This window comes from Curcuma longa, chromosome 14 (genome assembly GCF_044706935.1).
Source record: "Curcuma longa cultivar G26 ecotype Majalengka, Jawa Barat chromosome 14, ITB_CL_G26_1.1, whole genome shotgun sequence".
Classification (NCBI taxonomy): Eukaryota; Viridiplantae; Streptophyta; class Magnoliopsida; order Zingiberales; family Zingiberaceae; genus Curcuma; species Curcuma longa.
In genome coordinates, this window is record NC_133874.1 from 1,979,331 (window position 1) to 2,123,509 (window position 144,179).

Here is a 144,179-nt window from a genome sequence, read left to right on the forward strand (position 1 = left end):
CTACATCCTAGAATCTGGAGGACTACTCCATATCGGGGAGGTTATAATACAAAGAAGAAAGTAAATAATACATCCTATTCTAAGAATCTAAGAAGAAAATAAGAAATAGGACTTATCGATGAACTTCTTCTTCTCCGGACTGCAATCTCTGCGAAGGTGAGGTGTGGATGTGATGGAGTGTCTGGACGGATGAATGGATCATCGAATCTGGCTCCGGAATGAGGCGTTGGTGGCTCTAGCACGCTCCGGTGGGTCTCCAAGGTCTCCCCCCTTTTCAGGGCACTTAAGGGGGTCTATTTATAGGCCCCCACGAAATTGCCCTATGAGCAGCCAGGCACGCCCTCGTCACACGACCGTGTCTGGGAGACACGACTATGTGTGACCGCCCTGCTGTGCTGGAGGCACGACCATGCTTGTGGGGCACGACCAAGAAGAGTTGTTGTTCTGTTGGGAGGCACGACCGTGCCTGTGAGGCACGACCATGCCTGTGAGACACGACCAGAGGCAGACTATTCTCTGTTAGGAGACATGCCCGTGCCTCTGGGGCACGGCCATGGGCAGGCGCTCCTCTGGTGGGAGACACGAAACACGCTTCCACTCACTAGCTGCTTCAAGTTATCTCACCCACTCCACTATTAGAGCAGCTACTCTTGCAATCTGTCCCACTAGGAGTTTCTCTTCTCATTTCGATCTGAGACAAGCATGTGTTAAGCATATAGCTAGCGTGAGTCAGGATCAAAGTCAGACTAAGCAAAAGAAAGGTGCGTGGGAGAGGCTCCATCTATCTATCATCCATACTAACCTCAATGATAGAACAAGAACGCAGTGATAAGAAGCAGAGGAAGAGACTGGCACGGGTTCAATTCCAATGGGGCGGACTGATCGGGTAGTCCTTTATTAAAAAAAGAATGAATGCTATAGTCAGGGACGAGGCCCCGTAGAGCACGTTGCAAAGAGGAGTCAGAGTCTTGCCTATGGAAGCCAGACTTAGGATAATAGGGAAGAGGGGCTAGGAAGAAGACTCGCGAAGTCAGACTACCTAGATATATATAATTGGTAGGCGGGCTCAGAATTGACAGTGCCTGTGGAGCTCCTGCTTATGAACTGAGGACTTATCCCATTCTTGAATCGGATATCGGATGACTTGAATAAGGTGTGTCCAATCAAGTGGTACAGTGATCAGAGGTCCTCGCTTCGGGTCTTCTTATGCTTTCAGTTCGGTGCACGCGGAAGATAAAGACTCTTAGGGAAGGCCACTCCTGGCGGGGTTCACTACACGAACTGAGAGGCGAGGATTGATGAATCTCCCCTCCTCGCATGTGAAACTCTTTCCTTCTCTTTTCATTCACTCAAAGGTCTCTTTCTACAGTATGGGTACTTGGATTAGGTATGGGTCGGGATCAGACTGACTCACTCCTGCCCATCTAGGACTGAGAAGAGCCCTCCCTTACCATCGGAGTTTGAGGACAAAGCGTACACTCTCTTATTAAGATCTAGTCCCATTTCTTGCAGCGTAGCCGCACTCAATCTCTCTTTCCTGGGCATGCTCAAACCGCTTAGGCTAGGGACCTTTTCTCTTTATCTGGATCTCCTCCTCAGTCTGAATTGTGGTCTTTCTGGCCCTAGACTCTTTCTTTTCCTTCATAAGAACATTCGCGACCGGTCGGAGCCCATTCAGTCGCTTCGCCGGGACTAAGGCATACCAATTAGGAAAGGAGGTCGGTCCCGAGAAGGAAGCAGAATATAGATAAGAATAAGGAAGATAAGCAAGTGAGGCCAGTCTTGGAATGCTCGACTGAAGTACGAAGCCAACCGACCAATCGAAGGGTAAGAAAGGACTCAATATATATAATAAGAAAGAGTTTGGAAGAGAGAGACCAATGAAGGAGAACTTTTTCAAGGGGCCAACGAAGTGACGCAAAGGCATCGTCCGCGAAGGCAAGCAGCGAAGGATAGGAGCGGGGAGCGAACGTATGGCGCGAGGCCCAGGCTAAGGACGGGAGCGAGCTACTCTACTTCCGGGCTCCTCTATTCTCTTGCTGGGCACTAAGAATGTCCGCCCGTCCTGCTGCCTCAGTTTTTGACTACGGACCAGAGGTCATGCCTACTGCGAACTAGACCTCTCTTGTGCTCTGCGGCCTCAGTAGTGCTTTGACTCTGTCACGCCTCACCAGTAGTTGCTTTGACTCTGATACTCACTCATACTCATAGCACATATACTCATACTCATAGCATTGTAAAGATAGCATATGCCTCAGCTGCTTTGACTCTGTCACGCCTCACCAGTTGCTTTGACTCTGCTCTGCCGCTGCTTGCTTTGCTTTGTATACTCATAGCATTGGGGAAAGAAGAAAGGGATGCGCTCTGCAAGACTCTGCCCATCCCTTGTAAAGATGGCGTACATAAGCCGAACTATGTCAGACATTTTTAAGATAGCATACAGAAGCCGAAACCAAACTATGCCTAATCTAACATTGGAAAGAGGGAGGGATGAAAAAAGGAAGCGGCTATCGGCTCATCTATTCTTTTCTTTATTATTCTATTCTTTCTTTTCTCCCTCGCTTGTTTGGAAATAGCATGCAGCCCTCGCCTGTTTGGAAATGAAAGCTCTTAGACGGACGAGTGGACTTCTTGGGGAATCTTGAACGAGAGAGCTATGAAGCTATTACTGGAAGAATTGAAATTAAAGGAACTTATATTATATACTGGCCCTTGGACGGAACTCTTGAAAACAACTCGACCGCTCTTTCTTACTTAACTTCTAAAAGGAATGGTTTTCTCTACTATTAACGTTATCTGCCCTCACTTTCTATTCTATTCATAGAGAAAATGAAGTCGCGACTCGTGGCACGCAAATTCACAATGGCATTCGTTTCGGAAAGGAGATGAGGAGTCAGCCCTGGAATATCTCCCGTAACGGACTGCAACCAGTGGAAAGTGACTAGCGAGACCAACTTACCTAAGAGTGATTGTCCCAATTGATTGCTTTGCTTTATTGTACGGGACTGATAGTGAGGACCGGAAGTGTCGTAGGAGGACTAGAAATTAATCTTGAGTTCGTAAATTCATCTACGCTCTGCTCTGGAAGGGTCAGTCTTGCCTATACCGATGAGCCGCTCAACTTTGCCGTTGTCACTTCGCCAAATATATAGTAAGGGGTACTTTCTCTTCTATTATTCAATATAATGTCAGGTGCGAAGCAATCGACTTACGAGTACGAGAGTATAGGGCCAACCAATAGTCCTTATGGGAGAGCTCGGATTCGATTACATTACAGTCCCCGAGGTCAGGCAAATAATAAAAATAAAGGAACTTTTTATATTATAGTATGGCGGAATTTATATTTATTTTAGGGCTCGAGAAGGAGTCGCTTCCCTTCGCTACACTTTGATGATGACCTATGGAAGGAACTCGTCCACCTCTGTTCACCGGTCTAGTTATCACTCGCACCTAGGAGTGGGTGGGTTCCTCTGATCCCAGGCTCTCCTATTAGTCATCTACCATATTCCATTATACTAGAACTCTCATAAGCATTCCCCTTTAACACGATTCGCTCTATTGGTGGGTACGGTGGCTGGCGAGGTAGCATGAAAGTCTCAGACAGCAAGGTGCGAATACGACAGTGAGCTCTCTCGCTCGACCAGCTCCAGGTATAAGTTCCAGCAGTCTTTTCCCCTTCTTTCATCCGTTCTGTCTCTTTTCTTCTCTCTACTATAAAATGAGAGTCGTTCGGGCGAATCAAGCTCTACTTATTAATTAATGTGTCCCGTCGCTTATGAAAGAAAGGTAGTATGCTAGCCCTTCCCCGAACCCATCTTATGATAAAGGAGCTCAGGCGATCTCACTTCCTCTTTGTTCAGTTGAGGATGTAAGTCTTGGAATATGAACTCTTTATCAAAGCTAGAAGAATCGAGTCCAATTTCTTTATGGCCACTTCTTCCAGAGCCAAAGGAAGGAGCCTTCTATGGAGTGTTGAAGATGCCCTAGACAGTAGCAGGTGGTATAGCTGTACCGAAGAAGAAAGAGATTGGCAGGCGCAAGTCTATGAACTGAAGCACTAAGGCTTAAGGTGATCTTTGATGCCCCATGGTATAAGAGAGCCTACTTAAGCTCGTACGCGGCCTCTTTCGAAATTATCCCCTAGAAATTCTTCATCCCTCGATGGCGAACTAGACTTTGTTTCAGGCCTATGCCTACTCTTTGCTTTCGCTAATCCAATTAGATTCTTAGGTTAGAGTGGTGCAATCCCATAGGTCTATCTTAATGTGGTTAGATCTACCGCGTAGTGGGCCCTCTAAGATGGATGATCACCCCGCTTTCTAGTGCCCCTGGTGTTGCTTGGCTTGGCATAAGTAGAAGAGGTTAGTTGCTCCGCTGCATCTTCTTAGCTAGCCATGCCTCTACCAGGGATAGGTAGCCTTGTCAGCCAGGTAGCCAGGATAGGGATCCCTTCCCTTTCTAAGGTAAGTAAGGGCTAGTAGGCTCTGCTTAGGTTTGGACACCTTTGGTTGAGATTCCATATGAAGCAGTGAAGGGGCATCCTTATGATATAGATGGTGCTGCCCCGCTCTCTAAGTAGTAATGTCTCGGCAAGTGCTCAACGGGGCTCCAGAGAGTGTTGCTAAGCATGTTCTTCTGTTCCATATGACTAGTTAATAGCCGCTGCCAGGCTAGTTCTTTTAGTAGCTGTAGTTAGGTGAGCCTCTAATCAGCTTGAAGGTTAGCCTTTCCCGCTCCTCTCCTTTCCTTTGATGGAGTAAGGGTTAATAAGTAATCGTCTGTTTATGCGTAGCACTATTTGAAGGAAGGCGGCCCTATTCCGCAAGGAGAGAGCTAGTGGGCCTAGTTGGGTAGCGTCCCCCGGGGGAAGGGAGAAGAAGAGAGAAGCCACCGCCCCACCCACCGCCCACTTCCCTCATAGCAAGTAAGCACTAAGTAGACAAGCAGGCAAGCAAAAGCAATAAGTAGACAAGTATGCCCACAAGGAAGCAAGCAAGCCCTAATATAAAAGTCAATCTCCTCGGCAAGCATGTAAGCAAGCAAGGTAGGCTCTCCGCCCGCAAGCAAGTAAGCAAGTAAGCACTGAATCCGTCCCTTCTATGGTTAATAAGTCTCTGGTTACTAAGTTCTATCCCCTCGGCAAGCTCTACTCAACGGGGTCTCGGCTTGTGTTGCAAAGCAGGGAAATTATATAGTGGGGCCTTCCTTGATTGTCTAGTTCTTAGCCGCTCTTTGGTCTAAGGCAGTCCTTGGCATGAACCCGGGAGAAGCAGCGCAGAGAAGGCCCCCTGCCCGGGGAAGCACTGCAGAGAAGGCTCCCTGCCCGGAGCCGGCTCCAACTGCCGCATGCATGCACTTGCCTGACTTGGGACCATGCAAGCACTGGGAATTTAGCGAATCGAACCTGCCATCTGACCGACCTGACGTGAAAACCTGACCAGACCAGACCGGCTGACCTAACTTGCATGCACCTGACACTTGCGCGGATTAGAACTCACCAGAGCACGCACTGAGCCTCTTCTCTGCCGACCTTTGATTGTGGGAGACCCGTGAAGCGCTTTGACCCGTTCCGCGGAGATCATTCCTCGAATTCCCAACTTGATGTGACTTTCTCGCTCCTTTCCATTCTTTGTGCCTATCGAATGAACCTACTGAACACTGAATGAGCCTATTCGCCATTTCCATTCTTTGGTGCTCCCACTTGCATAAGAGGAGCGAATTACATGACACCTCTTCACTGTTCTTCCTAAACGAAAGAGTCTCATCTCAGTAGAGACTCCTCACTCACCTAACTAACTTACACTCATCTCCGGGGTCCTCAGTCAAGTCCTCCTACCACATATCCCTACCCCGAAGACCTTGAATTAGCGAAAAGTCGGCATGGATTCTGTACTTTCTTTATTGACTCGCAGGGACTTCTATGGAATGGCATTCTCATCTATCCTAGATTCCAACTCCTATTTCTTTGCTTCTAGCATTGCTCGTTAAACTAAACTTATCTTTTGAAAGGAAACCACTTGAATTGAAGAATAAGAGTACATGGTCAACATTCCTTATTAAAAAAGAATCTCAGAAAGTCCATGACCGATGCCTTCCACGAGGTACTACTCAAATGGCACTCTCCCCCTCTGCTCACTGCCGGGGCCTAAATAAGGTCCTCACACCCATAGCACGGACAGAAGAAGACCTCCATAAGCCTTCCCTGCACAACGTAGCACTGAGACCCCCGCCCCTCGTGAAAGAACTACTCCGCTAAGTTCTCACTCGCTCCTGCCTATTGGTTAAATCCAATCACATTAGCCCAACCCAAGAATGAACAGATCACACGCTTCTCTGAACTGCACTGCGTCGTTGGAACTTTAGCTAGTGACTCCGAGCTCCCTGAGGCAAAATAAAGATCTGCTCCTTTACTTCACAGGTCTAAGTAAAGAACCTATTTGAGTTGAGTGGAGGCTTTTCTTCCCTCCTTTTATTAGTTCACTGCTTTGCTTCCTCTCCCTTACCTCATCGGACTAGCCTAACTTATATTGATTGAGAATGAGAATCGGCGGACTTCTCTTAGTCAACATTGAGAATCGGCGGGCTTCTTAGTCTAGTCTGCCCCTACTCTCATTTCAAGCCTTCCTCGCAGGCACTGAACGCAGGACTATAGCAAGATAATGCTATCTTCCACAGATAGCTAGACTAGATAAGGGTTTAATTCTACTCCAACAATAAAAAGCAATTGCAAGCACAGCATGATCAGAACCTTAGTACGCATTGTGCCTTTCTTAGCTGAATTTATCAAGCAAGAACGAACAGATCGAAGTACAAGATTAGCTATTCCTTCTCCAGTGAACAGGTTTCATGAACCTTTCTAATCTCAATGAGATAGTAAATGAAGAATTGCTCTTTTTTCGATAGTGAGGAAAAGAAGGAACTTCGCCCGGAGGTACCCCTGGGCACATAGAGCAAGAAAGAACTCACCCCATATCCATCTAGGATTTAAATTTTCCACATCCAGAAAGAGAGAAAAGAAAGATATTTCACACTTTCCCTATTCGGGGCTTCGGCTAGTCTACTAGCATGCACTCAGAGAGAGATCCTGGCTTGGCATGCTTCAGTTCGAGATCAGCCAACCATTTCAGTTCGAAAGCCCGCATAGCAGGAAGAATGAGCCAAAAAACACATACAATCGTTATCGTAGCCTATCTGAGTTGGCTTGCGTTGGCACTACCCTAGCTTCCCTTCCAAAACTCGGACAGAAAGAAAGAAGGTAGAATTCCATTAGAACTCAGAAAGGGCCATTGGGACGGGAAACCCTCCGAGCCTTGAATCCGTTCTCAGTGCCTCTACGTCACGCGTCCTATTATATCGGGAATTTATTATAGAATTTATCTTTCTTTAGGGAAATATCTCCTTTATATTTATTTTAGGTAAATTCGGATTAGTCGTAAATAGCCCCAAAGGCTATTTCTTCTACTCAGCATAGCTGAGGTCTTTATATTATAGTAAGAGGGATTAGAACTTAATTATAGTAAGTAGGGCCTTTGGGGCTATTTATCTCCTTTCGTAAATAGCCCCTTTGGCTATTTATATGCCTCTGCGTAGCAGAGGTACTTATCTTATATTATATACAGTTAGTCTACGCCTTTGGGGCTATTTATCTCCTTTAGTCGTAAATAGCCCCAAAGGCTATTTATCTGCCTCTGCGTAGCAGAGGTACTTATCTTATAGTAAGGCGGATTAGTCTACGCCTTTTGGGCTATTTATCTCCTTTACAGTAAATTCGGCGTAGCTATAGCACCTTCAATAGTCGTCACGTGTCAATCCGCTAAACTGCTTTCAATGGCGGTCGGCGAACCACTTCGTTCTAAGGTACTGATCCCCCTCTCTCCCCCGGGTTGCTTGCCTTGGTCAATTCCGGCTTCCATGGGGATGACTTGAGTGATTGCTTCAAGGGGATGACTTGAGTTGGCTGATGATTTCGTGCCGGTCCTCTCAGTGATTCCCTCTCATTCTTGACTCGTCCGTACCTTGGTCTCTTCTCTGCTTAGTTGAACGAGCTACGAAGATGAAAAGACTACTACTGGAACTTATGGTAGAGATAGCTGGAATCTTTCCCGTGCAACGAAGCTCATGAAGCGAATTCATTATATTAGATCTAGCCCACCTTTTCTTTCTTTTACCGACTGCACTCTCTCTTTAGTTGGCCCGACCTAGCTTATTATTGGATGGAGCCTACCGAAGAAGGAAGTGATGCTCCGCCTACCTTTGAATTAAATAAGAGAATCTCTCTTAGCTCTGATCTGATAAGTGAAATTGGTTTGCGAGAATGTCCTTGTTCATGCGAGAAAGCCCTTGTTCTTGAGATCGATCTCGATTCAAGCCGAGACCTTCGCTCCGCACCTTTCTTTCTTTTCTTTCTGTTTTGCCCACCGTCCTACCGCTGACCAAGCCTATTAAACCGACCGCCATTATTGATTGACCCGTGACGTGAAGACTGAAAGGAGAAAGAAGACCCCTGACTATGACTTTCTATTCTAAAGGGGAGCGACATCAGAACTGAATTAAGTGCTACGGGAGCGATGTGGAAGATCAGTCTCAGTCACCGAAAGAGAAAAAGCGGTGGGAGAAGGGCACCCGAAGGAGAAGATCGACCGCTTTAAGCACTCAATAAGGAGAGTAGCGAGAGCCCAGGCGATAGATTCAGGCAGAGACACCGAACCAGTCCGAGGAGGGCTAAAGGTGATACGTGGGAAGGTGCGTAGCGAATCACTATTATTCGCGTCGCGGGACCCTCTGTAGGGCGCTTATGAGAAAGCTCGCTCCTTGCCCTTCCTGAGAAGCTCTTGCTAATCGAATTAGGGTAGTCTTTTATCGCGAAAGCCCAGCTCGTCTATTCCATTAGTAGAGTAGAAGATGCCTATCACGAAGAGGGAAGAGAGAGGCTCTCCCTCGTGCGAACAAGAAGTGGGAAATTTACCTAGCAGGAGTAGACCCTGGCACAAGACCTTGGTTGGAATCTCTTAACTGACCTACGAACCGAACTAGCTGGGGATGCTGGGACTGGTCAAGCTCAGATCCCTAATTCCTATCTCCGCTCTGTCTCTTTAGGTATGGACTTAACTTTAGGTAAGAATGTAGCTCTCCGCTTCTTTATAGTGAGTAAAATAGCACTCTTCCCCGCGCAAGAACTTATCCCCGGCCGGCGCATCCCTAAGCTTCAGAAAGGTATGCGAGAGCTGCGGGCTTCCGACTCTATTGGGAAAGAGGAATGTGAAGAGGTAGACAAAAGAGGCCGGGAAGACGGGCAATAATAATCATGTGGCCTGGTTTCGGGGGTCTGTCTGACGCCCGCCCATATTAGAAAGAGGTTGAAATAGGGACAGCAACAAGAGCTAGAGCAGGAGGAGGTCCACAGATCTGCGCTCCTTCAGTAGTAGCTAGACCGGATCGACATTTGCTCAGAAAGCAGACTCTTCTCTTGGTGGCGCCCTCATCCGAGTCAGAGCCTTTCTCAACTATCATAACTAATGGACTTTCTCGGTCTTCGGAGGCTTTCGCTTTTACTCAATTCATTCCCCCACGTTTCTCGCTGGCTTCGTGCCCCACACTCTCTCTTCCAGTCACAAGCTCTCTATTCTACCCTCCCTTGCCCCGCCTAATTGCCGCCTGCCCTGCTTCATCAACAAGAATCAGTCTTTATATATATATTGTATAGCTATTATAGCTCAGAAGAAAGGAATCAGACTAAGGAAGTGAAAGGAAAAGATAGAGCTCGGCTTTGGGTGTGGGTTTGGGAATCAGGAGAGCCCCCCTATCGGGGAGTGCGCTAGCAAGAAGAGTACTGGGAATCCCTTTCTCATCCCCGGCCCTCGGTGGGAGGATCATAAATTCCATCGCTCCCCTTAGCTATCATCGCTCATCCGACGGAGACATCCCTTTCTAGAGGTTGCATTGCCGGTGGTCCGAGCCTCTATAGCTACCGGGGACCCCAAAAATATAAATAAATTGAGGGAAAGAACTCAGTAGAAATTAATAAGCGGAGCCTTAGCGCGAGAACGACATAACGACGCAGAGCAGAGAAAGAAATCTTCGTAAGTGGACCAAGAAAGGGGAGAGAGGAAGAGGTTCGGGACTGAGGAAGAGAAGCCAAGATCCTACGTAGGTGTCTCGTAGGTAGACCAAGGGGAGATTCATCAAAGAAAAGAATGAAGGTCAGCGCCTGTATATATATTGGGAGTGAAAGATCATATATAGAGAGGGGATCAACTTATATTATATACTTTGATTTTGTTCTCTATTCAAAAACGAAAAACCATGGACCTTGACAAAGGGAGTGCCATAATCCAAGGGTCGATCAAGTGACTAAGACAAAAAAAAGGGAACATCGGAACTAATCAACCTTACACGCGAATGATAATGACGCCCCAAGGTCAAATACCGAAGTGAAACACAGTGGAACGAAGAGGCGAAGCCCGAGGCTTCAACGGTCGGGTCCCAAAAAGAGCAGACAGCCGTGAGATAGCTAATCAACGGGAGAATCCATCTCTACTAATTGAGTTAGTGATTCAAGGGGCAGTCTAGATAGATTCGGATTAGTCGTAAATAGCCTTTGGGGCTATTTATCTCCTCTCTCGCTAATTTACTGTATTAGGGCTCAAGAGAATCATAACATCGGTTTCTTTTCTGCCTAATCGAATGCGAATGAATGAGTAGCTAAACGCTCAGTCTTGGGGCGTCATTATCATTCGCAGCAAATTATAGTATTACGAACTTAATATATATACGGGGTGTACCTGATATGTACGTTCTCTTTCCTTATGGTCGAGCTATTTTATACCCTCTCCCTTAGGGTCGAGCCCTTTCGTCCCTAGGACTGATGGTCTTCGCGCTTTCTCCCCTAATGAAAGTACTAAGGTAGTGATTAATTTAACATAATAAATGGTCATCCTTATCATTTTATGTACCTGAAACTGCTAAAGAGGACGAGCTAATAATTGATTTGAACGAGCTTAAACTGACAACATTGTGCCCACCCGAAAGAAGGCAGTGTCCAGTTAATTTGACTCCAAAAAGAAAGGTAGTCTTTAGTACACTTTGACCTGAGACTCGTGCATAATTGATGGACCTTACGTTTCAGACCCAGAGCCAAAACAGAGCTAGCATAAGAGCCTCGAACGCTTATCAGATTATTTTACATGGTATCAGAGCGAAGGTTGGCTTAGGTTTAGGTTTATCCGCCAAACCAAGCCACGATCCTCTTCCTTCTTTTTCCTTTTCTTTCTGTTCGCCGCCGCCATGCGCCTTCCTCGCGTGCGCTTGCATGCGTCTCTTCTCCTCTCTCCTCTCTGTTCACTGCTCTTCTCCTCTCTGTTCCCTTCATCCCAGCATCGCGGCGTCCTCCGTCTACCACCGCTAGTTCTATAACGTCGTCGTTGTCTTCCTCTCCGCGGGAACGCCGACACTGTCACGGCTCACTCCTACAAGTCTGAAGATCTGTCCAGATTGCAAGCACACCGGCCGAACCAAGGAACCCGCCGTGCCTTCCTCCCACGCGACCGACGACGCTCGTGGCAACAGCAAGGAATAGACAGAGCTCGCGAGGAAGAAGGGAGCAGTCGCATTTCTTGCTAGGGCTTCTTTGTCTTCTTCGCTAAAAGAGAAAACCGCGTTCGGGGCGTTTGGTTTGGAAAATATTTTCCATTTTCTGTTTTCCATTTTCTATTTCCAGTTTTTCATTTTCTGATCCAGTTTTTAGAAAACAGAAAATGCGTTTGGTATGATATGTTGTTTTCTATTTTCTGGAAAAGAAAACTGGAAAATGCGTTTGGTTTGATAACTATTTTCTATATTTTTTATTTTTTTATTAAAATAAAAATCTAGAGTTTTAATTAATTATCTTAATTAATCCAACGGCCTTTTGTCTAATCCCACGAGTTTTAATTAATTAACTAACCTTAATCCAATTCATCAATTAATTTTTTATTAAATTACCTAATTAAACATATTAATCCTCAATTAATTAACAATCCTCAATTAATTACCTAATAGTTATTAAACTAATTAACTAACTAATGATTTAATTAACTAATTAATCTAATAATTAATTAACTCAATTAATTAAAACTAATCGGTAAAGTTTCCTTTACCGATTTCATCGGCAACTTCTCGCGACCGACGGCAGAGGCGGCGTCGACAGGCGGCGGCGACTCCGGCGTTGGTGGGCGGCGTCTTGAGCGCAGGCAGGCGGCAGGCGACAGGCGGCAGGCGGCTGAAGGGCGGATCGAAGTCGCGAGGGCCGTGCGCGGAAGGCTTCGCCGGGCCTGCGTCTGCTCTTCTGCGCGGACGATACTTGGCGCTTCGTCTCCGACCATGGAAGCAGGCTTTTGGGGAAGGCGCCGCCCTCGTCCCCATCTTCCTCGTCCTCGTCTTCTCCTGGTTTCCTTTGCGGCGTCTTCCGCGGCGGGGGTTGTGGCGGAGGGGCGTCCTCGGCGACGGTTTCCTCTGCGGCCTCTCGTCTTCTCGCGCAGCCGCCGCTCCCATCCCTTCCGACTCGCGCAGCCGCCGCTCGGATCTCAACGCCGATGATAGAAAAGCGATAGGAAGAGGAGAGGAGGAGGTTATGTCGGGAGAGGAAAAATCGGGAGGAGGAGGGGGCGGACAAACGCGGAGGATGGGAGTGGTACTGTAGCCGCGTTTTCCAATTTTCCAATTTTCATTCTCAAACCAGAAAACACCAAAATATCATTCTCCAGTTTTCCAGAAAATGAGAGTTCATTTTCTAAAAAATGAAAATGAAAACAGCAACCATAAAAGGAAAATGGAAAACGCTGGAAAACAGCCCAACCAAACGCTGCCTAATCTTTTCTGTCTTCTCTCAGATTTTTTCTGTTTCTTTCCACATGATATACATTCCTTTATTAACCTGAGAGATATATTAACATTCTGTGGGTGAAGAATCAACTAACTTACATCAATACTTCCTTAAATTGGAACTCATGTAAGCCCTATTTAAACTCATGTTACCCTACTGATTTTTTTCCTTTCTTTTCCTGTACTGCAGCTCATCTGGCATGAGTTCTCGAGTGTACTTCTAGATATATTCTTGCTGGTTCTTTTACTTCCAATATCAAGGAATCTTCTTTACTTCTGATATCAGGATTTCATAAACCAACTGAGTCAATTGAACACAAATTCAAGCAGCCACACCATCTTTTCTATTCCTATCTTTTTCTTCAATCTCAGTCTAATTCCTTTTATGTGAACTTCGGTATCAATTTCCCTTTATTACTGCATTCTAACTTCCCACATTCACTTTATAACAGGTTTGCACATCATATGATTCAACTTGATACATACTCCTTCAAAACTCAATAATCAGATTCAGCTTCACTGATTTTTTTTCTCTTATTTTTTAAGAATTGAACCTTCAAAAGGTTTGAGGGGTGGCAATCACCATACATCATCAATGAACAAGCAAATGTTTTCACTCAGATTTCTAATGATCATAACCTTGCAACAAGCACTTGGTACCCAACATATTCAAATTGATACATTCACACCAGATTTATTGGTTGCTTCAAAACTTAATGTATTTGGTGAACAACTATCTGAAATTTTTTTCTCATTCTTTGAACTCGCATGGAACCTATCAAAGTTGGAGATTCTGATCTCCATACAGTTGGAGTAATTAACTGCATTTACTCCAACAAATTCATCTTAAGGAATTCCTACATTCCAATTTGTATTTCAGAATTCCAAACTTGTAAAATTGTAGATTTATAGAAATGCTAGAGGATACTGCCATAGGGTATTAGACTTTCCAGAAAATTAACAAAACAATCAGATTCAAAGCATCAGAATTCTCTGATCTTCACAGTTTCAGAGAATCCTAGATTAAGTTCCATAGCAGTAGATTGTGCCAATTTTTTTTTCCAGTTTGCTGCATCATCCCAGATTCAATCCTCCTATCCCCTGTAATGTATTTCTCTGCATCTCTACTTCCAGATAGCACATCGTCTATCATATACACTTCACTGGAAGGTAGATTCCAAACTCATCACAAATTTAATCACTTGAATTCACATTTTCAGATTTCCCATATCTTTTCCTTTTTTCCAATACCTTACCTTGTATCAACTTCAACTCCTTCATTTTATTTTCTGAAACATTTCCCTCCTATTGCTTGCTTTGATCAAACACTCACAAACATCTGTCCCCCTCAACGATTTGCAACTTAAATTTCAACTTCAGATTCAAATAATTAATACTGCCATAGGAAATTTCAGGTTTTCAGCAGTCAGTTTCAATGAGGTTTCAGAACTGATTCTAGGGAATTTTAGGCTCGAATTACCAGCAGTTTCTCAAGGAAATAATACCCAATGGCACTAGATCCATTGGGGTCTGGACTTCAAATGATGTTAATCAGGTTTAACATGAAAATTTAGCACAAGAGATGAGTTTTGCTCTTCTCTGTTTTAGAAGAAGTCAGATTAGTTTCATAAATTGTATGTCATTCAAATAATCAAATCTAGGACTCAAGTTCAATAGATGTTCAAGACAGAATGTCATTTCGATGTGCAATAACTCAGCTTGAAAATTCAGAATGAAAACACCATTCAATTGGCTCAGTAGTGGAGTTAATGGATAGAGTTGAATAGGCTCTGCAGACTCTTACCTCCTCTGAATTTAGTTTTTTTTCCTGAAAAGATTGTTAGATTTCTCTATGCGCATTTTAAAATTTTATTTCACTAAACAAGTAACGGAAGCGTAATAATCTATATTATTACAATATGCACATCAAAACCACACAACGATACATATACATGCAAACATAATCATAAAAAAATGACATAAATAAATTATACTTATTCGATGACGCAAAGTGGAAAGGATATCAATTAGCAATCTACTCATATCTACATCAAGATCTCCTCAAGACGATTTCACTAAGTCATGTGTCGTGTCTCTATTTTGATCTAGTCAAAGAAAAGAGACGAAGAGAGCTAAGAGAGGACCTACCAAGGTTTAAAATCTCGACCCGTGACGAGGTTTCGGTCCCAAACCGGAACGATACTGTTTCGGTACCGAGGTGGTTGGAGACAATTAAAGTGCAAAATCTACTTTGGAAGTGGAATGCTATGCATTGAGGCAAATACCTCTCCTCCCATCGTGTGCTCTTGGAAAATTCTTCCTAGAAGTCAAAAGCGGTTCAAATGGAGCCACCACTCTGGAAGCCTACAAAGATGGAAAGTACAAATCTCCCATACGCATGCAAGGTAAGAAAAAAATAGAATAATGTCAGTCTCTATCAAGCATGTATCTAAAAATGAATCACAACCAATAACATTAATTACTAGTACCTCTATAAAATTTTCTAAAAGATCACAAGAGATACTAACCTTGCCATGCTGGAAAAATACCTAGAGGTTTTGGAAGAATAAATGTAACCTCCTCCTGGTCATGTAAAGGCTTTGACTTTGGCTCTGATGGTGGTGTAACCAAAGGAAGTGATTCTTATAGCTTTGCCTCCTCAGTACAAGTCTCTACACTTTCCTTATCAACAAATGCATAGTCAAGCTCAGTTAGCTCCTTAACATCACCAATAATACCTGCATCATCAATAATATCTACAACAATAATGTTATCAGAGTTAGGATTCACTATAGCTATATCATCACAACACACAAAATCAGAGAAGTCCTGTAGTTGAAAGCAGGATCAAGGTTATCACAAGCTCTACAATCCATCTCTTTACTGGAGCATTGTATTTGTCATTGGGTGTCAAATGTTATAAGTTGATCCAACTGCATCTACAATCTCTGACTTGACTCAGTAGCTTCCTGTTCGGTCCGAAAAGTATAAGTTGCTTGTTGCAATGTCATTTGCTGCTAATGCTCTCTCAATAGCTGGATGATCTCCTTAAGATACTGTGTTCACAATTCAGGTTGTCTCGGACAGGAACTTCTTCATCGAACTCTTAAAATGCTCCTAAGGGGCCTGGCTCAATCTACTAGACTGGATATGACTAGGTAGGTATAAGATTATCCTGAAATCCCTGTAGGCTTTGATATACTGTATATGGCTTAGAAAATTGACCTTGTGTATCCTTGTACCTAAAATGTGAATGATCCACCCAATTAGAATTATAAGAATTTAGAAATGACCCATACCTATTTTGTTGCTCCATGGGTGGGTGGTATTATTGTTCATGCTAATAATACTCGAGTTGAGGCTGATAATAATAAAGTGCAGGATGATATTATTGAGGCTGCTCAAGCTAATAGCACTGACTCACCATCCTACCTTTAAAATGCTGATAATATGGATCCATGGTCAAAGAAATTTTCTGTTCTTACACTGAAATACTAGCAAATTAAATTAGAAGACATAAGAACATATAAGATCAAACATATGGATATATGAACGTTAAAGCACTTAGCAAAATTTTTTTCAATTTTTTAATGTAAAATAAAAAGAAAATAATCCTAAAACATTCAAGCACCACTATAAGTCCCGGACAACGATGCCAATATTGATAAACCTAAATTTTGTCATGAAATGAATACAAATAAAATGAAGTACCGAACCTCTCTATGCTAATGTAACATAGGATGACTCGGGTCATCTCCCAACGAATGTAACAGTCAGATGATAATTTTTAGGATCGAGTTTATTTATCGAGTTGGGTTTTTTGGGTTTAAAGTTGTAAATGCTAGAAATGAGTAATAAAATAAAAGACAATCTATCTAACCTAACTATAATTGCACGAATTAAAGAAACATGAAGCGATTAATGAAACTAAAGCAATTAATGCAACCTAGTTTAATCTAATCTACTTGCAACGAATAAGAAATCAAGATAACTAAACTATGAATGAAATTACTCATGAAATTGGAAGCAATTAATCTAACCTAGTATGTTGAACCAAATGAAACCAAGAACCATAGCATATCAAATAATCAACTAAATCAACTAACAAAGAACCAATTCAAATTCTAATTATATGTTGCGGGAATTGAACACATCATCAGATTGATCACAAGAATGAGAATTTCAACCACAATGAATGCATATTCGAATCTAAGGGTGCTTATAGGCAAAGATAGGTTTCCCCTAATGTGTATCAAGTTGGATTGGCTGTAAAGATGAACAGAGGAAGCTAATCGGAGATGGCGATGATGATCAAGAGTGGAATTGAGGTTGTATCTGATTAGGGAAAGGAGTTATCAGATCTATTGAAGGCATAGGAAAAACCCTTGCATCTTCCATAACTTCGGTGAGACTGGATTGGATTCGGCGACGACTGGTGGCGGCTGCTGATGGAGAATGAAATGGTGATGAACCAAGGAAGAAGATAATCCTCTTGACCTCCAGGGAGGAAGGAACTCTTGTTGCTTCCGGCAATGGAAAACCCCGTGCTCCGGCTACATACTAAGAATTTATAATGGTTGAAGGATCACAGCCGACGGTGAAAGAATGGATGATATTGGAGCCTCAAATGATGGCGTCATGAGGTGGAATGGAAGATGGATCACTGGAGGGAGGAAAATCCCTTGACCTCCATTGATCGCGTTGGTGGAGAAGATCGGGTGGACAGCCGGCGGTGAAGGATCAGGGAAGAAGAAGAAGAATATGTCGAGATGAAGCCCTGCCCTATTCTCGCGCAGCTAATAAATCCCGATCAAAATCGTGATTGACCATCTTGTAGCGGTCTCAATCCGATCCCTGTCATGATTTCTCTCTCCTCACTGTAGCAATCTTTTTTAAACTAATTTTGAATGGACGGCTGAAAAATCTTTCGATTTAATACAATGGTCAAAAAGTCACTCTAAATCTATTCCAAGGGCTCAAATCTAGATCAGTAGTCATAATCTAATCTATCTTTGACCCGGATTGACCAGATCATGAGGGTGGCTTGATATTCTCATATCTTGAATGAATGGTCCAAATTGGTTCTCGATTGGTTCTCTTTAATTAATCCTAGATTTGGGCTCAATTTAAATCGATCTGACTCGAATTCATGGCCCCTTGATCACCTAGAAAGATCACACTTGAACATTAGTTTGAAATACTGTAATTATGAGATAATTTATATTAAAGCCCAAAAACGAATCCAACTCATATAATATGATATAAATGTCAATTTATCACATGAGAAAATAAAAAAAAAACATGAATATATGAGTCAAAATATCGTATCAAAATGGTAGTTATTAGCCCCCTATTTTTTATGGATCCGATCATATGTTTATATGCTTTGATTATGGGTGAGAGTCTATCCCAAATAGGTTAAATCTTGAACCTAATAACATAGATGGATAAAGAAAGTGAACTAGAAATAATCAAAAATCATACGTATCATAAATAAAAAGAGGATCAATGCATTGTATCATCAAACATATTGGTGCAATCAACCTCTAAGGTTTTGATATTTGACAATATATCTATGTCTGATATGTTTGACTAAGGATTGATCTAAACATGACCTAATGTTTGAAAAATAGTCAAGTCTAGTCAAGTCATGACTAGTAAGAAAGTTTAATTGGAGGTTAGGCAAGGGTGAGAAGTACCAAGTAATTAGTCCTAATTGAAGGTTACACAAGGAAAAGTCCAAGTGGATCAAGGTGACTAGAGGCTTAGCAAGGGTGAGAAATTTATTGAGTGACTAGTCCTAATCGAAAGTTAGGCAAAGGTAAGTCCAAGTGGATCAAGGTGACTGAAAGCTTGCCAAGGGTAAAAAGTCTATAGAGTGACTAGTCCTAACTAGAGATTAGGCAAGGGTAAGCCCAAATAGGTTAAGGGTGATCGGATGTTTGACAAAAGAAAATCCTGGGGAATGAGCCCTAGGTGGTAAATAAAGCTGTCATGGGCCAACCCATAGTGGGGTGGGGGCCAACCCATGGCGGGCCCATCATATGGCAGGGCGGGGCGGGCCAACCCACCAACTTAGCGAGTTGAGAAATCTCCAACCCAACCCAACTCAAGGCGGGCCGCGAGTTAGGCGGGCCAACCCATGGGTCTGCTAAAAAATAAAAAAAATATTAAAAAATTTAAGTTTAAATTATAATTTAAATTGATTAAGTTGAAATTTTTAAGTTTGAATTATAATTTTTAAGTTTGAATTGTAATTTAAGTGGATCAAATCCACTAATTCATTGAGTTTTCTACTTTAATTTTAAAATTTAAAATAAATAAATAAACTTTCTCAATCCGCGGGCCAGCCCAAGCCCACCGCGGGCCAACCCACGCGGGTCGCAAGCCTAGGCGAGCCAATCCATCTGAACCCATCTTAAAATAAGTTGACAAAATTTCAACCCAACCTGCCTAAATTACTTGACGGGGGTGGGGGGGGGGGGGGGGGGGGGGGGGGGGGGCAACCCGACGGGCCTAACACAACTTGACGGTTATAGTGGTAAAGTCTTGAAGGAACTCCAAGCAAGAAGCCTAGTGGGTCAGACTTATAGTGTAAGGCTTAGGTAAGCCTAGAGTAGGCTAGGTTGCTTGTTTGTTATTGTATGCTTGTCTTGTAGAACCTGAAGTTGGAAGCAAGACTGAGAAAGCAAACAGACGCAAGCTAGATGTAACCAGACTATGTTTGGAGTGAACCGGACTTGACTTGGGTCTATCCGAACCCAAATAGATTTGGTAGATCGATCCCAAGGATCAATAGGTTGATCAGGTCTAGGTAATCAAATTTGGGTCCACAACCGGATCGATGATGTGGCACTTGGGTTCGGTAGACTGATCCCAAGGATCATTGACTAATAAACTTGATAAGATGAGATCGCGAGATCGTGAAAAACGCAGTCTTTGGATCAAGTTTTATCTAGGATCGATATACCGATAAGGTTTATCAGTAAACCAAAAAAGTCTTATAAAAGAGGATCACGAGAATAGATCCAAAATAACCAACTCTCTATTCTCAATCTTTGTGCTCAAAGGAAAATATCTCTACAAGAAACTTTACAATCGAAGAAGCTCTAGGAGGGGTGCGCTATGCTCAGGACTTCCGGATCGACTCAAAGAGTTTGCTTGTCCTTTTCATCACAAATTGTTCTTATTGTTATATTCTTTGTACTTGTTATTACATTGTAAGATAGGTTCCCCTCTAGAAAAGTTCTAAAAAGGAGACCAATAGTGGACTCACGCTTAAGTTTATTTTTATTATTATTATCTTTTGCTGCTACTAATCTAATTTGAAATGAAAGAATGATGAAACGAGCAAGAAATGCACGATCAAGATTCACCCCCTCGATCGACTCTCAATAGGACTAACCACTACGAGAGCAAGGAGGATAGGGATTAAGGAGGACTGAAGTTATGATTTTTAATTCTAGTTTTAAAATTCTTATAATATATTTTAAGTACAGGGAGAGAGAACACTATAAAAATAAGTGTTTTACTAGTAAGATTCGGACGATATCATTTGCGGCAAAGAAGCAACTTATGTCAAGTGCTCGGAGGAACAAAGAGCACATTACGTGCTTCAAATGTCAAAGATATGAACATTACAAGAATAAGTGTCTAGAAAAGAAGACAGAGAAAAAGTCTAAATTAGGGGTAATGATTCTAATTAGTATAGTTAATTATGAAAATTCCCCTATACATAATAAATTAGGCTTTTTTTGTAATAAACATGATAGTAATTTGCATGTTAGTTTAGATTTGAAAATTTCAACTTCAATTAAAAATTTAGAAATAAAAAATAATTTAAATAATATTCAAATACATTAAAAAAATTTAAACCTACATAATTTAAAAAATTCAAAATTAAATAATAATTTAATCAATAAAAATATTAAATTCAAAAATTTAGATCCAGAAAATTTAGATAATTCTAAATTAAATTTAATTTTAAAAATATAATTCAAAATTAAATAATAATTTAGTTAATAAAAATAATTAATAAAAATAATTCAAAATTAAATAACCTAATCAATCTAGATCTAGAACAAATTAATAAAAATCTGGATAAAATATTTGAATCATTCAACTTGAATAATTTAAATAATTCATTTAATTTAAATTCAATTAAATTTCAAGATAAATTTAAGTTGAATAAACCTAATTTAGAAGATAAATTAAATCCAATTAATTTAATAAATTCAAATTTAATTAAAAATTTAACAAATCTAAATTTAATTAATAATTCAACTCATCAAGATAAATTTAACTTCAATTACTTAAATTTAATTACTAATTCAAATCATCAAGATAAAGTTAATGTGAACCATTCAAATTTAACTATTTTAATAAATTTGAAATTAATTAATAATTAAAATGATTCTAATTTAAATAATTCAAATCAATTAAACTAAATAATTTATAATTAAATAATAAATTAATTTCTATAAGATAATTTTAAAGATAATTTATCAAATCTTAAAAATATAAATTCAAAAGATAAGACAACAAATACAGATATTAATAATTCAAATTTAAATGTTAAAAATCAAGATAATCTTAAGTTAATTAAGACAATTTCAGCTTTGCAATTAAATTTAAAATTTTAAAAAACTAAAATTTCAAATCTTAAAAAATAAACGTTAATCTTACAAATTCAAAATTACAAATTCAAAATACAATCTCCTAAATTTAATAATTTAAATCCTAAAAAGGTTTTAAAATTAAATCATAAAAATAAATCTTGAAATCTTAAAAACTCATATTTAAATTTAAATGCTAAAACCCTAAATTTAAAATTATAAAATTTATAAAACTAATGATAAAGTACCCATTTAATTATGAAATAATGATTAATCCTAAAAAATTAAAATTAAAATTGATAAATTCATAAGATAATTATTGAGGCGCCATTGATGACAACTGGAAGGAGGCGAACTACATAAATGAAGTTTGAAGGATAGAACAAGGAGCTACCTAAGTGTATCTGAGAAACAAGTAATCAAGTGAAAGATGGTCATGGTGGTGAAGTCAAGCTATGGAAGGCAAGCTCATGAGCGAATTGTGAGAGTCGAGAGATTGTAACTTTAGGAGAGGTTAGTTTTCAACTTACACAAAGACTTGATCATTAGGATGATAATATTTGAGGCTCTAGTCGATTAAAGGGTGTTCCTAGTCAACTAGTAAGCTGAGTCAACTAAAGAGAAAGCTAGATTGGGTGGCCCACAAAAAAAATGTTTCTCTTTAAACCCTAATATAATCGACTAGGTTGTTGATTGATTGAATTTAGTTGATTAATATTGAAATAGTTGATGACACAATGAGAAAGCTAAAAGTAACCATTAATCTAACACACTAAAGCTATAATGGTTGAATGACATAGAGTCTATAAGCGATCAGTCAATTGATGGTGGAAGCTAGTCAACTAAGGTAATTGTTGGCAGATTAAAGATTGTGGCGATCAAGAAAATAGTGTTGGATTCAACTGGAGTTGTTTCTGGATCACCATTAATGAAGGATCTCGAATGTCTTCTAGTGTTGGGGTGGTCTTCGTCTTCTCGGCTTCCACGGAGATGGGAGACAGAGTAGTTATTGGGGTAATTGGAATTATGTCATTGCAATTAGCAATTGGAATGATTGAAGGAGGAGAAGAAGAAGAGTCGGTTAAGCGTCTGGCGCGCTCTGCCTCCGATGCCCAATTTGTTCTGGCGACAGCGCCGATCATGAGGGCTGCGCACGTGGCCTGCGCCGAAAGGAGCCCCAGCCACAGCCCCGGCAAGCCCATTTTTTCGACGAAGCTGAGGAGGATTGCCACCGGCATGCCGACCAAGTAGAAGGAGCCAAGGTTGATGTTGGCGCCAGTGGCCGGGCGGGCGCTGCCGCGGAGGACGCCGCAACCGGCCGTCTGTGGGCAGTTGTCGAGCTCACAGAGACCGGCGATGGGGAGCGCGAGAGTGGTGAGGTGGAGGATTTCGGGGTCGCGGGTGAAGAGGCGTCCCCACTGGTGGCGCAGGGAGGCGGTGAAGGCGGTGGCAGCGAGGCCGAGGCCGAGGGCTGCGGCGAGGGCGGCAGCAGCGGCGGCGCGGGCCTTAGCCGAGCGGTTGGTGCCTAGGACGTTGCCGATGCGGGTAGAGACGCCGAAGCTGAGCGCGTTGGGGAAGACGTAGACGAGGGAGGTGGTCTGGATGAGGATGCCCATGGAGGCCACGGCATCGCGGGGGTGCGCGAGCAGGCCGCTGAGGAGGATCATCAGCTTGTACCACCACCACTCGAGGCAGACGGAGACACAAGACGGCGTCGCAAGGCGGAGCAGCGCTGGCCACCCGCGGAAGCACTCGCCGGAGAGGAAGCCAACTCCACCGCCGGGACACGTATCGCGGCAGGATCTAGAGAGAAGGACGAAGAGGAGGAGGCAGACAAGGAGGTTGAGGTTGGTCCACGCCATGGCTGCCGCCACGCCAGCTATGCCGAGGCGGAGGCGAACTGCGAGAAGGTACGTAAGCGGGCCATGGAGCGCCACGCAGAAGGAGGAGCAGTAAGTGACTGGGAGGGTGATGTTCTGCGAGCGGAGGAAGACGCGGAGCGGGTGGAGTAAGGAGAGGAGGAGGAGGTCCGGCGAGGCGACCGCGATGAACACCTGCGCTGCCGTAGCTTGGTTTAATTAATGGTTATCTGCCTTTTTTTTATTAAGAAAAGGGGGAGAAGAGGAAACTGGAGAGAAGGAGGGGGTAGATTTGTAAATTCATGAATTGGGGAGTTGAAATTAAGGTTTGGGGAGTGCATGTAAAGAAAATATTGGATGGGGACTGATCACAAAGTCGAGTTTGCAATTGGGAGTTTTCTCCAATTTATCGATAAAATTTCATGCACGCATTAATAACATATGGCAAGCCTAACTTAAAATTTTTTATCAAAACATTTTAGTGAAACACGATCATTTATGGTGCGTTTGGTTCAAGTTATTATATAAAATCTTAGTTATGTGATTACTATAACCTAATGTTATTTCGTTCAAATTATTTATTTGTAGAGAATAAAATATAACCAATTTAATATTTACTATATTATTTTTGATTTAAATAAATTAAATTAAATTAATAATATTAATATTAATAATGATAATAAAATGATAATATATCAAAAAATAAATATAATTTATTTATAATTTTTTAAAATTTAAAATAAATTTATATATTTTTAATAAAATAATTTATTAAAATAATTATTTTAATAAAATAATTCATTAAATTAATAAAAAATACTTCATAAATTTTATTTTTTAAAATTTAAAATAAATTTATATATTTAAAAAATAATTCATTAAAATAATTATTTTAATAAAAATAATTTATTAAATTAATAATTAATTTTATTTTAATAAGTTAATTCATTAAAATAGTTATTTTAATAAATAATTTATTAAATTAATAAACATCATTTATTAATTTTATTTTTTAAAATTTAACATAAATTGATATATTTTTTAATAAAATAATTTGTTAAAATAATTATTCTAATAAAAATTTTATTAAATTAATATATATAATTCATTAATTTTATTTTTTATAAAATAAATTTATATATATTTAAAAATAATTCATTAAAAAAGTATTTTAAAAAAATTATTTTAATATAACAATTTATTAAATTAATAAATATAATTCATTAATTTTATTTTAATAAAATAATATATTAAATTAATAAACATCATTTTTTAATTTTATTTTTTTTAATTTATATATTTTTAATAAAATATTTCATTAAAATAATTATTTTAATAAAAATAATTTATTAAATTAATAAATTTAATTCATTAATTTTATTTTTGAAAAATTAAAATAAATTTATATATATCTAAAAATAATTCATTAAAATAATTATTTTAATAAAATAATTTATTAAATTATTAAATATCATTTATTAATTTTATTTTTAATAAAATTTAACATAAATTTATATATATTTTATAAAATAATTTATTAAAATATTAAATAAAATAATTTATTAAATTAATAAATATAATTTATTAATTTTATTTTTAAATTTTATTTTTAAATTTAAAATAAATTATCTTTTTTAAATTTATAAAATTTTAAATTAAAATTTATTAAATTAATTAACTCGATTTCAATTAAATTTTATAATACATTTCAATTAATTGAGTTTTAAAATCAAAAAATAATTATGAAAAAAAAAATTTATTAACCTCCAAAATTATAGAAAATCTTAGATTACTAAGATAATCGCATTTCCAAATTATAACATATTTACTGATGTGGTAGTGATATTACATTATTTGAGAATTGATCATAATCTGAACCAAATAAAATTATGATTGATAACTATGGACAAATAATCAAGATTATAAATAATAACTCTCAACTAGATGCCCCCTTAGAGTATGACTATAAGCTCATGTAAAAAGTAGGATTTAAATAGTAGAATAAGTGTAGCCCACTAGGCAAGTTGTAAGTGCAAGCTGCAAAGCAGGTCTCGCACAATCTACCAAGTAGTTCACTTGCATAGCCCACGAAGCAGGCTACATGTCAAATTGACAGCGTCGACTACAATCCTAAGCACTTGGACGGTGCAATTTTATCATAACAAAAATGAGTAACCCTCGCTTTTAACTAATCATGTTTCTGTTGATCCTCTAGCAAAACATTGTTGTTGAATCACATAGCTTTCTAGAGATGCTAAACTATCCAACCAATGCCGAGCTACCGGACATTTTTGAGTCGCCAATTGGTTGAGCTATTGATCCGCGTCAAGGAAGATGAGTTCACCTTCAACCAAATCGATGTTAACATAAAGTACTATTCCTTATGACAGTAAGGTGACAGTAAGGTCAATCGTAGAGTTGTAAACCCCTTGATTTTTCCCAACAAATAGCTTGGCACGAAGAATTCATAATTCTAAGAATATTCTCCAGTTGCACCCCACATAGCTTACATGAGCAAGGTAGATTTCCCAGTGTCAAAAAATCTGCATCCTTAATCGGGAGTCATGTTAGCTGAAGTATTCTATCCAAACGAACTCAAGCCCACAACAAAATCCAAGTGGCGATCAACTAAAAGACAGTTGCATGTTAATTGGATTTGTTCGGATAATCATCAATAAACTAAAGCATTGTGTTGAACCATACTGAAGAGTTCCCTTTGAAGAACTGAAATAATGTCGACATACATGCATTCATGTGGTCTTTGACAACAGAAGAGAAAACTATATGACAAGAAGCAAACAAATGGCTAGCTAAATAGGCTGATGAGCACAAAAAAGGTAAATGGCTGACTGTAACATAGCTAGAGGCGAACAAAGCGAATGAAGTCTTCAACATGCCAGAAGGGGCAAGCACAACTGAAATGGAAGAGGACAATAGCCTTCAAGCATTTGCCAATCATTGAAGGCATCGATCAAAAAGCCAAAACAGGTAAAGAATGAATAAGGCAAACAATTGTCATCAAAATAAATAGCTTTGCTGAAAAGTAAAGCATCCGAGTAACTTCCTAAATATAAATCCTTCATCTGGAGAATGAGTCAATCGGAAAACGGATGCCTCTCAGGCTGAAACCACATCATTGTTAGAATTTTAGGGATCAGTGAAGGGTATTGCACAAGAAACTCAACGAAAACAAATGATCAAGAGTAAGATGTTAAACACCAAACTTGAATCAATTAAACTTTTGAAGGTTGCAAAAACATTGTGTCATCATTGCTCTGTGTAATCATCGCTCTTTGTTCATTTGCCAAGCTGATGGGTGATAGTATGGCCCGATACTAATGGGTAGAGAAAATTCAAACTTAAGAGAATGTGCCATTTCTGGAGGCAAATTGGATAAGTCAACAGCACACACTTGGTTCAATAAGATACTACTCTGGCCACTCTTCATCCAGATCAAGCAATTTCAAAATCCATGAAGTTAAGCAAAAGCATGTAGCGAATCGCTAGGAACATGTACACATCCAAACAGGGACCCACACCAAAATTCCATTGGAATAAATACATTAAACATGCTCAGAATGCAGCGAGGTATATTATGAGCGTGCATTGTTAAATAGCATTTAAATGTTTAGGCTCCAAGATTTGCTCGCCGTCACATGATTTTGTACCAAGAAGAGAGCTGAGAGTGGAAGCTCTTGAAGTAGGTAGAAATGGTCAACTTCATTAGGCAGCAACAGTTTTGTGCATACATCATATCTGAATATATTGAAAAATCCATGAAATTTAGCTTAACACCGATTTAAAACAAACCTTTACCAAATAGCACTCACCTGTAACAATTTTATAAGTGAAGCATGAAAAAGTTTGGGGTGGATTAGGTTTTTAACCTGCATTAGAAGTTGTCTAAACCTATCTCCAAGTTGTGGAGATTTACATGGTTTGATGATGAGGACGACCATTTTGAGAGCATGAAAAGAAGGCAGAGTTAAATGATTTACTTCCAGAACTATATAGTTTCATTACTAAGTTGATTGCTCCAAAATCACCAAACAAACAATTTCTCAATGGAAAAAGAATTCCCTTGTATCATAGTTATCAAAAAATCAGATTGAGTACTTAGGTAGCTCAAAATGATGAATCTTCAACTTTCATGATTACCTATTTGGAAAGGATAAGGTGATAAGGGTATAATCAAACAAAACCAACCCTTATTAGCTTCAATTAAGCTACATCCGAGAAACTCTTGTTCTGGAAATAATGTTGAGAGAAGAAATGCATAATACCTTGACTATTGGAAAAAGGATTTTGCTCCTCAATGCAACAATACTACCAAGCAGAATTTCCAGTTCTAGAAATTGTTGTAGCACCGAAACCTATTTTTTTCTTGTCTGATACTGCTGGCTTCAAGATTTGGAATGAGCACATCAAGGTCTCATCCACACTCATCATAGCACCAGCATTATCAAATTCACCACAGTAATTTGGAGCCGAGAAAATTGTTACAAGTTGCCTGTCAGCAAAAAATTCATATCCATCCTCCACCACCTAATACCAAAAAAAAATCTAGAACTGAACAACGTAGGTATGGTTTATACACATGAATTCAAGTGGTGTATGTTGTGTGTGAGTGGATGAGAGAAAGATCCCTAACCTGGTGAGCACGACAAATTAGGTCCAAATCATTCTTCTGAAGAAAGTCTGCAACTCTATCAGCACCAAAAGTATATGAAACACCCCTATCATTCATTCCCCATCCTTGGACCTCTTTATTAGGATCTGACCAAAGAAGATCACAGAGCAATCCACTGTCAGGAACATCAGTTGGGCGAGCTAGGTTTCTGATCTGGTCCAAATTTAGTAAATCTGGAGAAAGACCACCATGCATGCATAGGATTTTTTCATCAATAAGAGCCGCCACTGGTAGGCAATTAAAACAATCAGTGAACACCTTCCAAAGTCTCACATTGAATCTGCGCTTACACTCATCATAGAAACCATAGATACGGTTTATGGATGCACATTCATGATTACCCCGCAAAAGAAAGAAGTTTTCTGGGTATTTAATCTTGTATGCTAAAAGAAGGCAAATTGTTTCAAGGCTTTGTTTCCCACGGTCCACATAATCACCCAAGAACAAGTAATTGGCCTGCGGTGGCAACCCACCATATTCAAAAAGCCTCAAAAGGTCAGAAAACTGACCATGGATATCACCTGTTTGCAGGAAGAAACATAATGTCAACCTCTGCAAAATGAATTAGCTTTGCAAGACCCATGGTTAAAAAATACCAAAGGATAAAGTATTCTTGGGCAATTTGTATTTCTAGTTTTTTTACTTTGAAAGTAGAATGACTTTACAATTTTCAAAATCTTAAAAAACTGCCAGGTCATATTTGTAATTTTCTTTTTAAAAAAATATGAAGTGTACCTGTGAAACACTAGAAAGCACAATTTCTAATAATAGAAAAACCAAACCAAAAAAAGAAATAATTATTTTAAGTCAGAAATTGTGCTTTCAGAAAGCAAAAGCAATGCAACAAGCATGTCAGAAATGTTTCCTTCAGTACTCAACAATCAGCTAGCAGTACTTAGGGTTAATGATCATTGCTAAGAACTTGCAGTGATAGACGTAACGCATATGGCAACAGAAATTACCCTACATGAAGCAGACAGCGCAATAACTACTCCCATGTTAAAATTTGTCACTAAAAAGAATAGAGATGCTTTAGCTACTAGTATAATTCAATAAGCTTGAACACGTCAATTGTGGATGTTATTACTTAATTAGAAATTGTAATCTAAAAAACACAATCAATAAGGAAAGAGAAAAAGAACATTGAGTAGGCATGATAAAGGAGAAGACAGATAACTAAGAGCTCAATTCATTTCCATATATGTTTTTCCTACAAAAAAACATCACATCATCAAGAATTGTTGCCACATCAATCATATAAGGGGAAAAGGAATACTTCAATGTCATTATTATATTTATAGCCTTCTTCCGTATCTCCTGAACACTTGAGGCAGTAGATGCCATTAGAAAAAGTAAAATGGAAAAAAAATGCTAAATATCATATCCCATTATCATGATCAATAGAATCCTCACTCCTTTTTGAGAACAACCTTCCCCTCTCAAGAATCAAGATTAATTTCCTTTCCTCAATCAAAATATTCTTTGGCAGGTATTTCATTTTTTATTATCCAAAACATGTAGCTGCTGTATAGTAACACATAAGTGTCACTATATGATTGGTACATTCGCAATAGGAGTCATACAATCAAAGAAAAGGAAATGAACACTCTGTCGACACTTCCAACACACAGGAAACTGTTCCAAATTCAAACTGACGTCAAAGTAATTATTTTGTTGTAGAACTAAGATAAATGGGAAGATCTAACACCACATTTAAAGTAGAAATGGTATGAGTTCTATTTCTGAGCATGTGAGAAAGAATAGGGGAATAATTGGTACACCAGCTTTAATTTCTCAGCATATAGCTGGTTCATAGACAATGACATCAAACACCTTGTGCAGACTGGTGTCTTACTATATGCTTTGACCACTTGTGCACAAAGAAGAAAAAAACTCAGTTTTTCTCTTATTCCACATACTTCTGTAGATTATACAGAAAATCAAATCCCTTGAATGAAGATTAATTAACCATCTTTCTGTTGTTGTAAAGGATTTTTAGTTCCATTTTTGCTAACAGATAAGCTTCCATAACTAGTAAAAATATTCTTCCAAACATTTTCACTTTAGTTTGCTTTCTTTCTTATTTGTCATCATATTAGCTAACCTATGTCAACATGTGAAGTATTCCAATTGGGAGAAACCATAAAACAAATAAACATTCAAAACGAAATGGAAGTTCTCTGCATTGTGTTAAAGATACATCATATATTATACTAGGAGCAGTAGTAACTCAACTTTTAACAATGGCCGATTTCTAGCAGATGGGTGGATAGTTTACACCGCATAAACATTACAATTTGCTTTAAAATTAGGATAATTTATTATGAGCACTGAACACCATGACAATTTGACGTTTGTTTTATGCTAAAAATCAATCTATTACACATCATGTTGTCAGTTGAACACCATAACAATTTGACGTTTGTTATATGCTAAAAATCAATCTATTACACATCATGTTGTCAGTTGAAAGAGTACCAATATTGCATATATATTACACATGAATAAATTATCTAAAATACCATAGGACAGCCCAGAGTGTATAGAATAAAAAAACATTTGCGCACTAGAAAAAAAAAATGAACCAACAAATATCACTATGATCTGCTGAAGCATTAATTAAAGTGCAGTGTAGTTGAACCACACAATACAATTGCAAGAGTGATGAGGATTAGACAAACAACATCACTTTCTCGAGTAGCAAAAGGATCGAACAAAAGAATTTACAGCAAGCCTCGTGTATTATTTGGCAAAAATGCCCAAAAGACAAACAGGAAAAAACAACAAATTTTACTTTCTCAACTCCTTTATAATAGGCAAAAGTGACTGCTCTACTCCTCAAGCATAAATAAAAGAGAGAGAGACAGAGAGAGAGAAGGTATCAGTTAAGGTTTAAAATTAAATTCTATGATGATTTTATCACTGTTGTTGGTTCAGAACATGGTTTAAAATACCCAATGATTCAAGGGCATGGTTTAAAATACTATGTTGAACATTTCATTCCGCCCGCCGACCAAAATCGGCACACTCAAGGTACTGCGGCACGAAGGCCACGCGCAGGCCTGGTGGCCGCCGCGGAGGCTTCACGCAAGCACCAAACAAGGCGAACAAGAAGCGAGACGAACAGAGGAAAGGAGAAGGCAAAAACTTAGCTTTTAATTAAATAACTTAAGTTAATAATTTTAATCAACTCCTAGGTATAGTTAGGATAATTTAAACAGGCTTAATTAAATCTTAATAAAATTATCTCATTAATTTAATATATATATTTTTAAATATATATATATTTATTTTTTATATTTTTTTAAATATTTAGATTAAATTTTTTTATTTTTAATTAATATATTTTATATTTAAAAAATATCAAAATCATGCAAAGTAAATGTGAAGTCAAGAAGCAATGACAAGGAGAAAATGTAGAGCACAGCAGTTGGATGAATGAAAGAAAATCACCTGAAACTTCGTCATTTTCTCCTCTAAGCAATTACAAGTTCAACTAGTTTGCATCAAAGTAAACATGAATACATATAACTCAAAGGGATCAATGAAAATGACCAGTTAGTTAAATCACATCCAGTTAGCCAAACCACATCCTGTACAAGCCCCTCACTGCACTCCGATTAATTGACTCCCATCACAAACATAATAAAGTTTTGAACCCAGTTTATGTACAAGTACTTGTTAGAAGCGAGCAGGCAATACCATAACAGTCAAACTTCCATATAAACTTGTCCCTACCTCGACCTCATAGGAACCAGAACACCAGGAACAAGACTCTTAATTAAAGAAATCAGTGCTTCCCGATTCAAGACTCTCTCAACTGGTGCATAGCCTCTTAAAGAAGGAATGAAGCCTCCAAAGTACAGAGAGTTTTCTAGGAGTTCCAACACAGATAATCTAACATGCACAACATATTCACTGTCTTACAGTAGTTGAAAGCAATGGGAAAAAAAATAATAACATAATTCATCCAAGAGTAACAGCAATAGTTGACGCTGAAGTTAAAAGGAAAGACTAAAAATGGAACAAGAACAATCCATGTGTGATTAAATGAACATAATAAAAAGACAATAAAACCACAAAACTATTAATGCAAACTAGGAACTTAATTTCTAAAAGGTGATTTTGGTAACTCCTCTTGTTTAGGAGGATAAGTTACTTAAGATAGCTTTTAAGATAGAAATTGTTACAAAAGTTTAGGTAGAAATTTAATTTAGTTTGTTTCTCTAATTTGTAAATTGATTTATTTCCTCTTTTGATTGAGTTGATAGGTATTAGATTACAATTTTTTCTTGGAATATTTTTTATTTTATTCCCAACTTTCTTTAGGTTGGAGTGTTTCAAAGGTCCCCAACTTCCCCCATGTAAATCAATATCAGCCTAATAATAGAGTTTTCATTCTCTCTGTGTTTGTTTATCTCTGCGAGAGATAGTAAAATCCCTCACATTGTGTCAATTTCATCCTAATTTTTAATGCAAGTTTTGGTTCCATTTAATTGCCGCATTAAATATCACATCTTATTTGGTCTAAAAGTTTCAAAACTAAGATCACATATATCAAACTTCAGAAAGCTTGCTCAGTTACCTTTAGTCTTTTTAAGCACTTAGATTGGACTGAGTTGTTTGGTAAGTAGATAGTCAAAATCCTTATTCTGTGTCACCATTTTCCAAAAGTCATTTACCTACAGAACAGAAAGTGCATCACAAAAGATGCCCACAGTGCAACCTGTGAAGACTATAATTATAGAACTGAATAATTGTTGGGGCATACATGGCTTATCGACGATGATGACAATGATAATAAATACTAAAATAGATGTAGAAACAAATTGATGAGGACTAATGATGGGTAGGTATAATTCCCAATAAAATTATTGCATATTTGTTAAATTTTTACAAAAAAAAACTAGGGTTAATCTACCTTATGTAGCCCCTTCTAACTCAATATATATTATTCATAATCATAGTAGTACGTTTAATTGATGATGTTTCCAAATAGATTCCTAACACTCCTTTCAGATTGGCTCAAAGATACCATGAAAAGCAATTTGTTAACTGCATATCAGAACCTAGGACTCTTAAGGATTTAGTTAGCAAATCTGTTACTCTTAACTGATCGTTAGACCTTACAAATTCCATGAAAGTTTCATTGAACTGCATTTTCTCTTTAGCAGTGGCAATCAATTTTTTTGTGTTAAGATCTCTCGTAGGAGATTGGATTAAAAGTTATGTACATAGCAACTTGATTGTCATAATACCATTTTATTGGCATTTTAGGAGCATGTCATAAATCAACCAACAAGTGCTTAATCCACATAAACTCACATGTGACTAGGGCTATAACTATATGTTTCACATATGCACTCGATCTGGCTATGACAGCCTGTTTTCTTCTTTTCAAGAAAATCAGACTACCTATCAAGAGGATGCAATAGCTTAATGTGAATCTTCTGTCCAACTAACATCTTTCTTATAATCTGAGATCAAGGTGATCTCATTCTTTGATACAGGAGGCATCCCTGGAGCATTCTTCAGGCATGATAGAATCATCAAACCTACTATCAAATGGTGATGACTTGGAGCCACAAGAAGTTAGTTGAACATGTTCGCTCACTGTAATGATATGTCTGACCCTATATAATGTAATTCAATTTCTCAACAAGTCTCATGTGCATTTTTGGATCAATCAATACTTCTTCCTATCTTGGCATCAACCTTCAAATCAATAGGGTATCAATTGACTTCAAATCCTTAGGGGGTGAATAGTCGGTCACTCAATTGGTTTTACTTGTGTCTACATTAGTAATGCAATGGAAATATCAATCATGAACATGAACAATGCAAACACGTAGCTTGTTGCATGGTTTCAAAATCCTAGTTCCTATTCCCTGACCTATGACTTGTAGGTGAGTTACTCCTGGAATCCCTCTATACTTTCTCCTTCTTGGATAGGAAATGAGAATCCTCTGACAATCTTGCTTACAAAGAGGAACAAAAAGACACATGATGAGTAATACAATAAGAATACAATAAAGGAACAATCCAAGAGTGGAGCTCTTCTTTTTGCTTTAATTTCACTTGGTTTCACTTGTTGTTTGCATGCATCGGTTGCCACAACCTCTCTTGGTTTACATTCTTATACTCGTCTTCTTGTTCTAAAGAACTTGCTACTTGCTAATTTCCGCCTGTTCACTCAATTGTCATCTTACCACAATTGACTAATTCCACAACTGTTTCAACCTTTTGCACACCACTAATGGATAGTTGAGTCGACTGCACCTACCTTATGTTGACGGTCTCCTCAACCGATACTTGACCAATTGCTTTATTTTATCTCATAGACCATCTCATAGCTCCTACAATCAATTGACTATCATTGTTTACCAATTGACTATTTTTTCCCCAATCAACTGCCTGGATGACTAAGCTACAAACAAAATATTTTTGTTTATTGGCAAATCATCTTGAGTTGACTACCTAATCGACTCAACAATCAGTCGACTAAATCCAACCTTCGGATGACTAGATCATCGACTCCAACCAACTCTATGGTCAAGTCCTCGCCTAAGTTTACCTAAAACTCAAAGTGCACATGTCTCTCTTAGACTCTCCTCTCATTTAGACTTTTCTACCAAGAGGTCATGCCTCTAGAACTTCCTTGTCATGCTAAGAGACATTGCCTCCAGACTTACTATGCTACGAGACCTTGTTTCCAATACTTCACCATATACCAAAAGACATTGCCTCTAAGACTTTCTCATGTACTTATATCGATTAACCTTGACTTGGTCAATTCATGACTTCCACCTATCAAGTGACCTTATCTACGATACTTTATCATCTACTTGGTATCACCCATGGACTTCCACTTACTTAGCATTACGTAAATCTTGACTTCCTAAAACTTTTCATTTCCAAACATCAAGTTAACCTTGATATATCGCGATTTCCTTCACTATATTGAACTTTTCCTTTACCAACATGAGTTGAAGCTTTCTCTATATTAACACTTGTCGGATTTCATCCATTTCCAATACTAACAACTTTTCCCTTTTTTCAACATCTGTGACTTCATCCACATTGCCAACACCGTTGAACTTTTCCTTTGCCAACATTTGTTGGACTTTTCCTTTTACCAACACCTGTTGGACTTCTACCATTGACAACACCTATTGAACTTCATCCATCAACCTTGTTGAACTTCCTTCACTGCCAATACTTCATCCAATACCAACCCTGCTAAACTTCATTTGTCAACACTTGTTTGACTTCATCAAATTTCCTATTGGAGTTTTTTCACTGTCAAATATTTGATCAAGCTTAACCTACTTGACACACTATTAAACTAGCTTAAACATTTGGGTCAAATATAACCCTTTGACCACACAATCAACCATACAACCAACCATCAAACACCTTAATCTAACAACACCAAGTTAGAGCAAGATTGCTCAACACAATGCACCAAAGTTTATGGATCAAAGCGTTTAGCTATTTAAAAGCAATAAGTATGACAAATTAGCAAGCAATGATGCAACATTAAAATGGATGTGGTCAAATAAAGAATATAAATATTCTTAAGCAATTACGTGTTGCTCTAATAGAAAATAAAATGAAAGAAAATAGGTTGAAATAGTCCAAGCATGTTAAAAAGACAACCAACAGATTCTATAATTAGAAAAGTTGAATCTATTAGAGTGTGAGTTGTAATGTGCAAAAGGTGGTTAAAGAGAGTAATGAGTTCGTGTGATAAAAAAAATTTATTTGAATAACAGTAGTATTATAATATTGCATAAAGCTCAATGAAGACATAAGAGTCATGCACCCAACTCAACTAGTTGAGATAAACATGAGTTGATGATGATGATGATGAAGATTTAGGTTCCAACTAACCATTAGGATGTCAATTTCAGAGAATTTAGCTGAAATGTCTACAGCTGCAAATTATAATTCCATGGCAAGTAAAAAGATTATTTTTTTCAAAAGTAAACAGATTTTTCATATTTTAAGCAAATCTACAAAATCAAACAATGAAATAAAGGAGGCTACATGGAAACAATCAGCTAATATTAATAAATATCACAACGCAAAGCTAGTACCGCAAATCCTAGGTTCATGGAACCGAATTCTGAGATGTGCCCACTCAATTTGCAACTTACATGACAAAAATTATTGTCCCAACTGAGGATGCTTTGAAAATGAGAACATGCTGACTTGTAAATGTTGAGCATTTTAGTCACTAAAGCTTCGATTGCTTGTGAGGATTAGGAAGCACAAGAAATATTAAGAATGAATTAAGTTGAATTTTCAATCGTTATTTTAGTGGTCTTTTCTAAGTTTAATTGGAAGGAAGATAAAGGATAAAATTTTAAATTCACATTGAAAATGAGATCAATTATCTTAGAATTGTACAGTTGTAAATGATATCTGATTATGAAATCAATCACAGCAGAGGCAATGAAGATTGGCTATAATCATTAAAAGAATGGTCAATCTGTTTGTTGGTCCAGTAGGTATTTGCAACAACTAAGGTGGGAAACAAGTAGAGGGCATAAATTTCTCCAAAAAATGGATAATCCATTCATTCACACATTTCATTCCATTTCAGTCCATATTTGGACAAAACCAACTAATGGTGTGTTAACTTGGACAGAAATATGAGGAAATAAGAAAAAAGAAAAATGAGCTTATCAATTTCTCTTGATTGCCTGGAAGGAAGATGGGAGAAGGTAGAAATCATTCCGTCCAATTACTCCATTTTGTTTCCATCTGAAATGGATGGAATTGGAAGAAAACAAAGTTTGAGTTTCTAGCAATTACAAAAGATACAAAATTCAGTCCCTTGATTCATTGGAAGGAAGAGGAGTCAACTTCTTCATTTATTTCCATCCCAAATCCATGGAATTGTAGGAAATGGAAGTTTGAGTTTATAATAAATACAAACTTACTAAATTAATTTCTCTTGATTACTTAAGCAAGAAATTTAATCATCCGAGCTCTTCATTTTGTTTCCTTCCAAAATGGATGGAATGGGAGGAAAAAGAAGTTTGAATTTCTAATAAATACACAATTTACATTCTTTATTTTCATACTATTCACGCAAATAAGATGCGTGAAAGTAGGTGGAAGGAAGATAAGATAATTTATTGCCTTTATTTTCCTCTCGCTTAGACTATTTCTCTTCTCTCCTACTTCTTCCCATTCAAGATATCAATGTAAGTAACAGAAAGGAAATTTCTGTCTGCTGTTTCCCATTCACTCCTTTCTATTCACTCCATTGTCCATTGGAATAAACAAGCCATAAATTTACAATCTTTGCATAACAATTCTACAATGTTGTGTCAGCTCTAGCAAGATTGCAAAAGTAAAAAAAGAAAAAAGAAAAAAATAGGGCTTACCACAAATTTTAATGGGCGCCTCCAGTTCCAGGAGGTTGGGCTGCTGCAGGAAGATGTCCTTCGACACGAGACAAAGCTGCCGGACATCCGCCTCTAGAAGCTGAACCTGCTTCCCTGGCTTGCTACCCTTGACTTCCAGAAGTCGTTGGATGATTCCATCCAGCACCTTGGGATCCATCAGCAGCCCCCCTTCTCCCCCAAATCACCACGTAACAACACAAAGAAACCGTTAAAGCTCCGCCTTTCTGTCCTCCCCTCCACCGCCCCGCAGGCGCCGTGCACGAACACAAAACAGCCCCTCGATTTCGCCTTGCCGTTCTTTCTTAGCCGAAGCAAGAGCGCCGCTGTCGCTCCTTCGTCGGATAGGCCGATCGATTAGGGTTTCTTCTGATTTTCTCGGATTCGAGGATAGCGGACGCAGCGGCAAGCGGAACCAAAAAGGTACGGCACGATCATTTGTAAGATGGGGTATCAGTATTTGACGTGGTTGATTGGTTGTCGCGATTTGGACGGCTAGTGCGGGTATAATTGCAGCGTTTGTAGGACCCACGAGCAGGTCCCTTTGCCTCAATAATCAGCGGCGAGGTACATTCAAGGGCACGCAAAGCGTTTATTCTTTTCTCCCCTGGGTACCGCAGCCAAACGGTGACTCTTCCCAGTTCTACTAAATTTCATTATTATATTCAAATTTATATAATTAATATATATATATATATATATACAGGTCTGATATCCTGCCCGACTAAAAAACCCGACTCCCGTGCGCGACCGTCGGACCTCCCCGTGTTCATCGCCGCCGTTCGTCGCCGTCCGATCACCGCCAGCCACCATCCCGGGCTCGTTGGAAGCGCAACTCGACGGCGCACACATCGGCACCGGATTTCGGCCGGATTGGGCCGAAATCCGACCGGGATTCCGGCCGAAACAGAGCAGACGCGCTGGTGGCCGATTTCGCCAGAATCCGACCGGATTCCGGCCGAATCGGGGCCGGACTCCGGCACCCGCCGGACCGCCGGTGAGTTGCGGTTCCAACGGGTCCGATCTGGCGGTAATCGGTGGTCGGACGGCGATGAACGGACGCCGGGAAGCGGCGAAGGTCCGAGGAGAAACACTGTGCAATCGCGATTTTTGGACGGTGTGGGTTGATCGCGATCGGGCGTGGACGGCGTGGATTGATCGCGCACGGGTCGCGTAGAAATCCGTCGCGCTGTATATCATTTCTATATATATATATATTTGATATATTATACGGAGCATTTAAAATACTCTTTTTATTTTTTAAAGATTTGGATATAATATTTAAGATTTAAAATATAATATTTAAATTAAATAAAATTAAAATTAAAATTTAAAAAAAAAAATATACAATATATATATCTTAAACTCATTAAATTACCATCAAAAGATGATCTAATGAATCTTAAGTCTCAAGCAAAAGAAATTTAAAAAAAAATGAGAGAGATTTTCTAAAGAAAGGTATCCTCAAACGGTTAACAACAAGCTATGCAATGTGTGTAGCGCAATGATGACGACAACCAGGTTTGTGAGAAAGATTAAAAAATACACAAGCAAATAACGATGACAAAATTGAACTATCTTAAAAGCAAAGAAACAGATATGTAGGAGGAGTTTGTTGTTCCAACAAAAGAGAATAATAAGGTATCCTAAAAGAAGACCAATGAAAGGCAAAAAGTAAAGCACCTTAAAGATGACCTATCCAAAAAAAATGATAATCCCAGTAGCCACATCTCTGGGAGTAGTCGGTCCGATCCCACGGAAGTTTCTCACCGACCACCAGAGTAAATCGGGAAGCGCATACGGCGGCCAATCCAGATGCCCAGCATCCTTTGATTGCGTTCCCTATTTGGAAGAAAATTTCTACAAATATGCCGTAGCTGGGGATCGAACCGCGGGTCCCTGAGTTACAATCCGAATGTCCTACCGTTGCACCATTGCCCCGGGGACAAAGATGACATTAGGGTTGGGTCGGTACGGTATACCGAATTTTGCATACGATACCGTATACCGTACCGAAAATTTCGGCATAAAAAAATCTATACCGTTACCATACCGAAAATTCGGTATACCAGAATTTCGGTATATCGAAAATTTCGGTATACCGAATATACCGAATTTTTCGGTATGATATTATACCGAAAATGTTGGTATACCAAAATATCAAAAAATAATAATTTCATACCGATACCGATACCGAAAAATTCGGTACGGTATTATACCGTATCGAAATCTTCGATATACCGAAATTTTTGATATGGACGGTAAATATCGGTATGGTATCTGCGGTATACCGAAAATTCGGTATTTTTTCCCACCCCTAGATGACATATCCAAGGATCAAGGAAAATTGTTATTGTGGGAATTTTAACCACATAATTAAGGACATTTTCTCAAATAAGCAAAATAGGTCTCTCAATAAGCAAAAACCCTAAGTTAAGGTGCTCAGAGGGTTGATACTCAAAACCAAGATGGTTGATACCCTAAGAGACTAGTGTAGGAGATGTTTTTCTTCTTACACTTTGATCTTTGAGCAAGAGCTCTATATGGGCAACTCATCTAAATCCAAGTATGTAGGATTATAAAAAGTCATACTCAAGATGTCTTTAGGAATAGAGTTAATGCTCGTTCATGTCTTACATGTAATAGTGAGATCATTGTTAGTCAAGAGAGGCTTTATACGAGTGTTTGAGGCCGACAAAGTCATACTTGCAAAGAATACAAATTTTGTAGGAAAGTAAATAAAAATAAAAGGGTTACTTAAAATGAATATAATATTTTTAAATTAAGCAATAACACTTCTAGAATTACTCATTTGACAGAGTCATTTGGTAGTGTCATCTGAATTATGGCATGATTGTCTATGACATGTCAACTTCAATATGGTATGCAAATGAATGAAATTGAAAGTATTGCCAAGTGTTGAGTTTAACACAAGATACAAATGTGAGATTTGTATGAACACTAAAATATCAAACTTGTCATTCCATTGGTAGAAGGAGCATGGCACCTCTTGAATTGATCCATGGTGATATTTGTGATTTAAATTTCATGCGAATTAGAGGTGAAAAGAAATCACCTCTATCGATGATTGTATGAGATATTGTTACATGCTCTTGCTAAGAGGCAAGGATGAGAACCATGAAGTATTTAAAAACTATAAGAATGAGGCTAAACAATGACTTAGCGCAACCATGAAGATCATCTATAATGACAAATGATGAGAATATGGGGTATTAATCAAGTAAAGACTAGTTTGTGTACTTGATTGGTTTTGTGTTTGTTTATTCATTTATATTTCTATTGTGCATTGACATTTTGCAAAGATGAGCAAGATCGAATAATGAAAAGTATACGTGTCTATTCACCCCTTTTTTAATCATGTAATTTGATCCAACAAATAGCCCTCGATGGCTCATTCCCGGGGCCGCTAGTGGGATATGTAGAGTCAACCCTAGCATTAGGAAACTTCTAAAGTTTGGAAAGAGAAAACTTTTAGACGATTCAAGCAAGGAAAATTATTCTAGATCTAAAATGAAGGGCGAGAAAACCCAAGCAAGGAGAGAAGGGTGGCAATCGACCTTTATATAAAGATATAGACAACTAGGCAAACATTTGGCCTTCACTTCATTTCAAGGTCTTAGGAAAGTTAAAAACATTGCACCACTAGATCCAATAGTACAAAAAGATCTCAAGAAGATTGTGTCATACCATTAGGTTGGATGAAATAGAGAAATCTCGAAAAAAGTAATCATCGCAATCAACTTGATGTGACATGTTAAGGATTACAATGTAATTTGCCTAACCACGGGCACAAATTTGAAAGCACAAGTGGTAACATTTCAAATTGCATGGTAGCATATTTAAAATTATGGACTAGGCAATTCGTTCTCATTCCCTTCCAACTCAACCATTAGAAAGGTCTTCTTTGCAACGATTGATTCTTACAGCTCAACCCTTCCCCCCCCCCCCCCCCCCCCCCCCCCCCCCCCCTTCATAGCTACTCAGGGAAGTCGCCCCCTTCAACAACCGACCTCTTCACCTTAGTTGTGCCCTTTTCCATTTTAGAGTGTCTTACTGAGCTGATTGCTTGAATCAAGTCTCATAGACCTCAACTCAACTTAAAGTGGGAACTAGTGATACCCTAGGACATTAATTCATGCTAGGTTAGTAGACTATGATTACGCACCCTACTCCATGTCAACAGGCCATACTCAAATAGTCTACTTCAGGAAGCCTCCAGTTATACCAAGGACAAAGTCATTAACTCCATACTCAAGGGTTAGCTCCCAAACTCTATAACTAACCTATCCTCCCAAGTTCCTCATCTAGTTTGGCCACTTGAACTCTCTATCTAGCTCGACCTCCTAAGTTCTCTATCCACTTTGACCTCCCAAGCCCTCTATCTAGCTCAGCCTCTTGAGTTCTTTGTTTAATAATAGTCTTGGGTGCCAACTCCTCCATGATCGCTATACTGGGACAACAATGATCGAGCGGTCAATGCCACCATAATTAATTACAATTAAATTGAAACAGTCAGTACCCTTATTTTCCTAGAGATTGTGGAAGCCTCCAACTATACTAAAGGTGAGTTCATTAAATCTCCCTACTATTCAGACAGTGGTGATGGCTAAAGAGGGTGAATAACCTTTTTGCACTCGTTTGGTGATTACAATCTTGTCTAAAGTGTCAGTATGAAGCAAGCAAAATACAAATACTAAAATAAGAAAAAAAGTAAGAAGCAACAAAGATGAGAGATTTTACATAGTTTAAGAATGCTCCCTATAGGACCGGATAGATGCACTAAAGGGGGTGAATAGCACTCGTCATATTTTAAGTCTAGCAATGGAACATAAAAAAACTTAAAATAAGAAAATAATAACACAACATAGAGGATTTACTTGGTTCACACCCCCTAGGGTGCTACTCCAAGGCTTGTATACTTAGCATGAGTTCACTATCTTTTATTTCTTTTCAAAAATCTTTCGAAGGCAGAGAAACCTCTTACAAGAATTGTAAATACAAATAATATAAAATAAAGCATATATAAAGTAATACAAACAAGACTTTTTAATCGGTCTGGAAGCTCTAAATGCTTAGCACTCCTCCTGACATTTTCTCGATTGTAGAGCTTTGAGAACACTTTTCAAGCACAGAATGGATATCTTTAAGAGTAGATTGATATTTGAATGTTGAGCCTTCATCTCCCTTTTATAGAGTCGAATATGACTTTTTCGATCGACCGAAAAAACATATTCGATTGACCGATCCTTGGTCAAACTAAACCAAAGATCGAGCCTCACGATCTGCAGACTGAGTTACGTGATCTTGTTGTTATCAAGTTTTTCAATCGATCAAAACTTTTTCGGTTGATTGAACCAAACTCAATCATCAAAACCAACCCTGAGTCACCCAAAACCATCTGATCAACTGAATCAATTTCTAGTCGATCGGATCGGCCTTTTGGTTGATTAGACCAGCCTTCTGGTCAATAAGACCGATCTTTCAGTCTGAACTACCCTTCCGGTGGATCGGACAGTTCGAGTTTGGTTCTAACTGGTTCGGGTTTGTTTTAGAGGGTTAAGTTTGGTTCACTTGGACTTGGTCCGACTGCATCCAATTGCTTTCGTCTGCTCTCTAGTCTTGCTTCCAGGTCTAATTTCTTACAAAACAAGCATACAAACATAAAGAAACAAGTTTAATCCTTTAGTCTATTTGCTTACTAGGCTTACTTGATTCTTACTAAGAGTTTAATATTATATTTGAGATGTGTCCCCGGGGCAATGGTGCAACGGTAGGACATCCGGATTGTAACTCAGGGACCCGCGGTTCAATCCCTAGCTACGGCGTATTTGCAGGAATTTTCCTCCAAATGAGGAACGCAATCAAAAGATGCTGGGCATCTGGATTGGCCATATGCGCTTCCTAATTTACCCTGGTGGTCGGTAGGAAAACTACTGGGATTATCATTTTTTAGATAATATACTATTTATTAGATAAATAAAATCATTATTTGAGTGTATATTCTCTATGTATTTGACTTGATCTTAAACTCAATTACTGAGTTTTACAATACAACACATAGCATGAGAGAAATATGATTGGATCACAATTAGTGGATATCTCTATATATGTAATTATGTACAAATTAAAATATTTTCTAGTTGATAAATTGATGAAACTGGACATCATCGATTTTACGAGATTACCATATGTTAGACTCCTTGGTTATACCAAGCAGCCAATCCTAATTGGCTGGAAATATTAGGATATTGACAGTTAACATATGGATGTTGGTTAAGAGTAACTAGTTCATCGGAAGTGACTTGCTATGAGATTTTATATGATTTTATGCATGTCTATGAAGATCTCATTGCATCTCGAGTGCAAGTTTTCTTCAATTGGAGGTATTCAAATCATCTTGATCATAAAGACTTATACTTTAACATCTTAAGCAAGCGTCTCTACGGAGGTATGGACTCGGGACGATTGAGTATAAGTCGATGTTGAGATCGTCCTAGTGTATTATGCGTGTTTAGTGTTGGTGCAAGGTGCACTAGGTCTCGCCCTAGAGTTTCGATGTTTGATAATACACCTAGGTCTAGTCAATTTAATCAAGGGTTGATCCAAACAGGACCTAATATTTGGATGTGAGTGAAATCTAGTTAGGTCAGTTAGACTAGATGACTAGCAAGAAGTCCTAGTCGATTAGACTAGGCAGTGGACGTCCTGATCTGGAAGATTGGGCAAGGAAGTCCTGGTGAGTAAAGCTAGGCAGGGAAAGTCCTATTTGTAGGATAGACAAAAGCAAGTCCTGATTTGGAGGATCAGGCAGAAGTCTTAACAAGGTCAAGTGCATCAGGTGCAAGTCCAGGCAGTGTCAAGAGGACCGGGAAAAATGACAAAAATTCAAGTAGGTCAGAAGGACCGAATGCTTGGTGGAAGTCTAGGCGGTCAGGTGGATCGATTGCCTAGCAGCAAATCCTGGGGGGCGAGGATCATGGCTAAGCAGAAAGTCCAACAAGTCTGGAGAACTTGTTGGCAAAATAGGAATTCTCCTGAGTGGAGTGGGTAAGGGCGTGTTCGTAGTGTGGGAACAGTAGGCGTCAAACTAACTCACGCGATTGGAAAGGAGGGGCAGCGCCGATGGGGGACGCTGTGCTTCACGCAAAGAGGGAGCATCGCCGGGAGAAGGTTTCTCCTATTGCTCCTCTCCGAAAACAGTGGTCGGCCAAGCCATGGATGACCATCACGGTGCGCTAGGGTTTCCACTGTCCTCCTTCTTCCCACGTAGCCGACTAAATTGGGTGGAGCAGAGGAACACAACCGCTGACACAGAGGCGCGTGATTAACCAGAGCAGAGGCGCGCGACCATGGCAGGGAGGAAAGCCGCGATTTCAAAAATCGCGATCTTTCTTATATGAGAAGCTACAATGCAATTTAGGATTTTTGCGAGGTTAGGTGGAGAAAGAAAAAAAACCAGAGAAAATCGGCCCATAAGATAATCGAGTTCAACCTTGTTACTGTTGCAAACCGAACCAACACTTAACAAACCGGGTTTATTTTGGTTCAAAACTAAATCTCTTGGTTCAATAACCAAACAACCTCCGATTTGACTCAAATCAGTTTTGTTCATTTCATCTTCACAAGATGAAACCCTTCATTGCATCCATTTTGCCAAAATATTTTCCATCATGAACTAAACCAAGTTGATTCAATTTAGTTCAAAACTAAATCGTTTGGTTCAATAACCAAAACACTTCCGATTTGTACCAAACTAATTTTATTTATTTCATCTTCATAAGACAATTATCATTTTTCTCTTTGTCTGGTCTAACCAGACTTTATTTCTCTTAATCTGAAAATCTAATTTTTAAACTTGTCTTAAGTCTTTCGGAGAACTTATAGTGTGTTTGACCTAATAGGTTCCCGATTATGTTGGTCGTCCGTAATTAACTATTAATTACAAAATAATTATGAGTGACACCAAGTAGTACATCATAATCCCTAATTGATCAAAAATTAATGATTGATTCTAGAATATTTTTAAACCCTTCAGCAACTATAATGAATCGTGCTTTGTTCCTTTCACCGTCTTATACCCCCTTGGTTCAGGACATGATCTATATGTGTCAATCCCCATTAGACTGACTACATCACACCTAGCCCAAGCTTGCTTTCTTGTCCTGTGAATTCAAGTTACTTGTACATGTGTCCAAGAGTGACATTCTTTTGACATGTGATGTTTTAGCCAAAGACTTAATAACAATCCTAACAAGCGACCACAGGGTATACATTTCCTTTTCAAGGAGCAGTGAATCCTTTGTGGGCTATCCAAACACCTTCGAGCATTTTAACTTATACACAATCATCCCAGGTCCACACCTTCTCAGAGATATTTGGTTAAGACCTTAAAGTATAAGCTTCCAGGACCAAGATAACTTGAATACTGTAAGTTAAAGGAAATTCACACTTATTAAGCTGCACTAAGTGTTGGGATCGGTGCGTTCGCTAGAGTGAGGTGAATAGTGCTTTTCTGATCTTTCTCTGCGAGATAGTTAGCGGAAGAAAATAATAATAAGAAAGAAAAAGATCAAATGCTAACCCGGTTATTTACTTGGTATCCACCTCAATGAGGTGACTAGTCCAAGGATCCACACACACCGCCGACGATTCCATTATGAAAAATCTCCTTTTCAAAGAGCACTTTGAAGGCGGAGAAACCTTTACAAATCGATCTCTTCCTTTCACAAGATGTTTAATGAAGTTTAGAGGAAGAGGAATAGAGTTTACAAAGATTGGAGTTCGTGCAAGAATATAAGAGAATGAATCACCCCTTCTCCAATCGTCAAACTGCGTTTATATAGAATTCCGTACATCAGTCGACTGCTCCAAGGGTCAATCGACTGATGGACTTCAACGACTCTTTAATCTGTATTTAATCTGCCAGTTGTCGCCCCAACGGTCACCTAGCAGTCGACTACCCATGAGCAGTCGACTGCTCCAGTCGACTGATCCACTCGACTGATTTTTCTATGACTTCGGTGTGCTTCTGATCAACCACCAGTCGACTAGTCAAACTGATCAGTCGACTGGTCTGTCAGTCGACTGGTGAAGAACTATTCAGTCGACTGATCAAGCTGAAACTTTCCTTTCAGCTTCTTCTTCAGCCCTTAGCCTTGACGCAAGCCTTCAAACGTCTTCCACAAGCCTCGTGCCCTTCCTTACACTAGTTTGAGACGTTTCCCTCAATTTTGTCATGCAAAGTCTTCTTTTGCCAAGAGGTCGCGCCTCCGGGACTTCATCCTTTGCCAAGAGGCCTCGCCTCCGGGACTTCACCTTTGCCAAGATGCTGCGCCTCCGAGACTTCACTATTGCCAAGAGGTCGCACCTCCGGGACTTCACCATTTGCCAAGAGGCCGCGCCTCTGGGACTTCACCATTTGCCAAGTCGTCCAACCTGGACTTTCCTGTGAACTCAATTCACACACGTTAGATCATCAACATTGCCTAACTTAAACTCATTTTAGCCAAACATTAAAATCCAATTCACTTGGGGTAAGATTGCTCCAATACTAAGATCTTCATTAACATATCTCTATATGCATAGAATCATATAAAGTCTCATGGCAAGTCACTCCAATGAACTAGTTACCTTTAACTAGCATCTGCATTTAACTCTCCACATCCAATGTCTCCAGTAGTGAGATCAGCTGCTTGATAAACGAAGGAGTTTAAAATATGTTAGTCTCAATAAAATTGATGACGTTCATGTTCATCAATTCCTCGATTAGGGATAATTTCAATATATTTATAATTGTACATGTAGAGATGCTCACTAGTTATGATCCAATCATAAATTCTCTCATGCTATGAATCATATTATGGATATTCAGTAAATGAGTTTAAGATCCAATCAAACACATAGAAAATCAGCACTCAAATAGTAAAATACTATTTATCTAATAAATAATATAATCGTAAGACGATTACCTTAGGACACCTCTCAAATATAACAGTCGAAGTGTTCGAAGGTGATTGAGTAACCAGTAGAGGATTCACCACTCTTTTTATTAGGAGACGTATACTGTATGATCACTTGTCAAGATTATTACTCATAAGTCTTTGGCCAAAATAGAAACACGTCAAGAGGACGGTCCTCTTGGACAAATATTTTGAGTAACTTAAATCCGCAGGATAAGGAACTACTGCTTGGGCTAGGTGTGACATAGTCAGCCTAGTGAAGGCTGACACATAGATCATGTCTTAAATAAAGTGAGTATAAGATGTGTAAAAGGAATAGACATACGAACAACTATAGTTGTTGAAGAGTTCAGAAGTGGTTCTGAAATTAATTATGATTTTTTGATTAATTGAAGGTCATGATATACTACTAGGTGTCACTCATGATCGATTCATAATTAATGATTAATTATGGGTGGCCAACATAAATTGAGAACCTATAAGATCACACGCATACATTGTAGAGGAAGTAACAACTTTTACATTATATTATTTTGAGCCTCACATTAAAAGAAAAAGACAGAGACCAGGAGAAAATGATGAAGGCCCTATTGATCCAAATTTAAACTCATTTTTAATTTTTAGCTATCTTAATCGACCAAGTGGACAATGTAAGCAGAGATATTTAACTGGTCAAGAATAGCATGCAGCCCAGACATATATTTTACTGAATTATCCAGAAGTCATGCTATATTTCGAGTGAGTATATATTTTATATTTTTGTTAATTTTGAGTGGTTATTTTATATTTTAATTTAAATTTTTAAAAAGATTTTTTAATACTTATATTCTGAAATGTCGGCACAAGATTTTGATCGATTTTGCGATGAAGAATTTACACCATGGTTCAAATCATATGTAAGTAGTTAATCTAACTTGTACTATCATTTATACATATATAAATTTTTAAATATATATATTTTATTTTAAGTTCATGATAATCAAGCTCACCTTGAGCAAGAATTTTTATTTTATCTTTCTTGGGGTCCAAAAGCATTGGTACGCATGTGACATGCATATTTCATAAATAGATATATTTTTCATACTCGAGAATATAGAATGGAAAAGAGTACAATGAATAGTGAGGTATGTGTTCAGTCATCAGATAATGATAGAGATAGTGCAAGCAATGATTTTTATGGTTTGCTAAATGAAATTATAGAGGTAGAATATCCCGGACCAGAAATGTGAGTTATTTTGTTTATGTATCGCTGGTTTGACCCGTGTAAGAGGAATGAAGGTGCATCCACACTATACTTTGGTTGAAATAATTCATAAGAGATTTTATAAAAGATATGAACCATTTATGTTGGCACAACAAACTATTCATGTATTCTATACTTCGTATCCTAATTTGAGACGTGACAAAAATGATTGGTGGGTTGTTTATAAAATTAAAGCACAGACAAAGATTGAGGAACGTTGGAAAGACATTACATATCAACAAGAGGAAGTTAGGAACACATTTCTGACTGAAGAATATATTATTTCAACATTATGAGATTCCAACGAAATTGTAATAAATGTGGATGCAAGTGAAATTAATGATAATGAATCTGATGATGACGACGACGATAATGCCAATGAAAATGAGAACTTTGACATTATATAAAAAAATGAGATCTTTTATAAATGGTAATGAAATTACCATTGAGAAATTTAATTTTATTTAGCATATTTATATAACTTATTGCTTATTTAATTATTTATATACTGTCTTATTGTTAAATATTTGTAAATAATTGTTAATACACTATATTTTTTCTTATAGGGTATTACAGGTGATATTTCTTTATTTCTGCACCTGCTATATAGTGTAGATCAGGATGGTAAATTTTTTCATATTCTCTTTATGTAATCAATATTTATTATTTTATTTCATAACAATTTTGGTTGACTGTTTCGCAGAGGTGGTCATAGACGGAGTACTCCTGGCCAGTCTGCTTCAGCACCTGACGTTGTAAGACTGTTGCATGCACCTGACCAGTCTACTTCAGCACCTGGCGCTGCTGGACCTTCACATGCCTTCGTCGCCAGAGTCGTCGCCTTTATAGTCTCCTGGCCCTTTTCTCAAACAGTTTGCTGCCGAGATGCAGGTGGACATTCGCGAGTTTATAGTCCCTCACGACGATTCATAAGTATTTACAATTTTTTTAGATATTCAAATTTTATTTTATTTAATTTATTTAATAATATTTATTTAATAATTTTTTATAGATTTCAAAATTCTGTATGAGTTATTCGTGAAATTAATAAAATTGTGAATAACCATTAGGGGGGATTTGATGACTTACACCAGTACTCCAGCACCCACAAAAGAATTATGATAGAATGAATTTAAGGTATATATTTTCTTCAATTAATATATCAAATTAAATTGAATATATCTAATCATTTGTTATTTTTTTTTCATTTTAGCGCGTTTTTAATTGAGATCCATCAGAAGAATTAGAAATTAAGTAATTTTTTTTTAAAAAAATGTGGGGATCATATTTGACATGTTCTAAATCATGCCAAGACCAGAGGTAAAAAATTACCGTGCATTACCGATGAAAACTGGGCGAGGATTCTCGGTGTTTGGGAAACAGATGAAAGTAAATAAAGAAGTCACCAGAATAAAATAAATCAAACATTTAATTCTGGTGACTCATCTGCTACATATGTGGGAGGCTCCATCAACATTGAGAAACATACACGCAGATTGGTAATTTTTTTTAAACACTACGTTACTAATTAAATTTAAATTATTACATTATTTCTAACAATGCATTTTTAGGCTAAGGAGCTAGGGAAGGAGCCACTTTTTATTGAGACATTTACCCACACATTTCAAAAGAAAGATAAGACTTAGAGCGGGGATAGAGCTAAAGCTATGAAGGTTTGAATTTTAATATTTAACTTAATTGGATTCTAATAGTTATGTACCTTATTTAACTTATTAAATGTATTTATATTTCATTACAGGAAAAATATGATGAGCTCGAGCTAGCATAGATAAGTTCAAGTGCTAGTGATAATAATTCTGATGGATCTGAGCCCTCCATTGGGAATGACCTGAGTATCTGGTTGGAGGCAAGTGGAGGATCCAAGAGGGGGAGGATATTGGGCATGGATTCTCGGAGCAGAACTCATCAAGTTGTTGGCACATCTTCTTCCACCCCATCAGCAATGAGGGCACAGATAGAAAACCTAACTGCAGAAGTCTCTAATTTAAAAGGCATAATTTTGCAAAGAGATGAAGAAATCAGGCAAAGAGATGAAGAAATGAGAGAAATACGCAGACAACAAGATTTTATTATGCGTCATCTGCAATTAGGCTCCACTCCGAGTCAGCTTCCTCCTGGATTCGGTGATGACAACGATTCTTCATAGCCTAGTTGTGTATCATTATATAATTTTTCTTACAATTAGTATTCCTTTAATTTTTTCTTATTTGTAAATCTTTTATTTTCTTATTTATTGATATTGTTATTTTATTTCGAGCAGGATTGGTGAAATCAAGAATGGCTGTGAGGTAAGTTTTTACATATTATAATTTATTTATACAGAATAATTTTTTTTTACTGATGTAGGAAAAGAAAAAGAAGCATGGACGAAGAAAACAGTGAAGCAGAAAGTATTGTCCAAGGCTGATGTCGTGGACGATGATGCTTTTTAGGTATTCTTGTGTTTTTGATACTTTGTTATTTGTTTGGATACTTTGTTGGATATTCTGAGACTATGTTGGATGTTCTGAGCCTATGTTGAATGTTAGAGACATTTATTCATTCTCTTGTATTAGATGTTTTAGATGTTTAGAGACATTTGTATTTAAGATGAATGTTTTGAGACTCTATGAATGTTTGTTAAATATGTTTGTTTTGAGATATGTTTTGAATGTGTTTGTTTGATTAATTGGTTGTAAATTGTGTGATGAATTGGTATGAATGATATGAATTTGTAAAGTGAATTTGTATATGTAAATAGGTGGTGTAATTTGTAAAAATGATTCATATTTTGATAGAATGGTATAAATCTGTGAGAAATTTTCAAGGATTGCGATGAATTTTACAACGAAACCAGATTCGTCGCAAATGTATCATATTTTCACTATTTTATCAAAACTTTGGCGACGAAAATCATATTTTCATCGCCAAATTTGGCAACAAAAACCCCAATTTGTCGCCAAATTTGGTGACAAAAACCCTTTTTCGTCACCAAATTGGCGACGAAAATAGGGTTGGTCGCCAAAATGGCAATGAAACATCAATTCGTCGCCAATGATCTCTTCCCAGTCGACTGAGATTAGGGATGGCAATTAGACCCGGACCCGATGGGGAATCCGTTCCCCGAACCCATTTTGACCGGGGAATCCCCGAATCCGAGAAAGCGGGGATGGGGATGGGGAATCCCCGAATCTCAGAAAACGGGGATGGGTCGGGGATGGTATTCCAAATATTCCCCGTCCCCATCCCCGAACCCGACCCATCTTATAGTTAACTCTTTTTATTATTTTTTTTTGTAGGATAAGTGGTGTCAAAATTTTGAAAAATTAAAGAATGGAAGAACTTCAAACTTATTGTATCGATTATGCATTAGTTGGATGTTGTTTTAGAGGTAATGTTTTATTTTAGAATTTAATATTTGATTTTATAATGTTATTTTGTAAGGATTTTATAATGTATATATATATATATATGGGTATGGGGATACCCATGAAAATATCCGCGGGGAAAACCAATCCCGAAACCCGCGGGGATCCCCGAAACCCGCTGGATACCCGAAACCCGACGGGGATGGGGATGGTATTTAAATTATGATACCCGACGGGGATGGGGACGGGGATGGTATATGGGTTTGGGTTTCGGGGACGGGGATGGAGAAGGCTTCCCCGCAAACCCCCGAACCCGTTGCCATCCCTAACTGAGATTCCCCAATCGACTAAGCAGTCGACTAGTAGGTGTTTTCCACTAGATTAATCTTTCTGTTTTATTTTGGACCAGGATATCAGTCGACAGATATAATCCCAGTCGACTGATCGAGTCGATTGGTTGGTTTGTTTCACTCGACTGATCTTTCTGTTTGTTTTAGACCAGTATACCAGTCGACTAGAATCATCCCAGTCGACTGATGGGTGAATTTTTCCAAAAGCAAATTTATACTAAATTTGGCAATGAACACATGATTTGGTTGCCAAATTTGGCGATGAAATCGTGTATTCGTCGCTATTTTGGCGACGAAAATAAGTTTTCGTCACCAATTCTGATGAGGAAAATAATCCTAGCCAAATTTGACGATGAATACACGATTTCGTTACCAAATTTGACGACGAAATTTACGACGAAACATATCTTTATCACCAAATTTGTAACGAATAAATGGCTTTTTGTCGTAAAATTTTGCGACGAACTATTATGAACGAAAAAACTTTTGTCGCCAAATTCGTCACAAATTTATTTTGTGACAAAAATATTTTTTATTTTCGTCACAAAATTCATCATAAAATGACTATATTTTTGTAGTATATCTTTCCATAAGGTTTGGGAAAGATCAAAGATGTTTATGTGAATGATTGTAGTAGACACCATTAAGCCAATAATCCTTAAAATTGATGATGCTGAGGAATTTATGAAGTTTGTAGAAAATTTATCTTAGTCTGAGTCTACTGATAAGTCACTTTATAAGACATTAATGGATATGTTGATCACCATGAAGTTTGATGGTTCTTGTATCATACATAAACATATCACTCAGATGATGAATACTATAGCAAGATTAAATTTCATGGGAATGAAATTGAGCAAAATTTTCTTGTGTAGTTTATTATAAACTCCTTACCTCTTGAGTATGGTTCCATTTCAAATAAATTATAATACTATAAAGGATAAATGGAATGTGACAGAATTGCAAAGTATGCTTATTCAAGAGGAAACAACAAAGTTCACTCAATTAATCTCATAAGTCATCTTAATTCCAGAAAGAAACCAGGAAAGAAAACTGCAAAGGACAATAACGGGCATTTAAACTTAAATGTCTCATATGTCCAAAACCAAAAGAAGGGACAAAAGAATGATAAGTATCATTTTTGTCACAAGCCTAGACACATTCAGAAAGATTGTCAAAAATGAAAGACTTGATTCGAAAAGAAATGAAAGTCTAGTGTTTTTGTAAGTTTTGAATCAAATTTGACAGAAGTTCCTTATAATACATGGTGGATAGATTTTGGTTGTACAAAACATGTTTCAACTACGATGCAAGGATTCCTTACGATCCAAACCATAAAGCTAAATGAAAATTTTGTATTTATGGGAAACCGAGTCAAGACTCTAGTTAAAGCCATTATAACTTATCATTTGATTTTAGACACTAGATATCATTTAGATCTTTTTCGAACTCTTTATGTTTCTTCTGTTAGTAGAAATTTAATTTCTTTATCAAAACTTGATACAATTGGATACTCATTTAAGTTTGCAAATGGATATTTCAGCTTGTTTAAGAATAAGCATTCTATTGATTTTAGTGTCCTTTGTGATGGCTTATAAAAATTAAACTTAATAATTTGTTTGTTGAGACTCTATTAATCTTGCATCATAATGTTGAAACAAAACATGGTTTAATGGATGAAAGGTCCGCTTACTTGTGGCATAAATGTTTGGGTCATATATCGAAAGAACAGTTACAAAGATTAATAAAAAATGAAATCCTTCATGATTTGGATTTTACTGATCTTGATATTTGTGTGGATTGTATTAAGAGGAAACATACAAAATACACAATTAAGAAAGCAGCTACAAGAAGCACATAACTTTTAGAAATTATACACATCGACATATGTGGACCTTTTGATGTTCCATCCCTTGGTGGAGAAAAATATTTTATGACTTTTATTGATGATTATTCACACTATGGCTATGTCTATTTGTTGCATGAAAAATCTCAATTAATAAAGATTTTAGAGGTATTTATTAATGAGGTTGAGAGATAATTAGACAGAAAGGTGAAAATTATCATATCTGATAGAGGTGGTAAATATTATGGAAAGTATAATAACTCTGATATGCCTTTGTCCATTTGCTAAATATTTAGAACAATATGACATTTGTGATCAATACACAATGCCTAGGACACCACAACAAAATGGTGTTGCAGAAAGGCGTAATCGTACTCTAATAGATATGATTAGAAGTATGTTAAGTCATTTTTCTTTACCCTTAACATCGTAGATGTATGTTTTAAAAATCGCTATGTACTTGTTAAATAGGGTTTCTAGTAAAGCAGTTCCATAATCTCCTTTTGAACTGTGGATTGGAAGGAAACCTAGTTTAAAGGCCTACATATTTGGGGTTACCCAGCAAAAGTATGAATTTATAATCCACATGAAAAGAAATTGGACTTAAGAATAACTAGTGGATTTTTCATTGATTATCCAAAAAAATTGGGTATAGATTTTATTGTTCTAATCATTTTATGAAAATTGTTGAAACTGGGAATGCTAAGTTCATTGAGAATTGTGAAATTAGTAGGAGTGTTAAACCATGTGATATGGAAATTCAAGAAGTTAGAGCACAAGTACTTTTACCCATTACTTCTTCTCAAGTCATTGTTCCTATAGTTGTTGGACATTTTGACAACCTACAAGAACAACAAATGAATGACCAAACACTCTATCATGTTGTTTCATAATGAACCTAAGGTTGATGAACTACAAGGAGTAACATTAAGAAGATTCAAAAGGAAAAAAAGATATGCTATTCTGAATAATTATGTGGTTTGTCTACAAGTGTTATAATTTGACTTAAGTATTGATGAAGACCCCATTCATTTTCACAAACCATGGAAAGAGTTAATTCTTCTAAGTGATTTGATGCCATAATCAAAGAGTTGAAATCAATGAATCACAATAAAATTTGGGCCATTAATGAATTACTTGAAGGGTCAAAGTCAATTGGATGTAATGAGTCTTTAAGACCAAACGTGACTCTAATGACAATATTGAACGATACAAAGCTAGACTTATTGTCAAAGGTTTCACTCAGAAAGTTGATGTTGACTATAAAGAGACCTTTTCTTCTATCTCAAAAAAAGACTCACTAAGAATTTATAATTTAGAGTTACAACAAATGAATGTGAAAATCATCTTTTTGAATGGAGATTTAGATGAAGTGGTTTATATGGACCAACCTAAGGGGTTTTCAATTAAAGGAAAGGGACACATGGGTTTTTCAATTAGTTGATTTGAAGAACTAGATACTTGAGTTATCAAAAAAGATAAAACAAAATAAGAAGTCAATATATGGACTTAAACAAGTTTCTCGACAATGACATCTTAAGTTCAATGATACTATAGTTTCCTTTGGATTTAAGGAAAACATCGTAAATCAATGTGTATATCTAAAGGTTAGTAGGAGTAAGTTTATTTTTCTAATTATGTATGTTGATGATATCTTGCTTGCTGCTAATAATCTTGGTTTATTATATGAGGCCAAAAAATTTCTCACGGAAAACTTTGAAATGAAAGACATGAGTAAAGTATCCTATGTGAAAGGAATTAAAATATTCCACGATAGATCACAAGGAATTTAAGGTTGTTTTAAAAATCATATATTATTAAAGTTCTAGAGAGATTTAAGATGTGAAAATGTTTTGCAAGTTTTGTACCAATTCAAAATGGTGATAAATTAAGCCTTGTTCTACTCAAAGAATGAAATGGAACGCAATCAAATGGAACACATGCCTTATGCATCTATCCTTGGAAGCTTGATGTAGGCTCAAACTTGTGCCAGACCAAAAATCAATTTAGTTGTTGGAATGCTAGAGAGGTATCAAAGTAATTCAGGATTAGATTATGATTAGATCATGATTAGATCACTACAAAGCTACATAGAAAGTTGCGATATTTGCAAAGGACGAAAGATCATATGCTCACTTATAGAAAATTTAATCATCTCGAGGTGATTGGATACTCAGATTCAAATTTTGCTAGATGTTTGGATTCTAAAAAATTTACATTTGGCTATTTGTTTCTTTTAGCTGGAGGAGCAATTTTATAAAAAAGTGCAAAGCAGTCAATCATTGTTGGTTCAACTATGGAAGTTGAGTTTGTGACATGTTTTGAAGCCGCCATTCATGGATTATGGTTGCGAAACTTCATTTCAAGATTTAGAATAGTCAACAGTATTGCCAAGTCATTGAAAATATGTCATAGCAATCTTCTTTTCTAAAAACGATAAGTATTCAAACGGTACTAAACATATCTAATTGAAATACTGTCGGTAAAGAAGAATTTCAGAAGCAAAGAATATTGATTGAGCACATTAGGATCAATCTTATGACTGCAGATCTATTAACAAACGAATTGTCACCAAAGACAATTAATGAAGCTGTCATAAGGATGGACATTATAAAAATTTATTAATGATTCTATAATTAAGTTTTATGTACTTTTTGTATTTGACTTTTAGAATCTTTTTGAATGTTGTTTCCGATGCATGCATCCTGTCGGTTTATGTTAGTATACATACATGAATGAATTTTGTAATTATTAATAGGATTTGTCTCTAGTAAGAATATCATTAATGGATCATTATGTCATGTCTCATTTTAGTTCATGTTAAGTATAGAATTAATATTGTGATATATGAAAGAAGTATGCCCAATCATGATGTACAACCGCCATAATCTTTTTTTTTTTTGCTTAATGATGATTTATGATTGACCAAGTTAAGAAAGAATCTTGCCTATTATGTTTGAAATGTATAAATTCATATGGGCCAAAGTAAGAGAATATTAGAAATAATTTTATATTTCTTATGAGTGGCCCACGTGTATGATTTATTTCTCTATTAAATAGTTCATATTTATTAACTTTATTATAATTAAATATCACAATTATAATTAATGACTACATTTATATTGATCAATGAAGAGTTTGTCCTCGCTCCCAGGGCATAGCTGAGTTGGTTACGGCGCAACAGAGTTACAGAAGAGGGCAAGGATTCGAATCCTGACGAAGTCAGGCAATACCCTCCTGCATCGTGACCAACTGTAGTTTTTCGATTTACCTCCTCACAAATGGTCGTGGGGCCGATCGTATGGGGCCGCTAAGGTGGCAGATTCCACCTTTTGCAAAAAATGAAGAGTTTGTCCTCGGGGCCATGGTGCCGCAGTAGGACATCCAGGTTGTTACCCAGGCACCCGCGGTTCGATCCCCAGCTACGGCGTATTTGAAAAAAAATTTCTCCAAATGGGGATCACAATTAAAGGATGTTGGGCATCTGGGTTGGCCGATGCGCTTCCCGATTTACCCTGGTGGTCAATGGGAAACTTCCGTGGGGCCAGACAGATTTTCCTCAAGGATTGAGTCAATACGACTAACTGGGATTTATCATTTTTTTTAATGAAGAGTTAATTCTGTCCCCGAGGTAATGGTGCTGCGGTAAGACATCCAGGTTGTCACCCAGGCACCTACGGTTCGATCTCCAGCTACAACGTATTTGTAGGAATTTTCCTCCAAATGGGGAGCGCAATTAAAAGATGCTGGACGTCTGAGATGGCCGCTGCATGCACTTCCTGATTTACCCTGGTGGCCGGTGAAAAATTTCCGTGAGACCAAACTGGTCACCTTAGAGATAGTCAATGGGACTAACTGACATTTATCATTTTTTTTAATGAAGAATTAATTCTCATTCATGCAATATGAGAATGAATGAATTTAAAGAAAAGACTATTCTCATATTCTTGCTATGAGAATGAACGGATTGAAATTAAGAGACAATTGAATGTACATATTGATGAAATGTTTTTTCATGAAGATCATCATGAGCCAAGAAATGTTTTACTTTTAAATATGATATTGTGAAAATTATTTAGTTCAAAAATCATGAACATTAAGGATTATACAAATGAAAGTCTCACAATTTGCATATTCATGAAGATATTTGTATTATAACAACAAATACTAAATATGGACGTCATCTTCAAAATCTCTCCTTTTAATCTTTACTCTCTTTGCTTCCACTATATTCTAGTCACTTAAATATCAAAGACTCCCCTAATGTTTCTTCTAGTCTGCTTTGATCGAGACACAGCATTCAAGTCAGACCGTGAGGACGGATCAGACATCATTGCCACCTCAACATATACCTCAGTAATCAATTTCCATTTCATCAAACATAATAAGGAACTAGTAGAAATCTGATTCCCAACCACCACAATATACCCTCAAGGATTTCTAGCATTTTAATCTTCCAAAATTGAAAAACAAATTGACCTTGTCTTGCCATTAGAAGGTCTTGACTTTGTCTTCTTTCATTTCGACTGAATGCATAACAATGACAAGGATTTCACAATAACAATGAACAATTATCGCTTTTTCTTAAATTTCAGCTCCAGTAGATATCCAAATGTTATTCTATGAACCTAAACATGTAAAATATGTACTTGTTCCAAGGTATCAAACTAAGCTTCTTTTTTTTTTTTTCAATCATCAAGTATAAGAAACAAAACTGTATTCCTCTATTGTTGGCGGATTATTGGTATAAATATTGAAGAAACTATTTTGCACTAAGCAATCACATACTCAAGAAACACATAAGTTCAAAATCTTAAAAAGAAAATAAAAAGATCATCATTGAAGAGACTGGAACAAAAGATAAGTTAACTGGGAGAATACTAATAAACTAGTAAATGGCCATTTTTACAGCAAAAGTGGCCACATTTACAGGTGCCGACACAGGCAATTTATTTACAACTAAGTCCATTGAGTAGCAAATACTGTCGAATTGTGCCAAAATCTTGATGCTTGTAATAAGTTGAAGCACCAAATACAAGGGCCAAAATTTGAACACCACACTTTGACCCCAGGTCCCCCAAAAGTAAGGTCTCTTGACATCAGACTTACACCACACCCAGCTTTCTTACCTTTTGTGATGAAACCGAACTTTCAATAAAAATTGCATCTTGACCTGTCATAATACTTGATTCAGATAAGCTATTTCTATGTATTGACAAGATATACAGAATAGACTACAACTGAGGTCAACCAATACACAAATCTAAACAAGTGTCAGAAGCCAACCTGAGCTGTATTATAAACGATGTACTCGTTGTAAAGTAACTCTGATGCTCGGATGGTTGATGAAATAGGCTTGCCACAGGGCACAACCACTTGATCCCTCCATGTTTCAAACTCTGACTCCAGTGGCACTGTCTTTCCCAATCCTTTAGTTGAATGTTTCCCTTTTGGTGGCTTATCCATATACTACAAGAGAAAATAATACATGTGAGAGCAGGAATGGAATTCAAATCATCTAAAAGAATCAGTCAGTCAAGGCTAAAACCTAATGCCGTATGGTAACTTTATTTATTTATTGATGCAGTAAGAAAAACACTATGAATTAAGAGTGGAAATCACCGTAGCTTTCTTGAGCTCGTGCATCTCTCCCAAAGTAACTTCACTAAGAAGCATTAAACCTACAGGATCATTCTTGTCCACATAGCAATATTGTGCACTCTTACTTACTAGGTCAGCAAAGTAAATACCTTTGCCAAACTGCCAAAATCAAAGAGGCTATTATAACAAACAGCAGTAAATAAGCATCACTACATAGTCTCATAAAATGACTACTCGCAAAGTAAATGTCATTGTACTTGCAAATTTAAGATGGCAAACATAAATGTAAATGCAAACACAATATAACTTGACACTAGCATATTTATATCTCAAAGAAACAGCCAATAGTCAATAAAACAATAACCATCCATATTCATACCCTAAATATTATTGCTAATCACCAATCAGAAAGACCACCCAAGCCATATAAATGCTCAATTTAATAGACAGCAGTGAAGCATAGCTAAGTTAAAATTGCATATAGCGAAATAGGTAAATAGTTTATGGACTCAATCAAACCTCACTTTACATAACTCCAAATGTGGAGCCAATTCTATAAGTCAAGGGCCCCGTTTTTAGTTTTCCTTCACTGTTCAAATAGTGAAACCTAAGCAGGCCCAACATGACCAACTACACTAAACTAGAATAGTTGCACACAAAACCTGCATAGGCATAGGCATAGCCAACACACACACCACATGAATACAAAGACAAGGGAAAAAAACAAGAGAGAACCATGTAGCCAGTTGCTGGAGCTTCTGGAGGTGCAATTCTCAGTCCTTGGCTAAGAATTCCCACAAAGTTTGTCAAACGTGAACCTGTCATTAAATAAGCATATACAGTTATGGTTAAGATGATATTGATGCTACAACATAAGAAAGCAAAGGTGGATCAGAGTTTCTCACAAGACTAATGAAAAGTAGAGCAAAAATTAGTTGCATATATACTCAAAATCCATTTCCAAGTTCCAACAAAAAAAAACAAGTTAGAAACATATTGCATGTATATAGACATGAACGAAACATGAACGATAAACCAAAGATTCCTAAAGAACATATAGCTAGAAGATTTTCCATAAAATTTTCAGATTGTGAAAGAGTGTAATTCTTCTTTTGGAAGGGGAGTAACAACCATAAACCATAGTGAAGAATACAACTGTGGTATGGTATAAGACAGATGTAAGATTTGTGGGTGGGATGCACTAAATCACAGAAGACAACAACCAAGCCACAGAACATATCTAAAAAATCATCAACAGCAATTTATGATATAATATAACATTCTATCCTTGAGCTAAAAAAAATTTGCTATCACCATTCGGAGACACAGAATAACCAAGTTTTTGTAAAAGATATGTGATGATATCCTACAAAGAAATATTCAACCAGTCAAGGAAAACTCTTTAAAACTAATGAAAAATTCACAAGTTTAGCAGTAGCTAGATTTAAGATAATTTGACAAATATTAACAGAAGACCATGCATGCATTGAAAGCTTAGTGTTACTTCAAATGTTGAAGCTTGCAAGAGTTGGGAAATGATTTGATAGTTACGGTAAAATAATATGGAATCTTGTTTTATTACAAGAAATAAGCCCCTATTTATACACGAATATAGGGACCTATTCTAGAAGAATTATTCTATAAAAATGAATATTTATCCCTAAATATTCTAACATTCCCCCTCAAGCTGGAGAATATAAATCATATGTACCCAGCTTGTTACATATGTAATCAATTCGAGGATCTCTCAGTGACTTGGTGAATATATCTGCTAGTTGATCATGTGAGTTAACAAAACTAGTAGATATTTCACCAGATATGACTTTTTCTCTGACAAAGTGACAGTCGACTTCAATATGCTTTGTCCTCTCATGAAAAACTGAATTCGAGACGATATACATGGCGGCTTGATTGCCACATATAAGTAACATTTGTGTAACATCTCCAAATCTTAGCTCTTGAAGCAACTGTTTGAGCCATATAAGCTCTTGATTGGCTATAGTCATAGCTCGATATATATATTTTCTATTTGAAAAAAAAATTAGGGCTCTGATACCATGTAAAATAATATGGAATCTAGTTTTATTACAAGAAATAAACCCCTATTTATACACGAATATAGGGACCTATTCTAGGAGAATTATTCTATAAAAAAGAATATTTATCCCTAAAAGAATATTTATCCCTAAATATTCTAACAGTTACCAACAGCTGGAAAGGTAAAAAATTTCCTATGGACAATGCTGAGACAGACTTCCTACCAGTAAATATAATATTCTGCACTATTATGATAGCCTTTGTTATTATGTCTCATGGAGACAGATTCTATAGAACATTATCTTCGTTACATGCAATATGTTTTATCATATTGGTCTTTACCAGTGAAGTTTCAATTTTTTCAATACTTGGGCTTCTGTTTTGTGAATGTTAGAGTGTAACGACATTAACAGATAATCTAAAACTATCTTGTTAACTGCCATTGTCGACTCCTTTGGGCATCTATGGTTAAATAGAAATGATGATAAAAGTAGTTCTTCTTCACCTTAATTAATCTAAACGTATTTCTTCTTCTTAACTGCTTATAACCCTAGCTATTTATTATATTGTTTGTTAATGATTATCATTATGTAAAGAGAGATTGTAACTCAACTGCACAAACATTAGCTAACTTTGCTGGAGTTAGTGGCAAATGCCATTTTTGGATTTTTGAGAAATGTAATATCTTGTCTGGCAAGAACATTGCTCACGAATTAATAGATAGTTTTTTTACAAAAAAAAAAGCAACATACCATGCCACAGCAGCATCTTATTTTTCATATCTTTAAATGGTGCACACTTAGCACACTCTCCTTCTCTTTCAAGTACAAAAACTTCTTCAAGTTCAAGGGACCAATCCTGTGAACCAAGGAAAAGAAATGAAACAAAAAGGGTGAGAAATCCATACGAAGAAAAGTTCATTTTGAAGAAAAAAGCACACACCTTGTGAGTTGGAGCATGGGTATTAAGAAGATATTTCTTGACCAGCTGATAGTCTTCACTATCATGTGACAATGGAGTAATACCACATTGAAGCTTCTCATATTTTTCATCAAGAGACATATCATCATCTCTATCAAAACCCACTAGTCTGGAAGCGATTTCAATGTTGTTTAGAGCTTCAAGCATTTTCACCTAAATATTTGTTACAAGATCATTTAGTACAAGTTACATGGTTGTTTTTTCAAACATCATGAAACATTATTGAAGAGAAAAATGAACTAAAAAAATAGACAAATTTATCATACACAATGAAATTTTTTTTCATCAATCCTCTGCAAAATCCAATATAAGCTACACCATTCAATTCTCAATGATCTCAACAACCAAACCCTAATTTTGGGACATATAAGTTTACCATTCTATAGGTATGGCTTTGTGAACTCTATTACTTGGACTCAACAGATACACTTATTCGTGTTGACAGACTTGGTACCAGTATGGGTATTAAACAACAGTTAGAACCACCAAATTTGCCTGTGAGAGCAAGGAAGAAAGAGGCCAAGGAAGCGTACCTAAGACTTCACAAGTTGCCCATGTCACATGAGAAGGTAAGGAAGTTTAACGACATCACCCATAAGGAGGAAGGAAAGTTCAGCAATCACGTGAGGAGGTGTTTTGCTCTCATCATTGGGAAAGGAAGAGGAAGAAGACACAATTGCGCATGTTGAGTGAGTAAGAGAGGGCAAGGGCACACATTCGAGGGGATAGGAAAGAGAGAAGGCTTGTATAGAAGGAATGGAGGGCATTAGTCGATTAGGTTAAATTTGGAAATATTTCAAACCCTCAACTCTTTCATTTTTTAGAAAATTTTCAAAATTCCCCTTAAACTATAGCATATAAAAAAGATCTATAAATACACCCTAAACATTATACTATATACCTTATAAATACAAAAATTAAATACCATTATATTTACTTTATATTATTATTTACATTATATTCTACATATTATATGCATTAATATTTATATTTCTTAACACTTGTTGTAATCTTTATGCCAATAGGAGTATGATTAACATAGTTTGAGAATAACATTAGCATTCTTATAAACAATAACCAAGAGAGTACCTTAAAAAATTCCAAATCCAAACAACATATGGTAGGCAATATATAGTTAGACCAACTGCATAATGCACATCCAAAATTTGAAGGAATATGTGGTCAACATAAAGAATATTTAAAAATATTTATAATGATAAAAATACCTAACATATGAAAACAAAGTATATTTATTGGCATATCCAACTCATATTTCAACACATAAAAAATAATATACATAAATCAACAATGTAAAATAGATTATATATGTGTAATATTGAATAAATTAATATATTAAGTGTTTAGCATTTACAAAACAACTATTTAACAATTACAAGTTAAAAGCTACTGTATATGGTAGCTTAGAATTTTATACCAGATTGGTTGAGTTTTTATTGGTTCAAATGATCCAACTTTCTTTCAAGTGCACAAACAAATTGCAGACATCATCTGCGGTCATATGTAACCACTATGTGGTCCATTTTATCTGCTCAGGTCATCATGTAGCCTTTCATAACCATAGCACCTAACATTATTCCAAGTAGGATGAACCCGACCCAAATAGTCCACACTAACATCTAAACCTTTTAAAACTGAATTTCCTACTTTGCATATTCATCACTACGCAAGATAACTCACCTCAGCATCTTTAATTAGGAGGCCATTTCCAATGAATGACAAATAACAATGTCATCGTTTCAGTCTCAATGTCTCTAGTATCTTCTTGCTTGGTCGTCCCTTCTAATACACAAGAAATTACTTTATTTTGTTTCTCCTATTGTTTGAGAAATTGAGACTTGACTTTATTCTCTTTCTTTTTGGTCCTTTTTGATGAATAAGAAAATGTATAGATTGATCATGGGGCAAGGATGATGTGCTAATCTCAACAATAGTCATAAAATGTGAAAATGATAAACACAAGGATGAATTCATAAAGGCATAAACTGAACTTATTTGATGTTGAAATTGCCATGTCTCATGTCTTGATCAATTGTTGAATAGAATGGTGATTTTGTCTTTCCCTTGCCTTTTTCACTATTTATACTTATAAAATGTCTTGAACTAGGTCTGAAACTCTTCTTCCAGCGATCTGTCTTGGATAAGATTTACCTTGTGTAGAATCCAAAATATTGTAGCAAATCCCTATGGTGATAAGGTCCACCACTCAGGGTTTTTTTGTGTTGATGCTCAATGTTTATTTTTTATTAAAGCCATGAAATGAGAAAGACTTCCCCTCTTGATCTCGACCTCAGTCTCACAGAGAGCCAACTAGTTGTGGGATTGGGAAGGAGAAAGTAGGTAATGAGGAGTTTGGAGATGCTGTTAGAGTGTGCAATTGCCAAGAGGAGTTCAATGATGGTGATTTTGCACCAGATAGTGGTGCACCCAATAGATCTACGTAGGGAAAAAAGGGCTAACTGAGGATAGTTTCACCTTTCAAGTATGATTCACAACTCACTTTCCATGGCTCGAAGCTGTGGGACTGATAGCGACAGAGGATACCATCTACATAGGGAACACAAAGGGCTAACTGAGGATGGTTTCAAGTGTGATTCACAATGGCTAGAAGCTGCAGGACTGGTGGCAACAAAGAGGACATGACTGGCATGACAGTTGTGAGTAGTAGGTGAAGGCAGTTTCGGTATAAGGGTTGGGGGGGGGGGGGGGGGGGGGGGGGGGACAAATGCTCCCACTTGTTCTACTAGGGATCGTGGGCCAAGTGATTGTAGCAACGAGTTGAGGCATTCAAGCATCAGGAGAAGCAAACGAGTTGGGTAGGAGAATGGAAGAGGGAGTCCTTTCTTGGTCGACCACAGCAATGAGATGAGGCAGAAACTACTCTTCAATAAGACAATAGACCAAGTCACAATTAGTATGCTATGAGCGAGGGGGATTTGTCAGTGACCTCGCATGGTTGCTAGCACATATAGAAATAGGTTAGTGTAGGTGCAAATAAGGATGCAACTGTGCCACCAGATTCAACAAACATAAAGGAATTTGAATGATACCAACTTGATGCAGCACCAAAATCAAACTTGAAAATCATTTAGAGATTTGAGATGAAATTGATGTGGCATGTCAGAGAATTATTCACACAAAGAACTCACAAATATTAAGAAGAGGAAAAATTGAAAATGATCATGCATTAGAGAATTAGATCTCTTTTCTAGACCTTAACCTAAAAGAAACTAGGAAATAATCAAATTGCAAATTATGAAATAAAGCAATCCAGATTAAACTCCAACCAAAAGTATTTCTTTTAAATACTCATCAAATCTATTTAACGCCCTAAAACTAAACAATTATCACCATAAAACACTTCCTAAAATAGACTTCTTCTCCTAAAGACATCTTACCAAACTAAACTTTTCAAAAATCTAAAACTTTTAGGATTAATTTCCTAGTTTACATGCCACCACCCATATGCTAGGTGATAGATGATTTTGGTATTACCAAGGGTTCAACTAACGAATTTTTAATGGTATCTCCAGCTAACAAGGTACCCAATACCATTATACAATTGAAATTAATCTGCAATAAATTTGAAACTAGTATATTTCTCATTTTGGGGACTGAAGGATTCAGATTTTCCCAAATCAAGGTTTAGCATGATCAGTGTCAACCAATGCCAACCTATGCCGTGTCAGCATGGACCAACACCAAGTCAGTACTGGCCTGGCCTACAAAAAAAATTAGCATCAAGCCAACCCATAACCTGGATCAAAATAAACTTTACATTATTAGCAAAAATGACAAAAATCTAAACGTCCAAAATAATAAAGAAAAGAAAAGCAGTAATGAGTGCCAACCAGAAAATATATATAGATGTCAAAAAAAACATAGTCAAATGCAGTTCTGATAAAGTATGAAGAAATGAGTAATGACCACATAGGATAGTAGCATTTATATGCTTAAAAACCCACCTTGTCCTTGATGTCATCTTCATGTTGTATCAGATGAGGATGTATGGAGGGAATAAGAGTAAAGAATCGATTGCTAGCATCAACAATCAAGCTTTCTTTAACAGCTGGAGCATATGTAGTGTTGCAAATCAAATTCAGTATCTCTGTTAATGCTGCAAATCCTGAAAGGCAAAAGGGAATTTAGCAGACTACAAAAGTTACCAAGATTTTTGTACAACAATATTAGCAAAAAGGCTCACCTTTTTTAATATTCTCCTTGCTTAGATTTCCAAGTGGCATTTCAGACAAATTGATCTCAAATTCTAACATCGCAGACCTAAAAGGTTTATGGAGAAAAATTATAGGCACTCAACCCATGATATGGACAATCTAAATGAAAAACACTTACCTATAGGTTTCAACATTAAAAAGCATTTTCATTAGTTCGAGCAACTGAGGTTCAAGCTGGCTTTTCAGGTTAGACGGATTCTTTTTTGGAGCTTCTTTGACACCATAATCCTAAAAATGAAAAAGCTTATAAGCCCACTAAACAGACAAATACAGGAGTAGCTTCATAAAGGAATTGACAAACAAGTCATCATCCACTAAACACATACAATATCTAGTGGGTAAAATCTTCCAGGTTGCTTCTGGAAGTTAGTCTTCTGTTCCCATGCTTCCCATAGATTCCCTGTCTTCTCAAGAAATAAATGTTTAAATTGCCGAATTGCATCTGATTTTGACATCTGTTCTAATTTGATTCCTCCAATTTTATCATTGCCAACTCGTCCCCACTTCCGGAAAACATAGCAGTCTGAACCATCATCTTTTTGGATTATCTGAAGGATGTAGTAACTTCACAAACAAAAAATAAAAACAAATAATACAGTAAGAGTTGATTTACAAGCCAAAGAAAATAAGAATAACAATTTCTATGATGAATCTAAATTGGAAGGAAATAAAGAAACAAGTAGCAGAGGGTAATTAAGGAATGGAATTTAATAGCAGAGATCACCATAAAATGATGATGCAGTCAACTTATCATACCAATCATGATAGAAAGATCCTTGTTTGGAGAAAAAATAGAAGCTAAGCAGGATAGCACTAATTGATATGTTTTTTTTCTAAAAAAATGAAACTACCTGTTTATACCAGTAGAAAGATCAGACTGATTTAAAGTAGTGTTATAGATGCTTTGTCCATCCTCTAAAATATGACCAGTTTCCTGCAAATCAGAAGCCTCATGCACAGCACTTCTTCCTTTCACTTTTACAGTGACAACACCACTTCTTGAGGTTTCTGAAGCAACCTCAATCTTATACGAGTCAAAAGGAAGCTTCTTCTGCTTTCTAATGCATCCATGAAGGTAATCTTCCCTAACAATGGGCAATTTCATCCTCCTGTAAAGTAGGATAAAGCTTTGTCAAAACTTTGATTTGGATAGACCCATAATGATTAAGAGTAGAGAGAGACAGAAAAAGTGAGAGAGATGCAGTCTTGGATGACCTTGCTCTTTTTATTTGAGGATCATCATTGTTCACCTCACCACTCCATATCAAACAGCTAGTATCTACATTGATGAAAAAAAGTTACAGATTGTTCAAAGTATGAACAAATTTGAAAACAAAAGAGCGGCATGCAGATAGTTCTAATAAAACTTGGGAAAATAACCTGTCATGATTTTCCTATGAAATTTTACTCCAGCTGCCTCAAGTTTTGGCTTCAGTTCTTCCTAGAAGTAAAGATAGAAATTACTTTAACAAGGTGCAAAATCATTACCCAATATATGTGATTAACAGTTAACAAAGTTCACTTGGGCAACAAGACCACCTCAATACAACCTCTAATGTCCATTAAAAAGTATAAATTTGCCAAGAGCAGAAATCAACAAGTTGGCATAACTAATAAAACAAAATAATAGCTTACGATATCTCCACTGAATTTCCCAGCAATAGCAACTTTTAATTTCTCCAACTGTTCATCATTAGATGGCTGAGATGAATCAGATGTATGCCCAATGACAGACTTACTTGTGGAGGGAGGAAGAAATCTTTCAGGTTTCTTGGTCTTTTGAGACCTGTACCACTTCAGAGGTAGAACAAAGTTAAGTCAGCATTGATGACAGCTGATGATTTTTGATGCAACAAATACGCATACTTTTATAAGATACTCGTTAGTCGTTTCTTTAGGAATTTTCCACATTTCCTTAAGGCGTACTGGTTCCCTTGTTGAGTATGAACACTTGCTCCATGCTGACAAATAACCACGACAATGATACTGACCTCCAGAGTAATGCAAAGAACCAGAACAGAGTGGGCATTTATCCAATGCACCAAATAGCATCCCATCAGCACTAGAAACATTTTTTTAAAAAAAAACACCTGTTTAGGACTCAAAAATTGAGGCAACAGCACACCAATATGAAACAACTAAATAGTCTAGTCATCCAATAACAACCAATCGTAGGACTGACGGAATTAAATTGTTCGCAGTTTTATGTCAGAAAACAGTGAAAGATATTATAGGCAGACTTCCATATGCCTACTAAGTACTGAAACCTGAATAACAAGCTGGTGAAAGCATTTTACTAGAATGCCAATGTACAGGACTAAGCCCTAAGTTTCTAATTACTGATATCTGGGTCTATCCAACATATACTAAGTAATTAAGTCAGTACAATCCTCATTCTTTGATGAGAACAGTTTGTTTCTTATGTCACAACACATTGAAATTCCCAAAACAATTGAATGTAGCATGGTTTAAAGTGTTGAGACTTCTGGATAAAACCCATACTGTACAGGCACGAGCTTCTTGTAGTTGTGCCACCTGTTCCAACACAAAAAAGCCCGTGATGATGTACCCAATCAGTCTTGTCTTGTCAACCGGCATAAGCAGAATCAACTAAATCTAGAAAGAGAAGGTAAGGCATACCTAATGAAGATCCATAAGTCAATAGTAAAAAAGTAGGTGCAGAAGCAGAAAAATATTCAACAAAGGGGAGGTGGCAACTCGGCTTCTGTTATTGAATAAAATACTTTATATGTATAGTTAAAATCTCAAATCGTGCTAAAGTTTTGATCATTGATCAGAAAAATAGAGTTTTGGTTCCACATCATAGTATTGATATAATTTCGGTACTTATTTTCTTTTATCAACATCAAGTGTGCACATTATATCTCATATTATCTTTAGATTTCCATAAACAATATATATTTTTTGAAAAAAAAATATTCTTTTACTTGCTTTCTTTATTGAGAAGAAAGAGGATAATTGTTTCTATTTGTTTCCTTTGTAGGGAGTAGAAACTCACCATCTTACTAAAGAAAATGCTTTGTCATGCATAAGATGTTATTCTACATTCAAAAGTAGACGTGTGTCAAATTTGCATTAATGTAAATTAATACTTGTATTGACAAAAATATTACTTTTGGAAAGTGAGATCAAAATCTTTTATTGTAATCTTTAAATTGAACAAAAAAAAGTCATGATATTCTCTTTTTTTTCTTTTTAAAATTAGTAAAAAAATATATTGTCAATGACTCTACTAAGCATTGTTGACTATTCATCTAACTGTTGTTGTCATTTGACAAGATACAAATATTAATATTAATTTAATTTTTCTCATTATCTTTATATCAAAACATAGCTAAATTGATGGAACTATAACTTCTTTGATAAGCAAAAATAGCATCGTAAAATTAACTAGGCAAAAGCTTTATTTTCTTACAAAAACTAATAATAATTAAATCTTTGGTTCAAACTTCAACATAAATAGTTTCAAAACATGAAAGAATATCCCAAAGCACAATTTATACAATTTACATTTATTGTTTGTAGTACATAATCTTTGTATCAGAAAGATAGCATATGTTTCATTTCTTTCATTTAGCATAATATATGATTGGAAACACCCATAAAGATACATGAAAAACTGTGATTCGAGTATGAGCTAATTAAAAAATATTAAAAGTGAGTGTTTATCATTTTCTTAACAATAAGAACTATTACTACATTGTGTTTTTTTTTTTGTATTTTCATTGCTATTTAATTTCAAATTTTATTAGTTATTTAGGCTAGTTATTTAGCTTTGACCAAACTAATTAATAGGTTTTAGAGAACTCAATCGAATGCAATTGGGGTGTGGCTGCGTTATTTGGATAGGCTCATCATCTAGGTTGAGTGGGTTTAATTTGGTCTCGATTTGATCAATTTAGGATAGAACTAAATTTATTTTGATTTAGACCTCGTTTAATTGTATTTTTTGTTTTAATTAAAAAAGTTCTGGGATAAAATCCTCATTTATTTATTTGAAATCTCTCATATATTCCTCTCTCATATACATGTGTGCCTCTCTCTACTAACTTCATTATTACCTACTCTCTCACACCATCTCTCCCACAATGCTAGAGTTGATGACTCTCTTGTGCCTAATGTGCCCTCTCTCTCACTGTCTCTCTCGCGACGTCAAAGTGGATCGAGCTGTCAACGAGTGACCATTCTCTTTCAATCTTGATCTCACTCTCTCTCCCTCTCTCACTTCTTCTCCCGCGCCAATACGTGTCAGTATCGATCATTCCACGTCTTAATATGAGAGCAGAATGAGACCAACACAATGCAAGATTTTAATTTGTGATTATATGTGACTAAATAGCTTATCAACTTATACAACATCATGTATTAACAAATTCATACATATAATATGACCAAACAAAAAATTCATAAAGTAACAAAGTAATTTAGATCATTAAAACATTATAATCATATATATAATACTTATAATTATGGTTTAAAATTTTAACCCATATCGGAGTTTCGATTTATGACCGGAATGATACGGTTTGGGTACCGTATTGTGTCATGCCGATATGATTTCGATATTTTTTAAATATAAAATATACTAATTAAAATTAAAAATTTAAATTTAAATATTTAAAAAATACAAAATACAAAAAAAATAAAAAATAATTTTTTTAAAAGAAAAAATATGTGATCGTGGTGCCCCCATGACCATACGGAGGTCACTGTTGGATCGCGGCCCCCCTGTGATCCTACGGTGCCGATGTCAAATGACGGGTGGAACGATAAATTTCTGCTCATTTCGTCTGGCACTATACGAAATTTTAAAGGATGCTTATAATACTCATAATAAAAAGTAATATAACTTTAAACATATAGTTGACTATCTAAATTATAGTTTTATACGATGGACCATATATACAAACTTTACTAATTTATATTTTCTAGGTTAATATAGTTTAGCATTCAACTAGTTAATTGTAACTATATGTTTTCCAATTAATTAATTCATTGTTAATTTCCAGTTAATTAATTCATTGTTAATTAGTATTAGTTAATTAATAATATTTGTAAATATTTTTTAAAGTACTACTATATACTTTACAGTCAATAATAAACCTTTATAGTTACATAGACGTATAAGTTATTTAAAACCATCTAAAGTCCTCTCAGCATATGCTTTAAGTGCATGTCAAGTGTCAACACAAAACAATACCAAAACTTTATAGCTAGAGAGAATCAAGGAAGCAGGGACATGAAGATCAGGATGCAAACCAAAACAGAATGCGACATAATTCTCCAGGTTGAATAAGGCATAATGTTAGGTTGGTAGTGTGACATTTTTTCCATTAGATAACAGAATTTGCAAGGTAAATCATCAAAAATAAAATAATTAAATATAGAAATCATATCCTGCAATCACAGAAAAGGATAAGGTCAGGGACAACAGGCATGTGAAGAACATTCCAGAGTGGTCATTAAATTATAATCAAACCCACTTGTAGACAAATAATGAAGGAAATGACTTTAAAATAATCATCTTTACATAATAATAGAGTGACACCAGGTTTTACTATATTACTAGAATAGACAGACTCAGGTAGCCTTTGTGTAAAATAATCAAGGCTCGACATTCCCAGAAACAAGATTAAAAGAAAAGAGTGGAGTAACTGAATTATTGTTAATTTAAGAGAAAACTGATGAGCATGTACAAGAAATCAGCCCCCAAGAACTTTCTTAAAGAAAAGCAAGAACCAAAGATAACTATCCACAATTTAGCTACTGAGAAAGTATCACTAATTCAGTTAGTTATATACCTTAAATATACAATAAAAACATAATTGTGAGAAACTTTGATCTCATTTTCAAACTTAATAAATCAAGAAGTACCGTGTCAAGAAAGACTTCCAAACAATTACAGAAAGTAATGAAACTAACCAATGATCGCGGAGATCATGTTCAGATCCTGTTGAATCCTGTTCATTTGCTTTAAGCATCTCCCGCAGCTCAGCCACACTCACCTCCTTTTTAAGCTCATCTTTTATATGCCACAACAGCTTGCTCTGCGCTTCCAATTTTTTGTCCAGTTTCATGGTGTCAGAATTATCATAATCAGGCGCTTTGTTTCCTTTGCTTGGTCCTCTGTCTGATGAATTGTTTAGATCAATCTTGAGAACTTTTGGTTTCTGATTGTTAGTCCCGGCAGTCTTCCTTTTCACACCTTGTGAAGTTGCTTGATCTGATGAATTATAGGACATAATAATCAAACAATAATAAGAGGAGGAAAAAAGAAGAGTAAACTAACAGTAATTTGACAAATTGTACTAGAAATATGAATTGATAATATCTTACTGCCTTCTATATGTTTAGATTTATCCCTTTTACAAAGTGCAGAAACAGCTTCTTTATCTTGAGAGGAAAGGCTGTCCCACCCTGAAACTTTTTCTATACTGCTTGATGGAGACATGGTGATGAAACAGCTGACATGGTGCCATAAGAGACCTCGAGCACCTTTTCCTTCAACTTTAGTTGAGACACGAACCTGTCACAGAACTTGCAGAGCCATATTAATTCATTGAAAAGCCTAAACAAGCAACAGTTGGATATAGAAGAGATATCAGATAAGCCAATAACTGCAATTAAGTGAAGAAATGCATTGCCAATATGTCTATTTCAATTTAAAGTTTTAAACTTTAAAAAGCCCTTCAAAACTAAAATGTTCCATCCTCTAATGAATCAAGAAATTACAGTTTCAGAATATTTCATGGGAACTTGTTACCGTGGAAATTGCACTTCATAGAAACAAAAAAAATTCTAAAACTTCATCGGACCTTCCTTTTGCCCCTTCATCTGTTTGCTAGTTCAGTTGCATGATCATCAACATAGATGACCAGAAGGGGTTTGGCTTCTTGAGGTTGATGTCAAGGAGCAGACTACTAAAACTAGACTACAAATGCAGAGAACAATACATCAGGCAAAATGGATTTCAATAAAGCCACAGTTACTGAGAAGAATCTGGTTTGAGTCTGTCTGTTCATCTCCTTATGTTACAGAAAACCTCTTAACCAATCTTTAAAATTTAAAGCCGTGACAGACTTCCCGTCTTTAGCCAGAACAATTCGGTTTTGGTATTGTATTTTGCGATGCTAGCTGTTTCAGTACTTATGTAATTAAATAATTAATAATAATATGATTCATAAATTATATGACTTTTAATTAACATTTTATTATAATTAATTATTTATAGATTGTTAACATATAATAATATATTTTGGTTTTCTATTCATATTTATTAATAAATTTTATTACCTATCTTTAAAAAATATTTGTAACTAATTAAATTTTATTTTTTTAGTTTAGTTGTTATAATCTGTAAATGTCTTTTTGTTTAATAATGAAGTATATTTTAATTTTTGAATTAGATTTATTCAATTTTATAAGTACAAAAATTTTAAACGATGCAAAACAGAAATTTGATTCACTCAATCAAAGTTGAAAAAAAATAGATTTATCATTTTTTTCAAATTTTTTTTCTTTCAAATTGAATTGGAGTGTGCTTTCATTTAAAATAATTTGATATGATTAATGTACACCTATTCCAATCATCATATATTTTCAATAAAATTACAATAAAATAAATGTAAATAAATAAATAAATTATTTTCTTAATCTAATTAAATAAATTTGTAAATTTGGAATGAAATTTAGAAAAGACATAAGAAGAGCTTGCCATGATCTCGTGGAATTTTAGTTCTCTTAATAAATCACACGATTTCTTTTGATCTCTCTTGACATTATAAAAGTTAGAACACTAAAAAAAATTTCACTAATATTAAATAATTTAGCTTATTTAAATTTTTACAATTTATGTTATCTTTTAGATAATTAATTAAGTTAAATAAAATTAATATTTTGAGTTTCTAGATTGAGTAACAATTAATTTAGGGTTAAGTGGTGCTCATTATAGATATGAATAAGTGGGTTCAAGCCGATTTCAATTTAATTTATTCAATTTAAAATTAATTTTTAAAAATTAAAAATTATATTTAATTAGGATTACCTTTTCTTTCTCATGAACCATTCCCCTATACCAATCACTCTTCTCTTCATACCCGCTATTGCAGCTGCCCATAATTGCTCTTGTAAGCGCACATGTTGTTACGCTCTCACCTTCTGCCACCACGCTTATCATTGTGTTAATAGTTCGCATAGGTTTCTCTTCTCTCCATTCTCTTTGTCGTGATCTTCTCTCCATGCAATGGATGTCATGGTGGGCAATGGATGTCATGGTGGGCAATAAGATTATGAGCAATATTGATAGCTGACTTATTTTCACAATAGAGTTTCATGGGATATTCCCATTTGATTTTCAAATCATCCAAAATAATTTTCAACCAGAGTAGTTCACATAATCCTTGAGCAATGGCCCTAAATTTTGATTCTGTAGATGATCTTACCACCACATTTTGCATCTTGCTCCTCCATGTCACCAGATTACCACCAAGGAAAGTACAATATCCAGCTTCTATCCACTAGAGAACTTACGTAGTCTGCATCTATGTAGCCTTCTAAAGCTAGTTTCTCATTTTTCTTGAACAAGATTCCATTCCTCGAGAAAGTGTCTTTCAAGTAATGCAATACCCTCTAAGCAGCTCGAAGGTGAGATTCTCTTGGATCATGCATGAATTGGCTGATTACACTCACAGCATAGGTCAAGTGTGAGCAAGGTACATGAGTCTACCAACCACCTCTGATACATGCTTTTGTCAATAGCTGGTTCTTCCTTAGCTTCTCCTATCTTGTGATTTAGATCCATTGGACTAGAAATCGGCTTACACCCAATCTTCCCTGTTTCAACTAACAAATCAGTCACATACTTCGAGTATGCTACCTCAATACCAAGAAAGTATTTCAGTTTGCCCAATTCCTTTATTCCAAACTCCACTAATTTCTACTTTAGATCATGTTTTTCCTTTTCATCATTTCCAATTACAATGATGTCATCTACATATACTAGAAGAGTCGTCACCTTCCCTGTAGTTGAGTGCTTATTGAAGAGAGTATGGTCCCCTTGACTTTTGTTTATCCTCAAGACTTCTTCATGACTTTTGCAAATCCAATCGTTGAAAAAATAAGGAAACATGACTTTTAAACCCCTAAAAAAGGGATGACCAAGACATTTTGTGATATAAATTTTATCTTTATTGGAAGAACTGTGAAATGACAAAGACAAATTATTCGCAATCTTTTAGTGGATTCAAGGTAGTAAAGTCCGCTATATTCCTTAGCAAGTCCAATCCTCCTCCCAAGTCCTGATCCTGGAAAACACAATAAGGGGAAAAACTGACATGACAATGAAGTTCAATAGTTAAATTTTGAATGGAAACAAGGTAGGCAGACAGTTTTGGCACATGTAGGACGTTTTTAAGGATAAAGTTAGGGGTAAGGTGAACATCTCCAAAACCAACGACAGTAGCTAAAGATCCATTGGCTACTACAATTTTTCTTTTACTTGGGTTGGAAATATAAGGGTGGAAAAATTGAGAATTGTGAATCATGTGGTATATGGCACCAAAGTCTATTATCCATGAGTTATCAAAGAAACTATTTGAGGTATTTATACAAAAAGGGAGTGAGGAGATACCTGAGAGAGTTAAAGAGCACATGTCAAACGATTTATCAAGAGAACACAACAATCCTCGAAGTTTCTCAATTTCTACATTGTTGAATCAGCCTAGGATTGGGTTGTCTTCAATATGGGATTGCTCGGTCAAGCATGCATAAGGTCTATGTTGCCCCCCATGACTTCCCCATTCTTGGCTTGGTGGTTTACCAAGTAGTTTCCAACATGTCTCTTTGGTGTGGCATGGTTTCTTATAGTAGTTGCACCAAAGATGGGCTTTATTGTCTTTAACCGGAGGCAAATCACCCTTATCTTTCTCCTGCAAATCAGTTTTGGCAGCGAGGGCTAATCCAGCCACGAGTTAGGACTCAAGCATCACACTTTGTCGACTTTCTTCAACCGAAGTAGGGAGATCATCTCTTCTAGGGGCAGTATGGAGTCTTTGCCAATGATTTGGATTCGGACCTGATCAAATTCAGGATTTAAGCTAACCAAAAAATCATATACATGATCCTTTCCAATAAAATTCTTCAAAGCAGCAGCATCTGCAACACATTTCATCTCAATTACTTGGTACTAATCCAGTTCTTGTCACAGATTTTGCAAAACAGTGGCATATTAAGTGACTTTTATCTCCCAACTTAGTAGCACCTGCTTTGACTTTGAGTTCATACACTTGGGCAGCATTACAGGCTTTTGAGTAAGTGCGGATAATGCAGTCCTAAATTTCGTTAGCAGTAGTGAGAAACATACATGTATCACTGATGGATGGTTCCATGGAATCCCATAACCAAGATATAATCATTAAGTCTTCTTCATCCCATGCCTCAAAGGCTGGGATCGATCGTGGCAGGTCCCATCCTAAGGATATGACTAAGTTTCCCTTTGCTTTAAAGTAAGTACGGACAACTTGAGACCATTTCAGGCAGTTCTTCCCGTTGAGTCTATTGGAGGCCTGAATATTCTACCGATCGCCAATTTTCTAGACTGAACTGCACTCATTAGACACGATAGATTAGCTAGGATTGCTGGAAATGGTTATTTGAGAATTGATCATGATGAAGAAAGGCAAGAGCGGGAAAAAAAACGAGAATTAGCAATGAAGGCTGGAAAAAAAATGGATTAGAGATCAACGATGAAGACTGAAAGAAAAGAAGAAACCCAGGAAAAAAAGCTAGGGCTCTGATACCATGTGGAAAAATTGATTTCTCTTCTCTCCTTTTCGGAATGGGAATACACAGTATTATATACAAAATTACAATAGATAGAATAGGAAACTAAGAGAGAGAATAGTAAACTAACTTATTCATAAATATAAGATATCTTTCTAACTAAACTCCTTAAATTAAGGGATTTCCTACTCTGTACACAGCTGTTTATTTCCTACTATGTACACAATTATTTACGGACTTAAATTTATTTAAATTGTCTATATATCCCCTTAAGGTATAAGGGAATCAAAGTCCATCCTTATTATCTTAAGAAATAACGTTGTTTACTCACTTCCATTTTCCATTCCACAGTGGTAGTTTTTTAATATCAACATCTTCTACGTCATCCTCTGAAAGTTGCATTCCTTGTATTCTTTTTTACAACTCTTATCTAATCATCAAGTAGCGATTAAGCTTCTAAAGGGTCGAAAGACTATTTATTCTACATCAATGGTTGACGTCGGACAAGCTAAAATCTCCTTTAATATGATAGAGAATGGAATAACTTTGGGTCTTTTGCGACCACTATCATAAAATATCAAAATTTGACTTGTAATGAAATCAAAAGAAATTATAAAATAATTCTAAAACTTAAGGATCCTCAGGGATATTTTGTCTCTTCTTGTAATAAAAGTTGTGCTTTCATGAATTTTAAATTACTACTACTATTAATACTCTATGTTTCAGCCACAGTAGTTTCTCATCTATATTTTAAACTACAATCTTTGTAAATATCATATAAATTATTTTTAGTAATTTTTATACTCATGAGAAATCAAGAGAAGAAGAATCTTTAAATGGTAATAAAGCATTATAATACATAACTAACATTTCATTCAAATTATCTAATTTAAATACAAGATCTAAAACAAATGCAACTAAATAAATATCAAGAATATAATAAAAATATTTTACCAATTTTGACTTCATTACTAACTCACAGAAAGATCAAAATTCATCCATGATATATTTATTTAAAATTAAACTACATTACAAAAATTCATTACAACTAAATAAGAGATTAGGATAGTAAATACTAGATAATTATTTAGTTGCATCATTAAATATTTTTAAAATTTCACAAATATGACTATATATGTTCTATTGATGTGAAAATAAATACATATCAGTATTATTAGCATTTTCTCTAAAAAATAAATATAATAATTTTCTATATTGAAATGAATTTTATAATAATTTAAATGTTAAATTCCAATGTGTTTGTTCATCACATGGAATTACAAAAATCCACTCCATTATTTTATTATACTAATGTGATCACAAATAAGAAATAGCAATTTTAATTGATTTAATTTGATTTTTTAATATTTTTAATTCAACTTTCACGTATAAATTTAAAACATGACATATACATCAAATATGTAATTATAAACCACCAATAGCCATTAAGATACAATTTTAAATTCTTAAATACTTGTAGTACCTGAAAATGTTTTAGAAGTTATCTATATCTTTCTAAAATTAAGCACATCAATTGAGATATATTGCAAGCAACGTGTGTTTCATCAAACTATGCTAGTAAACGTTTTTGGATTAACTAAGAGTTGTCAATCTAGTAGCAAGTCATACCCATATATAAATGAGTTTGTCAACGGTCACTCTAAATATCAAAACATAAAGATATCTTATTATTTAATTTACTAAATTCTTCAATTGAAGAGGAGTCTTAAAACAATGGTAAAATTGCTACCATATGACTTGAATGTTACGGGTTCGAGTAGCAGAAACAACCTCTTGTAGTGCATGATAAGACTGCGTACAATAGACTCAATGTGGTCCAATTCGTTCCCGAGACCTACATTAGTGGAAGATTCGTGCACCAGGTTGCCCACTAAATTCTTCTATTAAATCTTTTATTCCTTATCTAACTAATTTTTTAATTGTACGAATGTGGTTCGGGGAATACATTTAGCAACTAGATTAAGTGATTCTTGACAAAAATACTCAAATGTGCATTTAGAACCAAAATTAAAAGAAAGATATTCAACAGACATAAATCTTGCTATTAATTCTCTTAATTTAATATAAACAAATTTAAATAACTTAGAATCGGTACCTTCATTAGTCGATGAAAATCTAACTAATTGTGTTTAAGAATGACCAAACTTAATCGGATGCTTGGTATCAACATGTCATTTCAATGATCCATAATCATCACTCGATTAAAATTTATAAAATACGTTGCAATACTTATGTTTTCTACGCATTTCTCCTTATAGAAGGGCAGACGAAAGAGTAATTTTCTCAAAATGTTTTGTGAGAAGATCTGATTTTAGAGATGGAATTTCTCGAACCGTGGAAGTTTCATTACTTTTTTACATCTCGATTGTCAAAAATGACTCTAGTTCATTGTTAATAAATTCAATATCATTGAAATTCAAATCATAATTATTATTTTCTTGCCCTTTAGACACCGAGATGAACTTCCTTTCATTTGAATTAAAGACAAAAGTAATGAAACTTATTTATAGTGTTAAAATTGAAAACAATTGAGATTTGAGGAGATTTGAGAAATGAGAGACGAAAACGGAGATATAAAAACAATGAGATAGAATAACTTATTTATAGTGTTTAGAGAATAATAGACAATCGTAGCTATAGATCGAAAACTGATCAAATAATCTAGACCGTTAAAAAAAACTCATCCAATCGTCATTAATTGACGATTTCAATATTCATAAAAAATTGTCTGGACCAGTGGTTCAAACCACTAGTTCATGATTAATTATGAGCTAGAACCTTACGGGCCAATTAAGATTTTGGCTCATCTAACTGGATCAACGAATAACTGACCCGATTAAGGTTCACAATCAAATCTAGGTTCAAACCGGCCAGGTCTACCTCCAAACATCTTCTTCATCATCATCATTCTTCTCATGATGAAACTATAGCTGGCAATCTACAACAAAACAAGATTTATCAACCAAGGGAATTTACCTCTAAACACAATCGATCAATCATTAGATTAATTCTAATTGTGGCATCAGGTGATGCAATTCTCTGGTATCAATTTTATCTGCAAAGCTCACAGGCATGCAGCAATCACTATTCACAAGCATCATGATCTATCATGTGAGGTAACCAAGATTACGGATAGCTACATTGTTCATCAATATTCACCAGTCAATTATTATTACTGTTGAATCTCTGTTTAGATCTCTCTAGCATCCAAATAATCATGTTCATAATTTAAAGCTAAAATCCTTAAATAGCTTCAGGTTTTCTGCGTTCTCTACAGTAACTATTTCAAAGAGCACAGTGCTCACGGCTGAAAAATTAAATGGATTGATGAATGTTGCTCATCTGCCATTGAAGTATAGGTTCTTGCTAAAGGTCAAGAAGCCAACCTCAAATATATTTTTTGATTTCCTAGAGTTCAACCAATCAATGTGAAAGTAATTGATACTTACCTACTTGCATTCTCTAACGTTGTCAATGATTACCACAGTTTGTCAATCCCATTCTCTTCCAAACAAACATGAATCAGAACCTAAATAAGGCACCATGTTGAGACACCAACTGAACCACATTGGATGAAGGCGATGATCTAACCACATTGCACAGCGATAGAAGATGATGATCTCAGCAAGCAAGCATCAAGGAAGTTATGGTGACCTCAACTACTGGCTAGGAACAGTGGGTGAATGACAGTTGTGCTTTTCTTCTTTCTCCTGCTCTTCTTGCCCTTCCACCATTGAATCAAGCCCCATCAATCACTGGTGTCAACCTTAGCATATGGACAAAGGTTGGTAAGAGCAAGGAACAAGTTCTAACATCGAGATTTTAAACCTTCACTTTTATTCTTGTGTCCACCATTCAGCTACTTGAAACTTTTTAAGACATACTAATACAAATAATACACCAATGACATCACCTTGTTGAAAATATGAATGCACTTACAACAAGGACTACCTGCACTAATCAAATTTTGTCTTTCACTAGTGACATTGACATCCAACAACAAAAATGTCCTAAGATGTTTATGGCCATGCAGTGTCAGAGTTTCAATCACTCTATGATCAAAACAATACATACAATACAATTTCAGTACCATAGGGTCATGTCAGTATAATTTTAATACTTATTTAATTGAATTATTAATGATAATATTATTAATTTTAATCAGTATAAGTTGTAGCTTTTAACTAATTTTTATTGCAATTTATTCTTAATAATTAATTAGATTGTGAATATATATTCTTCTATTTCTATTTGTTGGTTACTTTGATTACCTCAGTCTTTAATCTTAAAATTATACTTCTTTTGTTTCATAGTCATTTGCAATTATAATTATTTAACTTTTACAAATAGAATGTTAGAATAAGCAATAAAGTGGATATATTTTGCTTTTCAATTCAAGGCATGGTTTAAAATTTCGATCCGTATCGGAGTTTTGGCTATGACCGAAACGATACGATTTCGGTACCATATTGTACCGTACCGATATGGTTTCGATATTTTTTTTTATTAACTAAAAATAAAATATTTAAAAAATATAAAAAGTGGATCAAGTGATTTAAACTCTGAACCAAGTTTATATACGATAGTTCATTTATATTTAATTAGGTTGGTGGTACTTTTAAAAGATTAGGAATTATTTAATTCTCCTCCATTTTTTCTCCATGCACTTCTCTTCCTTTCCCCGATTTCTCTTGCTCTTTTGCTCACCCACAACCTATCACTTGCTTACCGGTGCAATGCAATGGAAGCCTAGTGCCTATCCCACTCTCTCTCCAAGGTACTCCTCTCTTTCTCCCCTCTCCCCCTTGTCTCCCTCATTCTATCTTCTCTCCCGATTTGTTTTCATCATGTAACGTTGCTTCAAAGTCAAATTCAATACCGAAGTTGTTCCATTGTGCACCCCCATTTTGATGCCTAAGTTTCACATGTTAGTTGACGTGCAAAATGGTAAATTCTGCTTTATGTCGCTTGGTATAGTTTGACATTTTAATACTTGAGTCATATATCTCTATGCGATACCTAGAGCACTTCAATAATGTAGCAATGAGAACACACTTATCGGAAGGGGAAAATAATATTATTTGAGAGATGATTCAATACAAGGGATCTCAACTCTTTTTATAGGGTGTCAATTGTACTTGACTTTATAAAAATGTATCTTGGTTACTTAATCTCTCATGCAGAATCAAACAAATATAAACAACCATCAAAACATTTTTTTTTGAAGCTACTAGTAATGAACATTGGAGTGAGCGAGAAATTGCTTTACTCAGTTTTCTCTTAAGATTAGCATGAATCTCTTGAAATCACTCAGCTAATTTAAAAGTATGGTAAGGAAGCTACTAGTAATGAAACCGATCAATTAGATGATAACCTTTAGACCTATAAACGGATCTTGAAATTTATAAGCAAATTGAGCAACTAGTACCATAGAATCCAAATACATGATTTTTCTGCTAGTAGACACTTAAGCAGATTCAATAAACTAACACGAATTTAGTTTGACTATTGTTTTGTGATGAATACAACAGAAACAAAGCCTTTATCCTACTAAGTAGGTCAGTTATATGAATTCTCCTACACTATAGAGCTCGATCTTCTACTATGTGCTTATCTATATTTAAATTATAACCTCATTTATAATTAAATAAATTTTATATTATTTTATCGTTGTTAATCAACTATTCTTTGGTCTCCCACTTTCTTGATTAATGTGTGTATTTATCATGATCTCACATCGCCTAAGTAAGGTATTATAAGGTATTTATTGATCACCTAAGTTGATGTCCCTATCATCTTATACACATTACTCGAAATTTTCCCTCAATAGGTGCAACCCAAACTATCTCTCTAATGCTCTCATGTATCTTGACTTTACTCGTATGTTCACACATCCACCTTAACATTATCTCTGCAAGTCTCATCTTTTATTTATGTACTCAATTCATAGTCCAACATTCAACTCTATAGAAGCTCTATATAACATAACAAGTTTAATCATCGTTTTGTAAATCTTCCTTTTAAACTTTAGAAGTACTTTACAATCACAAAAAACACCAATCGTTCTCCTTCATTTTAAGTACCCTACTTGTCTCATTTGTAAAATACCTCTAGCAACCCCTTTATCCTTTTAAAAAAGAATCCTAGATATTTAAAGTTTTTAATTACATATAATCATCATCTTCTATCTTAATAATTTTCTTACTCCGTTGTCTACTACTACCACACTTAAATTTAATGTATTTACTTTACTAAGCCTAAAAGTTTTTACTTCCAATGTCTCTCATCAAAATTCGAATTTCCTATTTACTCTTCACGTATCTCATCAACTAAAACAACACTATGATAACTTCTTAGATGTGTCCAATGAGTTCATCCATCAGACCATCACTAGTCTAAAAAAATATAGTCTATTTTAGACTTAGAATTGATCTTTAATGTGATCAAAATCAATCTCAAATAAACTCTCCTGCATATCTTGATAATTATGAGCTTTCTTTTGTTTATCAATCTTAGATCGACATTGATACTGAATTTTAATAGTTCTAGCTCTATGATCATCATTTTCGATTGTATATGTGTAATCTTTCTCACATGCCTAAAGCTCCGGTACTGGAATAGAAGAAACATAAGTTCTACAACCACCAAATACAACATCACTGTCATCACTTCTATGAGTACTTGCACTGCTATCGACATCACTATCATCATTTCGAACTTCTTGTCAGGCTATAATGTCAGAAGGTGATAATGTTTCATCACTGTCATCATGTTATTGCTCATCAATTGCATCAAGTAGATTTTCACTAATTCTCAATTGATCCCTTTCCTTAAAAGCGGAGTTTTAACTTTTCTTTTCTATTTAGTAAAAGTCGTAGGAGTTTTATCTTTACCTTTATACGACCTTTGGTTGAGTTTGGGGTTGGGATGTTTCAGAATGTCTGGGTCGAGATTTGAAAAATTGAAATTCTTAGTCAAAAGGTTCATCATAATTATCTTCCTCACCAACATCTCCTCTAGCTTGTATTTTTCTAATCTCTTGAGCAAGAAATTGAGATGGTCATGGTGGATCTTTAGTTTCATCAAGTAAAGGATTCTTAGCCTCAACGGTGCTCTACCAATCTATCATTGGATCAACCTCAATTTAGACAAACACAATATCAAATGGGTCTACATCACTAGACTCTTGTTTTTCATGTTCTTCTGTCATTGCTCTTAGTTGAAAACGCATATTATAATAAACGTAGATCATTTTTTCCAAGCGACAATAAGAAAGACGATTTCGTACTTTTGTATAAATGAGAGAGAAAATTGACCAATTTCTTTCGAAACCACCTGAAGATGTTGACTGTGAGACTACAATCTCTTTTAAATTTGAAGTTGATCCTCTATATTGTAACCACCACTCGGCTATAAGATAAATAAGAATAAAATTAAAATAGTATTTATATTTATTGATAATAATTAGTAATAATTTTTGCTATATTTACCTGCATTCATTTTATATATATATATATAACGCTACAAAAGAATCATTAAAAAAACTCTATGCCTCTCGAAATAATCGACTTTCATAAATAACCTCAATGACTAATTCTCTATTTTTTTTTGGTCCTGATATTATATTTCTAAGAGCTACTAATATATCTTTATTTGTGGCAAGATTGTAACGATATTGATATGTGGGATTGAGATAATAAATTAAAATAATTAAACTTATATAATTATTAATATTATGATTAAAAATTATTTATTATTAAAAAATACAACTTGTCAAATGAATATGTTTTCCCATTTGATTGTCTCATCTTGTAGTGATTATATCAATATAATATTGATACTTGGTTGATGATTTTAAACGTCTCTTGATTTTTTCTTTTGCTTTATGAATTAGACAATAAACATTACTCATTTGTGGCTTCTTGTCCATAACGACTTTACGTAGAATGGTGTGAGGGTTCTACTATTATAAGAATATCTGTAATATAATCCAAAAATCTAGCAGATATAATAATTTTTTATACCTCCCTACCTTCACTACTAGAGTATCGAGAGACTTCCCAATCTTCAGAAGTGAACATGGCCTTCAATCTGTCTTGTTTCTAAAACAACAATTTTAATAAGAGAAAGTAGATTATAAACCTAATTGCTCCTGGTCGCAGAATCTTTCCATCAATAAATTTTCTCAAGAATCTATGAACCCAATGATTATTATAAAAGAATTTTATTAACGATTGACGTTTTTTCACTACGTTCTTTACTATATCGAATTTATCGATATCTATCATCATCAAATCAATACAGTATACTACGCATAGTGTCTAAAATAATATTTGATATTTTTGCTCCAATAATTCTCTAACCCTCCTGAAGTTTGCATCATTGTCTGTTACCTACACTATATGTTCTATATTTCTCTTGAACTATGTTATCCATCAAATGATAATATAAGATGCATCATGATAATATGCAATTGTGTCAACAAATTTATGAAATATCACCTTTATATAATATAGCAGAAAATTGATAATGCTCATCCATGTAGATTCTATCTAGCTATCACACTAATGTAACCCCATATGAGTTTCAATGCTTCTTGCATAATAGATCTAAATTTTGATCTCCTCCATTTGTTCATCTAAATATGAACCAGCAATTTCATATGCAGTTGGTGGTTGAATACCAAATCTAGATTTTTGAATATTGGACATCATGCTGTGGTAATATATGTTGTTTGCTGCATTAAGAGGAATTTGATTGACATGAAAAAATTTAACAATACTTTGACCTATTGATTTCTTCTTCTCCCTTATATAGGCATCATCAATCCTAATCTGTTTATTAGTTTGGTTTAAGAATGCTAGTGGATCAATATCAACTGCACACCTTTGTCCGTAGAAGGAAAGAAACGACCAATACCACTTTGTATTCAAGTTACACGAACACTTTCACTCCTCCCCAATGTTGTTATAGTAGTTGAGTCACTTCCACTAGCACCAGCTGAGCCACTTCCACTAGCACAACTATAGCATTACTATGTTGCATATGCCGCTCATATTCATATTGAGTTCGAAAGGCACTAAGATATGCTAAAAATTCTTCATCATTTGGATCTTCACCACGACCTTCAAATTCATCATAGACTGGTTCTGTAGAGCTCCGCCTATCAAGCATTTTACGTTGTTATTGTTTAAACTTGTTTTGTTGCCATCGAATTCCTCTTTTATTGCACGACGAATTTCTTGAGAAACTTTTGAGTAATTAGAAACATCCAGATATCCACCAATAAAATGTTGTTTTAGACATGTGATCCCACCGCCACGTCCAATCATATCGCAATGCAAACATTGTCAATGCAATCATTTTTCTAATTGACGTGCATATCTCCAAGCCGAATCATAAGATTGTTATTTTGGTGTCATTACCTATATATTATAAAAAATTAATAGTAAAAAGATCAAATAATTCAAAATAAATATTCATAATTACAGCATTAATAACATTAATATTAAAAATTTATCTTGAGATAAAAGTTTAAATATTCATAAATATAGAGATTAATAAAATTACAATTTTAATTAATAAGTATGATAATTATATTATTAATTATTTATTAATTTATACAATATATATCTACATAGTTACTGTTTATATATTTTATATAATATATGATAAAATTTACTGTTTATATATTTATATATAATTTTAAAACTAAATTTATTCAAAACATCTAAATTATATATTTTAAAAATTATTTAATAGATAAAAACATATTTAAATTATTTGTTCAATTCATGAACCATTTAACAATCCTCATAAATTTTCCTAATATATCACCAATTAAATTATTTAAGTAAACATCAAATAAGAAATATAAACATTTATAAAGAAGAATTAATTAGAAACATATAAATATATAGTTACAAGATATATATTTATCATTTATATATTAATTAATTATTAATTAGAAACTATATATATATTAAATAATACATTACATATTTATATATATTTTAAATAATATATTTTATAAAAATGTATTATAACACTTATATACATATTATTTAAATATAACAGTTTTAATTAAAACTATTATATTGAATTTTTAATAAAATCCTATTCCGCCTCTTCTCTCGCGATACCGCTTCCACCTTCTGATTCCGTCGTCTCCTGCCTTCATCGCCCTCTGCTCGCAATTCCGACCGTCAACATCTCCTCTATTTAAATTGAAAATTTACTATCATACTAAATTATCCGAAGAAGAATGATCACCACCTCGCCATCACTACTGATCTCTTGTCGGTTGTCTTTGCTGATCACTCTCGCTGACTTTATCTCTGGCTAATCTCTCTCACTGATACTTCCAAGTCTTCATTGTTTATATAACTTTTTTTTCTTGATTAACCTGATCTCGTGATCGACAGAAGTAATCGATCACATGATCTTGTGATCAACAGAAGGAATTGAATTGATTCCTTCTATCGTGTGTCGCATATTGTGCCGCAATTCAACGCATGCGATGATGCATGCGAAATCCTCGCATGCATGATGTGTCGATCAAGTGTCGATGTCTGTCCTATGTCAAAACGGTAAAAATCGTGTGTATCAAGCAGTACGGCTGGGTACTTTAAACCATGATGTGTGTCACAACTAATTAAATGAGAACCAAAATTATCGCCCTCTCTCTCTTATACATTAACATCATGCCGTCAGCACCAACACCCTAGCCAAGTTTTAACACCATCTCTTACCACCAACACCCTAGCCAAGTTTTAACACCATCTCTTACCTCATTCTCAGTGAAAGTTAGCACCTTTATATTAGAGCAAGAGTTCGTCAAGTGGACAATGTAGACGACATGTATCTTTTGCGTCTCTCATAAAAGTATTAATGGCATTGTTTCATTTATTTTTATTGTGTATAAACTTTGATCTTCCAACAAAAACAAAAATAACAGGCTTTTGTTACACTAGTTGGAAACCTTTCGCTTTGATGATCCCAAACAATCTTAGTAACACAAGGACTTATGTTATCTCTAATAAAGCTTTTCTATATAAGTCCTTCAATTTTCCTATTTAATTTATTACATCCCAAGGGATTCATGCAACAGGTGTGAAAATTTAGGCAACTATCATCTAGGAATAAAGTCTATTGTGCGCACAACAATGATACTTCTTTAGGTAACTCTTTAAGGGTGCATTTGGTTCAAGTTATCATATATAACCTTGATTATGTGATTACCAAGTAATCATATAACCAAAGTTATAGGGTATAAAATATAACCTAATGTTGTTTAGTCCAACTTATTTATTTGGAGGGAATAAAACATAATCAGTTTAATATTTACAATATTTCCCTTGATTCAAATAAATTAAATTAAATTAATAATATTAATATTAATAAAATTAATGATTATAATAAATTGATAATATATCAAAAAACAAATATTATTTATTTATAATTTTTAAAATTTAAAATAAATTTATATATTTTAAATATAATAATTTATTAAAATAATTATTTTAATAAAATAATTTGTTAAATTAATAGATATAATTACGTTTGCTTAGCCCGGAAGTCATCCGTAGGCTATATAAGTGTGTGCATGTAGGTGTAACGGCAAGTCAGTTCCACCGAGCACTAGCCATTACACTTGTAGCTAAGAGTCTGAGAGTTGTAAGTTTCCATACTGTCTTCGAAAGTGTCTCAGTCCGAGATCACTAGTAGTTGACAAGGTCCTGTAAATCCTATATTTCCGCATTTGTGCTTTTGGAATCAGAGCTTGGTTTTATGGAAATGAAGGGGTAAAACCCTTAAGATTTCAGCTCCTAAGGTAAGGGCTCTGTTTTAATCTATTAAGTTCTTGTTTTCCAAAGCTGAGATAAGTCGAATAGCTTTTCATATACTCTGGACCGGCTGAAATATTGCAAAAATTATCTATTAAGTTTGTAATTCTTGGGGAAAAATGAGCCATCTTGCTTGATCGGAGTTGGGAAGACGGAGTGGGCGTTGCTAAAGGCCGCTGAGAAGCCCAGGTGGGGCGTTGAAGGCCGTGTCAGCCCAGGAGTTCCTCTAATATCCTCCTAAAGATTTGGCACTGCGTGAAGTACCCAAGGGTTGCACTCTTAATAATAGTTTAGCAGGAAATAAGCCGTAAGGAGAAAAGGGTAGCTAGTAAGACGTAATCAGCTAAGGACACGAACTTATAAGGTTAGAATAACCCGAGCCAAAGGTAAGCTGAGATCTGCTCTTTTAATCATATCTTTTGATATTTCCAGAAACCTAAGCTAGTTTATGAACAAGGACTTAGTAGAATTTGAAAAACAATTTCTTTCTTGGCGAAATTCCTGGAATAACAGGAAAGACTTAGACTACCTGAATCTCGAGTCATCTTCAAGGGAAGATTTGGCTCATAACCTCCTAGTTACATCCTACCGGGTGGATTTAGGAAACAAAGCCGTATTTGCTTTAGTTAAACAGAACTGCTTGCATACTTTGAATCTTAGGGACAAGTTGCAGGAACAAGCAGAGCAAAATTCCTCTTTCTTTCTAATTTCTGGCATAGTAAATATCATCTCTCTGTGTATTTCAGAATCAAAAGTTGCAAGCTGGAACCTAGGATCTTCCATATTAAAAGGTAGTGAGGAAGAAGAGCTTAGATCTTCATCAGAAATCTGTTGTTGTAGCTTCCTTCTTGCATTATGAATTGCCAATTCTACCTTCTGTTCTTCTTGCAATCTTAATTTCTTCAGTTGTGGCATGAATCCTTCTAGTGCTGATGGTGCCTTTTCTGTAGCCACATCTCCTCCTGGTAGAAGATATTTTTCCATACATTCTTCGACTGGCATTTCTGGTTGCTTGCCAATCCTGATCTCTTTTCTGAACTCTTTTGCACTTCTGGTTTTTCTCCTTTTTACCAGCTGGTCCAGATCTTCTGATTCTATTATATCTTCTCCTCCTTCTGGAACAGGAATGCCTTCTGGTAATGTTAATTCCAGTCCTTCCAGATTATCAGCAATTGATTCAATATTGGTTGAACCGAAACCCTGATTTCCTCGTTCAGTTTCATCTAATTCTCCAACTTCATAGACTTCCGGAGTAGCAATCCTTTCTACTATCAGCTGAGCTACCCTGTCATGATAATTGATGAAAAAGGAGTTGTTAGAGATATTAGCAATTATTATCTTGATTTCTCCGCGGAAATCCTCATCAATTACTCCCCCATTAACAAGAATACCCTGCAAAGCAGCACTTGATCTTGGAGCCAATCTGCCATATGTACCCTCTGGTAATTGTATGCAGATACCAGTTCTTACCACAGCCTGGGTACCGGGAAGTATTTCCTGATCTTCTACAGCATATAGATCATACCCCGCTGCTCCTTTTGTCTTTCTACTGGGAAGTAAAGTCATATCATGGATTCTCTTTACATAAAGTCTCAAGTATGCAGGCTCTTCCTGCAACATCATAATTTCAAAGTCCTCTGTTGCAATAGGGCAAACATCTTCTCCTTCTGAAATAGAATATATATCTGAAAGATCAGATTCATTAATTCCAACAGAAATAATATCATAGCCCTTTTCAAGATTCAAGGATTCTAGCACAGAAACCCTATGCATCAACTTTTTAGGATTTTTACATTCAGATGCATAATGTCCCTCTTCACCGCAGGCATAGCATCTACAATTCTTTTTCCTAAGGTTCAAATGTTTCTGTTTTGCTATCCTTACATGAGAGGAATGAGGTTTACCTCTATAAGAAGTAGTTTTTCTTGCCCCAAACTACTTCCCATTATTTCTATACACACCATGCACAGGTGTCTTCCCACACATATTCATTCTTTTCATCTGGCTCTGGAAATGCGCCTCCTGACACATTTCTTTTATAAAGTTTCTAGTGAAAACTATACGGCCAGGAACACCGATAGTATTTGTGGGATACTTAATCTTGAAGGCTTTCTCAATTTTGTCACCTAAAGGTCTAGGTAACTTTGTCAAGAACTCAGTGGACAACTCATCAGAGGCCCACATTCTTCCACTTTTAGAAGCAAGGTGAAAGTAATCAACTGTATATCTATGTACTGCAGTATCAGTCATCTCAATACATACCAGGGATTTAAGGGTTTTGTATGCTGCCTCTTGCTCATTTGTTGTACCCATTTGCGGATTCTCCAGGAAGAACATGATCCTAATCTGGTTGAGCACATTCTGGGTACCATTAGAACCAAGAGCCTGAGACTTCATCTGCTCATACTCATTAGTAAATTTCATTCGCCATGTGACGAATGTCTTCTTTTCTGATTCCCCAAGGAGATTTTCAATATACAACATTTTGTCTTCTGGGTTCTCAAAGGGTTTATCCGCAAGATGTAGCAAGACGGAACTCTCCCACCTATCAAATACCTTAGAATCAAAATCTTCAGGCATAACAAATATTGAACCCCTTACAGCGTTGGCTGCCGGTAGTTGATAGAACTCTGAACTGTTGTTCCACCTCCTTGTTCTTACAGTGGGTGGAATTGTTGTGTCAGCTCCCATCCATCCTGTTGATGTTCCAGCTGGTGCATATGCCGGAATATCCATTTCTGTGTCAACAGGTGGCCTATAATTACTGATAGCAGACTCATTTGTTGAGAGAACATGCTCTGCTGCTGCTGCTGCTACAATTCTTTCTGTATTCATCAGTTCAGGATAATCATCATCAAAGTTATTTACCTCAGAATGACTTTCTTCAGGTTCTGATTCAGCTTCATAGTCACTTATCTGGAGGTTAGTCATGAATTCAGAAATAATATCATCAAAGTCTGAATCTTCTTCAAAATTCTCAAAATTCGCAGAAATCTCAAAATTCGCAGAAATCCCCACCATGTCTTCTAGAAAATCATTTTCTAAAGCTGCCATAACAGGATAATCATCAGTTTGGTCACAGGAATAGTGATAATATTTACCTCCTGTTGGTCTGGCGAGTATGCATCGCTATCATCATCCCAGCCAGTTGGGTTGATAGGGAGATAGTACTCCGGAGGGTGTGAGACTAAATAATCAACATAATAATCAAAGCGCCCACTTGGTTCACCAAGTGTATCCTAAATAGGAATATGCGCCTGTTCGGGTTCATCAATGATGATTAGGTTAACCATGTGTACTTCATCGTCCTCATCATCATCCTTGTTGTAGATTGGAGCCTTACTGGATGATGCTGCCAAGTAATCACCGAAGCGCAAAGATACGCTCCCATCATAGTTAGCAGTAGTTAGCATGGATAAGGGTGTTACCGGGACTGTTACTGAAGATGGTCTTAAATTCCATAATTGAGACTGGAATTTCTTGGTAGAATATTTAGTTGCATCAATAGCTCGTACCCCCTTAGAACGGAGATATTCAGCAACTTTCTCAATCTTGAAGGCGAAGCCTACATTCGGCGTATTGGATAGCCGAGCAGTAATACTTCTTGTAATTAATAAGTTCGCCTCAGCTCCTTCCCAGGAATCATATCCTCGGGTTTTGATGGATAATTGTACATGACGGAAGAAATCCTTGACCGTCATCATGATATCAGACATTATATATACCAATTGGTTGCCTTCTGACAGATCCACTTCAAGGGCTGCAATTATGCCTCTTTCATCGGTACCCCAGCGGGTATCCTTGAACACACATAACGCCATGTTACCAGTAAAGCGTCTATGTAAGATCTGAAATCGTACCTGGAGGACTCCCAGATGGATAAACTCCAGTCTTGCTTGGCTAAGTCTATCATAGGAGTCTTCTGTGATAAAGCTCCTGTCTTGTTGTTCACCGCCAATTACCAGCATACGTTCCTCTGAACGGAACATATATACGCGGTGATGTATTGTATCCCGCCGCGTCATGTATAATACCTCTGCTGGTACAGTTCTGGCCCGTTGTTGCATGGACCTTTGTAGTTCAGTGTCAGGATTCATGAGGAGAGCTAGTGTATGCTCTCTGGGCTGCACACCAACAATCATTCGCCCAATGTTGCTTATTGATCTTCCTAATCGCTGTGCCTCATACCGAGCATGCGCCATGCGTCGGTAATCACGTATCTGGTCCTCCACAAGAGGTGTACCAGGTTCATGTGTAACTATAGTGCCTTCACTTTGATTTACAGCGGGAAGGTTCCTTCTTGAAGACATTTATCCTGTAATCTTTTTCAAGAGTTCAAAAGGATTTTGATAAACTTTTATAGTACCCTTTTGTTGCTGAAATGTTTCACCCTTCTTGGTTAGGTGCAGTCCGTCAAGCTGCCTAACTATTGAGTCAAGCTGTTCTGCTTGTTTAGGCTTTCTTTCTTCAGCTAGCTCCTTCTTTAGGGTTGCTACTTCAGCTCTTAACTGTATTACAGAATATAAAATAGAATTGAGCTGTCGTGTTATAATAGGCAGTGTTACCAGTGGTTCTGATTTCTCAGTAAATAGAACACCAGGTGTAGGCCAATCGAACTTTGTTGCCTTTATTGTCTCTTCTTCCAGGTTCATCCGAAGAGAGACTTCTTCAAATGATGGATCAGCTCTTCAAGCTTATCCACCATCTTTGCAAGCTCTTCAGTTAAGGCTGACGTTGAAGAGCTTGTTATCAAGATAAGTGAACAGCCTAAGTTCATAGACCCTTAAGATTTCAGCTCCTGAGGTAAGGGCTCTGTTTTAATCTATTAAGTTCTTGTTTTCCAAAGCTGAGATAAGTCGAATAGCTTTTCATATACTCTGGACCGGCTGAAATATTGCAAAAATTATCTATTAAGTTTGTAATTCTTGGGGAAAAATGAGCCATCTTGCTTGATCGGAGTTGGGAAGACGGAGTGGGCGTTGCTAAAGGCCGCTGAGAAGCCCAGGTGGGGCGTTGAAGGCCGTGTCAGCCCAGGAGTTCCTCTAATATCCTCCTAAAGATTTGGCACTGCGTGAAGTACCCAAGGGTTGCACTCTTAATAATAGTTTAGCAGGAAATAAGCCGTAAGGAGAAAAGGGTAGCTAGTAAGACGTAATCAGCTAAGGACACGAACTTATAAGGTTAGAATAACCCGAGCCAAAGGTAAGCTGAGATCTGCTCTTTTAATCATATCTTTTGATATTTCCAGAAACCTAAGCTAGTTTATGAATAAGGACTTAGCAGAATTTGAAAAACAATTTCTTTCTTGGCGAAATTCCTGGAATAACAGGAAAGACTTAGACTACCTGAATCTCGAGTCATCTTCAAGGGAAGATTTGGCTCATAACCTCCTAGTTACATCCTACCGGGTGGATTTAGGAAACAAAGCCGTATTTGCTTTAGTTAAACAGAACTGCTTGCATACTTTGAATCTTAGGGACAAGTTGCAGGAACAAGCAGAGCAAATTCAGAAGTTTGAGAAAATCTCAAAGATCGTTAAGGCACAAAAACAAAGCCTTGACTTGGTCTTACAAAACCAGGAGGAATTAAAAGTTGAAATTCAGTCACTGAAGGCTGAATATTTAAGAAGGAGACCGTTGTCCAAGGCTGACGTTGAAGAGCTTGTTATCAAGATAAGTGAACAGCCTAAGTTCATAGAGAAACAAACGGAAGCCTTAACAGAAGAGCTTGCAAAGAAGGTGGATAAGCTTGAAGAGCTGATCCATCATTTGAAGAAGTCTCTCTTCGGATGAACCTGGAAGAAAAAACAATAAAGGCAACAAAGTTCGATTGGCCTACACCTGGTGTTCTATTTATTGAGAAATCAGAACCACTGGTAACACTGCCTATTATAACACGACAGCTCAATTCTATTTTATATTCTGTAATACAGTTAAGAGCTGAAGTAGCAACCCTAAAGAAGGAGCTAGCTGAAGAAAGAAAGCCTAAACAAGCAGAACAGCTTGACTCAATAGTTAGGCAGCTTGACGGACTGCACCTAACCAAGAAGGGTGAAACATTTCAGCAACAAAAGGGTACTATAAAAGTTTATCAAAATCCTTTTGAACTCTTGAAAAAGATTACAGGATAAATGTCTTCAAGAAGGAACCTTCCCGCTGTAAATCAAAGTGAAGGCACTATAGTTACACATGAACCTGGTACACCTCTTGTGGAGGACCAGATACGTGATTACCGACGCATGGCGCATGCTCGGTATGAGGCACAGCGATTAGGAAGATCAATAAGCAACATTGGGCGAATGATTGTTGGTGTGCAGCCCAGAGAGCATACACTAGCTCTCCTTATGAATCCTGACACTGAACTACAAAGGTCCATGCAACAACGGGCCAGAACTGTACCAGCAGAGGTATTATACATGACGCGGCGGGATACAATACATCACCGCGTATATATGTTCCGTTCAGAGGAACGTATGCTGGTAATTGGCGGTGAACAACAAGACAGGAGCTTTATCACAGAAGACTCCTATGATAGACTTAGCCAAGCAAGACTGGAGTTTATCCATCTGGGAGTCCTCCAGGTACGATTTCAGATCTTACATAGACGCTTTACTGGTAACATGGCGTTATGTGTGTTCAAGGATACCCGCTGGGGTACCGATGAAAGAGGCATAATTGCAGCCCTTGAAGTGGATCTGTCAGAAGGCAACCAATTGGTATATATAATGTCTGATATCATGATGACGGTCAAGGATTTCTTCCGTCATGTACAATTATCCATCAAAACCCGAGGATATGATTCCTGGGAAGGAGCTGAGGCGAACTTATTAATTACAAGAAGTATTACTGCTCGGCTATCCAATACGCCGAATGTAGGCTTCGCCTTCAAGATTGAGAAAGTTGCTGAATATCTCCGTTCTAAGGGGGTACGAGCTATTGATGCAACTAAATATTCTACCAAGAAATTCCAGTCTCAATTATGGAATTTAAGACCATCTTCAGTAACAGTCCCGGTAACACCCTTATCCATGCTAACTACTGCTAACTATGATGGGAGCGTATCTTTGCGCTTCGGTGATTACTTGGCAGCATCATCCAGTAAGGCTCCAATCTACAACAAGGATGATGATGAGGACGATGAAGTACACATGGTTAACCTAATCATCATTGATGAACCCGAACAGGCGCATATTCCTATTTGGGATACACTTGGTGAACCAAGTGGGCGCTTTGATTATTATGTTGATTATTTAGTCTCACACCCTCCGGAGTACTATCTCCCTATCAACCCAACTGGCTGGGATGATGATAGCGATGCATACTCGCCAGACCAACAGGAGGTAAATATTATCACTATTCCTGATGACCAAACTGATGATTATCCTGTTATGGCAGCTTTAGAAAATGATTTTCTAGAAGACATGGTGGGGATTTCTGCGAATTTTGAGATTTCTGCGAATTTTGAGAATTTTGAAGAAGATTCAGACTTTGATGATATTATTTCTGAATTCATGACTAACCTCCAGATAAGTGACTATGAAGCTGAATCAGAACCTGAAGAAAGTCATTCTGAGGTAAATAACTTTGATGATGATTATCCTGAACTGATGAATACAGAAAGAATTGTAGCAGCAGCAGCAGCAGAGCATGTTCTCTCAACAAATGAGTCTGCTATCAGTAATTATAGGCCACCTGTTGACACAGAAATGGATATTCCGGCATATGCACCAGCTGGAACATCAACAGGATGGATGGGAGCTGACACAACAATTCCACCCACTGTAAGAACAAGGAGGTGGAACAACAGTTCAGAGTTCTATCAACTACCGGCAGCCAACGCTGTAAGGGGTTCAATATTTGTTATGCCTGAAGATTTTGATTCTAAGGTATTTGATAGGTGGGAGAGTTCCGTCTTGCTACATCTTGCGGATAAACCCTTTGAGAACCCAGAAGACAAAATGTTGTATATTGAAAATCTCCTTGGGGAATCAGAAAAGAAGACATTCGTCACATGGCGAATGAAATTTACTAATGAGTATGAGCAGATGAAGTCTCAGGCTCTTGGTTCTAATGGTACCCAGAATGTGCTCAACCAGATTAGGATCATGTTCTTCCTGGAGAATCCGCAAATGGGTACAACAAATGAGCAAGAGGCAGCATACAAAACCCTTAAATCCCTGGTATGTATTGAGATGACTGATACTGCAGTACATAGATATACAGTTGATTACTTTCACCTTGCTTCTAAAAGTGGAAGAATGTGGGCCTCTGATGAGTTGTCCACTGAGTTCTTTACAAAGTTACCTAGACCTTTAGGTGACAAAATTGAGAAAGCCTTCAAGATTAAGTATCCCACAAATACTATCGGTGTTCCTGGCCGTATAGTTTTCACTAGAAACTTTATAAAAGAAATGTGTCAGGAGGCGCATTTCCAGAGCCAGATGAAAAGAATGAATATGTGTGGGAAGACACCTGTGCATGGTGTGTATAGAAATAATGGGAAGTAGTTTGGGGCAAGAAAAACTACTTCTTATAGAGGTAAACCTCATTCCTCTCATGTAAGGATAGCAAAACAGAAACATTTGAACCTTAGGAAAAAGAATTGTAGATGCTATGCCTGCGGTGAAGAGGGACATTATGCATCTGAATGTAAAAATCCTAAAAAGTTGATGCATAGGGTTTCTGTGCTAGAATCCTTGAATCTTGAAAAGGGCTATGATATTATTTCTGTTGGAATTAATGAATCTGATCTTTCAGATATATATTCTATTTCAGAAGGAGAAGATGTTTGCCCTATTGCAACAGAGGACTTTGAAATTATGATGTTGCAGGAAGAGCCTGCATACTTGAGACTTTATGTAAAGAGAATCCATGATATGACTTTACTTCCCAGTAGAAAGACAAAAGGAGCAGCGGGGTATGATCTATATGCTGTAGAAGATCAGGAAATACTTCCCGGTACCCAGGCTGTGGTAAGAACTGGTATCTGCATACAATTACCAGAGGGTACATATGGCAGATTGGCTCCAAGATCAAGTGCTGCTTTGCAGGGTATTCTTGTTAATGGGGGAGTAATTGATGAGGATTTCCGCGGAGAAATCAAGATAATAATTGCTAATATCTCTAACAACTCCTTTTTCATCAATTATCATGACAGGGTAGCTCAGCTGATAGTAGAAAGGATTGCTACTCCGGAAGTCTATGAAGTTGGAGAATTAGATGAAACTGAACGAGGAAATCAGGGTTTCGGTTCAACCAATATTGAATCAATTGCTGATAATCTGGAAGGACTGGAATTAACATTACCAGAAGGCATTCCTGTTCCAGAAGGAGGAGAAGATATAATAGAATCAGAAGATCTGGACCAGCTGGTAAAAAGGAGAAAAACCAGAAGTGCAAAAGAGTTCAGAAAAGAGATCAGGATTGGCAAGCAACCAGAAATGCCAGTCGAAGAATGTATGGAAAAATATCTTCTACCAGGAGGAGATGTGGCTACAGAAAAGGCACCATCAGCACTAGAAGGATTCATGCCACAACTGAAGAAATTAAGATTGCAAGAAGAACAGAAGGTAGAATTGGCAATTCATAATGCAAGAAGGAAGCTACAACAACAGATTTCTGATGAAGATCTAAGCTCTTCTTCCTCACTACCTTTTAATATGGAAGATCCTAGGTTCCAGCTTGCAACTTTTGATTCTGAAATACACAGAGAGATGATATTTACTATGCCAGAAATTAGAAAGAAAGAGGAATTTGATATCCTGATGATGACAGTAGAAGAGCCAGAGGATTATTTAATTGGGATTTCGGAATGGAGACCGCAGCTTAGAATCTCAAGGAAGGAGTATTTCTGCGAGCACAGTTGGAAATATAATTTAAATGATCCAGCAATATGCAAAGATTGCAAAATGAGTGTCAATCCTGGAAACAGAATGGACTGTGAAAAGTGTCAGTTTACTCTTTGTGGATTATGCTCAGAACACTGCTTTCAGATGAAAATTCCTATAGAAAAGAGTCCCAGCAGGCCTACGCACAGAGATGAGTGGAGAAGCTTAGCCCACAGGCAATCAGAACTATTACAGAGGTTAAGCAGAAGAGAGGCTGATCTAGAAGATGAAAACAAGCGTCTGAAGGAAAGAATTCGTGAATTGGAGGAACAGCAGGTGATTGTTGTTCAAGAAACACCTTCAGAAGATGAGAAGGAGATAGAGCAACTAAGAATGGAGAATGAACTCCTAGGTATGCTCAGTAAAGACCAAGAGGTAAAAATCCAAAACTTTCTTAAAGAAGTAGAACTTTTTAGAAGTTTGGCTGAGATAGATAAAGCTGAAATTGCTTCGTTAAAGGCTCAAATTCCTTTACCAATTTTAAACTATGATGAGCTGACAGTTTCTACATTACAACCTAGAAATAATTTGCTAAATTTGAAGGTTGAGATAGAAGTTAACAGCAGAAGAATTCCTCTGAATGCTATACTAGACACGGGAGCTGCAGTTTGTGTCTGCAATATGGAGGTAATCCCTAGAGAATACAGACAACCCTCTTTAACTGATACTATGATACAGGACGTCAATAGCGCTACAAGGGTTGAGGAGGTTCTCAAGGACGGGAAAATATGAATCGGAGAACAATACTTCCGGCTACCAAGGATATATGTCATGCCCACATTAAATAAAGGACTTCACTTTATAATAGGTATGAACTTTATTCGAGCCATGGAAGGAGGTATTCGGATAGAAAAAGGAGAGGTAACATTTTACAAGCTTATTACTTCTGTTGTTACAACTCCTGAAGTACATGATATTGCATATCTTGAAGAACTGGATATGGAACTGTGTGAATATTATGACTTATGTGCTTCTGTGCCAAGGCAAGGATTAGTAAATGAAGAATTTATCAGTCCAAAGGAGATGGAGCGATTAAAGAAGTTGGGCTTCATAGGGGAGGAACCATTAAGGCACTGGGCCATGAACAAGGTAAAATGTAAAATTTTGATAAAGAATCCTGATCTAATCATTGAAGACAGGCCCCTAAAACATGTGACGCCAAAACTCAAAGAAACTATGGCTGGACATGTGAAGAAACTTCTGGATCTGAAGGTCATACGTCCATCAAACTCTAAGCACAGGACTACTGCTATTATGGTTGAGTCAGGCACGGAGATTGATCCTATTACTGGGGAAGAAAGGCGAGGCAAAGAAAGATTAGTTTTCAACTACAAACGCTTGAATGATAACACTGAAAAAGACCAGTATTCACTTCCCGGAATAAACACTATAGTGGCGAAGATAAGTTTTTCAAAAATCTACTCTAAATTTGATTTAAAGAGTGGATTCCATCAGGTCGCTATGGATGAAGAGTCAATACCGTGGACCGCGTTTTGGGCAATTGACGGTTTATATGAATGGCTTGTCATGCCATTTGGTCTTAAAAATGCACCAGCGGTTTTCCAGAGGAAAATGGATTCCTGTTTTAAAGGTATGGAAGACTTTATAGCAGTATATATTGATGATATTTTGGTCTTCTCTAATACTGCAGAGGAACACCGGGAGCATTTAAAGAAATTTATCTTGGTATGTGAGAAACATGGCCTTATTCTGAGTCCCACTAAGATGAAGATTGGGGTAAAAAGTGTGGATTTCTTGGGAGTCACTATAGGTGATTCTAAGGTAAAACTGCAACCTCACATAATACAGAAGGTTATTTCTACAGATGAGAAAACCTTGACGGCAACCCAATCTTTGAGAAGATGGTTGGGTATCTTGAATTATGCCAGGATGTATATTCCCAACTTGGGAAAAATTCTAGGGCCTCTTTATTCGAAGACATCTGGTAAGGGGGAAAGAAGAATGAATTGTCAAGATTGGAAGATAGTTAAAACAATTAAGGAGATGGTTCAAAAACTCCCAGAATTGGAAATACCACCAGCACATGCAGTAATAATTCTTGAGACGGATGGATGCATGGATGGTTGGGGGGGTATTTGTAAATGGAAGGAAAGCAAAGGAATTCCTAGAACTGCAGAGAAGATATGTGCCTATGCAAGTGGAAGATTCAATCCCATAAAGTCAACAATTGATGCGGAGGTACAAGCTGTAATTCTCTCCTTAGAAAAATTCAAAATATATTATTTGGATAAGAAGGAGTTGATCATCAGAACTGACAGTAAAGCAATAGTCCAATTCTACGAGAACAGCTCGAGCCACAAGCCTTCAAGAGTGAGATGGTTAACCCTCACTGATTATATCACTGGCACTGGAATCTCAGTGAACTTTGAACATATTGAAGGAAAGGACAACGTCCTTGCAGATGAACTTTCACGGCTCGTCCATATGATTGTTTTCAAGGAAAATGATTTAACTACAAAAGCGCTACTGAAAGCTACCTTTGAGGTTCTTGAGAAAACCACGGACAAGGCAGTCATTCGACTCACAAAATGCATGGGTAAAATTTCATATAATGTTAATTTTACTAATGAAATTCCTAGACCTATGTTGCAGTGTGCATGCTACCGCGACACAGCTCTACTGATGTCTCATACCAGTAGAAATCCAAACCGTAGCTTCTACAGATGTGCTACGAACACCTGTCATTGCTGGTTCTGGAAGGATCTAATAGATGATTACATCCAGCAGTTGCAGCATTTTGCAGCAATACAAGCAATGATTGAGGAAACACCATCAACGACGGCCGCAACATCTAATGGCGCACTAAGCAATGGGAATCATCACTTTACCACTGTTTCGGAGCACTCAGAAGATTCCATAAGCGCACTAACAGAGATGGAGATGATGGCAGCCAGCTTTGCTGATCTGGAAATCACTGACCCGGATTATTCATCTACTTTATTCCCGGGACACAATGATTGAAACAAAGGAACGTGGTGGACCCATCTTTACACTCCACTACAAAAGAATCGTCCTTAAAGTTTCTTTTCCAGCGTGACTACGCACTACTTTTTAGCGCACTTATCCAGCGCATCTATCTTTACTTGAAGAGTAAGCAATCCTTCGCTTATCTCTTACGTTTGCTTAGCCCGGAAGTCATCCGTAGGCTATATAAGTGTGTGCATGTAGGTGTAACGGCAAGTCAGTTCCACCGAGCACTAGCCATTACACTTGTAGCTAAGAGTCTGAGAGTTGTAAGTTTCCATACTGTCTTCGAAAGTGTCTCAGTCCGAGATCACTAGTAGTTGACAAGGTCCTGTAAATCCTATATTTCCGCAATTTGTGCTATGGTAATTTATTAAATTTATTTTTTAAAATTTAACATAAATTTATATATTTTTAATAAAATAATTCATTAAATTAATAAACATAATTTATTAATTTTATTTTTTAAAATTTAAAATAAATTTATATATATATTTATAAAATAATTTATTAAAATAATTATTTTAATAAAATAATTCTTCAAATTAGTAAATATAATTCATTAATTTTAATTCACTAAAATAATTAGTTTAATAAAATAATTTATTAAATTAATAAACATCATTTATTAATCATAATTTTTAAAATTTAACATAAATTTATATATATTTTAATAAAATAATTTGTTAAAATAATTATTTTAATAAAATAATTTGTTAAATTAACAAATATAATTCGTTAAATTTATTTTTTAAAATTTAAAATAAATTATCTATTTTAAATTTATAAATTTTGAAATTAAAATTTATTAAATTAATTTACTCGATTTTAATTAGATTTCACAATACATTTCAATTTGGTGTTAAAACTATCTTATTTCAGATATAAAAAGAATACATAGACAGGGTTTATATAACCAGTATAACCCTAATACCATAAGAAGAAAAGACTTATCTACCCCTGCTTCTCACAACACTCCCCCTCAAGTTGAACATATATATCAAACATGTTCAATTTGCTAAGAACAGAATTAAACATAGCTTGGGGTATAGCCTTTGTAAACATATCAGCAAGTTGGTCCTCAGATTTGACATAAGGCAAACATAGCTCTCTGGAATCAAGTCTCTCCCGAATAAAGTGGCGATCAATCTCAATATGTTTAGTCCGGTCATGTTGTACTGGATTATTTGCAATATTGATTGCAGCCTGGTTGTCACAATATAACCTGAGGGGTAATTCTGCTTTTAATCCCATGTCTTCCAACAAAAAACACAACCACAACATTTCTGCAAGACCATGTGTCATGGCTCGATATTCTGCTTCAGCACTAGATCGTGCACAAACATTTTGTTTCTTACTTCTCCAAGTTACCAGGTTTCCTCCCAAAAAAGTGCAATAGCCAGAAGTGGATCTTCTATCATCTCGAGAACCAGCCCAATCTGCATCAGAATAACATTCCACTTTCAGATTACCACCTCCTTTGAACAATAAGCCTTTTCCAGGACATGACTTCAAGTACCTTAAAATCCTGTCAACAGCCTTCATATGGACAGTTTTAGGAGCATGCATGTACTGACTCACCACACTAACAGCATAGGTGATGTCAGGCCTAGTCATAGACAAATATAGTAATTTTCCAACCAACCTTTGATACGTTTCCTTTTCCAGACTTGCAAGATCTTCCCCATTAGAACTAGTAAGATCATGATTTACTTCTATAGGAGTAGATGCTGGTCGACAACCCAACTTCCCTGTCTCCTTGAGTAAATCCAACACATACTTTCTCTGACATATATAAATTCCTTCTTGAGACCGAGCAACTTCAATACCAAGGAAGTACCTCAATAGTCCAAGATCTTTAATTTCAAATTCTGATGTTAACTTGGATTTAAGAGTCTGAATTTCAACTTCGTCATCACCTGTAACTATCATATCATCAACATAAACCAAGAGAATGGTAGTTCTGCCCTCTTTCTTTTTAACAAAAAGTGTATGATCAGCATTTCCTTGTTTAAAGCCAAACAATATCATGACTTTACAAAACCTATCAAACCATGCTCTGGGAGATTGTTTAAGTCCATACAAAGCTTTTCTTAGCCTGCAAACTTTTCCTTTTGTTTCGATTCCAGGAGGTGGCAACATGTAGACTTCTTCATGAAGATCACCATTCAAAAAGGCATTTTTAACATCTAGCTGAAATAGAGGCCAATCATATTGAGCAGCAAGAGAAAGAATTACTCTGACCGAATTCAGTTTTGCAACTGGAGCAAAAGTCTCCAAGTAATCCACCCCATATGTTTGAGTGAATCCCTTGGCAACAAGTCTGGCTTTATATCTGACAACTTCACCCTCTGAATTATGCTTGATAGCATAGACCCATTTAGAACCAACCAAGTTCTTCCCCTTTGGAGGATCAACTAATTCCCAAGTATCATTCCTGTTAAGAGCCTCTATTTCTTCATTCATTGCTTCCAGCCACCTAGCATCCTTTACAGCTTCATAATAAGAAGAAGGTATAGCATGGTTTGATAACTGTGAAACAAAGGCATGATATGAAGAAGACAAACGAGAGTAAGAAACGTGATTAGAGATAGGATGTTGAGTACATGACCTGACCCCCTTCCTAACAGCAACAGGAAGGTTCAACTCATTCATATTTAATGACTGCTCCAAGGAATCAGGAGCCAGAGCATCTGATTCGGCTAGCCGGTCAGTAGTAGGTCCTTGCTTGTGTCTTCGTCGCTTGTAAGTGATAATTTCTTGTGAAGACTGCGAGCCCAGTGATGGAACATCATTTCTATTTTCCATGGCATCCAGTGGAATAGGAGATGGGACCACTTGAGGTACATAAGGAGACACAGAAGAGGTAATATTCTCCCCCTGAGGATGAGGCTGAAGAGAATAATAAGACTCGGACTCAAAAAAGGTAACATCCTTCAAGACATATCTCGTCCTAGTAATAGGATCAAAGCACTTGTAGCCTTTCTGGCAAGTGGAATATCCTAGAAAAACTCCCCGTATAGAACGAGGATCAAGTTTTGAGGACTTGGGACCAAGAACATGAATAAAGCAGAGAGAACCAAAAACTCGAGGTGTAAGGGAGAACAACGTGGTGCCTGGACGAAGAATAGTGAGAGGACACCGATACCCGAGACCTTTGGATGGCAATCTATTGATGATATAGGCAGCGGCAAGGACAGCATCAGCCCAGAAATATTTGGGTAAGTGACGTTGAAATAATAGTGCACGGGTTGTTTCAAGGATATGACGATTCTTTCTTTCAGCCACTCCATTCTGTTGTGGTGTGTAGGGACAGGATGACTCATGAAGAATTCCTGAATCCTCAAGGAAAGTATTTAGAGACTGAGCAAAGTACTCACGAGCATTATCAGAACGTAAAGTCTTTACTTTTGTATGAAATTGAGTTTCTACCATTCGACAAAAAGTTTGAATGAGTCGAGGAACTTCTTCCCTGCTTTTCATCAAATAAAGTCATGTACAGTGGGTGTAATCATCAATAAAAGAGAGAAAGTATCGATAGCCATCCAAAGAAGTCACAGGAGAGGGCCCCCACACATCAGAATGAACAAGATCAAATGGAGAAGAACTTTTATTTATGGACTCAGAAAATTGAGTTCTACAATGTTTTGATAACTGACAGACTTCACACTGAAGTGACTCAAAAGAAACGGACGAGAAAAGACTAGGAAATAAGACTTTCAAAGACCTAAAGGATAAATGTCCCAACCGTGAATGCCATAAGAGGATTTCTTGATGTTTATTCTCCAAACACTGTGCTGTAGACTTCAGAGCAGAGGCTGTTCCAAGCTGATAGTAATAAAGACCTCCTACTTCACGGCCAGTCCCAATCATTTGCTTGGTCTCGAGATCCTGGAAGACACAATGATCAGGAAAAAAGGTTACTGAGCAATGAAGTTGTTTTGTAATGCTGCTAACAGAAAGTAAATTAAGAGAAATAGAAGGAACATGAAGAGCAGAGGATAGGATAAAATGATCTGCCAGTTGTATGGAACCTTTGCCAGCAACAGTGGCTTTGGTTCCATTTGCAATGGTCACTTTATCTTGCCCAGAGGACAAAGAGTAGGAAATAAAAGAGTTAGCAACGTTTGTCATATGATCTGTAGCTCCTGAGTCAATGACCCAGGGGCTGTAAGAGCTTGAACCAGCAACACTCAATCCCAAGCCACGGATACCTGTATGCGCTTGAGATGGAGGGGTAGAGGCAGAAGATGAAGCCTGAAGCCGCGAGAGAAGATGCTGAAGGTTAGCAATGTCAGTAGAGGACAACCCAACAGAAGAAGACACAGAGGAACCAGCAGTCTCCCCCTCCACTAATTTCTTAACAGCAACATTTCCACGACTAGGGGTCTTCTTGTCACCATGTTTGAATTTATCAGGTTTCTTCTCCGGATATTTCTCCCAACAAAAATCTGAATCATGATTAGTCCTCTTGCAGTGCCGACAAAATTTATCACCTCTTCCTTTAGTTCCCCCAGGCTTGAACTTGTTTGTAGAACTGACAAGAGCAGAAGTATCCCCAATTGGAGTGCTGGTAGCAGAAATCCCCTTGTTGCTCATGGTTCTTTTCCTGCCCTCCTCACTGAGAACTTTGTAATAAACTTGTTCCAGAGAGGGAGTAGGATCAAGACTAAGAATTTGTCCTTTTAAACTCTCAAACTCTGCATTAAGCCCATCTAGAAATTTAATAATTCTGTCCTTCTCCAGAAGCTTTAAATATCTCTGGTGATCATCCGTGGAAATCCAATTCTCCATCCTGTAATAGTCAAACTCATCCCACAGCCCCTTCAGAACAGCAAAATAATTTGTGACAGACATAGAGCCTTGATCAAGTTTAAAAATTTGACTACTTAGCTGATAAGTACGCAGCATGTCATGCTTGCGTCCGTACATTTGCTCCAGTGTCTTCCACATGTCAAAAGTGGTTTTGTTATGAAGAATAACTTGTTTGATGCCAGAACTGACGGAATTAAGTATCCAAGTCATCAGTTGAATATTGTCACGCCTCCAAATACGAAAGTTTGGGTCTTTTTCATCTGGTTTCACTTTAGTACCATGAAGGACATCAAGTTTATCATGGCCTTCAATATAAAGTTCAACAGCAACTGCCCAAGATGCATAGTTTGTCTCTGTCAACTTCTCTGAGGTTATCTGAAGACCGGATCCTCCATTTCCTGACATTGTGAAAAAAGGTTGTACCTGTCCAGAAGAAGTCATAGGTTGTACCGGATCTACAGAAATACCAGAAGTTTCACCAGAGGTGTCTGCCATAAAACAAGATTGTGGTGTCAAGGTAGCAAGGAGGCTAGGGCTTAAAGTCACCGAAACGGATGACGACGAGAGGCCGCAGCGTGGAACAAAGAAGCGCCGAGCTCCCTAATGATCTGCCGCAACAGAAGACCAGACGCTACGGCCGAGTTTGCGACCGATTTTGCGTCCTGGTGGCTGTGTGAAGACGCTGGCAGTGGCAGCAGAAGCAAGGCAGTAAAGGAGGTTGCGACGTCTGCGGCGGGAAGTGGAGAAGGGCACGCGATGGGTGTTCTCCGGTGCTGCAGAGGCGGAGCTACGAGGACGAGAAGCTGCAGTTGGGAAGGGGAAGCAGGAGCAGGGTGGCGGAGCCCTTCTGAGAAGCAGGAAAGCGAGAAGCTGCTGCAGCGAGGAGGTGAGCCGCAAAGCAGGAGGCAAGGTGGAGCAGAAGATCGGGTTGCCGAAAGGATGGAAAACTGTCTTATTCAAAAAAAGGAATACATAGACAGGGTTTATATAACCAGTATAACCCTAATACCATAAGGAGAAAAGACTTATCTACCCCTGCTACTCACAACAAGAACCAAGGAGAATGTAATTTTATATTTAGGAAAGTGCTTAGGCTCTATAGACCATAGTTTAAAATTTTGAGTTGTGTCAAAGTTTCGATTTATGATTGATTGAAACAATACGATTTGGGTATTATGTCATGTCAATACGGTTTGAATACTTTTTTAATATAAAATATAAAAACATGCCCAGAGCACAAAGCCCTTGCCAATGCAGAATCCCGAGGACGAGTCTACCCGTATTGGATCTATTGTATGCAACCTTATCTTACATTTTACAAAAGGTTATTTCCACTATTCAAACCTATGATCTCAAATTCACATGGCACTAATTTTACTGTTACGCAAAAGCTCCCCTTCTTTATAAATATAAAATATATTAATTAAAAAATATTATTATAATAGTTAATTATTATAAATACTACTATTAGGTTAAATTAATATTTTAAAAATTAGGATCGAGTAAAAATTAATTTAGGATTAACTAAAGTCTAGACATCATGATTAGGATCAATTAGGTATAAATTAAATTAAATTTATTTTATTTTAATTTAAGGAGGAAAGAAATAAGAAAAAAATTAATACAAAGAATTTTGCTTCCATGTGTTTAAAGAGACAAGGAATAAAAAAAAGAAATTAAAATACGGAAGGAGAAAGTGTTAAGAGCGGAAAAAATTAATCATTAAAAAATAAAAATAAAGAAAAAAATTTTAAAAAAAATCAACAGCTTCGTGCAGCCTCGCGTGAGGCCTCTGTGCGGCCACAAGGTCTCGTGCGGGGCCTAGTGCGACTGTGGGGTCTCACACGGGGCCTCACGCGATCGTGCTGGTGTCAATATCATGTCGATCGGCAAGCAGAATAATAAATTCCACTCATGCCGACTGATACGGCACGAGATTTTAAACTATGTTATAGACAATATAGAGGCATTTCAATGCCATGTGATTCCTATACATTTTGGTTCAAGTTAAGATTAAAGTTAGATCTCTCTAACTTCTCCATTGGATGATAATTCTAGAACGAATCGAGTTGACAAGTTTTCCTAATTGAAATGTTATATAGGAAGGTGCAATTCTAGAGAAAAGGGTAGGTTCAAGTTCCTTAAGAGACTTTTTTTAGTGAGTTAGGAAAAAACCAATCTCTACATTTTGGGCCTAAGTGAATAAGTGCAAGCTCTAAGACTTTCACTAGCCGCATTGCATATATAGAGTTTCTTGGCACTCCAATATACTTAAGATGATTATTTTAAATTTATCCACTTATTGTACAATTGATATCTATGTCAGCATATTAATTAGTCTTCCTCTTGTTTCATTTCATTTTGAGGTTCTAGTTTACGTTGATCTTGATAAGCCTACATGTTCTGCCAAATTTTCTTAGTAACTTTAATGAGCTTTATTTTAGCAAATTAAGTTTGTTCAGTTCAATGAGGGCTATGTCATACCAATCAAAATAATCCTTAATATAGACGAGTCAAAGAATGCATTTAGGTCTACCTTACACCAAAATGGGCATCCACCTTAACATGTCTAGTATCTCTCTTTCATCTTACTTGACATGGTGTCTATAGTTGTGTTTTGAAAAATAGTCATCCTTACCGCCACTTATAGGTCAAGGATCACAATGTAAATTGTGTGGATGTATGCTTTTGAAATAATATTTCAGAAAAAAAAAATCAAAATTCATATCACCTATTTTTCTAATAGTTTGTTTAAAAAAAAATTCTAAGTTGTTTACTTGAGTCCTTAGGATTTTAAGCTTGTATTCCAAGTCATTATATCTTGTTTTAAAAATCTCATTTCCTATTATCTATATCTCTCAAGATTTATAAATTTTATAACACTATGAAACCAAGAGTAACTCCGCCCATGACAAATAACCCATCATGACTGGTCCCAAGCCCGGATAAAGAAGGAGGGTTGCGTTAGGTTGTCAGCCAGCATCGAATTAAGGCAAATGTTCAAATATGAAACCAAGAGTACACCTAAAAGGCTATGAAGATTTTTTTCCAAGGATAAATTATCCTACAAAGCCATTGTAAGATAAGAAAATAAAAGCCAAAAAGACTTTTTTAGTGAGGAACAAATTATCATTTTATAAGAAAGACTAGGGGTAAATGCAGAAAATTTGATAACCAATTAATTAAACAAAAGTAATTTTCAAACAAAAAATAAATTTATTGGGGTAACATAAGCTTATTCTGTTGTAGAAGTTGGTCGCGCAAGTGTCTTAATGACAGGAAATGATGTCTTCCTCAAACGTGTCAAAATCTCCATGTTATAATTTTACAGAGTGGGTGGATCAATCTATAAAATATCTAAATTTAGATATGAGAAGCATGTTTAGAAATTGACCATTAGGCACATGGGTAGCCGAAGGAGAAAGGCAGGGTACAGTGAGGCTTCCTCTAGCCATCATTGTTGAAGGAGGCAATGGCCAAATCTAAAGAGAATACAAGGACTCTGATGGATTCAAACGAACTGAAGTGGCATTGGCAGCAGGAATGGTGGCTAGGGATCTTGGAGACAGTGGTACTCTATAGCACAAGGGCAAGGAGAGAAGAGAGGAAGCTCGGTCTTGATATAATGCTCTATATTAATGCTAGGATGACCATAGCATGTGTCAACTACCATGATGCAATAGTGGAAGGAAGCGAGGAGTGTTAGAGGGTGCTTTTGGCATCCTCTACAGAAGACAAAATTAGTGAGGCACAAGAACACGTTCCTTGGGCTGCGATCTCTGAGGTGGAGGACAGTGGAGCACTATTAGAGCCTGAGGCAAAGATCTTCGGCTTATATGGGCAAAAGGTTCTTGAGGCTCAAGCATTGGACTAGTGGTGTTTAAGTCATGATAGAGAAGCAATGAAATTGCTCACTAAGTAAATCATTGAAGGATATAGTTGCATGGTCGGATGGGACACAGGAGTTCATGAGTAGGGAGAAGCAAAAGATGCCAAATCACGAGTATCAAGAACTCATATCAACGAGATTGAAGTCAGAAATTTTGGCTCTAATACCAATTGATATAGACAAAAAACAACTAAATTTGCCAAAAGGGAAAATTATTTAAAAAAAAAAGATGATTTGATACAAGCAATCCTAAGCTCTTCCATAGGTCCAGCAATGAGATCTTTTATAGTTCTCTGCAAAATTATGGCTTGGTTACCTAAATGCTATACAAACTTCCAAATAAAGCTAAACAATTATTTTTAAAATAAAATAACAAAATTAAAATTCTAAGCATGTAGTTAAGCCAATAAAGAAGATACAAAGTTTAAGTGTGTCAAAGAATCTTCCATTTGCTCAAATGTTCAGTAAAATTATTTTTATAACTGTCCCTGCTGATCTACCACTATTTACCAACAATTGCTAAGAAAGATTTAGAGCTAAGAAAAAATCATGGAGGAAGCCATGGAAGTCATCCAAGTGCAACCTTTGCAATTGTTTAAAGCGAGAAATAGCTATTTTTTTTGGGGAAAAAATCCCTTTGTGCCCACTAAGACAGAAAAATAAGGAATTGCTTGAGATAACCATTAGTTTTTTATTCTTTCGAAAGAGTATACCATCTTTTACAACTTGACTACACAGTTTGAAGGCCCATTTCTTCCTTAGTTCAGTTTGGACCTTCTACTAAATTATAACACAATCATCTACTACAACTTCATGAGTCCACAAACTAGATGACTTCTCACAAGTAGACAACTTGTCCACCGACATTAATATCAAATCTCAATCTCCTTCTAGCGTCATCTAGTAGAGATCAAGAATGTCACTCATATTTTTATCATTGCAAATTCTTGTCCAACCCATGTTTTCATACAATCATATTTCCATAAGTAAACTAAGCAAATATTGCACATGCTCTATGTTAGTGCAATCATGACCTAAGTGGTCATCTTCGACCATCTTGTTTTGATATATTTGGTAAAGGGTTTGAGTTGGGTCTACATGTGTCTTTGATGTGTTTTGGAGAGCTCGTGACTATGCTGAGGTTGAGGATCTTGATGATGACATGACGCGCCAAGTCGACACGCATAGTGGCTTGGAGGTCTGTAGAAATTGAAGGTTGCATGAGGCAACTGAGGGACCGTTGGACAAGAAATATTGAGGTGGTGTTGAAGCAACTCATAGAGCATCACTTAGCATGGCCAAGTTGGCAACTCAGTGGTTCGAATTCCGTAGAAATCATAGAAGGATGAAATGGGCATCTGAGAGACCGCAAGACAAGGACCATCGAGGTTGCAATGTTGACAAAAGCCAAAAAAAGGCATACTATGTATGTGAAGTGTGAAGGATCGGACGAGGAGCAAGTCATTGGTTCACTGCATCCGAGAGACAAAGAGCATTGAGGTTGCAATGTTGACGAAAGCCAAAAGAAGGTGAACTATGTAGATGCAGCATGAAGAATGGGAAAAGGCACGAGGCGTTGGCTCAATGCATTCATAGAGGTAAGTAACTTAGCAAGAGACAACCTCAATGGCGAAGTCGAGTTGCATATAGTAACTCTTAAGTAAGTTGTTGTAGTCAAGTGACTTATATTTCGGGATTCATTTAGACTCTTACTTAGGCGTAAGACTAGTCAAGGTTTGACTTCAATCGACTAATAAGCTTAGTCGGCTAGGAAGTTGAGTGGCTTGATTTATTGAGAATGGCTCTATTTAATATCTGATTGGGCTCAGTTGACTAGGTAGTCATCCAATGTGTTGTATTCGACTGGTCAGTTGATTAATTTACAACTCGAATTTAAAAAAAGATCATTTAAAGAGAACATATAAAGTATTTGATTGATGGTGTGCTGAGTCAGCTAGATTGCCAATGAGTTGACTAGATTCACCTGCTGCCTGGACACTTAAATGTGTTGACCGGCATTAATGCAGAACAGTTATTGGAGCTTATCCATGGCCATTTGAAGGGCTATAAAAGGAGAGGAAGAGTTCAATAGACAAAAACAAGCTGATAGGACCTGAAGTTGTCAATGGCTAGGAAGGTAGTAGCTTCTTAAATCCCTTGAATTGTCAATGGAGCACCCGAAGTCAGTAGCTATCTATAATGAGCCACTCAATATTAAGCATCTAACTCACCTAAATCATGATAAAGCTGACATTAAAGCATTAAGCTAAGATACTTTAAGATCACAAGTCAAGCTCACTCTTGCTCTGTGCTCAAAGGATGCAATGCAAACAAGTCCAAGTTGAGAATTGTTTAAATACCTCATAGCTAAGTTCTTATGTTAATTTTTCTCCACTTGAACATGAAATAGTGTGCTGCCTCAGGATTTTGATAAGTTCTGGAGCCAAAATTAACTTAAACAGGTCAAAGGGTTAACAACTAAACTAAGTCAGGCTTTTACTGTTTAGACCAGCTTTATTACTCGTCCAGACCTCAAGTTGTCTCTCTATCAAGTACCAAACCACTGAAAATCATAGTTGGAAGCTGTTTAAAATGTCCCTATAAAAATTGTTAAAATCGGTTGACAGCTAACAGGCAGTAGACTGCCTCTTAATCAGTTGACGGCAAGTTAACAGACGCTTCAGTTGGTCTGGATCAATTTGCAACAACTACTCTGTATCGTTAACATTGGCTTCCTAAGAGGCTATTTTTCTATATTTTTAGTCATTGTAATTTGAATCCGTCCATAACCTTAATTAAGGCACTTTGTGTAATCCTCAATAAATTTCCAAATAGAACTAAAGCATCATCATCATCATGATCATGAAGCCATATTTGTCCCAAGTATTTGGGATTGTCTTCATGCATCTTATCCCTCCATTGAACTCTACGATGGTTATAATATCCATATCAATTAAATTATTTTTATTATATTCAAGAATTTTTTTTGGTCTCTATCCCTAAAGACCTTTTTCACTCTTGTGTATTCAACTCTTCTAATTATAAAAGCTATTTGAAGCTATTTGTTGTCTTTATATATGGTCAAAATCATCACCTATTTTCTCTCATTATCATTTATTAGAGCTACACCTAGTTAATTTCAAATATTAATGTTTTTTACCTTAATTAGATCCAGACATCCATCATAGCATTTTCATTATCCTATATTAACTTTTTGTATAATCATCTATACTGCGTTAATTTTTCGCATATGTTGCTTCCAAATTGTCTAACACTCGTTCATAAAGTTTGGTAGATAAATTCACAATCTATAAAACTTTCCCACCTTAAAAGACACTTGGCATTCACATAAGACTCCAGAAGCTCCCCACCATTCCAACCACCCATTCGTAAACAATTAACGGTATATTTATCAAGAAAACTTAAACTATATTGATTAGTAGCTTCATCCTTTTTGAGCATTACCAGCCACATAAGTGAAAAATTATCCCTCATTTGATAAGTTAAGAATTACTATAACCAAAAATATGCTTAAAAGAAACAGTGTTTCACATAATTTTAAAATACATAGAAAAATACCAACCGTTCCTTTCAGAATCTTCTGGCTACAATGTCTGCATGTAGCACGAGAAGTTTGGGAAACTTCAATGGAACAATCATTATCAGCAATTGTAGTTGCAACTGTAGTGTCAACTGTACTACCACATGAGTCTCCAACCTGAACAAAACTCTTTATCCTGTTTTGATCATCCCAACGTAATGAGTCTATGCCTTCAACATCATCGAGGCTGGCAATGAAGAAAGCAATAGTGAACACTAAAGGTAGCAAGAGAGACATCAAAAAATGACGAGAAACTCATATGTTGCCAAGATTCTACAAAACAATGATTTAACAAGATGTGAAACAATATTGCCAATAAATTCAACAATAAGAAGCATACGATTTTATCTGGTTTTTTTTCTTGAAGATGCAACCAGCATGATTCCACATCTGCAGAGGCAAACATAATTATTTAAAGGATATTGACATAATGTGTAAACTTTCTCCATATATGAAAGAAGCATATCTTATGAATCAATTGCATCACCACCAAAGACATTCTAAATTTGATCAATTACGAACACAAATCACTTGATATAGCCACTCATTTAGCACAATCATATGTATAGTTGTTGAACTACCAGAACCAATAAACAATAAATTTTACTCAAGCAATAGTTGGAAATGCTAGAACAGAATATAAAATAAATTTTACCAATAGCCATCAGTTAAGACCTCAAAAGATTGACTGTAAAAGAACAGGAAATAAGTTAGGAACTGAGCTATGGGCATGATCATAACAAATAAATTCTCTAGAGTGACAACCAAAGCAATTAAAGATGGGTAAGAAGACTTTACTCAACATAGTTGAAAAGGGTAAGAAGACATAAACCCTAAATTTCATCACGGGCCAATGGTTAAGATCCACAAGAAGACGTTGCACACAATTTGATAGAAAGATAAGAACCACATAATTTAGCCTAAATTGTAGGGAAGTGTCAGCAGTCGTCCTATGGGACTCATATATTTTTTTAAAAAACCATTTCTTAAGCATAAACTATATTTTCTAAATTTAATGAATGTAGTAGATAGAAGAAATGGAGAAAAAATAACAGAAATTCATCTCAGTGATATATTGAAGTGCAGCTGTGTATCGATTCTGGTTTTCTCAAAGTTTTAGGTATCTCAAGCACATCAGTTCAATATATTATCAACTATCAGCTGCCAATCCGAAACCCACTAAATTCTCTTCAGAGTATATTCATGTCTGGAAACATCTTGATTAAGAAAAGCTGCACAAAAGAATGAACTATAATAATGTGCTACAAGTCAAAGTAACTCATATGATCTCGCAATAAAAAGACTGAAAGATAGGATATTGATGGCTTCACATATGAAAATTGTAAAGATACTATTTTAGATTTGACAATCAAAAACACATTTTCCCCAATATGGAAAAGCAAGAGAAGAGCAAACAAGGGTTAGCAAGAAATTCATCTCTACGTGGCAGAAATTCGTAAGGCTGGTCTCTCTTGTGCTGCAAGATGGGGAGAGGGAGAGAAAAAGGATGAAGCAGAAAGGGAGGAGAAAGTAGGGGTTCGATCTTACGGGCATGAATCCGTCGAACTGGGTGGCAGTGACCATCTTGCCAAGGCGTAGTTGTTCCTTAGCAATGGGGGACTTGCAGGTCTTGCACGAAGACCGTCCGGACTTGGCATATTCGGCTTTCCATGGCTTCGGAGGATTTGCCATTGCTGGCGAGACGACCGAGGAACTCTTCCCCGACCTAGAAACAAACGGGAACGGCTTGAGGGTTTATGGACTCAGGTCATTTTAAAAGTAAGTAAATATTCAAATAAGCCCCAAAGTTTTCTTTCTTAGTTTTTGCTAAAACCTCAAAAATTTCATGATCATCAAGATATCATTGAGATTAGACCGAACTAGAATTCGAAATTGATGATTCAAATTAATTAATTTGATGAATTTCATTTTCAAGGATGGTTATAACTCACTATTTAGAATCATTTACAGAATCAAAGTTCATGAATTCATTTATCTTTTCTTCTTCTACAACTCTACTCTATCGTAATCAACTCAACTATGTCTCAAAAATATTAATAATACATATCTTCCAAACATAAAACCCATCACACGATTTAAAATCATTTACAAAATCAAATTTCATGAAATTTGTTTATCTTTTATCATTATTGTCTTAAGGAATAACCTTTTACTTATTTTAAATTTTTACTCTTATAATATTAATTTCTTTAGTATTAAACTTTTCTAAAGTTATATTCCTTATATCCTTTTTGAAATTTTTATTTAATCATCAAATAATACTTATGTTTTGAGTTAAGAGATAAAATAAATTTTTTTATATACTATATTATCTCAAAAATTAAATGTCTATTTTACATTAATAATTAACTCAATAAGTTAAAATTTTGGAATAATTTTGAGTCTTTTATGATTATCATTGTAAAAATATGAAGTAAAATATCAAAATTAATTTCATTATTTATTTTACTAAAATTTAAAATATATATAATAATTCTTAAATTTTTATATGAAACCTCAAAATCTTCATAAATATTTTATTTATATTTATAAAAATTATAAGGGACAATAAAGCATAACAGCTTTTGAATACAATCCAATGTGAATGTGAGGATACTATGGATATATAGTCATACCTAACCCCATCAAGGATATCAGCGTTCATGGTGAGTTGGTCATTGCAGCAAAAAGTAGAATTTGATATCTCAGCGGTCCCACACGATCGATCTTACGATCATCTGTAAGGAGGTAATTTGAAAAACTGTAGTTCGCCACTACAAGGGAGGATATTGCCTCGACTTCGTCGAAATTCGACTCTTATTCACTACAGTAAATCTATCTTGCAATAACCAACTCAATCATATTCCGAAGGTTATGATGAGCTGGTCATGCTATTAGACATAATCGAGTTGATCATATGATAAAAATGTTACAGTAAATAAAAATTGAATTTGGCAAAACCGTGTGAGTGTAACCTCTCGCCGCGTAGAGACCTGTTCCAATTTCTTAATTTACCTCTTCACTATGGAGCCAATTGTGTGAAACGTCTGCATCAACATATGATTTTTTTTTATCGTAGTTCATGATGAGCTGGTGGATAAGCACCATAGATTTACGGACTACGCTCTCTAGCGTACTTGGCCTCTATCTCAGCCCGGCCCTTGATGCAACTAAGAATGCTCCGTTCACCATCACGTCCCCCTCCGTCCTCCAATTCCACCCACTCCAATCCTGGTCCTTCGTGTCTACCCACTTCACACATGCATGCCCATCTATCCTTCAAAGAAGAGATCTACTTAATTTTGTAAAAACTCGCCTCTCTAGCATTAGGATTGGTGGGGCGATGTAGCGGTTTCCCGGGCTATTAATGGTGGGGTTGGCGCTACTGCCGATGGCGTACATCTCCCATGAGGTGAAGTCGTTGTTGACCACGTTGAAATAGCCTTGACAGTAGCGCGGCATGCGCTGCACGAGTTCCTCCCTGAAGCAGTTGAACGTGATGGTCACTTGCATCCCCGTGTCCAGCAAGTAGTCATCATTGTGGCGTAGCAGCATAACGTCATTGTGGTGCGAGAAGTGAATATTGGAGATGGTGATGGCCGTGAAGCCCATGATGGTGTCGATAAGGTCGTCGGCATAGTGAAAGAGCGCAGTAGTCCACCCAGATCTTGTGCCCGCCATAGATGGAGATGTCATCATCGTCGTAGTGCGTTTGCCAACCGTAGTGCATCGGAGATTGTGAATACCTTGAGGCATGTGTTTGGGAAATCGTGTCCTATGTGATTGGGTTTGACCTTGAGTTTTGATATTTGTGTAAAGGGTTTAAATTAAGCCTTATGTTATGTTTTGATATATGCATTTAAGTTGAGTAGGAACTTAGTGGGACACATATGAAGCTTGGAGATCTCATGACTTGACAAGGCCAAGAAATGTTTATGACCACCTGGTGCAACCAAGGCAACATGGTTATTGGCTTGTAAGCCCATTGAATATTAAAGGAGGTTGTATGAGACAATTGAGGAATCAAAAGATGAGAATCACTAACGTCGTATTGGATTAACTCGTGGAGCATAACATAGCGTGACCAAGTTGGCAACTTGGTGGTTTAAGATTCAATGGAGCTTGGAGAAGAATGATATGAAACATTTAAGGGAATGCAAGATGAAGAACATTGAGGTGCAACATTGATGATAGTTGGAGAGAAGGTGAATCACGCATGTGAAGTGTAAGGGATGACATGTGAAGTGAGTCATGTAGGGAATCCTATGCAATAAACGATAAATCACAGCGAAAAAAGGATCCCTTGAGCGATCCATGCGAAAGAAAAATATACAAGTTTATATCTACATAATCCTATATAATAGGGTATACTTTTGGTGCATGCCCTTTGCTTATCCCGCTCGTCCAAAGTTTGTCGGATCTCTTGCACGTTCAAGTATCCGTGTCTCTATGCGTATCCATACTAACACTCCTTTGGAAAAAGTTGATTGTGCTAGCAACCCTTTTGTGTAGATTTGGCCAAGGAGAAGAGGGTGGCAAGAAGATGAAAAATCAACATGACTTTTAAAAAGAAAAACTCTTTTTATACCCAAGTCATGAATACCAAAGGTTTTTAGGCTTTCGGTATTCTCTCATCAATGCATGATTAATCCTATTATTCATGCATGATAACTTCCTCTTCTTCAATGCATGATTAATCTACATTAATCATGCATGATGAATCAACCTTCATTCATCAACTTGATTTAATTTGAGTCTAACTCAAATTCAACCAACTTGAGTCTAACTCAAGTCTTGGCCATCCAATGAGCTTAATTATTCCTTTAGTCAAACTAAAATGAACTCATCTCTAAAATAGAATGTTATTTATATGTGACCCAATAGGTTCTCGTAACGTTGACAATGTCTCTAAAATCCATTTTAGAGACATAAGCAATGAGTGACATTTAGCAATGCATTATTGTTACCCAAGTAATAAGAATGTCGAGATCGGACATAACCTTCGTGACTATGATAATGTATGACCATGTCCTTCTATCCTTGATATCTAGATTGATCAATGAGCAAGTAGACTCACTCAAACAAATGAGTTCAATATCTCATATCGACTCATTTGAGCATGACTATGTATTTCGTGGTATTACTCTATCAAGAGGCCTTAAGATATCACTTCCGTTATATGGGAGGAATAGATCTCATCTACATCACTTACATCCCTCCGTATAATTTGTTACATACCCAGTGATCGCCTTTATAGTCCACTCTATTACGGGTGACGTTTGACGACATTAAAGTATATATAACTCCATAGGTAGGGAAGCGTAGTGATTTTAGATCTAAGGACCAATAGTCATATGAGAAAGTTTATGACACTCATATAACGATCCATAAAACTTTCTTATGACTGATCAATTCAGTATACATTCTCTAATGTATATCCATGTGTCAACTCGATATCTCATATCTATGACTTATGAGATCAAGTCATCCAGTTGACTTACAACTCATCTCAATGCATTAATATCATCCTTGAATATTAATGCTTGACTAGTAATGATTTAGAGTAGTGTTATCTACATCATCTCATTATCGATTAAAAATAATCAATATGATGTAGATTATAACTAGCTATCCAAAGATATTATTATACTTAGTTATTTGACACAAACATAAAGTAAAGCATAATAATCAAAAATCTTGTCTTTATTAATAATAGAATATGATACAAAAGTCCCTAGTCAATCATCACATAAGTGGCTCTAGGGCTACTACTAACAAGTCATTAGTTTGGTGCATTTGAGGAACGAGTAACTTAATGGAGATGATGGTGGCGAAGTCAAGTTACAAAAGATAAACTCTGGTTGTATGCTATGAGAGTTGAGAGACTGTACTCTTAAGAGATATTAATCTTCAACTTAGATAAATCTTGATCTTTAGCATGCTCATAGTCAAAGTTCCAATCAATTAAAGTTGAGTCGGTCAATTAGTGAACTTAATCAACTAAGGGGTCAACTCAAGGATGATCAACTAGTGGACAAAATAATTTGGTTCATGACCAAGTCTACTGTATACTCAACTGATATGTAGTCAATCAATTGGTAAAGTATTTCAGTTAAATGATGCTACAGTAGGAAGATTAGGTTAAAGAAAGCTACACTACAATAGTCAAATGACTTAAGGGCTACAATGGAGCAGTCAATTAATGATAAATCTAGTTAACTCAAGTTGCTGCCAGTAGACATAGGTTTAAGATAACAGAAAATTATTTGGTTGATGGTGGATCTGATCAACTAATCTACAACAGATCAACTGAACAACCAATGAAAATGGAAGGAAATAAAAGTTATATAAAGGAGCAACTGATGTTTAAAGAATAGTGTAAACCACATTATATGCGCATGTTAGTATTGTGGTATGCTTGAATTTTTTTTAGGCTTTTGTTCCACTATTAATTGTTTTTGTGTGGCACTAGTGTCATTTATTTGCAAGTATAATTGTTATGCATCCCTCTCTAGCTCATTCAACCATCTTTGCACACCAATCCCAACAACATGAAAATTACGAGTGATGTACAATCTTAGATTTTTGTTTTTGAGCTACCTTGTCACATATTATATGTTTAGCTAGATATGGGTAGATAATCTAGTGACTTGATTGAATCCTTTGATTGAGGGACAATAGGCTTCAATGTTGGGATCGTCCCGGTGCAATGCGCATGTTTACACGTTTCAAAAATGTGCGCAGCGGAAATTTACAGATAATTAAAACTAATATTATCACAACACACGCATGGCAAAAGCAAGAAATAACATGTACAAGGCATGACAGAAAATTAAAATTTTTCAGAATAAAATTATTCTACTTGCATAAATAAAATTTACAGAATAAAATTATTCTAAACATGTACCTCGCGATGACGATGTTGAGCCGTGTTGAATCAATCGAGCGATCCTCGTTGGAATCCCGCCTCTACTGGTGATCCACGCCAAGCTCCCGTTTGGACGGCTTCGGAAGCCACGAGTCGCGTCATCGTCTTCGGTACTAGCCGATGATCCATGACAATCGAATCGAGAGAAGCCTTATTCCGGAAACTGCGCAACAACGTGTATCGCGATCGTTCCGAGGCTTTCTAACTATCATCGAGAATCGTATTCCCAATGTAGTTTATCGGTGGTCAATTGTTGACCGCCGATTAGGACAAACAGTCGGAACACTTCTGATAAAGATGGAATGGTTTCTGAAAACTTTGTAAGTGTCCAGGAAGGTGATGGATGATTGTCAGATGACCAAGATTGATTAAAATGTCCGAATAATCTGTCCGATGATCGGAAATAATTTTCGATGGGTGCACAGAATTCCGATGACAATCTAATACAATCCGACATCAACAATATTCTTCCATACAACCATTACAAGGATACAACCAATACAAATAATATCCTCTCCTCCCTCCCACACTTCTCCTACTGAAACAGACCAACAGACCGAAGAAGAAAATAAAACAGGATTTTCATGCTTCATCTGTTAGACGAAGAAGAACAGATTCTTCTCCTTCTTTTAGTGGCAGTGAGCAGCTCCTCCGGTAGAGTAGACCGGTGGCAACATCCCAGTAGCTCTGGTGTTGATGGCAGAACAGGGGTCTGATCGGGCACCGAAGGAGGCGGCGGCAGGCGAAGGAGCGGCGCTAATCGCCTTCCACGCGGTCGGCGGAGCAGAGGCAAGCAAGCTCGCGGTCGTCGCTTCTTCGGGCAAAGAAAGCAGGGCAATCTCACGAAGGCGAGATCGTGAGCGACGACAAGGGTTTGTCGCTCCTCTTGCCTCTCCGACGTCGAACAGCGGAGTCTTCCCCGGCGACGAACGACGCTCGAGCAGCGGCGTTCAGAAAACCCTAGTGGCAACGGTGACTCCCAGCGTTTCTGGCGACTCAGGGAAGGAGACAAGCCTCGGCGCTGTTGTCACGACCCGGGAGATAGCCGTCCGAAAAATTTCGGCAGCACCTCCCCAGTATCACTGACAATTCCCTGTATACATACATATATAAAGGCCCACACGGCCTATCCATACTACAAAATATGGATTTAAACAAGTAATGAAAAATAAAAGTGACCCACACGGCCACATACACATCCTACACAATGCATAAGAATAAAATTCTAATTCTACACAACAAATAAGAAATAAACTCGTAAAGTAACGACAAATCCAAAGTTTCGTAAGCGGAAACGTAACAAGTACAAGTATGAAATCAAAATAGGAGAAATATGCTATAGTTTCGAAAACACCGAAACGAAATCATAAAGTCCGATACGCAGAAAGTAAACCAACGATACAAGTATACCAACACATACTACAAACACATCCAACACACACACACATCCAAGTCCTCGTCGTGAGATGGCATCGCTGGCAGATCTCTGGCATCCTCTGTAAGCTCCTACCTGATATCTGGGAAGACAGAAAAATCCCAGGGTCCAAAAGATGTGAGTACAAATACTCAGTGGGTAATATAGAAAGACAGTGCATGAATAAAAGAAATAGCAAAAGGATAGGTACATACCAAAGGTCAACAAGGTATCAAGAATATCTCTGCAAATAATAACAACTAACATGGATCTCATGTAATGCACCATATGAATGACATGTCAAGCATAGTGCAACAGTCAAGAATCAAACAAGTAGACAATCAAAATGCAGTATCAGTACGGTCCAATACATATATATCATGCACATGATGTGCATATGCATGATGCAACTGCCCCACTCACTACAGCACTCGTGCAAGCATCTGAGGCTGGGATGGCCGGCATCGGGGGATCAGTACTCCGCGCCCTACAACAAAGTAGTCCGGTGATCCAAATCAGGGATCAGTGCTCCGCGTCCGGTGATCCCGTAGCTATGATAAGCTACATATCCTATGGCCGATATCTGTCCTCTAATACTCATCACCGACGTACCAACCATGTACTCTCCGAGTACCACCCCTATCCGGTGTCGAGGTCAAATCATCGACTCGGCTGCGTACACTGCCATACAGCCGTCGACTGCGTACACTGCCATACAGTCGCCATCACCATGATGGAAATAGGGTATAATAACCACCTATATAGATATACAACTAAAGTCATCTACCATCACGATAGACCCACAACAATGGGATTTACAATCGTTATCATGCATCATGATGAGATGCTCAAATCATAGTAATCATCACCTACTATACTAATCAATAAGCGTAGGTATAAGTCATCATGATCGCAAGTATCATAAGAAAGAATCATATCAATAATGATCATAAATGTCATATCAAGGATAGAAACAGTAATCAGGAATGATAATCCAAGATCAACGGCATAAGGACAAGCATGGTATAACATGAGTAATGAAAAAGGTATACAAATAACAGGAAAGAGTAACATCAAGGTATCAAACTACAATGACTACAAAAGAATCATGCACTGTAAATAGAATAGAACTGTATTGACCAAATACAGTAAATTACCCACCTGATGTATCGAAGATCAAAACTAGAACCCCCAGAACCCTCGTATATATCAAACTCCAAGTATCACTCAGGGTCCTGCAAAATACAATGATAATATCCTAAATATCATGATGTAACCAAGAAACCCTAATCAATCTAAAGTTAGCTTAATTCTATTTAATTAACCTAACTTGGGTTAGACTAATCTAACCGTTAGGTGCTATTATCAAGATTCAATCAAACAATTAATTAGCTGTATTAATTAATTAATACAACCAAATCTCATGTTTAATTAAAGCTACCCCCATTAGGTTAATAAATCCCATTAGCTTGATTTTACCTGATTAGGTTCATAGTTGTAATGATGGCTTGAAATAGATCAACCCAATAGGATTAGACCTAGTTCCAATCCAACTCACCTAAAACCTAATCAAACTGATTAAACTCAAATGACCCTTAATCGGATCAACTAAAATCATTAACAAGCCAACCCAATAAATCCATAAGGTCCAACAGTTCCTCAAATCATCAATCACCTAAATCAGATTTATACAACATCCAATAGAAATCATACTCCTATCTCATACCGAGCAAAGGACATAAAAACATCAACCTCAAAAATTCAGCTTTACAATGAAGCTTACCTGCATTTGTACCCAAGCTCAGCCCTAGCTCTGAAAGCCTCAATCCTTTAGATCCGCTGCAAAACCAACAGAAACCATAGCTTGTTCCACTTCACAATAACAACCGAATCAACATCATCAACCAAATCCGAAACCAGATCAATCAGCTTTCCTTTTCACTCCAATTAGGCCCAAAGGATTTATTTTTAAAATTTACCCTAATAGTTTCGGTATTTTACATTCTCCCCCACTAACAAAAATTTGGTCCCCAAATTTATTAACTTCAAACTACAATGCAGAAATACTAAGAAAATTGAAATCATACCTCAAGCAAATAGATGGAGGATATCGAGCTCGGATAACATCCTCCAGCTCCCATGTAGCCTCCTCATCTGAATGATGCTGCCATCCGACTTTTACAAGTCGAATGGTTTTGTTCCGCAACTGTCGTTCCTTCCGGTCAAGAATCCGCACCGGAATCTCCTCATAAGTCGCGTCTGGCTGGAGAGGAACAGGTACTTCCTTCAGAATATGCGAAGGATGAGGTACGTATTTCCGCAGCATAGAAACATGAAATACGCTATGAACACCAGCAAGTGTCGGCGGTAGTGCCAGGCGGTATGCCACCTCGCCAATCCGCTCTAGTATCTCAAAAGGACCAATGTAGCGTGGAGCAAGCTTTCCTTTCAGTCCGAACCTCTTCACCCCTTTCGTGGGTGAAACTCGTAAAAATACATGATCGCCTACAGAGAACTCCAATGGCCGACGTCTCTGATCTGCATAACTTTTCTGTCTATCATGGGCCTCTGACATCCGTCGTCGGATAGTACGTACAAGCTCGGCATCCTGCTGTATACTCTGTGGACCCAAAAACTGTCTCTCGCCAACCTCCTCCCATAATACTGGAGATCGGCACGGTCTACCATACAATGCCTCGAATGGCGCCATCTGAATAGTGGAGTGGTAGCTATTATTATACGCAAACTCTACCAAATGCAAATGATCCTCCCAGCTGCCACCAAAGTCCAGAATACATGCTCGTAATAAATCCTCTAGTGTCTGAATCGTGCGCTCTGACTGACCGTCAGTCTGAGGATGAAAGGCTGTGCTGAACCTGAGCTTCGTACCCAGTGCCTGCTGTAAACTCTGCCAGAATCGCGAAGTAAAGCGAGGATCTCTGTCTGAAATAATACTCTCTGGTACTCCATGCAGCCTAATAATCTCTCTGGAATACAAGTCCGCCAAACGGTCCAGAGAGTCAGTCTGACGTATCGGTAGAAAATGAGCAGATTTGGTTAGTCGATCCACGACTACCCAAATCGCATCATGACCCTTCCGGGTCCTAGGCAAACCAGTAACGAAGTCCATAGTAATATGATCCCATTTCCACTCAGGAACCGGGATCTCCTGTAGTAATCCTGCTGGTCTCTGGTGTTCGGCCTTCACCTGCTGGCAGACCAAACACCTCGCAACAAAATCGGCCATGTCTCTCTTCATGTCGTGCCACCAATAGGAGCGCTTTAGGTCCCGATACATACGAGTACCACCCGGATGTATCGAAAACCTAGAATGGTGTGCCTCCTGTAATAACTCCTCTCTGACTGGATGCTCTGGAACACACAGTCGTCCTCGGAATCGAAGAACTCCGTCTGCATCACAAGAAAACCCTGGCTGCAGTCCGGAATCCAATCTGCTGCGGATAAACTGGATGTGCTGATCACTAGCCTGGGCTGACTTAATCTTCTCTACTAACTCTGACTGAGCAACCATCGTAACCAGAATACCCTGCTGAGTCTGACTATGCTCCACAAGCCCCAACTCAGAAAACTGTCGAACTAAATCAGTCACGGATACCATCTGACTAGCCAGAATCCCTCGAGACTTCCGGCTAAGCGCATCTGCAACAACATTAGCTTTCCCAGGATGGTAGCTAATGGTACAATCGTAATCCTTCAGATATTCCATCCATCGTCTCTGTCTAAGGTTCAGCTCTTTCTGGGTGAATAGGTACTTCAGACTCTTATGATCCGTGAAAATCTCAAATGTAACTCCATAAAGGTAATGTCGCCAAATCTTCAGAGCGAAGATAATAGCGGCAAGCTCCAAATCATGCACAGGGTAGTTCTTCTCGTGGTCTTTCAACTGACGAGAAGCATAAGCAACTACCCGATCGTGCTGCATCAATACCGCACCAAGTCCCTGAATGATGCATCAGTATAAAGTGTGAATCCATCCTCGCCAGAAGGGAATCACCAATATCGGAGCACTCACCAATCGCTGCTTCAGCTCCTGAAAGCTAGTCTCACAAGCCTCTGTCCAGACGAACTTCGCTCCCTTCTTGGTCAGACGAGTCAGCGGTGTAGCAAGACGAGAGAAATTCTCAACAAATCTCCGATAATATCCTGCTAAACCCAGAAAACTACGGACCTCCTGAACTGTCTTCGGCTGCTCCCAACCAGTAACAGCCTCAATCTTCTGAGGATCAACAGAAATGCCTCTGCTGGATACAACGTGTCCGAGAAATCCCACCGATGATAACCAGAAAGCACATTTGCTGAACTTTGCATACAGCTGCTCTCGACGTAATGTCTCGAGTACAATGCGGAGATGCTGCTCATGCTCTGCCTCTGATCGAGAATATATCAGAATATCATCAATAAAGACAATGACGAACCGATCCAGATACTCCAAGAAAATCCGGTTCATCAGATCCATAAATACGGCCGGAGCATTGGTGAGACCGAACGACATCACCAAAAACTCATAATGTCCGTACCGAGTGCGGAAAGCTGTCTTCTGGACATCCTCATCTCGTACTCTGAGCTGATGATAGCCAGATCGCAGATCAATCTTAGAGTACACGCATGAACCCTTCAGCTGGTCAAATAAGTCATCGATGCGAGGCAATGGATACTTGTTCTTCATGGTTACCGCATTCAACTGGCGGTAATCAATACACAATCGCATAGATCCATCCTTTTTCTTCACAAATAGGACTGGAGCTCCCCAGGGTGAAACACTCGGACGAATGAAACCCCGGTCCAATAATTCCTGTAGCTGGACCTTAAGTTCCTCTAGCTCTTTCGGTGCCATCCGATATGGGGCCTTGGACACTGGTGTCGTGCCCGGAATTACCTCGATAGTAAACTGAACTTGCCTCTGTGGTGGTAAACCAGGAAGCTCGTCCGGGAATACATCCTGAAACTCTCGGACGATACGAACATCGGAAGGACAAGAAATACCGTCTTCCTCTGTTTGCTTCAGAAACAACAGATAACCGCGGCAGCCACTGTCTAATAGTCTCTGAGCCTGTATAGCCGAGATAATAGATAATCCATCACTCTGAGTGCCAACGAATTCCCAAGCGGGTTGATCCGGAGGTCGGAAGGTAACCACTCTCGCTCGGCAATCTACTGTAGCATGGTAAGTGGCCAACCAATCCATACCCAGAATGATATCGAATTCTGCCATATCAAGCACCTGCAGATCCACTGTAAGGGTATGACCGTCGAAATCCAACGGACATTCCCTAATCTGCTGATTGGTAGTCAGCACTTCACCGGATGGTAAAGATACTGCTAGACTACACAATCTAATCATCGGAATTCTACCAATTTTTCTCAAAAATACTCTAGATATAAAAGAGTGAGAGCTACCAGTATCAATCAAAGTATCTGCATATATAGAATAGACAGAAACCATACCCCTGATGACCGATCCATCGGCCCGCTGCGCATCCTCCCGAGTAATCGCATAGACACGTCCAACCTCAGTGCTGGACGGCTGAGTAACCGGCTGAGAGGTAGAAGGCCGCCACTCCGTCGGAACCTGACTCTGGAGGAGCTGGAGTCGGAAACTGAGGCTGCTGCTGAGGTAGCATATATGACTGAGGTACGGCTGGTAAGTACTGCTGTGTAGAATAACGTATCTCTGGACCAGTAGAATACTGAAAAGCTGTCGGTGGAAGCTGCCTGGTCTCTCCCCTGAAGCATATACATCTGTGGCTGGGGTGGTAGGGGTAGCTGCTGCTGATGTGCTCTGGGCCTCTGTGTCCTCTGCGATCGCTGCTGGGTAGGACGCCCTCCTGAAGATGCAGCACCAGTAGGCTCCAGCTGAGCCTTCAGAGTACACTCTCTGATCGTATGACCCGGACGTTTGCAGTAGTAACAGATAGGATGATCCAGTGGGCAATCATCTATCATATGACTGGATGATCCGCAGCGATTACACTTCTTATTCTGATCTTTCTGGCCGAATATGAAGTACTACGGAACTGTCCTCTAGACGGCTGTCCAGTCCTCTGTCGCTTCTGAGCAGTCGGCTGAGAGTCCCGACCCCTCATTTTACCGCGAATGTTCTGCTTTCCAACCTCTTTCTCTTTCTCTCTAGATATCTGCTGCCGAGTCAACTCGATAGCCAATGCTCGGTCTAAGGCCTCTCTGTATGAGCTGATAGAAGACCCTGACATCCTGTCTCGAATGTATGCAGCGAGGCCCTGTACAAACTGATCCATCCGATCCTCGTCCTGCGCCACCAGCTGTGGACAGAACTCTGAAAGTTTCTTAAATTCTGCATGTTATATTCCGTAACTGACCTTTCTCCTTGCTTCAGACTCAAGAACTCCTGACGGCGTGCCCTGCGGAAGGTCGCCGGAAAATACTCTCTCTCGAATACCTCTCTGAAAGATGTCCATGTCACCTCCCGCTCTCCAATACGATCTTCTGAGTCTTCCACCAAGTAAGAGCCTCATCTCGCAAGTGATAAGTAGCCAATCCGACCTTCTCTGAGTCCGTACAATCCATATACTCATAAGTGTCCATCAAATTCTCCATCCACGACCGAGCTTTCCACGGATCAGATCCTCCGTGAAATAGAGTGAAACGTTCCTTGGCCGATTTGGCCAAGGTCATAATACGGCTCTTAGCAGCCGGAGCAGATGTAGTCATATCTGGAGGAATCCCCTGGGTCTGACCACTCGGCTCTCCGATCGGAATATCACGGTTTTGATCCCGTATATCCCTCTCCTGAATAAGATCGGGCTCCTCTGACATATCAGGTCGTCCCAGGTGTCGACCTCGTCCTCGGCCTCGGCCTCGAGGTATAGGGGCCATATAATAAAATGTACCTGATACACGATCAATATAAATTTTCTACCCAACTAGAGAAATATACTAAAATACTTACAGGTTTTTGCCGGAGATCTTTGCCATGCCATTTCCATCTCACGATCTGGATCGAGCAACTCAAAATCCGATAAACCCGATACGACGACAAATACGACTTTCGGTTACTCGATACAAAACAATTCCGAACAAATGCTAAACCTAAGTCCTAAAATGCAACGATTAATTCCGAAAAACTAATCGTAAAACCATGCTCCGATAGACTCTAAAATGCAACAAACAGAACGTAAACCTACGCTCTGATACCACTAAATTGTCACGACCCGGGAGATAGCCGTCCGAAAAATTTCGGCAGCACCTCCCCAGTATCACTGACAATTCCCTGTATACATACATATATAAAGGCCCACACGGCCTATCCATACTACAAAATATGGATTTAGACAAGTAACAAAAATAAAAGTGACCCACACGGCCACATACACATCCTACACAATGCATAAGAATGAAATTCTAATTCTACACAACAAATAAGGAATAAACTCGTAAAGTAACGAAAAATCCAAAGTTTCGTAAGCGGAAACGTAACAAGTACAAGTATGAAATCAAAATAGAAAATATGCTATAGTTTCGAAAACACCGAAACGAAATCATAAAGTCCGATACGGTAAGAAAGTAAACCAACGATACAAGTATACCAACACATGCTACAAACACATCCAACACACACACATAAAGTCCTCGTCGTGAGATGGCATCGCTGGCAGATCTCTGGCATCCTCTGTAAGCTCCTACCTGATATCTGGGAAGACAGAAAAATCCCAGGGTCCAAAAGATGTGAGTACAAATACTCAGTGGGTAATATAGAAAGACAGTGCATGAATAAAAGAAATAGCAAAAGGATAGGTACATACCAAAGGTCAACAAGGTATCAATAATATCTCTGCAAATAATAACAACTAACATGGATCTCATGTAATGCACCATATGAATGACATGTCAAACATAGTGCAACAGTCAAGAATCAAACAAGTAGACAATCAAAATGCAGTATCAGTACGGTCCAATACATATATATCATGCACATGATGTGCATATGCATGATGCAACTGCCCCACTCACTACAGCACTCGTGCAAGCATCTGAGGCTGGGATGGCCGGCATCTGGGGATCAGTACTCCGCGCCCTACAACAAAGTAGTCCGGTGATCCAAATCAGGGATCAGTGCTCCGCGTCCGGTGATCCCGTAGCTATGATAAGCTACATATCCTATGGCCGATATCTGTCCTCTAATACTCATCACCGACGTACCAACCATGTACTCTCCGAGTACCACCCCTATCCGGTGTCGAGGTCAAATCATCGACTCGGCTGCGTACACTGCCATACAGCCGTCGACTGCGTACACTGCCATACAGTCGCCATCACCATGATGGAAATAGGGTATAATAACCACCTATGTAGATATACAACTAAAGTCATCTACCATCACGATAGACCCACAACAATGGGATTTACAATCGTTATCATGCATCATGATGAGATGCTCAAATCATAGTAATCATCACCTACTATACTAATCAATAAGCGTAGGTATAAGTCATCATGATCGCAAGTATCATAAGAAAGAATCATATCAATAATGATCATAAATGTCATATCAAGGATAGAAACAGTAATCAGGAATGATAATCCAAGATCAACGGCATAAGGACAAGCATGGTATAACATGAGTAACATAAAAAGGTATACAAATAACAGGAAAGAGTAACATCAAGGTATCAAACTACAATGACTACAAAGAATCATGCACTGGAAAAAGAAAAGAACTGTATTGACCAAATACAGTAAATTACCCACCTGATGTATCGAAGATAAAAAACTAGAACCCCCAGAACCCTCGTATATATCAAACTCCTATAATCACTCAGGGTCCTGCAAATACAATGATAATATCCTAAATACAATGATATAACCAAGAAACCCTAATCAATCTAAAGTTAGTTTAATTCTATTTAATTAACCTAACTTGGGTTAGACTAATCTAACCATTGGATTGCTATTAACATGAGTTTAATCTAATTAATTAATTAATGATATTAATAATAATACAACCAAATCTAATTAATAATCGAATCAACTAAAATCGGTACAAGCCAACCCAATAAATCCATAAGGTCTCCTCAAATCAACAATCACCCAGATTTATACAACCTAATCCAATAGAAATCATACTCCTAGTCATACGAGCAGGACATAATCATCAACCTAGAAAATTCAGCTTTACAATGAAGCTTACCTGATTTGTACCCAAGCTCAGCCCTAGCTCACGGTTCTGTTCAATCCTTTACTCGCTGCCACCAACCGAAACCACAGCTTGTTCCACTTCACAATAACAACCGCAACCAAATCCAACAGATCAATCAGCTTTCCTTTTCCCTTCACGGCAGCAACCCAAAAATCCCACAATCAAATTACAACTCAACATAAATTCTAGAATCCAAGAGGAACCTAGATCTAAGCTCCACTTACCTTGAATCTGTACCCTAGATCCCGTCGTTTCCCTTCTCTAGCTTCTTCTTCTTCTAGCTTGTGGCTGGAAACACCGCAATCCCACTAATCCGAACAGATTGTAACCACCAGCTGAGAAAGACGAGATCTAACTCAAGAAAATCCTAGATCTAAGCTTAACAAAGCCCTAGAGATCCAAGATTTACCGCCTACCTTTTCTTCTCCTCTTCCTCGGTTCGCCGCCGCCACAAGCCGTTGCCCGATCTGCTGGATCTGCCTTTGCACGACGGCACACCACCCAGCTTTGGTAGTCAGCTTCCTCCAGCTTGGATTGGCACCGGCGTCGCTATTCCTAGGCCGCGCTTTCGTCGGAAACAAGGAACAGAGGCGAAGCAGCTCGCGATCGGGGACGAAGGAGGCATCTCCCGATCGGGATCTGCAGTCCCGGTTTTTAAAAGCTCCTTGGCGGATCGAATTCCAACACCCATTAACCCATTATCCAATAACCCTTTAGCCATTTATTCCTAATTGGGCCTAGTTAATTGCCAGCCCAATTAACCCTTTATTTAGGCTCAATTACTTTATTAAATCTAATTAAGCTTAATTGCGACTAAGCCCTTATTGTTTCGATATTTTACAGAAGCTACAGTGCAGCTCTTGGGTTTCACCGAACCATGCCTTTTGTTTAGGGCTGAACCGGTTAGCTTAAGTACAAACCCAAACAAAGGTTTGATTTTAGGATTTACTGTAGTAAATCAAATTCAAACTTGGTTCGCTCGGTTCACTAACCAAACGAACTCCGATTTGATCCAAACCAATTTTGTTCGTTTCATCTTCGCAAGATGAATTTCCTCATCATATCCATTCTGCCAAAATCTCTTCCATCATGAACCAAACCAAGTTGGTTTAATTCAGTTCAAAATTGAATCGTTCGGTTCACTAACCAAACGACCTCTGATTTAAACGAAATTAATTTCGTTTGTTTCGTCTTCGTAAGACGAATTCTCTCATTTTGTCCTTTGTCTGGTCCAACTAGATTTTATTTCTCTCGTTCTGAGAATCCAATTCTCAAACTCGTTTTAAGTCCTTCGGAGAACTTGTTGTGTGTGTGACCCAATAGGTTCCCAGCTATGTTGGTCGTCCGTAATTAACCATTAATTACGGAACGATCATGAGTGACACCTAGTAGTATATCATGATTCTCAATTGATCGAAAAATCAATGATTGATTCCAGAATAGTTCTAAACCTTTCAGCAGCTACACTAAACGTACCTTGTTCTTTTCACGGTCTTATACCCGCTTGGTTCAGGACATGGTCTATGTTGTTGGGTTTTTCGAGCCGCAAAAACTGCTTTTTGCCTTGCGGAAACCCTGAAACCCATGCCACCGGATCCGTGTGAAATACATAAAAATTCACATACATGTTTTCTACCCTAGATCGACTCTAGATCTACAAGATTAGAGCATTACCCTTGATGCGTATCCCTTCGCTTATCCCGCTCGTCCAAACGGTGTCGAATCTCGAGAACGTCAAGCGCCGCTCCTCTATTGGTATCCATGATGAGCGTAGATCATATAGTATCTTTAGCCTTGTTTTAACGTTCATCTACTTGTGATTCATTGCATATGCTACACTTTGTCACACCTTATTTTTTTTATAATTGTATATTTCTACTCTTTTGCTCGGAGATATGCTCTTCATATTTTTTTTGAATAAAAGGATGCGATTTAGAGCCAAAATGATGCATTATTAATGGTGGAGCAAGGAATGGAGATTGAAGCACATTTTGATGAGTTTTGGAAGCCATTAGAAGTGTTTTAGAGGCTCCCGGGGCCGTATTTGACCACCCTAGGCCGTGCCTCAACTTGCCACGGCCGTGCCTCACTAGGCATGGCCGTGCCTCAACTTGCCACGGCCGTGCCTCACTAGGCACGGCCATGTCTCATCATTCCAGGGTTGAAAACACGGCCGTGTCTCAGCTGGACTGCTCTGCAGATCAAAAGTAAAACGGCCATAACTTTTAGCTTTGATGGAACCACAGGACGTACAATATACCAAATTTAAGAGGACTTCAAGATCTACAACTTTGCTTCATGGAGTTTCCAAGGATTCCTACTCTAAGCCGTGCTAAAAGGCACGGGAATACCTCTTCCATAGAATACTTCCAACTCTGGGCCGTGTTGATCCGACAGAAGAGCACCCACTTTAGGCCGTGCCCAATGGGCACGGGCATGCTTATCCTACAGAAAAGGGACCTCTTCAAGCCGTGCCTATGAGGCACGGCCGTGTATGATTTCCAAGGCCGTGCCTCACTTTTCAGGGCCCGAACACGGCCGTGTCTCATCCGAACTACTCTGCAGACTGAAAGTAAAATGGGCATAACTTTTATATCCGATTGAACCATGGGTCGTGCCACCTATCAAAATGTGATCGGGCTCAAATCGTCGTTATAAATGAGCACGTCAATTTAATTAATACCGAATCCCCTAACTAAAGTAGTATAGGGCAACTCGGGTCGTCTCCCAACGATTGTAGACGGTGTGTGGTAATTCTAGTGGTTATTGTAATTGGGGATTTGGATTTTTCTATTTTTGGATTGGATGGGGGTTTTTTTGTCTTAAGTTCTAATTCTAAACGATGGAAAGAACACTAAATATCAAGAACAAATTGCATTAATAAAGTAAAGAGTGCAACAAGTAAATAAGTGCATGAACAAAGACACAAGCAAAAGAAATCTAAGGACAAACAACATAAAAAAACTGTAAGGGGAATTTCAACAAACACTTGGTGTGCCAAAAGTTTAAGCTAAGCTCAGAAATGAAAGAAAAGTAAAGCTAATGATTCTCCCTAGGTCCTTCTCCATGGATGGACGTGAAGCGGCAAAAATATCCACGGAAGGTGCGACGAAGGAAGGAAACCCCAACTTCGATGCAATCTCCTTGGTTGAGGCGGTAAATGAGATGAGGTGGTAGAGAAGAAGGAAATCCCCTTGACTCCTCGATGGATGTAGAAGATGGCCGGATTGAAGACGGAAATCCCTTTGACTTCTTTCCGGTGGATGGATGATGGATGAGGCGGAGGAAAGAGGTGTTGGTGGCGGCTAGGGCAAGACCCCAGGGAAGAATGACTCTTTCTTCACAAAATCAGCTTTTATACCTCTTTTCGAGCTCCGAGACACGCCCGTGCTGTTTAGCACGGGCGGGCCGTGTTAAACTCTGGACAACGGCTTCAACTCGGCGATTCCTCGGTGATTGGCACGGCCGTGCTGTTTAGCACGGCCTGCCCGTGTCGTTTTCTGGGTAACAACTTCAACTCTGCGACTTCACAGCAAACGACACGGCCTGGCCGTGTCGTTTAGCATGGCCGTGTCGTTTAACATGGTCTGGCCATGTCGTTTACTGTGAAGTAGTATTGCGGGGCCTTTTAGCCTATCTTAGAGACAGAATCTCGCCAAACTCTCTGAATGAAAGTTGTAGATCATGAAGTCCTCGTCAATTTGATATATGGCACGTCCCGTGGTTCCATCTGTGCTAAAAGTTATCGCCGTTTCCGTTCGGGTCTGCAGTGCAGTCTGGTCGAGAGGAGACACGCCCATGTCAAGAGGAGGCACGGCCTGGAGAGGTGAAATACGGCCCCGGGAGCCTCCGAAACACCCCAAATGACCTCCAAACACTTCCAAATGCGTTGTAACTTGTCTCAACTTCATGACTCTTTTAAGTATCCTACAAAAATACATCAAAATTGTTAGATTCAATCCAAAATTTGTAGGAATATGCAATATGGTCTAAAATAAGTTCCTACTCGTAATATGTGTTAATATTCGATAATTACACAACGAGAGGGTCAAAATATCAAGTTTTAGAGCCAAAATAAACTATGAAAATGAGTGTTATCAGTAAACCCCCATAAGGGATATCTAATGGTTGATGGCCACTGGGACAAGGTCCTTAACAGGGTACTCTGTGACAGAGGGTAGGTGTTGGATCGTATACCGGGACGCCTCGTGACAGGAGGAAAGTCTTAAACTGGGCTTTCTAGCGCACCTTTACTAGAGGGTCACAACATAGGACTTTAAGGTCAATTACCAACAAAGCCTGACGAGGTTGAGTTGGTATTTTGGTTAGAATCCCTACAAGGTGGTGAACATTGAGAGTAAGGGAACAAACATGAATTAGGGATATCACCTAGCATTGATGTGAAACCGAAGTCCTAAACTTATCCATCTCACCCATAAACCCCAAGCCAATCTCTCTTTCTCTCACACACACAACCAAATTCTCAACCAATCCGTTTCCCTCCGAGTCTAGATAGCTATCTTAGTGACATCACTATAGCTAGTACACAGTCCCTATGGTTCGATATCTTTTTATTACTTGACGACAACCGTATACTTGCGGGAGCCTATCAATCCACACGGACAAGATGGGTGGAAAAATGAAACCACAAGGTGTGCTAGCACCTTAGGGAGTTTCGTCCAGCACTAGAGGAGAAGGAGAAGGAGAAAAACTCTAAGGAAGAAGAAGGAGAAGAGAATGCAAGAATGAATGAAAATCAATCCATTCACTCCCTCTTGTGGCCGGCCACTTCATGGCACATTTAACCCATTAAATGTCATTAAAATGCCATGAGTTACAATCTCATATGTAATGTAATACCCGTAATTTTTCCTTCGAGAGTATTTGGACATTTATTTATAAATAATAGATTAATTATGGTAAAAAGAATTAGTATAAAATACTAATTGAGGTTTTAAGAATTAAATAGGCCTAAAGTATTGCTTCTTGAGGGGTTAATTTCATGGAGGCTTTGCTAGGAAAAAAAAAGAAAATATGGAGGTGCCAAGGATTGAACCTTGGACCTAATGTATAGCAAGCTTTAGTAATTGCATGAGTTAACCATAGGAGCGAATGATTGTTTCTTGTAAGAAGCATAAGGGGAAATGTATTTAAATGCGAGATGACATCATCTTCATTAAATGCAAGGAGTTACACATGCAAGATTTAAACCTCTTGTTTCTCTTTCATTTTCTCCAACGAAAATACTAGAAAATGTGGCCGAAATTTCATGTGATGATGTGGAATTAGCTTCATGAGGAGGAAGTTATTGGAAGTAAAGGAAATGGAGGTTACTTAAGATTAAAGGAGGAGTTACAAGGAGCAAATGAAACTCCTTTTCTATACTTCTTGTCCCCATCGAAAATAGGTTTATTCTTCTTCAATTTTTTTTCTTTTATTTTATTTCTTTGGCCGAAGGTTTCATCAAGGGGGGAGGTTACATGAAAAAAAAGAAAGAGTTAAGAGAAGGGGAGGTTACTCAAGGGGGAATTAAGAGAGGGAGTTACACATAATATCTTTTCTCCTTGTGGTTTCTTTTCCTCATTCTTATTGCCGAAACTTCTTTCTCCTTCTTTCTTTTCATCTTTGGCCGAGCACCTTTGAGTTCTCTTCATCCACCAAGTTGCTAAGGGAAGGGATCTAAGGAGAAACATTGGAAGCAAAAGAGGAGGCAAAGGACTTTCAAGGTTTTTGATTTCTTCTTTCTTTCTTCCTCTCTTTTCTCTTTTTCTCTTTTGGCTAAGAGGTGCTAATGGTGTTTTCATCACCATGTGGTCAAGGAAAAGGATCTAAGGCAAGGGTTGGGAGGTTTTGGAGGAAGCAACAAGGTTACCAAGAGGACAACAAGACAAAAGAGTTTTTCTTTTCTCTTTTGTAGGGTAAACTCTAAAAACTTTAGGAACTAAAGGGTAAGTTCCCTCACCTGCAATATAATGGCCCTAAGATGTGGATTTATGTGGTTGTTTTATTTTGATGATGAAGACTTATGATAAACTCAAATTTTTATAAGTTTGGCTATGCTTTGTTTAAAGGTTTTTAAGGCATGTTTTGGAACAAACTATATGTCCATGTGATCTATGGTTATGTTTAGGAATAAAGTTGGTTTTTATGTGGTTAAGAACTTAGTGTTTCAAGAGGTTTAAGTTTCGGCCAAAGGTAAATTAAATGCTTTAAGTTATGTTTTAAAAACCTAACCATGCTTGTAAAAGTTATGTGAGGATTCAAGGATTCATGTGGCTAAATATAACCAAGGGATCATGATTTTAGGGTTTCGGCCAATAGGTGAAATTATGGTTTTAATTATGTGCTAACCTAACCATAGTTGAAAATATTATAGGAAAATATTCCATAATGGTTTAGGTATGTGCCCATGTGTTATAAAACCCAAGATTTTATGTTTTAAAGGGGTTCGGCCATGAACATGAAGAAAGCTTAAAGTTATGTTTTTGATTTCAATTACCATGTGAGGAACTCCTAATATTTAATATTATTTAGGGTCCCAAGTGATTGAATCTAGATCTAACCAAGGGTGACCTTGGTGAATTAAGTTTCGGCCATAAGAGGAATTAGGGTTTAGAATATGTTTTAAACTTAACCATGAATGCAAATTCCTATTTGATGTTGTTTATGTGGATTAGGGTGTCATGTGATAGAACCTAATCTAGGGATTTCATGGTCAAGAGGTTCGGCCAAGTAAGAAATTAGGGTTTCATGGGGTACTCTAGCAAAGAAATGGTGACATGGGTTAAGTAATGGTTTACCATGTGATAGGGTACAATTAATTAGCTTAAAACCATGTTTCTTATCCTTAATGTTTCGGCCAAACATGAAACTTAGGGTTTGATTCATGCTAAGAATTTAACTAGGGTTACAAGTAATGGGTTAGGATGGTTTAAAGGTCATGTGGTTAAACTTTAACCTAGGCTTGTTCATGTATGAGTTTCGGCCCAATCATGATAAGGTATGAAGGTTTATGGTTTAGGCTAAAAGCCTAAGAAACCTTATAAGGACTCGGCTAACTCTAGGAAATTAGGGTTTAGTTGGGTTAGGGTTTCAAGTAAGATTAACCATGGTTAGTTGTAGCTAAACATGGGTAAATGTTAAATGGAATGAGTTTATGTAACATGGTAGAGGAAACCAATAAGTTTTGTTCAACCGTATGAGATATAGGTTTTGGTTGAATAAGGGTTTCCGAGGATGTCATATATGATGTTAAGTGATCTCATGCTAATGTTAGATAATGTATCATGTATGATAATAAATATTTGAATGTTCATCATGTTATATGAATGATGAAAGGATAAGGAACATTCAAAATGGAAAAAGGAAAAGAAAACATGTTTTTACTTTAATGCATGGCTTGTACCGGACCCTGAAGTACGTAAGTGAAGGTGGTCCAAGGGATGGGCTCCAATACGCCCCTAGGTTGAAGTACGGGTGAAGACCTAGGTCGAAGGATGGGTGAAGACCTAGTTCCCTCAAGGTTTAAAATATCGAGCCGTGCCGGAGTTTCGGTCCCGGACCGGAATGATACAGTTTCGGTACCGTATCGTACCGTGCCAGTATAGTTTCGGTATTTTTAAAATATATAACAAAATTTCGGTTAAACCGAATTAACCGATCAAACCGAACCGAATTAAAAATTTGGTTCGGTTATTTCGGAAGTTCGGTTATTTTTTTAAAAAAAAATCAGTTAATTCGGTTAATTCGTTTCAGTTTTAAATTTTCTTATTCGGTTAAACCGAATAAACCGAATTAATTAAATTAAAAAAATAATTTATAAATTTTAAGTAAATAAATATATAAATTTCTAATTTATTAGTAAAATTTTTATAATATTTAAAAAAAATCGGTTAATTCGGTTTATTCGGTCGAAAACCGAATTAATCGATAAAATTTCGGTTCGGTTTGTTCGATTTTTATTGGGAAATTCGGTCGGTTCGGTTGGTTCGAAAAAAATCGGTTTATTCGGTTTTCGGTTAATTCGGTTCGGTTCGGTTCGGTTTTAACCGAATACTCACCCCTAGCTATAATGTCGTACACCTCTTCATCACACGATTATTTTAATAAAATAATTTATTAAATTAATAAATATAATTTTTTAATTTTATCTTTTAAATTTTAAAATAAATTTATATATAATTTATTAAAATAATTCATTAAATTAATAAATATAATTCCATAATTTTATTTTTTTAAATTTAAAACAAATTTATATTTATTTTAATAAAATAATTTATTAAAATAATTAGTTAAATTAATAAATATAATTTGATAATTTTATTTTAATATAATAATTTATTAAAAATAATTATTTTAAAAAATAATTCATTAATAAATATAATTTGTTAATTTTTTTAAAATTTAAAATAAATTTATATATATTAATAAAATAATTATTTTAATCATTAAATTAATAAATATAATTCTTTAATTTTATTTTTAAATTTAAAATAAATTTAGGTAAATTATTTGGAGCTTACAGAAACTATAAAAAATCTCCCTTCCCCCTCCCCCTCCCCCTCTTCTCCTCCATGCCTCGCAGACCGCGTCGACGGACCCTCCGCCGCCCCAATGCCACCGCTTGGGACGCCGCCCAGGCGGCTGCCGACGCAGCCCAGGCGGTTGTGGACGCCGCCCGGGCGGCTGCCGACTTCGCCCTGGCGTAGGGGTGAGCAAAAATTCGGTTAAACCGAATTAACCGATCAAATCGAACCGAATTTTTAATTCGGTTCAGTTATTTCGGAAGTTCGGTTATTTTTTTAAAAAAAATCAGTTAATTCGGTTCGGTTTTAAATTTTCTTATTCGGTTAAACCGAATAAACTGAATTAATTAAATTAAAAAAATAATTTATAAATTTTAAGTAAATAAATATATAAATTTCTAATTTATTAGTAAAATTTTATAATATTTAAAAAAAATCGGTTAATTCGGTCGAAAATCGAATTAACCGATAAAATTTAGGTTCGATTTGTTCGATTTTTATTGGGAAATTCGGTCAGTTCGGTTGGTTCGAAAAAAAATCAGTTTATTCGGTTTTCGGTTAATTCGGTTCGATTCGATTCGGTTTTAACCGAATACTCACCCCTAGTTAATAGTAGGGTAACAAAGTAAGAAAACTGAGAAGAAGCTCAGTTGTAAGAAAAGCACAAAGCTGCTCTTCCAGTCACACTCTTCCACCAGCGCATGCATCATAATCTATCATAAATTTCCCAAGGTTTACATAGTTACATATTGCACGCCTACAGAACCAGAGTTACCCCTTCTAATTTCTGCATGGCCGCTACTCCAAATGAATAATAATTGATGAAAGGTCTCAATCCCTGCATCAAGCAAATAAGTTCGGTAGTTAGCATTTAAGAAACGAAGCACGATTGAGACATTTTTCCTTCAGAAGAAGACCCAAACACTTTGGTGTAATACTTTTAACTTAGAAACACCAGAATGTAAAGCTCGAAATACAAATTTACGCCATTTTGAATTCTAATATTTCTTTACTAAGGCAACATATGCAAAGATGAGCATTGAGCAAGGATGTCAAGGTTAAGTTGGTGTAAAAATTTACAGCATTACAGAGATCCTTTATACAGGAGTCATATAGAGCAAAGCATCCCAACTTGAAATGATCAACTAATGGATGATTTACAGCAACGTAAGAATGATACCTCTGATGCAGCAAGCCATTGAATCATGCTTTTGACTTCAAGGTCACCACCAAAAGCACCACATCCCCAGTTTCCAGTTGCGATTCCTATGCTGCCTTGAAAATCTCTAAGACTAGAACTTTCACCGACACTAGTTCCTTCAGCGTTACATTTTTTACTTTCAGAACTTCCAACATCCTTGGCGTGTTTAGGATAAGTTTCAGACAACTAAAGATATGAAGAACAACGATGAATATACTAGAAAATAATTTCAAGATAATCAGAAGGGGAAATGGCATTTCAATATAAGAATGACAAAATATTTCAAAGAATTAACAAAATATATTAAGCGCAGAATATGCTGGATGATGACTGAATCTGGCATAAATGTGAACCCCGTTAAACAGTAGTTGTATTTGATCCAGACAAATTTGCTTTACTGACTTGATCTGAAAATTCCTTCTCCAGCTCCATAAATAGTGATTTCATGATTCAAAATAACATGTAAACCAGTAGGTGCATAACACCCCATACTTACCACCATGTTAGCGAATAGGTGTAAGGATCGGAGAAGATAAACAGAAATATATATATAGATAACAAAAGAGGCGACCACAAAAAAGAATAATAAGGATAATGTCAAAAAAAAAAAACAAAAGGGAGAAAAGGAAGGGAATGAAAGAAACAGAAAGCTCCTCAAGTATATTCCTTCTCTGCATCATATGTTGTTTCCATTTCTTACTCCAAATCTTTGATTTAGTGCTTTCTTTGCTTAACCATACCAAGAGTTAGTATAGCTATAAGCGGAAGTGGCATAAATCGAAACTTCAAACGAAGGTCAATTCTGTTAGATATCAAGTTTTTTCACATTTAATTTTTTTCGCATTAAATTTACATTTTTTTAGAATTTTTTGATGACGAAGTAAGTTGAACCGAATGGATAAATTTGGTTTTGGACATCAAGCTGAAGCCGAATTGAGTTCGAATTGAACCCATTGGATAGGTGTGATGATTAAGGTTATGTGGGTTTAAATCAGAATCAATTTATAGTTGTTTTTGCCAATTCATAGTCGAACTAAATTTTAAATGAGGAACCTACTTTAGTCGCATCCTAACTTTAGTCGCATTAGGACGAATTATAAATTTTTTTGAAGAGGAATTAGGAAAGCTAACACAATGACAGATGCACTGAGCAAGAAAACTAAAGTAGTGGCATTTAACAAAGTGATAAAAACTAAGGTAGTGAGATAACTTTAGGTCTTATTGAAATGGGGTAGACACAAGGAACCATATTGGCATCCTTGGTTGCGGAGTTCCCATTAGTAGAGAAGATTAAGGGAAATCAAAAGGATAACTAGTATCTCAGATCAGTTATCAGTAGCTAGTGAACTGAACCAAAGTCAGACTCAAACCTACAGTTTCCTTGTGATGTGGATGGATCTCTTCAATTAAAAGAATTCAAATGAATTTAAGGTTGTAATATAAATTGTTTACTTGTTTATTTGATTAAGATTAAATTCATGCATACATATCTTTCCCATTTACTCACTTAGCAAAGTAATTTGTGCTCATTTTCTATTTTTCCTTGTCTCTAATTTTGCAAGCAAAGGTTGAGTTTAGAGTTGGAATTGCTTAAAAATCCTCGACCTGTTGATTCTGCATTTGATTCTACTTTATTATATTTTTTGTAAAAAAAAGGTGAAATATATTTATAGTTTGTTCAAAACTTCTTGGTTCTCTTGAGCTAGTAACTGTTTATATGTGTGGCTCTTGGTTTCTTATTATCACATTGTCACCAAGTAGGGTACATTCTAGTAAGTGAAAATTACACCCCTAAAGTGTGATAAATTCAATGATTAGTGTCTGACCATGCAACAACTTGAAGGAACACTGGATTTTCATAAAATGTTTTTGCCTTCTCAAACCACCCATATGTAGGGGTGAGCAAAAATTCGGTTAAACCGAATACACCGATCAAATCGAACCGAATTTTTAATTCGGTTCGGTTATTTCGGAAGTT

The 144,179-nt window shown here is 37.1% G+C and overlaps 3 protein-coding genes and 5 pseudogenes across 3 annotated transcripts; 1 reads left to right on the forward strand and 7 right to left on the reverse strand.

Moving 5' to 3' along the window:
* Positions 1–15,501: 15,501 nt before the first annotated feature.
* On the reverse strand, positions 15,502–26,086 carry LOC141845381 (protein DETOXIFICATION 48-like; annotated as a pseudogene).
* Positions 26,087–26,748: 662 nt separating this feature from the next.
* Positions 26,749–37,864, reverse strand: LOC141845053 (serine/threonine-protein phosphatase PP1-like). Its single transcript, XM_074733073.1, has 4 exons — positions 37,421–37,864; positions 27,984–28,543; positions 27,616–27,877; positions 26,749–27,088 (listed from the first exon to the last, which is right to left on the reverse strand). The coding sequence occupies exons 1-3, from the start codon at positions 37,596–37,598 to the stop codon at positions 27,659–27,661; spliced, it is 957 nt and encodes a 318-aa protein (XP_074589174.1). The 5' UTR covers positions 37,599–37,864; the 3' UTR covers positions 26,749–27,088; positions 27,616–27,658.
* Positions 37,865–44,581: 6,717 nt separating this feature from the next.
* Positions 44,582–50,828, forward strand: LOC141845382 (uncharacterized; annotated as a pseudogene).
* An 8,210-nt stretch (positions 50,829–59,038) lies between these two features.
* LOC141845188 (poly [ADP-ribose] polymerase 1) lies at positions 59,039–116,672 on the reverse strand. Its single transcript, XM_074733244.1, has 20 exons — positions 116,489–116,672; positions 115,281–115,330; positions 114,923–115,127; positions 73,455–73,644; positions 73,041–73,341; positions 68,964–69,159; positions 68,733–68,891; positions 68,478–68,538; positions 68,313–68,376; positions 67,949–68,206; positions 67,424–67,661; positions 67,216–67,325; positions 67,067–67,143; positions 66,828–66,988; positions 62,806–62,997; positions 62,616–62,721; positions 60,562–60,644; positions 59,848–59,985; positions 59,512–59,694; positions 59,039–59,398 (listed from the first exon to the last, which is right to left on the reverse strand). The coding sequence occupies exons 1-20, from the start codon at positions 116,630–116,632 to the stop codon at positions 59,351–59,353; spliced, it is 2,964 nt and encodes a 987-aa protein (XP_074589345.1). The 5' UTR covers positions 116,633–116,672; the 3' UTR covers positions 59,039–59,350.
* LOC141845334 (uncharacterized) lies at positions 84,643–85,418 on the reverse strand (annotated as a pseudogene).
* On the reverse strand, positions 86,240–87,250 carry LOC141845189 (uncharacterized; annotated as a pseudogene).
* A 1,380-nt stretch (positions 116,673–118,052) lies between the features above and the next one.
* LOC141845384 (putative pectate lyase 15) lies at positions 118,053–118,639 on the reverse strand. The gene is made up of 2 exons (XM_074733448.1): positions 118,257–118,639; positions 118,053–118,212 (listed from the first exon to the last, which is right to left on the reverse strand). Exons 1-2 carry the CDS (start codon positions 118,637–118,639, stop codon positions 118,053–118,055), a joined length of 543 nt encoding a protein of 180 aa, XP_074589549.1.
* Positions 118,640–128,709: 10,070 nt separating this feature from the next.
* LOC141845385 (uncharacterized) lies at positions 128,710–130,027 on the reverse strand (annotated as a pseudogene).
* Between the last annotated feature and the right edge of the window lie 14,152 nt (positions 130,028–144,179).

Coding starts and splice junctions, on each gene's coding strand:
- LOC141845188 (XM_074733244.1), bottom strand. CDS start 116,632: ATGGCAAATCCTCCGAAGCCATGGAAAGCCGAATATGCCAAGTCCGGA. Junction 69,160..73,040: donor CATGATCTCCGCGATCATTG/GTTAGTTTCATT, acceptor AAATGTTTCTAG/TGCTGATGGGATGCTATTTG. Junction 68,892..68,963: donor CTAACGAGTATCTTATAAAA/GTATGCGTATTT, acceptor CTACCTCTGAAG/TGGTACAGGTCTCAAAAGAC.
- LOC141845053 (XM_074733073.1), bottom strand. CDS start 37,598: ATGGATCCCAAGGTGCTGGATGGAATCATCCAACGACTTCTGGAAGTC. Junction 28,544..37,420: donor GGCGCCCATTAAAATTTGTG/GTAAGCCCTATT, acceptor TCCTGCAAACAG/GTGATATCCATGGTCAGTTT. Junction 27,878..27,983: donor TAATTTGTCGTGCTCACCAG/GTTAGGGATCTT, acceptor TTTTGGTATTAG/GTGGTGGAGGATGGATATGA.
- LOC141845384 (XM_074733448.1), bottom strand. CDS start 118,639: ATGATGACATCTCCATCTATGGCGGGCACAAGATCTGGGTGGACTACT. Junction 118,213..118,256: donor CCAATCCTAATGCTAGAGAG/GCGAGTTTTTAC, acceptor TTTGAAGGATAG/ATGGGCATGCATGTGTGAAG.